Genomic DNA, 112,147 nt, shown 5'->3' with positions numbered 1-112,147 from the left:
AATTCCAGAAAGAGTGAAGAATATTCCAGAAAATTGGAGGAAAAGTTAGAAGAGAACTCTAGAAAAATCGCTAAGGGCATGGAAGAGAAATTAGAGGTGAATTCTAGAACAATTAACGAGAAACTCGAGAACATCACGATGGTGATTGAAAAGAGAGTAGAAAACGTGGAGGTACAAATTAGAGAGTTGGATAAAAAGATTTTGTCTGTTGACGAGAAATTTCTGGCTCAAGATGAGAAGATTCTGGGCATAGAAAAGAAAATGTCGGAACTGGAAATTAAAGGCGGTCCAGTGAGAGCTATCCATAACGCGTTAAAAATTAAGCCTCCAGTGTTCGACGGCTCTACCTCTTTCAATGTGTTCAAATTACAGTTCGAGACAGTGGCTGCTAGAGATTCCTGGAACGACAACGAAAAGGCGGTATCACTCCTTATGGCATTGAAGGGTGATGCTGCTGAACAACTATGGAGATATAATGGCTGCACTTGAACGTAAGTACGGTAGTGAACACAAGCAAGAGATCTACCGAATGGAACTGAGGGGAAGAGTCCAGAAGCCAAATGAGACCTTACAAGACTTTGCGGCTGATATAGAGCGATTGGCGCAGCTGGCATATCCAGGAGAGACACATCCATTGGTGGACCGCATAAAGATTGAAACATTTGCTAGTGGTATTCGTGATCCAGAGATAAAATTTGCGACGTATGCGGCACCGATGGGAACATTTGCAGAAACCGTGTCATTTGCCCTGGCCCAAGAAACCGCGAAGATGCTGGTGAAACCTAAAGCTTACAACGTGCGGAGGCTGCAAGTTGAGGACAACAATTCCCAGACCGTTGTCGACCTGCTGAAGGATGCACTGATGCGTGTGAAACGAGGGGCTGCTAGAACGAAAAAGACTTGTTATAATTGTCGGAAAATTGGACACATGGCCCAAGAATGCAGATTGCAACAAGCAAGGCCCAGATCAGCCTCATCGCCTTCAAAAAGTGACGACCAACCGGTGGCCAAGAATCTGGAAAGAGAGACATCAGGTGAATCAAATAAAGTGAATTCCGTCAATCACGAGACGCCGCTGGCAGAGGATGAAAATGATGGTCCCACAATCTCTATAGCCATAGTCCAGCAGAAGAATCACAACTTAACGGTTAAAGGCTTCGTCAATGGTGTATTGCGTACCTTGACATTGGACACCGGTGCAACAAAGTCCATTATTAGACCGGATTTGGTAAAAGGGAAGGTATTGCCATTAAATGGAGTCAAATTGAGGACGGCCACAGGCGAGACTACAACGGTTCATGGAAAGGCCTACCAAAGGCTGAGCATGGGTAGAAAATCTGTAAATTTCGATTTTATAGTGGCCGATATTGTGGACGAAGTTATACTTGGCGTGGACTTCATGATTGCCTTCGACATCAACCTGGACATAAAGCACCGTGTGATGACTTGGTCCAATGTGGAAATACCGATAAATGTGGGCTACAACGAGAAAAGCAAACATCGCCCAAAGGCAGAATCCGGCGAGATTGCTGTCGATGTCCGTACGCTGAAGGTGGAAGCCGCCGACAAATGGCCCGTAGGAAAGTGGAAAAATCTCGCAACGAGGAGGAAAAAGCGAAGATGTACGTCGAGGAAAGGTCCATGGAAAAGCGGCCGTACAGCAAGGAAGGACAAGTCTGATGAAGACCAGGTGGCACTTAGGAAGGTGACCACAAAGAAAGAAGGTATAACGTCACGATTCCTGGAGAGAAGGCAACGTCGTCCAGAAGAGCAAAAGACCAAAGCTGACGCAGTAGAGGGTACCTCTAAATCGGTTGCCAGCACTACGGAACGAGAATTGCGTCTAGTCAAGAGGAACAGGCTTAAGCGGGAGGCAGTGTTACCAATGCCCATACCACAGAGAGGGAACTGTGCCTATTCGGGACGAACAGGCTTAAGCGGGAGGCAATGTTACGAATGTAACTGATAGGTTTAAGTTAGTATAGTTTAATTTCCGTTAATTTAAAAATTTGAATTGTAACGTAAAGTTTTTATTACGCAGTTACTTTATTTAAGCAACAACAACTACCATGTAGAACTCTCTTCATTATTCTAGCTGTTACTTTACCTTTCATTAATGTGCTTTTATTTTGTTTTGCCTTAATCATGTAATTATTGTTTAGTTTGTTACTTCTTTGCACTTGTTTGTTGTTGTTACGTCATTACTGTGCCTCCCCATGTATGTATGTGAGTATGGTTGTTCGCTTAGTGCGAATGTGCGTCTGTGTGTTCGCTGCACAGATTCGAGATGTTGCCATATGTGTTCTGGAGGACTCTAGAACAGGGAGACTTTGGGGTATAAATACTGGGGAAATGGCAATGACGGAGTAGTTGTGTTTTAAGCGTTGAACTGAACAGATCGGTTAAATAAGAGCTGCGTGCTAACTAGAGACTTGCTGTGTGCTCTGTAATTAAAGTCTGTTCTGAATAAGTGTAATAAAGTAAATAAAGCATTGTAGAAACGTAATCTAAAACGAACCCTGTTTTATTTGGTACAAATCGTATCGGGGAATAAAACAACGTCTACACGGAGATTAGTTAAATCTAATTCCGTAACAATATTGAAGATTTTACTATTTTAGAAGAAAGACTGTGAAGCTGAAAACATATCCAACATTTCGGTAAAGTTGGGCGTATGACAGCTGCAAAGTAATATCATTGAGCCGTATGTGGTATGTAGTTACTGACCTCCAGATTGGCTGAACAACCTTTTTTGTTCGAAGATTACAAGCGACGTGGACGTCTGTCTCCTTCCCACTAGATCCCCTGTGTAAATTGCATGGTATGGTGGGTAATGAAATTTTTTGTGAAAATAAAATTTAAAAAAAGAGATTTGTTAGAAGGCGTGTAAAACGATTACCTGCTATTCTACTCGAGAAAGACCACTACTTATTGTGAAGAAACGCGAAAATTGCTGATTTGCTTTCTCTTTTTATTTTCTTTAGTCCGTGTTTAGACCCAGGTCAGGCAATGTGCGCTTGCTGAGAGCAAGTGAGCATACATTTCAATGCATTTTACATTGAAGTTTTTGCTCACTTGCTCTCAGCAAGCGCACATTGCCTGACCTGGGTTTAGACACATACATTTCTGGGGAAAGTAAATTCAGTTTTTAGGCAATAGGGGGTAGGAAAGAGTATTGAGGAGCTCTTTCCTCTCCGCTCTCTCCCAAAAAACTCAATTACTTTCCCGAGAAATTTGTGTGTCTAAACACAGGCTTAACATGGAAGTTTGACAAAAGACAATTGATTTTCAACAGCATTGCCATATTGAAATTGATAAATTTCCTTTGATTTTGTGCATTAAAAATGTGGATAATGCACCAATTAATTTGAATTAAGGCAGTTAATGCAAATTAACGCTTCCGTCTGTCTAGGGTATTAGGAACAGTCGAAAGAAAAAATTTAATTTGACAGAAAGCTTTAGCTAACCTTTCTTATTAAACCATGTCAGTGAGCTATTGAACTATAATGAACTATATCGACTGATCTCAAAGACGTATAGCAATAAAGACCCGAACAAATGCATTTTCCAAAAACATATGCTAATAGTTCCACATTTTGGTTTCAGATGGCTACACAACTCACTGGAATTGATAACAGCAATGCCAATCGTTTTTGATTCCCATTTCTCGCGACAGAAAACATTAACGTCGTGTTTTGTGGCTAAAATTTTTTTCTTCACTATTTTTTATTTTTTATTTAATAAAAAACAAAAGTCAACGCCGTAAAATTTGAGTTTTAATGTTTTTCTTGTCAATATTCCAATGAGTAACAGTTTTCGTTTAACAGAATGTTGCTATGATATCGTAGCAACAGAGGTTAACTCCCTCTACAGTTAATTTTTCACAATTGACTTTTCCTATCTTATAATATTGACATCTTTGCTGATCTAGTTCATACGCTCTTTTCAATGAATCGTTCAATTGAACTAGTTCGTTCATGAACTATACAACTCTAATCTCTAGTTTATTGTGCCATGGGCAGGGCTGCCAGATTATTTTTATGGAAAATCGTCAAAATGACGATTTTTATTTTAGAAATCGTCAAATCTATTTTATAAAATCGTCAAACATTAAAATACGCACTTTTATATATCTTTTAATATATTTCTTATTAAAAGAAACATAAAATGGATATTCAAGTTATTAAACAGCGATTTATTTGATAAATAAGAATGTGAATAAAAATTTCGTCATTAATAGCCTGTTTCAATAAGACGATTTATCTTTAAGATATCGGGCTTTATAAATACACAGTCTTACATAAGTATACGTACACCCCATAAATCTCGGGTTTTAGAAAAAGTAAGGATATTTATGAAATTCCAAGTACACAGGTTTATTTCGTCTCACCTATAAACAATATTTAATACAACAAAAGTATATTCCATAATATAAATAACGGTAAATTTTACAAAAACCAAAAATGATACTTACACAAGTATACATACGCCCCAAGGAAATATGGGTATTATCGTACAATTTATGGAATTAGCAACAAAATTTAAACATTTTATTGTTTTGGCGAATGTGTCTGGGTGTCCGAGATATACTTTAGAGAAAAAAAAAATAATTTTTGGGTGTTAAATGCCGTTATTTAATGCCAAACTTCTTGTATAGCTCGTTAAAGCGGACCCTTGCCGATTTCTTTCCGTTTTAGGTAATTAAGTATACAAAAGCCACAATATTAGTGTCAGATTATAGATTTTGATATCCTAGAAAGCTTTTTAGTTGACCTTGTGCATAACACACCTTCCTGGGTGTCTATAAATTCACATTTTTCCTGGGATATCTCAGGAAGTTAATAGATTCCTCGGAATTCTTGGCTCAAATTACATACAGACGACCTTGAATTGTGTTTTAATATGGTGTTATATAATCCTTGGACACCAATTGAATCAGAAATATGAACTATTCTGTTAAAAACCTGCTCCCAGAGCATCAAAATATAATCACTACCAAAAAGCATGAAAATTACACTGTGAACAACGTAGTTTTCGTATTATGACCATTACCGTCAATATAAGGTCGGAAAGTATCGGATAATTGTACATTTCTGATTCAATTGGTGTCCAAGGATTATATAACACCATATTAAAACACAATTCAAGGTCGTCTGTATGTAATTTGAGCCAAGAATTCCGAGGAATCTATTAACTTCCTGAGATATCCCAGGAAAAATGTGAATTTATTGACACCCAGGAAGGTGTGTTATGCACAAGGTCAACTAAAAAGCTTTCTAGGATATCAAAATCTATAATCTGACACTTATATTGTGGCTTTTGTATACTTAATTACCTAAAACGGAAAGAAATCGGCAAGGGTCCGCTTTAACGAGCTATACAAGAAGTTTGGCATTAAATAACGGCAATTTAACACCCAAAAAATATTTTTTTTCTTTAAAATATATCTCGGACACCCAGACACATTCGCCAAAACAATAAAATGCATAAATTTTGCTGCTAATTCCATAAATTGTACGATAATACTCATATTTCCTTGGGGCGTATGTATACTTTTGTAAGTATCATTTTTTGGTTTCTGTAAAATTTACCGTTATTTATATTATGGAATATACTTTTGTTGTATTAAATATTGTTTATTAGTGAGACGAAATAAACCTCTGTACTTGGAATTTCATAAATATCATTACTTTTTCTAAAACCCGAGATTTATGGGGCGTACGTATACTTATGTAAGACTGTGTATGTCATAACAATATGTTTTGTTAAGTTTTAAATCATCTTTGGTATAAAGTATAGACTCCATTGAATCATTATGAGGAGAATTTTGAGATTTTATTTTATTAAGATTTACTTGGCTGAGAACACATTCAACATTTGCTGACGAATGAGGTAATACCTATCATTACCTCCCAGCAAAGATACCCTTTATTTTAACAAGGGCCAGTCGCGCCAATTAAGTAGTTATTATTTGGCCATTGAAAAAAAGTAGTTAAAAATGTGGTCGCTTTAAGTCGTCACTACTTATTAACTACTTACCCTTCTTAAGATAAAGGGTTATTAAGGGATTTTGTAAGGGGTATTTTTGGTGGGTTTCTTTACAAATTTTGTTCTTATAGGAAATGCATATGAGACATCACCACGTTTCAAACGGAATATTGCATTCCAAAAGCAAAATAAATCCGTTTCCATTATTTTATAACATTTCCGTAATATCCAAAAATCTTAGTTCACGAAATTTTGAATTCATTTTTTGTTTTTCCTCGATGTTTACGAAATGTGAAAATACTTTAAAGATGTCGAAAAACTAAAAAAAATGCTTTCACAATCAAATATTTAAATTTTAAAACTTTCAGTTAATTGCTCTGTTCCAGAACTTGCAAGAGTCTACTATTATTGAAATTTTTACCAATTTTCCTTCATAAATTTTCCAAAAAATTAAAAAAAAATGATTTTTGCAGGCTCTGAAGACCAGCAATTGTATATTTTGCTTGTTTCACTTTATCTATTACCTGCATTAGTGCATCTTTCATTAGTTCGACAACGGTCTGAGGATTGTTGTCCTCAACTTCCAGCTTCCGCACATTGCAAGCCTGAGGTTTCACCATTGTCTCTTGCATATGTCCGCCACCGTACTTAAGTTCAAGAGCAGCCATTATATCTCTATAGTTGTTTCTAGAAGCGGCGGGAATATTCTGTAATACGTCAGCAGCACCGCCCTTCAATGCCATAAGTAGTCGTACCGCCTTGTCGTTATCGTTCCACGAATTTCTCGAAGCCACCGCCTCGAATTGTAATTTGAAGACATCAAACGATGTAGATCCGTCGAATTCAGGAGGCTTGATTTTCAGAGTGTAATCAATAACTCGTACTGGTCCTCCTTTGATTTCCAGTTCAGACATTTTCTTTTCCAGATTCACAATCTTCTCGTTGTGGGCCAGAAATTGCCTATCCAATTTCTTTAAATGGTTTTCCATAACCTCGAATCGCTTTCCAATAACTTGCGTAATATTATCGAGTCTTTCGCTGATTTTTGCCTCTAATTCTTCCAATTTTTCGTCGAATTCCTCAATCAGACATTTGAAGCTTTCATTTATTGCAATAGATTCCTCTTCCATTCTCTTACTAAATTCCTTCGCCAACGTTGCTGTAATCACTTCGGCAAGCTCCGTATAACTTGCAACCGCCTCTGAAGTCTCATCTCTAATATCAAACTCACATTTGTCGATGTCCACTTCACGGTACTTTAACTCTTCCAACAGGCGTTTTTGTAGCACAGCCTTACTTCCGGTAGTTGGCAACCCAAGCTTAGATAGGAACTTCTTCAAGTGTTCCTCTTGTAGATCCTTGAATTTTAAGTTCATTGTAGGATTATCGTAATCTCACTTCCTGACACCAATTGTTACGGAATTAGATTTAACTAATGTCCGTGTAGACGTTGTTTTATTCCCCGATACGATTTGTACCAAATAAAACAGGGTTCGTTTTAGATTACGTTTCTACAACGCTTTATTTACTTTATTACACTTCTTCGTAACCGACTTTAATTACTAAGCACGCAGCTTGTCTCTAGTTAGCACGCAGCTATTCTTTTACCCGTCTGTTCAGTTCAACGCTTAAAACACAACTCACTCAATGTTGCCATTCGTAACTCTATTTATACCCAAAATCTCCTTGGTCTAGAAATATCTAGAAATATGGCAACAACTCGAATCTGTGCAGCGAACACACAGACGCACATTCGCACTAAGCGAACATCCATACTCACATACATACAAGCACAGTAATGACGTAACTACAACAACAAACAACTACACGAAATACAAGAAGTAGGAACTAAACGATAATTACATTATTGTTGCAAAACAAAACAAACAAAAGAACATTAACAAAAGGTAATGTAACGACTACAATGATGAAGAGAGTTCTACATGGTAGTTGTTGTTGCATAAATAAAGTAACTGCGTAATAAAAACTTTACGTTACAATTCAAATTTTTAAATTAACGGAAATTAAACTAAACTAACTTAAACCTATCAGTTACATTCGTAACAGTATTTTATTACGAAATATATGATTTTGTTGTATTGGTGTCTCGTTACAATGGTAAACTTTTTATGATAAAACGTCCGCAAACAGAGGAAGAATTTCAGGAAAATCAAGGAAACATGCATCACAGGCGCCTAACTCAAATAACAAGCGTTGGTAGGTAGTATATCTATAATGAACATTATTTATGTATGTATGTACCTAAATATGTATATGGGTGGCATCTAATCAATGAGGCGTTCGGAGGAGTACAATAGAAACATAGGGTGTGGTTTCCGCTTAGGTTAAAGAATGCGTAACTATCGTATAGGCAGCTACTTCACTCGGAGACTTTGTGGTCCTTAGTGCTGATCCTAGAATTCTGAAATGTGGAATTAATAAAACAGAGAATTGTTGACAAAAGAAAAATGGCAGAGATTTTTAAATGATATTGTTACGAATGTAACTGATAGGTTTAAGTTAGTTTAGTTTAATTTCCGTTCATTTAAAAATTTGAATTGTAACGTAAAGTTTTTATTACGCAGTTACTTTATTTAAGCAACAACAACTACCATGTAGAACTCTCTTCATTATTCTAGCTGTTACTTTACCTTTCATTAATGTGCTTTTATTTTGTTTTGCCTTAATCATGTAATTATTGTTTAGTTTGTTACTTCTTTGCACTTGTTTGTTGTTGTTACGTCATTACTGTGCCTCCCCATGTATGTATGTGAGTATGGTTGTTCGCTTAGTGCGAATGTGCGTCTGTGTGTTCGCTGCACAGATTCGAGATGTTGCCATATGTGTTCTGGAGGACTCTAGAACAGGGAGACTTTGGGGTATAAATACTGGGGAAATGGCAATGACGGAGTAGTTGTGTTTTAAGCGTTGAACTGAACAGATCGGTTAAATAAGAGCTGCGTGCTAACTAGAGACTTGCTGTGTGCTCTGTAATTAAAGTCGGTTCTGAATAAGTGTAATAAAGTAAATAAAGCATTGTAGAAACGTAATCTAAAACGAACCCTGTTTTATTTGGTACAAATCGTATCGGGGAATAAAACAACGTCTACACGGAGATTAGTTAAATCTAATTCCGTAACAATTGGTGTCAGCAGTGAGATTACGATCATCCTACAATGAAGTTTAAGGATCTACGAGTGGAAGACTTGAAGAAGGAGCTAAGTAAGTTGGAGTTGTGTTCTACTGGCAACAAGGCCGAACTACAAAAACGCTTGTTGGAAGAGTTCGAGCGCCGTGGAATGAACATCGATGAATATGAGTTCGACGGTAAGGAAGAAGTCGAGTTACCGGCAAAGGGCGAATCCACTGTTGAGGAAGTTTCATCGGTAGCTGCCAGGGGTGACGATTTGAAATCAATGCTGGCTATGATGATGCTGGAAATGAAATATGACAACAGTAAGATGTTAGAAGAGATGTCTAGAAAGAATGAAGAAACTTCCAGACTTGTGATGGAAATGAAGGCGGAAAATTGCAGAATGGTTGAAGAAAATTCCAGTAAAATGATGGAGAAATTAGATGCTAAAATGGAAGAAAATTCCAGAAAGAGTGAAGAATATTCCAGAAAATTGGAGGAAAAGTTAGAAGAGAACTCTAGAAAAATCGCTAAGGGCATGGAAGAGAAATTAGAGGTGAATTCTAGAACAATTAACGAGAAACTCGAGAACATCACGATGGTGATTGAAAAGAGAGTAGAAAACGTGGAGGTACAAATTAGAGAGTTGGATAAAAAGATTTTGTCTGTTGACGAGAAATTTCTGGCTCAAGATGAGAAGATTCTGGGCATAGAAAAGAAAATGTCGGAACTGGAAATTAAAGGCGGTCCAGTGAGAGCTATCCATAACGCGTTAAAAATTAAGCCTCCAGTGTTCGACGGCTCTACCTCTTTCAATGTGTTCAAATTACAGTTCGAGACAGTGGCTGCTAGAGATTCCTGGAACGACAACGAAAAGGCGGTATCACTCCTTATGGCATTGAAGGGTGATGCTGCTGAACAACTATGGAGATATAATGGCTGCACTTGAACGTAAGTACGGTAGTGAACACAAGCAAGAGATCTACCGAATGGAACTGAGGGGAAGAGTCCAGAAGCCAAATGAGACCTTACAAGACTTTGCGGCTGATATAGAGCGATTGGCGCAGCTGGCATATCCAGGAGAGACACATCCATTGGTGGACCGCATAAAGATTGAAACATTTGCTAGTGGTATTCGTGATCCAGAGATAAAATTTGCGACGTATGCGGCACCGATGGGAACATTTGCAGAAACCGTGTCATTTGCCCTGGCCCAAGAAACCGCGAAGATGCTGGTGAAACCTAAAGCTTACAACGTGCGGAGGCTGCAAGTTGAGGACAACAATTCCCAGACCGTTGTCGACCTGCTGAAGGATGCACTGATGCGTGTGAAACGAGGGGCTGCTAGAACGAAAAAGACTTGTTATAATTGTCGGAAAATTGGACACATGGCCCAAGAATGCAGATTGCAACAAGCAAGGCCCAGATCAGCCTCATCGCCTTCAAAAAGTGACGACCAACCGGTGGCCAAGAATCTGGAAAGAGAGACATCAGGTGAATCAAATAAAGTGAATTCCGTCAATCACGAGACGCCGCTGGCAGAGGATGAAAATGATGGTCCCACAATCTCTATAGCCATAGTCCAGCAGAAGAATCACAACTTAACGGTTAAAGGCTTCGTCAATGGTGTATTGCGTACCTTGACATTGGACACCGGTGCAACAAAGTCCATTATTAGACCGGATTTGGTAAAAGGGAAGGTATTGCCATTAAATGGAGTCAAATTGAGGACGGCCACAGGCGAGACTACAACGGTTCATGGAAAGGCCTACCAAAGGCTGAGCATGGGTAGAAAATCTGTAAATTTCGATTTTATAGTGGCCGATATTGTGGACGAAGTTATACTTGGCGTGGACTTCATGATTGCCTTCGACATCAACCTGGACATAAAGCACCGTGTGATGACTTGGTCCAATGTGGAAATACCGATAAATGTGGGCTACAACGAGAAAAGCAAACATCGCCCAAAGGCAGAATCCGGCGAGATTGCTGTCGATGTCCGTACGCTGAAGGTGGAAGCCGCCGACAAATGGCCCGTAGGAAAGTGGAAAAATCTCGCAACGAGGAGGAAAAAGCGAAGATGTACGTCGAGGAAAGGTCCATGGAAAAGCGGCCGTACAGCAAGGAAGGACAAGTCTGATGAAGACCAGGTGGCACTTAGGAAGGTGACCACAAAGAAAGAAGGTATAACGTCACGATTCCTGGAGAGAAGGCAACGTCGTCCAGAAGAGCAAAAGACCAAAGCTGACGCAGTAGAGGGTACCTCTAAATCGGTTGCCAGCACTACGGAACGAGAATTGCGTCTAGTCAAGAGGAACAGGCTTAAGCGGGAGGCAGTGTTACCAATGCCCATACCACAGAGAGGGAACTGTGCCTATTCGGGACGAACAGGCTTAAGCGGGAGGCAATGTTACGAATGTAACTGATAGGTTTAAGTTAGTATAGTTTAATTTCCGTTAATTTAAAAATTTGAATTGTAACGTAAAGTTTTTATTACGCAGTTACTTTATTTAAGCAACAACAACTACCATGTAGAACTCTCTTCATTATTCTAGCTGTTACTTTACCTTTCATTAATGTGCTTTTATTTTGTTTTGCCTTAATCATGTAATTATTGTTTAGTTTGTTACTTCTTTGCACTTGTTTGTTGTTGTTACGTCATTACTGTGCCTCCCCATGTATGTATGTGAGTATGGTTGTTCGCTTAGTGCGAATGTGCGTCTGTGTGTTCGCTGCACAGATTCGAGATGTTGCCATATGTGTTCTGGAGGACTCTAGAACAGGGAGACTTTGGGGTATAAATACTGGGGAAATGGCAATGACGGAGTAGTTGTGTTTTAAGCGTTGAACTGAACAGATCGGTTAAATAAGAGCTGCGTGCTAACTAGAGACTTGCTGTGTGCTCTGTAATTAAAGTCTGTTCTGAATAAGTGTAATAAAGTAAATAAAGCATTGTAGAAACGTAATCTAAAACGAACCCTGTTTTATTTGGTACAAATCGTATCGGGGAATAAAACAACGTCTACACGGAGATTAGTTAAATCTAATTCCGTAACAATATTGAAGATTTTACTATTTTAGAAGAAAGACTGTGAAGCTGAAAACATATCCAACATTTCGGTAAAGTTGGGCGTATGACAGCTGCAAAGTAATATCATTGAGCCGTATGTGGTATGTAGTTACTGACCTCCAGATTGGCTGAACAACCTTTTTTGTTCGAAGATTACAAGCGACGTGGACGTCTGTCTCCTTCCCACTAGATCCCCTGTGTAAATTGCATGGTATGGTGGGTAATGAAATTTTTTGTGAAAATAAAATTTAAAAAAAGAGATTTGTTAGAAGGCGTGTAAAACGATTACCTGCTATTCTACTCGAGAAAGACCACTACTTATTGTGAAGAAACGCGAAAATTGCTGATTTGCTTTCTCTTTTTATTTTCTTTAGTCCGTGTTTAGACCCAGGTCAGGCAATGTGCGCTTGCTGAGAGCAAGTGAGCATACATTTCAATGCATTTTACATTGAAGTTTTTGCTCACTTGCTCTCAGCAAGCGCACATTGCCTGACCTGGGTTTAGACACATACATTTCTGGGGAAAGTAAATTCAGTTTTTAGGCAATAGGGGGTAGGAAAGAGTATTGAGGAGCTCTTTCCTCTCCGCTCTCTCCCAAAAAACTCAATTACTTTCCCGAGAAATTTGTGTGTCTAAACACAGGCTTAACATGGAAGTTTGACAAAAGACAATTGATTTTCAACAGCATTGCCATATTGAAATTGATAAATTTCCTTTGATTTTGTGCATTAAAAATGTGGATAATGCACCAATTAATTTGAATTAAGGCAGTTAATGCAAATTAACGCTTCCGTCTGTCTAGGGTATTAGGAACAGTCGAAAGAAAAAATTTAATTTGACAGAAAGCTTTAGCTAACCTTTCTTATTAAACCATGTCAGTGAGCTATTGAACTATAATGAACTATATCGACTGATCTCAAAGACGTATAGCAATAAAGACCCGAACAAATGCATTTTCCAAAAACATATGCTAATTTTGGTTTCAGATGGCTACACAACTCACTGGAATTGATAACAGCAATGCCAATCGTTTTTGATTCCCATTTCTCGCGACAGAAAACATTAACGTCGTGTTTTGTGGCTAAAATTTTTTTCTTCACTATTTTTTATTTTTTATTTAATAAAAAACAAAAGTCAACGCCGTAAAATTTGAGTTTTAATGATTTTCTTGTCAATATTCCAATGAGTAACAGTTTTCGTTTAACAGAATGTTGCTATGATATCGTAGCAACAGAGGTTAACTCCCTCTACAGTTAATTTTTCACAATTGACTTTTCCTATCTTATAATATTGACATCTTTGCTGATCTAGTTCATACGCTCTTTTCAATGAATCGTTCAATTGAACTAGTTCGTTCATGAACTATACAACTCTAATCTCTAGTTTATTGTGCCATGGGCAGGGCTGCCAGATTATTTTTATGGAAAATCGTCAAAATGACGATTTTTATTTTAGAAATCGTCAAATCTATTTTATAAAATCGTCAAAAAAATCGTCAAACATTAAAATACGCACTTTTATATATCTTTTAATATATTTCTTATTAAAAGAAACATAAAATGGATATTCAAGTTATTAAACAGCGATTTATTTGATAAATAAGAATGTGAATAAAAATTTCGTCATTAATATCCTGTTTCAATAAGACGATTTATCTTTAAGATATCGGGCTTTATAAATATGTCATAACAATATGTTTTGTTAAGTTTTAAATCATCTTTGGTATAAAGTATAGACTCCATTGAATCATTATGAGGAGAATTTTGAGATTTTATTTTATTAAGATTTACTTGGCTGAGAACACATTCAACATTTGCTGACGAATGAGGTAATACCTATCATTACCTCCCAGCAAAGATACCCTTTATTTTAACAAGGGCCAGTCGCGCCAATTAAGTAGTTATTATTTGGCCATTGAAAAAAAGTAGTTAAAAATGTGGTCGCTTTAAGTCGTCACTACTTATTAACTACTTACCCTTCTTAAGATAAAGGGTTATTAAGGGATTTTGTAAGGGGTATTTTTGGTGGGTTTCTTTACAAATTTTGTTCTTATAGGAAATGCATATGAGACATCACCACGTTTCAAACGGAATATTGCATTCCAAAAGCAAAATAAATCCGTTTCCATTATTTTATAACATTTCCGTAATATCCAAAAATCTTAGTTCACGAAATTTTGAATTCATTTTTTGTTTTTCCTCGATGTTTACGAAATGTGAAAATACTTTAAAGATGTCGAAAAACTAAAAAAAATGCTTTCACAATCAAATATTTAAATTTTAAAACTTTCAGTTAATTGCTCTGTTCCAGAACTTGCAAGAGTCTACTATTATTGAAATTTTTACCAATTTTCCTTCATAAATTTTCCAAAAAATTAAAAAAAAATGATTTTTGCAGGCTCTGAAGACCAGCAATTGTATATTTTGCTTGTTTCACTTTATCTATTACCTGCATTAGTGCATCTTTCATTAGTTCGACAACGGTCTGAGGATTGTTGTCCTCAACTTCCAGCTTCCGCACATTGCAAGCCTGAGGTTTCACCATTGTCTCTTGCATATGTCCGCCACCGTACTTAAGTTCAAGAGCAGCCATTATATCTCTATAGTTGTTTCTAGAAGCGGCGGGAATATTCTGTAATACGTCAGCAGCACCGCCCTTCAATGCCATAAGTAGTCGTACCGCCTTGTCGTTATCGTTCCACGAATTTCTCGAAGCCACCGCCTCGAATTGTAATTTGAAGACATCAAACGATGTAGATCCGTCGAATTCAGGAGGCTTGATTTTCAGAGTGTTATCAATAACTCGTACTGGTCCTCCTTTGATTTCCAGTTCAGACATTTTCTTTTCCAGATTCACAATCTTCTCGTCGTGGGCCAGAAATTGCCTATCCAATTTCTTTAAATGGTTTTCCATAACCTCGAATCGCTTTCCAATAACTTGCGTAATATTATCGAGTCTTTCGCTGATTTTTGCCTCTAATTCTTCCAATTTTTCGTCGAATTCCTCAGTCAGACATTTGAAGCTTTCATTTATTGCAATAGATTCCTCTTCCATTCTCTTACTAAATTCCTTCGCCAACGTTGCTGTAATCACTTCGGCAAGCTCCGTATAACTTGCAACCGCCTCTGAAGTCTCATCTCTAATATCAAACTCACATTTGTCGATGTCCACTTCACGGTACTTTAACTCTTCCAACAGGCGTTTTTGTAGCACAGCCTTACTTCCGGTAGTTGGCAACCCAAGCTTAGATAGGAACTTCTTCAAGTGTTCCTCTTGTAGATCCTTGAATTTTAAGTTCATTGTAGGATTATCGTAATCTCACTTCCTGACACCAATTGTTACGGAATTAGATTTAACTAATGTCCGTGTAGACGTTGTTTTATTCCCCGATACGATTTGTACCAAATAAAACAGGGTTCGTTTTAGATTACGTTTCTACAACGCTTTATTTACTTTATTACACTTCTTCGTAACCGACTTTAATTACTAAGCACGCAGCTTGTCTCTAGTTAGCACGCAGCTATTCTTTTACCCGTCTGTTCAGTTCAACGCATGGTAGAATTATAAAAGGTAGTCCCACCTGTCAGATTTAGGTAAATACAACTCTGTATGGCTGTACGGGAGCATGTCAAATACAGAACAACAATAACACGAATGACATTCAATAACAAAAACAATATATAGTTTGTTTTTAAATTTGTGTTTGTAATCAATTACATATGTACATATATACAATATCAAATATTCCAACTAATTTTCCGGCTGCTATGGCGATCTAAAACAACTTCTTTTGCTTTAATCATACTGTGGAGCAGGAACCCACCACATGACCAACAACATGTGCTTACAACAAATGCTCTCTTGTCTAAGCCTTTGCATGAAACGGAATTCGCAAGGCCCACAGATGAAATTATAATTTTATTTGGAACAAAAAAGATGCCACACAATATCCGTAGCTGAAGCAACGAGCTTGGAATTTTGTATGGGAAGCAATTTTTATGTTTTGGTATGTCTTTCGATTCCCCGAAAGTAAGGAGTTGGCATAATCCAAAATTATCAGAGCAAGAACTGACCAACGTCTGTTGTTTCAATTCAATAGTTCGGGCCTCACATAATCAACTGCTGATACAACAAAGTTTACCGCAAGATTAACAACAACAGTTGCATCCACCAGAATATCAGCCACAGACAATGTCCGTAGGTGACCTATTTCAAGAACTACAAACTCATCTCAATGCCTAACCCTAATCAAAGCTTTATAACTGGAGGATGTGTGGCGTTTTGACAAAAAAGACTATTTCCATCATAATGCATCTGTCGAAAATATCTTATTTTAAGTCTTTTTTTATTAATAAAACGTATAAGTGCATATACATATGTAATAAATTGGACATACAATTTTTTACTTTATTCATTCCTAATTCGTTCTCATGCCGATTGTAGAGCAGCCACACAATATGTGATCATTTGTGCCTTATTCGATTTTCATCAAGAGCATAGAATTCATGGCATTGTAGTTGCTGGGGTGGAAAACCACTGCGTTTCATCAGGACCCAGAGTAAACCGGAATGAAGTGAAGGCGGTATCAAGATCGATCGGACTGAACCAGGAAGAAAACTTAAATATGTTGTTGCTGTAGCAACGCAAATGTGCTCATTCGTATATTTTAGGTAGTTATTTGGTTCTGATTCCTCTGTGTCCAGACTGAAAAATTTTGCAACTTGCACTGGCTGCGTTCATACATTATCAGAATTAGACAGGTGAGTGAGTTTAGTGAGCAGCTAAACAAATTCAGCGTGTCATGCAGTCCCAATCCACAAGCAGGGAATGTGTTGGGTATCGTGTCATCAATTCGGGTTCAATATGAAATGAGGCGGCTGCATCGTCGGTGTTCTTCTGCTGCGATGGATGAGGATGGTCTCCAAGTACGGCATTCATATTGTTATCTTTGTACTGCCTGTGCAACTGCATTAGTCAGAATGCTATGTAAGCATGACTCATAGGCTCGTTGATCTAGAGATTTTCGCTTATATCTTAGGACCTGCCCCTCTCCAGATCATGATGATCTCTTCTGACGTGCCTGAGTGGTGGAAGCCTGCCCACTAGATCGTGTCAGGAATGCTCACGGCTTTAACACTCATGCCTGTATTGCATCGACAACATCTTGTTGTGTTGATGTACCGGTAAAATCATCGTCTCCTCATCATGATAGTCCACTGGTGTCATGAGGAAACATCCTGTTGCAGTCTTGATTGAGGGCGGCATTCTGGGAACTTTTAATATTCTTCCATCGCGTATCGCTAGCATTTGGGTTCCACACTGGCGCCGAATAGCTTACCACGGTTTTTGTCACACATTTCTGAACACAAGCAAACATGTATCAATGTTTGTTTTTAGTCTACCGATTTCGTGGCAATCTTCAGTTGATTATATTGCAATGATTTCAGTTAATCATTGAGTTTTTATACCAATTCACGGAATTTGGTTAAGCTCCATAGCACAACCAACAGCGGGAAGGGAGATCAGGAAAAAGGAAATTTTAAACAAAACATTTTTGGTTTAAGTATTTTTTGTAAATTCAAATGAAAATGACATACACATGTATATACAATGTATGTGTATACCTTCATTCAGTGTCAAATTCAGTTTGGCAATGAATGTACTTCAAATTCAAGATTTAAAAAAAATTTAAATCAGCTGTGGGCATGAAACTACCTTCTTATTATACCATGAGTTCAACGCTTAAAACACAACTCACTCAATGTTGCCATTCGTAACTCTATTTATACCCAAAATCTCCTTGGTCTAGAAATATCTAGAAATATGGCAACAACTCGAATCTGTGCAGCGAACACACAGACGCACATTCGCACTAAGCGAACATCCATACTCACATACATACAAGCACAGTAATGACGTAACTACAACAACAAACAACTACACGAAATACAAGAAGTAGGAACTAAACGATAATTACATTATTGTTGCAAAACAAAACAAACAAAAGAACATGATGAAGAGAGTTCTACATGGTAGTTGTTGTTGCATAAATAAAGTAACTGCGTAATAAAAACTTTACGTTACAATTCAAATTTTTAAATTAACGGAAATTAAACTAAACTAACTTAAACCTATCAGTTACATTCGTAACAGTATTTTATTACGAAATATATGATTTTGTTGTATTGGTGTCTCGTTACAATGGTAAACTTTTTATGATAGAACGTCCGCAAACAGAGGAAGAATTTCAGGAAAATCAAGGAAACATGCATCACAGGCGCCTAACTCAAATAACAAGCGTTGGTAGGTAGTATATCTATAATGAACATTATTTATGTATGTATGTACCTAAATATGTATATGGGTGGCATCTAATCAATGAGGCGTTCGGAGGAGTACAATAGAAACATAGGGTGTGGTTTCCGCTTAGGTTAAAGAATGCGTAACTATCGTATAGGCAGCTACTTCACTCGGAGACTTTGTGGTCCTTAGTGCTGATCCTAGAATTCTGAAATGTGGAATTAATAAAACAGAGAATTGTTGACAAAAGAAAAATGGCAGAGATTTTTAAATGATATTGTTACGAATGTAACTGATAGGTTTAAGTTAGTTTAGTTTAATTTCCGTTCATTTAAAAATTTGAATTGTAACGTAAAGTTTTTATTACGCAGTTACTTTATTTAAGCAACAACAACTACCATGTAGAACTCTCTTCATTATTCTAGCTGTTACTTTACCTTTCATTAATGTGCTTTTATTTTGTTTTGCCTTAATCATGTAATTATTGTTTAGTTTGTTACTTCTTTGCACTTGTTTGTTGTTGTTACGTCATTACTGTGCCTCCCCATGTATGTATGTGAGTATGGTTGTTCGCTTAGTGCGAATGTGCGTCTGTGTGTTCGCTGCACAGATTCGAGATGTTGCCATATGTGTTCTGGAGGACTCTAGAACAGGAAGACTTTGGGGTATAAATACTGGGGAAATGGCAATGACGGAGTAGTTGTGTTTTAAGCGTTGAACTGAACAGATCGGTTAAATAAGAGCTGCGTGCTAACTAGAGACATGCTGTGTGCTCTGTAATTAAAGTCGGTTCTGAATAAGTGTAATAAAGTAAATAAAGCATTGTAGAAACGTAATCTAAAACGAACCCTGTTTTATTTGGTACAAATCGTATCGGGGAATAAAACAACGTCTACACGGAGATTAGTTAAATCTAATTCCGTAACAATTGGTGTCAGCAGTGAGATTACGATCATCCTACAATGAAGTTTAAGGATCTACGAGTGGAAGACTTGAAGAAGGAGCTAAGTAAGTTGGAGTTGTGTTCTACTGGCAACAAGGCCGAACTACAAAAACGCTTGTTGGAAGAGTTCGAGCGCCGTGGAATGAACATCGATGAATATGAGTTCGACGGTAAGGAAGAAGTCGAGTTACCGGCAAAGGGCGAATCCACTGTTGAGGAAGTTTCATCGGTAGCTGCCAGGGGTGACGATTTGAAATCAATGCTGGCTATGATGATGCTGGAAATGAAATATGACAACAGTAAGATGTTAGAAGAGATGTCTAGAAAGAATGAAGAAACTTCCAGACTTGTGATGGAAATGAAAGCGGAAAATTGCAGAATGGTTGAAGAAAATTCCAGTAAAATGATGGAGAAATTAGATGCTAAAATGGAAGAAAATTCCAGAAAGAGTGAAGAATATTCCAGAAAATTGGAGGAAAAGTTAGAAGAGAACTCTAGAAAAATCGCTAAGGGCATGGAAGAGAAATTAGAGGTGAATTCTAGAACAATTAACGAGAAACTCGAGAACATCACGATGGTGATTGAAAAGAGAGTAGAAAACGTGGAGGTACAAATTAGAGAGTTGGATAAAAAGATTTTGTCTGTTGACGAGAAATTTCTGGCTCAAGATGAGAAGATTCTGGGCATAGAAAAGAAAATGTCGGAACTGGAAATTAAAGGCGGTCCAGTGAGAGCTATCCATAACGCGTTAAAAATTAAGCCTCCAGTGTTCGACGGCTCTACCTCTTTCAATGTGTTCAAATTACAGTTCGAGACAGTGGCTGCTAGAGATTCCTGGAACGACAACGAAAAGGCGGTATCACTCCTTATGGCATTGAAGGGTGATGCTGCTGAACAACTATGGAGATATAATGGCTGCACTTGAACGTAAGTACGGTAGTGAACACAAGCAAGAGATCTACCGAATGGAACTGAGGGGAAGAGTCCAGAAGCCAAATGAGACCTTACAAGACTTTGCGGCTGATATAGAGCGATTGGCGCAGCTGGCATATCCAGGAGAGACACATCCATTGGTGGACCGCATAAAGATTGAAACATTTGCTAGTGGTATTCGTGATCCAGAGATAAAATTTGCGACGTATGCGGCACCGATGGGAACATTTGCAGAAACCGTGTCATTTGCCCTGGCCCAAGAAACCGCGAAGATGCTGGTGAAACCTAAAGCTTACAACGTGCGGAGGCTGCAAGTTGAGGACAACAATTCCCAGACCGTTGTCGACCTGCTGAAGGATGCACTGATGCGTGTGAAACGAGGGGCTGCTAGAACGAAAAAGACTTGTTATAATTGTCGGAAAATTGGACACATGGCCCAAGAATGCAGATTGCAACAAGCAAGGCCCAGATCAGCCTCATCGCCTTCAAAAAGTGACGACCAACCGGTGGCCAAGAATCTGGAAAGAGAGACATCAGGTGAATCAAATAAAGTGAATTCCGTCAATCACGAGACGCCGCTGGCAGAGGATGAAAATGATGGTCCCACAATCTCTATAGCCATAGTCCAGCAGAAGAATCACAACTTAACGGTTAAAGGCTTCGTCAATGGTGTATTGCGTACCTTGACATTGGACACCGGTGCAACAAAGTCCATTATTAGACCGGATTTGGTAAAAGGGAAGGTATTGCCATTAAATGGAGTCAAATTGAGGACGGCCACAGGCGAGACTACAACGGTTCATGGAAAGGCCTACCAAAGGCTGAGCATGGGTAGAAAATCTGTAAATTTCGATTTTATAGTGGCCGATATTGTGGACGAAGTTATACTTGGCGTGGACTTCATGATTGCCTTCGACATCAACCTGGACATAAAGCACCGTGTGATGACTTGGTCCAATGTGGAAATACCGATAAATGTGGGCTACAACGAGAAAAGCAAACATCGCCCAAAGGCAGAATCCGGCGAGATTGCTGTCGATGTCCGTACGCTGAAGGTGGAAGCCGCCGACAAATGGCCCGTAGGAAAGTGGAAAAATCTCGCAACGAGGAGGAAAAAGCGAAGATGTACGTCGAGGAAAGGTCCATGGAAAAGCGGCCGTACAGCAAGGAAGGACAAGTCTGATGAAGACCAGGTGGCACTTAGGAAGGTGACCACAAAGAAAGAAGGTATAACGTCACGATTCCTGGAGAGAAGGCAACGTCGTCCAGAAGAGCAAAAGACCAAAGCTGACGCAGTAGAGGGTACCTCTAAATCGGTTGCCAGCACTACGGAACGAGAATTGCGTCTAGTCAAGAGGAACAGGCTTAAGCGGGAGGCAGTGTTACCAATGCCCATACCACAGAGAGGGAACTGTGCCTATTCGGGACGAACAGGCTTAAGCGGGAGGCAATGTTACGAATGTAACTGATAGGTTTAAGTTAGTATAGTTTAATTTCCGTTAATTTAAAAATTTGAATTGTAACGTAAAGTTTTTATTACGCAGTTACTTTATTTAAGCAACAACAACTACCATGTAGAACTCTCTTCATTATTCTAGCTGTTACTTTACCTTTCATTAATGTGCTTTTATTTTGTTTTGCCTTAATCATGTAATTATTGTTTAGTTTGTTACTTCTTTGCACTTGTTTGTTGTTGTTACGTCATTACTGTGCCTCCCCATGTATGTATGTGAGTATGGTTGTTCGCTTAGTGCGAATGTGCGTCTGTGTGTTCGCTGCACAGATTCGAGATGTTGCCATATGTGTTCTGGAGGACTCTAGAACAGGGAGACTTTGGGGTATAAATACTGGGGAAATGGCAATGACGGAGTAGTTGTGTTTTAAGCGTTGAACTGAACAGATCGGTTAAATAAGAGCTGCGTGCTAACTAGAGACTTGCTGTGTGCTCTGTAATTAAAGTCTGTTCTGAATAAGTGTAATAAAGTAAATAAAGCATTGTAGAAACGTAATCTAAAACGAACCCTGTTTTATTTGGTACAAATCGTATCGGGGAATAAAACAACGTCTACACGGAGATTAGTTAAATCTAATTCCGTAACAATATTGAAGATTTTACTATTTTAGAAGAAAGACTGTGAAGCTGAAAACATATCCAACATTTCGGTAAAGTTGGGCGTATGACAGCTGCAAAGTAATATCATTGAGCCGTATGTGGTATGTAGTTACTGACCTCCAGATTGGCTGAACAACCTTTTTTGTTCGAAGATTACAAGCGACGTGGACGTCTGTCTCCTTCCCACTAGATCCCCTGTGTAAATTGCATGGTATGGTGGGTAATGAAATTTTTTGTGAAAATAAAATTTAAAAAAAGAGATTTGTTAGAAGGCGTGTAAAACGATTACCTGCTATTCTACTCGAGAAAGACCACTACTTATTGTGAAGAAACGCGAAAATTGCTGATTTGCTTTCTCTTTTTATTTTCTTTAGTCCGTGTTTAGACCCAGGTCAGGCAATGTGCGCTTGCTGAGAGCAAGTGAGCATACATTTCAATGCATTTTACATTGAAGTTTTTGCTCACTTGCTCTCAGCAAGCGCACATTGCCTGACCTGGGTTTAGACACATACATTTCTGGGGAAAGTAAATTCAGTTTTTAGGCAATAGGGGGTAGGAAAGAGTATTGAGGAGCTCTTTCCTCTCCGCTCTCTCCCAAAAAACTCAATTACTTTCCCGAGAAATTTGTGTGTCTAAACACAGGCTTAACATGGAAGTTTGACAAAAGACAATTGATTTTCAACAGCATTGCCATATTGAAATTGATAAATTTCCTTTGATTTTGTGCATTAAAAATGTGGATAATGCACCAATTAATTTGAATTAAGGCAGTTAATGCAAATTAACGCTTCCGTCTGTCTAGGGTATTAGGAACAGTCGAAAGAAAAAATTTAATTTGACAGAAAGCTTTAGCTAACCTTTCTTATTAAACCATGTCAGTGAGCTATTGAACTATAATGAACTATATCGACTGATCTCAAAGACGTATAGCAATAAAGACCCGAACAAATGCATTTTCCAAAAACATATGCTAATAGTTCCACATTTTGGTTTCAGATGGCTACACAACTCACTGGAATTGATAACAGCAATGCCAATCGTTTTTGATTCCCATTTCTCGCGACAGAAAACATTAACGTCGTGTTTTGTGGCTAAAATTTTTTTCTTCACTATTTTTTATTTTTTATTTAATAAAAAACAAAAGTCAACGCCGTAAAATTTGAGTTTTAATGTTTTTCTTGTCAATATTCCAATGAGTAACAGTTTTCGTTTAACAGAATGTTGCTATGATATCGTAGCAACAGAGGTTAACTCCCTCTACAGTTAATTTTTCACAATTGACTTTTCCTATCTTATAATATTGACATCTTTGCTGATCTAGTTCATACGCTCTTTTCAATGAATCGTTCAATTGAACTAGTTCGTTCATGAACTATACAACTCTAATCTCTAGTTTATTGTGCCATGGGCAGGGCTGCCAGATTATTTTTATGGAAAATCGTCAAAATGACGATTTTTATTTTAGAAATCGTCAAATCTATTTTATAAAATCGTCAAAAAAATCGTCAAACATTAAAATACGCACTTTTATATATCTTTTAATATATTTCTTATTAAAAGAAACATAAAATGGATATTCAAGTTATTAAACAGCGATTTATTTGATAAATAAGAATGTGAATAAAAATTTCGTCATTAATATCCTGTTTCAATAAGACGATTTATCTTTAAGATATCGGGCTTTATAAATATGTCATAACAATATGTTTTGTTAAGTTTTAAATCATCTTTGGTATAAAGTATAGACTCCATTGAATCATTATGAGGAGAATTTTGAGATTTTATTTTATTAAGATTTACTTGGCTGAGAACACATTCAACATTTGCTGACGAATGAGGTAATACCTATCATTACCTCCCAGCAAAGATACCCTTTATTTTAACAAGGGCCAGTCGCGCCAATTAAGTAGTTATTATTTGGCCATTGAAAAAAAGTAGTTAAAAATGTGGTCGCTTTAAGTCGTCACTACTTATTAACTACTTACCCTTCTTAAGATAAAGGGTTATTAAGGGATTTTGTAAGGGGTATTTTTGGTGGGTTTCTTTACAAATTTTGTTCTTATAGGAAATGCATATGAGACATCACCACGTTTCAAACGGAATATTGCATTCCAAAAGCAAAATAAATCCGTTTCCATTATTTTATAACATTTCCGTAATATCCAAAAATCTTAGTTCACGAAATTTTGAATTCATTTTTTGTTTTTCCTCGATGTTTACGAAATGTGAAAATACTTTAAAGATGTCGAAAAACTAAAAAAAATGCTTTCACAATCAAATATTTAAATTTTAAAACTTTCAGTTAATTGCTCTGTTCCAGAACTTGCAAGAGTCTACTATTATTGAAATTTTTACCAATTTTCCTTCATAAATTTTCCAAAAAATTAAAAAAAAATGATTTTTGCAGGCTCTGAAGACCAGCAATTGTATATTTTGCTTGTTTCACTTGAATCCTGTTTTGTTTCCGTTAACAATTCCTTTGTGTATACACATAAATATATTTAAATAATGTCTAAGAATTAATTATTAAAATCAACTAAGAAACTTTGAGCAGTTTTTAGAAGTCGTGTTTTACAATATTAATTATGACTTATAGGCCGTTTACATATAACCGGGTTAACCCAGTGGGTCTGGGTTTTAATTGCCATTTTCATTGTGTATACTTCAAATAAATCCTCATAAAGAAGGTTAACCCTGCAAAAAACTATAATATAAACGGCGTATTAATTAGCAAAATAACCAAAAATCGTCATTTTTTGGGTAAAAATCATCAAATCGTCATTTATGAATTTTTGACCAAAAAATCGTCAAAATGACGATAAATCGTCAAATCTGGCAGCTATGGCCATGGGAATCACACAATACTACTGATCTTCAAGTGAAAAGCTTGTTTAAAAGCCACAAACATACATATTTCCATTAAAAAAAAGATGCCGACTTCTTCTGGAGCTGTCACTTCGGATTTACTTCATATTACATCTGATGAATTGTTAAAGTTTGCGAAGAAACCTGAATTTATGTCTAAACCATTCCTAGTACAGATTTACAACATCAATTATACTCGATTTACATCAGCTAAAACACTGCGTTATCTTTTTAAAGAGCCCAGCATGTCAGATTATCCTCTTGATCTGGAAGCTGATGCTGAAAGCTTTATTGATTTGAAATATTGTACCCAAAGCAATCTTTTGAGTCCATTGTTAAATAATTATTTTTGCGGCAAAGATGCGGTGAAAAGTGACAATTGTCAAAATAATAACTGGAATAACATTAATAATGTTGAAATGATCGATGTATACACAAGACGTGGAATTTTGGAAAAAATCATGGCATTTTATTACGAAATATATGATTTTGTTGTATTGGTGTCACGTTACAATGGTAAACTTTTTATGATAGAACGTCCGCAAACAGAGGAAGAATTTCAGGAAAATCAAGGAAACATGCATCACAGGCGCCTAACTCAAATAACAAGCGTTGGTAGGTGGTATATCTATAATGAACATTATTTATGTATGTATGTACCTAAATATGTATGTATATGGGTGGCATCTAATCAATGAGGCGTTCGGAGGAGTACAATAGAAACATAGGGTGTGGTTTCCGGTTAGGCAGCTACTTCACTCGGAGACTTTGTGGTCCTTAGTGCTGATCATAATAGAATTCTGAAATGTGGAATTAATGAAATAGAGAATTGTTGACAAAAGAAGAAATGGCAGAGATTTTTAAATGATATTGAAGATTTTACTATTTTAGAAGAAAGACTGTGAAGCTGAAAACATATCCAACATTTCGGTAAAGTTGGGCGTATGACAGCTGCAAAGTAATATCATTGAGCCGTATGTGGTATGTAGTTACTGACCTCCAGATTGGCTGAACAACCTTTTTTATTCGAAGATTACAAGCGACGTGGACGTCTGTCTCCTTCCCACTAGATCCTCTGTGTAAATTGCACCATCGTATCCAAAATTCATTATCAGGGCAATCATGAATATTTCCCTCGGATTTTTTCCGCACAGAAAATTATTTAAAAAAGTTGATATTCTTTAGATTCTCTAGGCTAGATTCTCTTAATTATGGAATATTCTAGCCTTAGCAACAAAAATATTCCCTTTTTGGACATAAATACTGAAATAAAAAAATTGCTGATGGCCGTTGTAGCCAATGCTATGTCTTATTAACATTGTATTTACTACAAGTTAATATAATAAATAAATAAATAAAATAAATAAAAAAGTTGTGATATTGGGGAAAGGAAACAAATTCCGCACGGAATTTTTATTCATGATTACCCTGTATATAAAATTTCGTGTAACTGAATGGTAAATTAATATATTTTATGTTTCTTTATAAAATAGATACCACACCAGAGGTATCAGATGGCAAGGATGACAACATATTTCAAGTTGGAATACATGAAGCTATATTGGGGAAGTATAAGCTACACTATGGCGGTAGGGTCCATGAAATTAAATTCAGTGACAAATCAAAGTATGTACCGTTTATATTTTACCTTACATAGAAAACTTCACTTCATTCATTTGGTTTTCTCCCTTTCAGAAATAATCTAAGCGAACTGAATAATGCCGATTTTGTTTCTATTAAACAAATGTGGTCTTCCATAAAGAATAAAAATGCCAAATTTTTAAGGTATTGGCTACAAGCATATTTGTCGAATGTAAAGGAATTATATGTGGCATACAAAGATTCGAAGGGAATTGTTACAACACCACTTCAATGTATACAAACAAGACATCTTCCCACGGTAAGTACACCAGATCACTTTTAAATAACGTCAATCAGTAACAATTTGTTTGATTCTCTTTAGTGTTGTTCATGGCAACCAAATGTTTGTACAACATTTTTAAGTGAATTTTTGAACAAAGTTGGAGAGGTGATGTCAGAGGTGAATTCGTTGGATACCGTTTATGAATTTCAATTTCATTCAGGAAACAAAAAAGTTCAATATACCAAAAAATCAGGTGTGGGATTTATACAAGAATATGCTGCGAATATTAAAGAATCATAAATGCTCAGCCATACATATTGCTATGCCAAAAAAAAGTACTGATGAATTGAATGAATTATAAAATGAAATATCAGTATTAAAATAAAAGTTCAATTTAAAATCAACAATACTCTGTAAAGATATTTATTGAAACAACTTTTGACTATTTTAGTTTGGGACTTAACTAATTAACGGCCTTCTTTTTCTTCTTTTCCAATTCCTCTTCTTCATCTTGCTGCTGCTGATCATCTTCGTCGATTTCTTGAGAAACTGGTGTTGCCTTGGCTGATTTCTTATTGCCACTGCCGCCACCTTTCTCAAACATTTCAGGAACATACAAAAATGCATCAATTTTCAGCTGTTCACTGCTTGGTGGACTCTTGAGTAGGACACGTGTTATAAAACGTCCTTCTCGCTTGGGCCGTACACTATTTACATCCATTAACAAGGAACGTAAATTTTCTTCTAAATGTTTACTATCCATATCTAGGGTACCAATTGTGGTCGTAATCAAACCAAAATCTTGTTGATGTTCATCTTTAAATGCCTGATAGCTAATGCCATCGGCAAAACGACGTATCATTTCACTTAGATTTGTGCCTAGGGTTTCAGATTTAGGATTGGGAAATTTACGTTTCATTAAACCGCGCAATGCCACCAGCTCCGGTAAGATGTTTGGATGAGCAATGACATATTGATAGTCGGTAAGTAGTAGTTCACCATTGGTAATATCCTTAATAAGTTCAACACCACCAACCAGAGTGGCACCAGCTTGACGAGCTTCGGTAATTTCGTTCTAAAAGTGAATAAAAACATTTTTAAAGCATGAGTAGTTATGCAAAAATATGATACATTGTTGGTGTAATGGTAAGCAAGCTCGCATTGCACGTCGAGGATCGTGGTTCGGTATTCCAAAAATATTGCATCTGAATTTTCGTTTACGATGAAACTTTTCAACATAAGTTCGTTGTTGTTGTTGTATCAGTGTTTGTTATAATGTTTGTATGTTTGTTCTTCTGTTGAATCTGGCTCCGTTCGAGGAAAGTGGCTGCTTCGATGGGATGTAACCACAGATCCACTGGAGTTAGATGAGTAGGTTTGGCTGGGCAGTTGAAAAGGTGTTTTGTGTTGTGCGGGCCCATGCCACATACTGGGCAGATGTCTTGCACGGCGAGGTCGATTTCCGCCCAATAAGAATTTAGGCGACTGCAATATCCCGAGCGTAGTTGAGCCAAAACTACTTTTCAGTCATATAAAACTTATATAAGTGGTGCAGTCCTATTACAAGGTCTCTTCGCCGATAGGAAGGAGGTCTAAATCACAAAGCTAAGAACATATGGCACACTACTCGAGGAAGAATTCGCATGTCTACGCTGAGGTGGCAGCGGCTGGCCGGAACCCGGGTGTTGTTTGGTTCCAGGTCAATCCCGTATCGAAGAATCCACCCCCGTGGATTGCTTCTGGGATTTGGAATGTCATAACCGTCTGGTCTTGGGACTTAAATGCTTATCATGAGTTGTGGCATTAGATCCTCGGAAACGACCAGATGGGTACAGTGCTGGCTGAGCAGCCTGATAGCTCTACGTTTTGCTCGGTCAATCTGGACGCCCCTACCAGAATTAGAGGAGAGTGTCACAGTTCGCCAGACGTAACCATCGTGTCACCTGGTCTGACAAATGACGTCACTTGGCAAACCGTCGCTTCTCTTGGATCATACCATCTCCCCATAATTATCTCCATCAGCAGATCGCCCGATTTCATCACCTCCGAATGTTCAGAGGGTTCACTAATCTTCATATATCTGCCCAACCCTTCTGATGTTCGGCTAGCAGAAAGGACGTTTCGAGACATCATTACTGCTGCAGCCGCTCGCCATACATCTGTTGGACGAATACCCGAAGTGACCCCAAATTTCTCAGCAGAGGTGTCGGGATTAGCAAATGAGCGTAATGAGTTTCACCGAGCCAACCCCAGTGGCTCCTGTCAGGCAGGAGCAGGCCCAAGAGTTGCAACATAGGAGCCGGAATAAATGATTTATGGGCAACGGTTAAATCACTCTCGAACCCTGGAAAAAGGATGATAGGACCTCACGCTTGGCGACGTTACGCTGTAGTTACTTCAGTAGACAGTTTAGATGATGTTGCGAATGTCATCTGGAATGCTAAATCATCCAAAGCGTTGGGCCCTTATGAAATCTCCATGGTAATGCTGAAACAGTTGGATGTACCAGGGGTGGAGTATTTCGCCAAACTTCTCAACCTGTCGCTAACCTCAGCCACATCGTTCCCAAAGTCTGGAAAATGGGCAGGGTAGTCCCGCTACTGAAGCCAGGAGAGGATGCCAGCAAAGGTGAATCAAACAAACTGATTTCGCTTTTGACGCCCGAAGCAAAGGCCACATATCTGGAACTGGAGATTGACCCAGAGCCGGATTAAGCAGAAGAATGAAGTGAAATAAAATATAATGAAAACTCTGATACAACAACATGACTGAATTGGGATAGCGTTGTCTCGGTTAATAATGCAGCTCAATATTCTAGCCGAAACCCTACCTTCAATTAGGGGGTTTACACAAACACCGCGATGCTAACGACAGGGGCTCAACACCACTGCCAACTTAGATCCGAATGCCCTAATACTCAGGCGGTATCAGAATTAGCTTCCGTTCAGTCTTTGCACTCGAATAACAACCAGTGGTACTCTCGGATTGAGGTTACCAGCTTATGAAACAACAACAACCCTAAAAACTACCCATTAGTAAAATCGACAATGGGCTCGGTCAACTGCACCGATGACTTCAATTAATAAAACTTCCTATCTCGCCTACCGGTAATATCAGGAAGCAGAATTTTGTGCCCACACTTTACAGGGTACTCTCATACAAGATCTGTAAATAGCAAGCGAAACCACAGCAAAATTGAATAATTATGAAGGAGATTTTTTTTAACGATCTATTTTCTTTTTGTCTAATCCCTACATTTCTTTTGTATGAACGATTTTAGATCCAATATCTTTCCTACCACTACACTATGACTACTGCTAGGAATGCATATGACAACTTAACTTTTGTACTTACATTTCCTTTGGTAAACACCAAAATCTTTCTCTCTTCGCCGTGATCAAATTTATGCGGCATCATAGCCATACGCTGGAAATTATCCACAAAACGTGTTGACTTTTCAGCTTTCATATTTAGTTCAATATGAACTACAAGTGGGGCGTTTGGTTCGTTGTACATGGTAGGATGATGGGTTTCCCGGTGGCATTGTATAGCCTCGGCCACAGTGTAAACAGGCCAGCGATAATATTTCCGAACGTAACAATTATCTGTTGAAACTTGTTTCCAAGAGTCATCGACATGTTTGTTTTCACGTAACAAATTGATTCTATAAATGTGGATTAAATAATGCATTCAATTATTATCTGATTGGAAGTATAATTTCAGAAAATACTTACTTACTGTCCCTTTCATTGTGAGGTATGAAACCGACTTTTTTCACTTCCACTTTTACCTTCTTCTTGCGAGCCTTTTCGCGTGTTCCCTTACGAGCAGCCTCACAGACAGCTGTGGTGTTCAGGGTTCGTAGCACTTCGGCATTAAATTGTTGACGCACCACCAGAGTACGCATGGAAGAAGTTACTATTGACCACATTTTGTTAAGGTTTCTTTAATTATTTCATACAAAATTACTTCTTCCAAGAGAACAAGATTCTGTCGTCCGGCTACATAACCTGCCTAGGGAAAAAGTCGATTACGGGTTATCGTTTAATCGATTTATTGTTAAACAGCTGTTCAATTCACAATAATAAAATAAAAATCGGTGCACCACGAAACCGTCATTCACAATCGAATTTGATTCAAAAATTTTTATATATATAGCAATTTGGTGCACTTATTGTGAATGTTTTCATAGCAACGAGCCTCTGCATGCCACGCAACAACCATTAAAATACTGTACAGTACAGGAACATAAAAGGAACGTTATGCCCAATAACTGTTTTAATTTTAAATTTATTTTATTTATTTATTATTATATTAGCTTGTAGTAATTACAATGTTAATAAGACATAGCATTGGCTACAATGAGCATCATAAAATATAAATATTAAATCAACAAAAGAAACAGAAAAAAGAAAAAGTGACGTTGTTGTTGTTGTTGTTGTAAGAATTGATATGTTTGTCGGTTTTCTGTTTAATTTGGCTTTGGGTCTATCTCCAGTTCTAGGAATGCGACTGTTTCGATGCGTTGTAGCCACAAAGCTACTGGAGTTAGTTGAGTTGGCTTGGTAGGGCAGTTGGAAAGGTGCAGTGTGTAGTGCGTACTTGTGCCGCATGCTGGGCAGATGTTTTGACCGTTTTCATCGACCCTTTCCGCATAGGAATTTAGACGGCTGCACCATCCCGAGCGTATTTGAGCCAAAACTACTCTGGTAGTTCTCCGGGCAACATTCTAACAAGTTTAAATATTTTCCACCGTATTTCACTTATGCTGTCAGAAGGGAATAAAGGAGCTGTAGAGGTTAAACGGTTCAGGATATAACACCCCACCTTGGGGGACTCCCTGTATCACTCTACGGGATTTAGACTTATTATTCCTGAATTCCACGTACGACTGGAGTCCACACATGTAATTGGTTATCCAATGTTACAAAATTGGTCGGAGGGTAGTTTGCTCGATGTCCTCAAACGGCTTGGAGTGCTTCACAGTATCAAATGTTTTTGATATGTCGAGCGCCACCATCACTGTTCTATCACACGGTTTTCTCTGGTTGAGTCTTCGATTAATATGTGTGGAGATGGCGTGCAGCGGCGCGTCATGTTGTGCTGCTTACGGAACCCTGGCTGATGATCGGCACTAAAGTGCCAAGGGCCTTTGCCACGGGCGGCAAAAACGAAATCGGTCTGTACGATTCACCTGGCTTCAATATCGGGACCACCCTGTCCATTTTCCAGATTTCGGAAACGATGTGGGTGGTTAGCGACAGGTTGAGAATTTTGGTGAGACACCCGACTCCTGGCTCATACAGCTGTTTCAGCATTACCGTGGAGATTCCTTCAGGACCCAACGCTTTGGATGATTTATCGTTCCCGGTGGAATTCGCAACATCATCCATTGTAAATGCGACGTAGTACTATTCTCTTCGCCCTGTTACTACCGGGGTGCTCCACAAACCGTCGATTAAAATAATTGTCGCACCCCCCCTTCGGATCTGTTAGCGTAACGTCACCAAACGTGACTGAGGTCATATCTTCCTTCTTTTCAGGGTTCGAGACTTAAACCGTTAAACCGTCCGGCTCCAATGTTATAACTGTTTTAGGTACTTCCAGTGTTGGCACGACGAAGGCAACCATGCTCATTTGCTACTCCCATCATCTCTACTGAGAAATTTGGTCTCACTTCGGGTATTTGACCAGCAGGTATATGGCGAGCGGCTGCAGCAGTGATTATGTACCGGAACGTCTGTTCTGCTACCCGAACATCAGAAAGTTTGGGCAGATCTCTGAAGCGGTGATTAGTGAACTCTCTGAAACTAGGCCAATTAGCTTTCCCATGATTGATGAAAGTGCGGCGTTCAGAGGTAATGAAACCGGGTGTATTGATAGAGTCAATTTGTTGACGTCTTTGACAGACTTGCACCGAACCGAATCCCACAACTTATGATGAGAATTAAAGTCACCTAAGACCAGACGTTTATGGCCTTCCAAAAGGGCTAATGTTGGGTCAATAACCTGGCCTACAACCTGGTTTATATCGGCGGAATGTATACTTTAAGTAACCCTACCTCAGCGGCATAGAGATAGGGACCATGTTCGAGGTCTCGCATTTATCATCCAGCGGGACATCAGATGTAGACTGAAATCCCCACCCTTTCCTCCTGATCCTTTCCTAGGGGTTATTAGCATTTCAGTCCATTCCGCAGATGCTGAAATTGAATTCGTCAACGCCTACATTCCGTCCGTTAACATCACTAAGGTCCCGAGCATTTTCCACCTCCTGCAAGGGAATAACAACATGTTTGAACGATCCACGCTGCGTCCTTATTGCTAATCAGAAAGCTAAATCCGATTTCGCCTCCTGCAATGAGGACTTCCGTAAAATAATTACATCCAGATGTATGAGATCTCCGGACATTTGCATGGTCACTCCATCGCTCCTTCGCGTTACACCCTGGCAAACAAAGTTCGCGTTAAATTCAGACTATATTCGATTTAGATTAAACCCGACCAATGCACCCTAGAAAGCCAACTGGCAAGCTTCACAAAATTAATTGAATTACACACACGTGAGAAAATATTTAGGGAAACAGTTCTGTAATCGGCCAAGCGTTTCATTCCAGCCTGCAGAATTCTTCTTATTAGGCCTATATTTCCATCCTGGGCATCCAGATTGGCATCTTACCCAGTGCAACACCAATTAGAAGCACCATCGGTCTGGTTCCAAAGTAAAAGAAATAACTCTGTTAACATCCGTATATTTATTGAACATCTATCTTCGAACAAAAGGGTTAAGCGAGCTGATATCCGGAGATGCTAAAATCTCTAGAGATCTGCAAACTATCCTCTCCACATCCGGTGAAGTTAACACGTCTATCTTCGAAGAAGATGATAAAGCGAACTGTTATCCAGAGATGCAAGAACCTCAAAAGAGATCCGCAACCTATCTCCAACTTATATCGGACGGCTCAAACTTTGGACCACCATTGCACTGGGGATAGCGATAAATTGCACCGGCCAGCGCTCTTTTGAAATTACCCTGAGTACTTTTTGAGAGAGGTAACTATCTACAGACCTACCAAGTCTATTATGGACTTCTCTTCCTTTTTGAGTGGGGTTGAGGACTACCTTACATCTTCCCTGCTCTATGGGCCACAGCACTCGGTTGAGAATGCAACATCACATCGAGCCGAAATTCTAACCGCGATTTGGGTCCAAACCACAACTACCGCATTGCAAACAATAGGTGTCTCTCTATAGTCAGGCTAGATAAACAGATCTAGGGGTTCCCGCGATACCAGAAAGTCTCTGGTCAGACTGCGTAGTGGAAACTACTACCATTTTCTGTTTCACATAACACGCAGGTTCCTTCAGGGAATGGGAAGAGTGAATAAAAGTGTTAAACTGATCTAGTCAAGTTACGACGTTAAAATTGACGTAGCTTTCTATCTGCGATGCCCATTCACCTCTTCCGTTCTGAAGCTGGCAAACAGCTACTGATTTAATTTGAATGTGCCCCTCGCAAGATCTAAAAGATTTGTGATGATATGGTGATGAATTGAGATTCCTCAATTCTTCATACCACCTGCATGACCAGAAAATTACCTCTGGTCTGATTTGGTAACCATATTACTTTTAGTTTCGGTCCCATGGAACCAGGAGACTGGTAACCCCCATGTCAGTATTCGTGGTTAAGCCCTAACAAAACGACCTACTCTGCACTATTTCAAGGCTGGTTAATATTCCAGAACTGTTTAGACTCTACCTTACTGCAATTTCACACCCTCCAGACCCTCTATAGCGTCGTAATGTACACAGATGATTGTACGATGTTGGCGTCTGATCCTTTCGTCGACGACATATGTTAAATGTCTACATAGCTGACTTAGTGCAGTTCTTCCAGCTGAGGAATATTGAAATATACGTCGCTAAATCCACTGCCACACTTTCCACCATCTGGACAGCTGTAAGGAGGCTCCAACTAAACTTATTGGTCGATGGTGCCCACTAACGACCACTTACTACTGCAAGATATTGCGAGTAACGTTCAGGTGTAATGTCGACCGCGCAAGCTACAGCTATTTGCGACAAGATCAGAAGTAGGAACAAGGTCGCTATCCGGCAGCACTTCGGATGCTGACAAAGAAATTTTGTTGACCTCTTATCAAGCAATAGGCCGGGCTGTGGTATGCTATGGGGCGCCAGTCGCTGTGAGGACTGTAACAGGGCACCGCCTCATGACACCAGTGGACAACCTTCATGAGATGAAGATCAGCACAACAAGATGTTGGGTGTTACGCCGTGAGCATCTAGCATCAAGTGCACAGGCTTCCCCTACCCAGGCACCTCAGGAGAGATCTTCATGATTTGTAGAGAATGGTCTTAAGGAAGGGATGCCATGTTGTTGGTTTTCCCGCTATTTGTGGAGATTTTACAAAGGTACAGATTTTTACAAAGGTACAGTGAGAATGTCGTACTCGGAGACCATCCCCCATCCATCACAGCAGCAGAACTCCAGTTGCCAAAGCAAACACATGTTTTACCCCAGTTATCATCCGGATGATGCAGTCGCCTCAATTCATATTGGTTCCGAATTGGTGAAACGATACCCAACACATGCCCAGCATGTTATCATCCGGACGATGCAGTCGCCTCAATTCATATTGGACCCGAATTGACGGAACGATACCCAACACATGCCCTGCATGTGTTTGGCACCACACGACGCGCTACATTTGTTTACCGGTCCAGCTATCCCCACTCACCAGTCTTCTGATTCTCTATGGACGCATTCAGTCTAGTTTGCAGAATTTTTGAATCTGAATACGCATGAACCAGTACCTGATAACCGAATAACGAACAAACATAATTACGTTGGTATAACAACTAGAACAACCAAATCAATTGTGGAAGATTTAGGACGTAACGCCCAAAAATCATAGGACTTGCATATGTATGATGTTATATGGGACGAAATTTTCAATAGCAGTTGCGTCCTCTGTCAACTTCAATAATTTTATTTTCAAATTAAAGGTTGGCCTTCAGCAGGGAAATATGAAATATGCCGGAATTAAGACTTCAACCTTTGGACAAATACACAATCTGGCTAGGAGAACAAAATCCTCTTTTACTTGTAATCTGTCTCAACATTAGGTCTGTGCGATAGCTTTCCAAGCAATAATAACTCAGCAAGTTCCAGCAACTACTCTCAGTGATTTTTTCTCTCTCAAGCCAGAAAAAATGCAGAAAGTTAGCGAACAGCATTTTTTAAGAACTTGCAAGAAAGTCATAACGCTTTGTCCCAATTTACATTGGGCGAGTTTAGACCCCCTGCAGACAGTGAAATTAATTTCATGAAATTATGCGCTCTTAGGTCGAGTTCCATATTAAAGTCACTTTTTTATATTGCTTGTAGTGGGTAATTCGATCTAAAAACCCCTGTAAAATGTGAAAATTTTCAGTGCCCGTTTCACAGTCTGGCATTAGTCTTACTTGCGGCAATTGTCATTTTGTAGGAGAGAGAGGTGAGGCATATGGTAACCCTTTGCCTCTCAGCACCCTCTCTCGCCTACAAACTGACAATTGCCGCAAGTAAACTCGCCTAATGTAAATTGGGACTTTCGAACAAAATGTGAAATTCTGAAATTTTCTTGGTCAAAAATCATAATCATGGTAGAACAAATACAAGGTAAAGTTAATACTACAACAAATACAACTCGAACAACAACCACAAAGGAATTTGTTTTTGTTTGTAACGTTACTGTCAGTTGTATTTGTAAATAAAACAAGGAAATGTCTATAAATTATTGGAATTTAAAAAATAATAATTTTTCACATTTGGTTGAATATTTTGGAAAACATGAATAAAAATTCGTTACATTTTCAATTTTTATGTTTCCACATCATTCCACTAAATGCATAAATTCTCGCAGAAAGTAGAATTCTTGCAGAAAAGTTTAGGGTCGCTGGAAATTCATAGAAAAAGGAGAAGCTGTTTCAATGTTTTGTTTTAGAAATCAAAGAAGCACATGTTTATTAGGGCTATATTTTTTTGAATTTTAACAAAATACCTCACATATTAACAAACGTTGTATCGCCTCTACAAGCGGTGATTTACTGCGCGGCTTATCGTTCGAATTTGGAGGAGGTTACATATCATTGATATGAAGAAGTCTTTCGGGGAAATCGTTTTTCCGAATGATATATTTTTTTTCTCAAAAAATATATGTCCCTAATGTACATCGAAATAGAAATAAATGTATAAAATGTCATATGAAATTTGACACTAACGTTACAACCCAGTTCAGTCAGCTGTGTATTGCTGCTACCTTTTTTTATTCTACCATGGTCAAAAATGTTAACATTTCAAGTTGTTTACATTGAACAGCTGATTGAAAGTCAGCTGATAAAACTTAAAAATTTTTACGGGACATATGTATTTTCCCAGCAAAAAGTTGCAAGTTCTCAGTCACAGAACTGTCAAAAAACCTTTCTCAGCTCGCTCTCTTTTAATGGACAATTTTGTTATCGAACAGCATTTAGTAAATTTTTTTTACAAATTTGTGGAAATTGGTTTGGTTGGTTTATCGTACAGAACTATCTCGAGGGTGTTTTTCAGTTCTCATACCGGGCGCGTCCCCACCGGCGGATAGGAGGAGGTGGATGGTCGTGCTACTCTATCATTTACGAGGGAAATCATTTGTGACATCAAGAGTGGCACGACCACCTACCTCTGAGGTTCCCGCGGACAAAAAACTGACTACGGGGGTGTTCCCCTAAAACAAAAAACAAACATGGAGGACAAAGAAGGAATAAATGTTACGGTGCAGGGCCTGCGAGTCACACCTCGTCGCCATCAAGCAATCGTGAGCAAACATCTCCCACAGATGTGGGTGCCTTGGCATCTGTGGTCGACGGTACTGCTACAAGCACGCATCCGAAAGGTAAAAAAGATGAGAAGAAGGGGAAGCGTGGGGAGAGTTTAATCTGGACCCAGCCACCCGAGGACCCTGACTCCGTATCAGACAGCAGCTGCAAAATCAACACCACCGTTGTGGAGAATCCCGTTAACGAGGAGGTTCACAAGATGGTAGAAGAGGTAAGCGAATGCATATCTAAACTTACAACGGAGAAAAAAGTTCGGTGGACTGGAACCCAGAGACGTAGGTACAGGAGGATCCAGGCACAGCTAAATAAAAAACAGCGGGCCGCCCCAAAAGAGATCAACAATCCCTCCACTTCTTCGGAAGCGGCAAAGAGGATCAGATCTCCAGAGGAAGAAAATACCGCCAAACCAAGTAAGAAGAAAATGAGCTTCCCACCATCAAATGCCCTAAGCAATTCCCCTCAAAACCCACGCTAAGGAGACTGCCCAAAGAACCCTTCGACGGAGGGCGAGAAGGAGTGCTTGGACACGAAGAAGGTGAGCGAGTGCGGAATCCTCTGGAAGGGCTGTGATAAGAAGCCCAGGGCCTTCCAGAAGAGGAAGATGGGCGCAGAGACTGGATCGGAGCCTAGGTGGCCAGGAAGAACTACAGGGACGAGAGGTGCTATGCAGTGATCGATACCAGTAGAGGGTCCGGCAGATTACCTAAAGAGCACCAGCAGGCCATCGAAAATATGGTCAGCAATAAAATACTGGAACACATTTTAAAGAGTGGTCCAAAAAAATTGTCAGCAGCGAGCTCAAAGGGGACCTCTTAGTATAAAACTTGCGACCGCACGCGAACCCGGCCGCTCTCGAGGAAGTGATCAACAGTGTGACAACTCCTTGGGAAGGCGGCAAATTAAAGCTGGTGAGGAAGGACGAGTTACCTCACCTGACTAAAGCGACGGTTTACGTCAAAGAGTATGGCTGCAAGTTCTAGACAGAACGCATGCTCGAGGTCTTTGACAAGCAAAATGAGACATTGGAGGTGAAGAGGTGGGAAGTTTTCCACAGGGAGGAGAAAGAGGATGGCACTCTCCTTGTGGTTGGAATTGACGACCTCTCACTAGCCAGTCTTACAATGACAAAGGGCAAGTCGTATTACATCTGTAATGCAATCACCTTCAAAGTTGGAAGCACCCGAGTCGGGGAAGAAGAAGAGGATGTCCACCAACCCAGCAAGGAGGAGAAACCACCGAACAACACCGAAGAGGGGGTCGAAGCCATCAGCGACTCCCAAGGAGCCCGCTTACTGGATGACTCATGATTGAGGTCATCCAGATAAACCTCCATCGCAGCGAAACGGCAACACAAGCCCTAATGGATAAAATAAACAAAGGTAATATACACATCGGTTTAATCCAGGAACCTTGGACAGTAAAGAATAAGGTTTCCGGACTAAACCACATTAATTACCAACTCTTTTTACGCTAATACAGGAAACCTACCGAGGACCTGTATTATATGCCAAAAAAACTTAAGCTTTCTTTTCTCCCCAGAGTTGTCAACGTCGGACGCCACAGAGTTGAAGCAAGGGAATGGTAATATATACCTAGCATCAATTTACCTGCCCTTCAACTCGCCGACATTACCACCTTCGTCGGAGCTGCAGCAACTAGTGAGGAAAATCACCACATTTCGTGGGGTAGTACTAACGCTAACAAGAGGGGTCAAGCCCTTCTAGAATTTTTGAATACTAACGACATGATAACCCTTAACATAGGAAATACACCAACCTTTGTTAACAGAGTTAGGGAGGAAGTATTAGATGTAACAATATGTTCAGAAAATTTAATAAACGAGGTACATAGGTATATTAGGTTTAAAATATCAAGGCCACCGTCGAATCCGATAATTTTCCGAAATAGATCCAAAACTATTTGGACTAAATTCGGAAAACAAGTTAAAGATAGACTAGGGCAAGAAGTTGAGGTTTGCCTAAGCAAAGAAGATATAGATAGAAATGTCAATAAACTAACAGAGGCTCTAGTAAGGTCTTTCGAAGAAAGATGTACCCTTCGAAAGGGGAAATCTGCCTACGAAAAACCCTGGATGACAGGGGAAATTCGTAACAAAGGCAACTACCAAAAACTAAAGGAATACAAGAAAATGACAAGAAACGCCAAACGGAACTCCTGGAAGCTTTTTTTGTGAACAGGTAGATAGCGTAAATGACGTCTCTAAAATTAAAAAGTTCCTATCTAAAACTCACTCACAACCCGAGCTTATGGTTGATGAGACGGGTAAAAAGATGGAAACAACCGAGGAAACTCTTAGCCTTCTAATGAGAACGCACTTTCATAGTTTCCAATTTTATTCTGCGGGTACCAATTCGAAGATCCAGAGTTATGGACTTCTCTTTCCTCACCTGAGAGGATTACATTACACCTCCGCTGCTCTTTGGGTCGAAGTCGAAGTTCTCCCTCCGATTTGAGTCCAAACTACAACCACCGCGTTGCAACCAACAGGAACCCCTTACTCACGTGGTATCAGAAAGTCTCCGGTCAGACTGCGTAGTGGAAACTACTGCAAGTTTGTGTTCCATATAATACGGGACTTTCCTGGATTCGAGTGTGATTTAACCGTTGCCCACAATTTAATTAATTACAATGTTGATCTATCCATTTTTTCCGCTTATGTTCGTCTGCTAGCCTGTTGACTTCAAGAGTGAGTTCACTAATTTTCGGGTCTTCAGGGTTCGTACGATGCCTATTTGCTAGTCCCGTCGCAGCTTCTGAGAAATTTGGTCTGATTTTGGGTATTCAAACGCCAGGTATGTAGCACGTGGTTGCTGCAGCGATAATGTCCCGGAAAGTTCTCTCAGCTACCGAGGATTTAAGGGAATGGACAGCCCTCTGAAGCCGTGACTGGTAAATTCTCTGAACCCCTGTCATTCAGTTTTGCTATGGTACAGAAAAAGTACGATGTTCAGAGGTTATGAATGTTGTTGTTGTAACAGTGTTTTTTATTATGTTCGTTCTCCTGTTCAATGCCTGTTGATCTAGAGGTTCTCTCCTATATTGTTGGACCGCCGTCTTTAGAGCATAAATATCCTTCTTCATATGCCTGGGTGTATCGGTGGCCAGCAGATGGTGATTGGGATGGCTCTCACGGTAACACCCGAGCAAGTACTGCATTATGTTGTCGTACTGGAAGAATCTTTGCCTCCTCATGTAGATGGCCCACTGTAGATTAGAGGAGGCACCCCGCTGCTGTTCTTATGGCGGCGTTCTGACAAAATTGAATCTTATCCCACTGCGTGTCACATAAATTCGGGGACCAAACTGGCGCCGCATTGCTTACCACAGACCGACCGGTTAGGGACTTGAGGACCTTGTTCCTACATTTCAGTTTATCGCAGATAGCTGTGGCATGCGAGGACGACGTGAAAGTGGTGTCGAATGCCGCCTGGAGGGGCGGAATACAGGAAAGGTAGAGGTTAAACAGTTCCTGAGATATCACCCCTCCTTGGGGAACTCTCTGTTTCACTCTACAGGGCTAGGATTTCTTGTTCCTGAATTCCACATACGACTGGCGACCACACATATAGTTGATTATCCAACGTTTCAGACATGGCCGGAGAGTTGTCTGCTCGATGTCCTCGAACAGCGTGGAGTGCTTGACAGTATCAAAGGCTTTTGATAAGTCAAGCGCCACCATCACTGTTCTATCACACTGCCGCTCCTGGCCTCAAGGTTCTTCGCTACAGGTGACAAAAGCGAAATCGGCCTGTACGATTCACCTTTGCTGGCATCCTTGCCTGGCTTCAGTAGCGGGACCACCCTGCCCATTTTCCAGACTTCGGGAACAATAAGGGTAGCTACTAGCTAGCGACAGGTTGAGAACTATAGTCAGATACTCCACTCCCGGCTCATCCATCTGTTTCAACATTACCAAGGAAATTCCGTCAGGGCCCAACGCTTTAAATGATTTAGCGTTCCTGATGGCATCCGCAACATCATCCATTGTAAACTGTGGTGGTTCATCCTCGGCAGGAAGAGATCTATTGCGACGTAACACTCTTCTCTTCGCCCTGTCACTCTCGGTGTGCTCGACAAACTGTCGACTGAAGTAACTTGCGCACCTCTTCGGGTCAGTCAACGTAACGTCGCCAAACGTGACTGAGGTGATGTCATCCCTCCTTCCGGGGTTCGAGAGTGACTTAACCGTTGCCCACAATTTACTTAAACCGGCTCCAATGTTGCAACTCTTCAAATGATTTAACCACTTGTTCCGCTTATGTTCGCCGACCAGCCTGTTAACTTCCAGTGTCAGCTCCCTGACTCTGGGGTCGTCGGGGTTGGTTCGACGAAGCTCATCACGCTCATTTGCTAATCCCGTCGACTCTGCTGGGAAATTTGGTGTTACTTCGGGTATTTGACCAGCAGGTATATGGCGAGCGGCAGCAGCATTGATGATGTCTCGAAACGTCCTTTCCGCTACCCGAACATCAGAAGGATTGGGCAATTCTCTGAAATGGTGATTGGTGAACTCTCTGAAACTCGGCCAAATAGCTTTTCCATGATTGACGAACGTACGGCGTTAAGAGGTGATGAAATCAGGTGGTCTGCTGATGCAAATGACGGGTTGCCAGGTGACGTCATTTGTCAGACCAGGTAACACAATGGTTATGTCTGGCGAACTGTGACACGCTCCTCTAATTCTGGTAGGGGAGTCCTCATTGACTGAGCAAAACGTAGAGCTACCAATCTGCTCATCCAGCACTATACCCCTCTGGTCGTTTCCGAGGGCCTAATGCCACATCTCATGATGCGCATTAAAGTCCCCCAGGATCAGATCAGATACAGCTATTTCTCGGTGGGATGTATACGTTTAGCAACTCTATCTCGGCAGTTCCACACCTGACTGCTACCCCCATACATTCCATGTACGGGTCGTTAGAGGTAGGGTCAAGCGAGATAGGTCTGTATTGAACAGACTGGTGCAAAAGGAAAGCTAATCCCCCCACCTCCACATCTGGTGCGATCCTTCCTTATTACGTTGTAACCATCACAACGTACTGAGCTGTGGTCGTTCAGCATGGTTTCCTGCACCGCCGCGACCTTGATCTTCTTCCGATTCATAAAGTCCACAATTTCATAGATCTTACCTCGGAGCCCATTGCAATTAAATTGCAAACAGGATGCATTTTCTGGGATTGGAACAACAACGGCTGTTGTTAACTGCTGCGCGTGAGGCTGCTGTTGGGGGGACTGCGGGGGAGTTTCGTAATCCGACGACGAAGGAGTTTTGTAATCTGACGACGTCGACTAACTACGGCTGTTTTCGCGCAGCATGCAGCAACATGGTCCCTATTGTAGTCCCTCGCGTGGGCAAGTCCAGAGCAACCCCTTAAATGCACCCACTCCTGACATCTATTGCATCTCATCGAAGATTGGATATGGGTGAAGATGTGGATGTGACAAACCGAGCACAAATATATTCCTGGGTTTTCCTCCGTCCCGGCACGGACCAAAAGAATCCGGAGCACACATTCCGGTATATGCCGGTCCCAGCACAGAAAAACAAAACAAACACATGTACACTGAGGTGGCAGCCGCTGGCCGGAACGCTGATGTTGTGTGGTCCCGGGTCAATCCGGTGCAGAGAACCCGCTGCCGTGGGATTGAGGTTATGAAGTCGGGTGGTGCCCTTCAATAACGAACTAATGTCGTGCAAATAACGCGAGGCACAGCAAATGGACATATTCAGCAATTCTATCTCGACAGTTTCACACTTTACTGTTACCCTCATGCGTTTCATTTTTGACAATAAAGTTAAGTTCAAGCGAGATAAGTCTGTACTGGACAGACTGGAGTATAAGGAAGACAAGCCAAAAAGAGGTTCTTCTCCTACTTCTTGTACGATATCTCCGATACGATATCTACCATCGCAACGTTGCAATCTATAGGTGACGGTGAACCTTGTTTCCTTTAGGCGGCGACCATGATGTTCTACATACATACATATGTTCCCAAAACGTCCTCGAAGGGCTAAGGGAGACTTCTCTAATATCAATAAGTGCATGCTGATTCACATTGGCTCAATGAATGTGTCTATCCCGACACGGATCAAAAGAGTTCGGAGTAGGCATTCCGGGATATACATATTGCCCCTCCCATGGTAAAAAGGGGTACGAACCCAAACAAAGTGTTCAGGTGATGGCGCCTGGCCGAAGATTTCTCCAAGCCAATACGGTGACGGCAGCCGTGGCGCCCAATTATTAGGTACAGTAAAAAATTAACTCTTGGATAAAAATGACGCATTTGCTAGTATTACTTCCAGGTCAAGAGGAGCAACGCCATCATCATGATCCGCTGTCATTACAGTATCTTGAAATACCCATACATGTAACTGCAGTATGGCATATGTGGCACCATTTTTGTCTCTTCTTTTTTACAAGTGGATGATCACTATGGACTGGAGACCTTTCGTAGCGACATAAGTAACTAAGCATCCCATGACCAAATTGATTTCCTTTCGGGTAAGACATCGGATTTCGCCACAAATCCTCAATTGGACGTCTAAATGATTTTTTAACCTACTAAAGAGGACAAGATATAACAAAGTTCAGCAGTGTGCTGAGAACAAGAGAAATGAGAAAAAATTTACAACCGGGTTTTGACTGTGACATTTTTGTTATTCAATATTTTTTACAACACAGTCTAAACGGTTCTAAAGATCGCTTTGTCTAAGGTATTAAATACTTCAGTCACCCACATCCCAAGATTTCGTCGATCATTCGCATTTTTCGAAATACTAGACTGACAGCCATGCAATTTTGTAAATCCTACAAGTTGTTGTTTTTGTTTTCTTCTGTGATAACAACAAACAACGAATAACACATTCGTTTGGAATAAAAGAAATGCTAAGCAGAAGCTGGCTGCTGGCTGGCTGGCACATTAATGCAGCAGAGCTGTACCAACGTACACATGATCGGTCATTCTTAAGTGGAACATTCAAAACATTTTGAAAATAAACACAGGAGATATTTTTAAAATGCAGACATACGGAGATAATTAATATGGGAAGAGATAACACGGAGAGTGGTCAATAAAAAGAGCAAATAGAGGAAGAGAATACAAAGGAATCTCTGTGTGGCACCTTTGTTATCACAGTTTTCCTTTGTAGCGGGAAAACTCACACCGACTGAGAGAGAGAAAGAGCTTTTCTTTCGAAATGGATGAATGGATGCTGGGGCAGAGGCAGAGGCAGACGTTTCTTCCACTGCTCATTCTTGCCGGAGAGTTGGGAAAATTTCAGTTTTCCCAATTAGATTAGTATTGAACGTTTAACTTGGCAGACGTGTGTTTTTGTGTGAAAATCACTTTTTCGTCTGTACGCGTGGTGCAGCAGCGGTGCGGAGTGGAAACGGATCGTTCGTTTTACTTTTTTTTTTGATTTCGAGAATACTTTCTGTGATCACAAAAGACGGACGGAAGATTTTTCAAAAAAAAATTAAAAGCGAATATAAACGAAAAGAAAGCAAAAGAACGGTATCGACGACAAGTCACAACTTTATGGCGGTGGTGGTGGTGTTCGGTTTACAGATATAGATGTTGAATACCAAAATATATGACAACTTGAGTCAAATTGTGAGATATCGTTCCAAAATCCCTTTTATGAAAAAATACAAATCAATTGATTTTAAATTTACAAAACAAGAATAAGAAAACAAAAGTTATATAAAATATCGTTGAAAAATAAGATACAAATGTAAAAAATTCAAATAGAGAACAAGCGTTCAGTGAATATTGGAATTTTTCTTTACCGTCGCAAAGAATTTTTGTTTTTTGTTGGTGTGTGAAAAAAGTGGCCATTAAAATAAAAATGTGTATACGTCCATTGGAACAACGGCAACGACGAACGAAGCAGCAGCTTCTTTGATGATATGTTGCCATTGCTGCCGCTGACGCCCCTTGGCGGACTCATTCAACAGAAACGACCCAAACGAAAAAAATACAACACAGGAACAACAACAACAACGAGTTAAGAAAATTGGTCCAACGAAAAAAATTGGCAACAAAGAGTGAAAGTGTTTTGTTCTTTTCTTGAGGCGACTCTTCTTCATTGTCTTGCCCCTTGGTGTTTCCCCACACATACACACTCACACAAACACTGCTGGTGATGAGTACAAGTCTAAACATAAAAAACATTGTTAGAACTGAAACAAGGAAAAGTGTTTATGATCGGTGGAACCGATCACCCTATACTCTACTCTAATTTACAAATATACTAATAAGACAAAGAAATAGGATCTAAAACTTATTTTAGGTGAAAATCTAAATGTATAATATTTTGGGCAAATACCTACGACATTTATTTCACAGATATTCTATCGAATTGGTAACTTAATCCACATAAAGCCACTGGTCGTTTAAATGCCACAAAAAAATGGTTGCAAAAATTGACGTAAATCTCGGATATTTTCGCAATTTTTTTTGTTTTTTTTGCATTTTGTTATGCAGTAGAACCTCGATAATTCGTAATCCAAGGGACAGACATTTTTTTACGAATTATCGAGGATTTCGAATTAGCGAGGTTAAAATGCAAAGAAAATGGCTCCAAGGGACCGAGTAAAATTTTAAGCGGGTTTAACTTTGTAAAGTAATGTAAGGTGTAAAGTATTGAAGGAAGTATTCTGGAGGATAATTTAACCACATATTAGCAATATTTTTGAACGTTTAAAATAACTGAAGCCAAGGTTTACCCTTTTATAAAACTCGAATAGTAATTGTATACAAATTAAATACTTTGCGTCAAAAAGAAATATTTTTGGACGTGGTCTAAATAAATTATTGGGCTTTAAAGTCGTGGAAGCTTTGACTATGTTTATCAGAGTTTCGGTGTCTACGAGTCGGCGTCAAGCAATTCTGCTGTAATCGGAGTCTGAGTCGAAAAAAATAACTCGACTCCCACATTTTACGACAAACTAAATAATTTTTATTTGATAGAGATATCAACGATAAATTTTGCTGGACCGACCAGGGAATTACGCAGGTACTGAAAATATAATTTATTAACAAGTTGTCTAATTTTTTTTTATTTGAATGCACTTTTTGAGAGAAATCTGAATTACTTCTTTATGTTATACCATTTTATTATCATATAATAAAGGGTCGCGGAATTCTGTAATGAATATAAAGATGTTGAGGCTTTGATCTCATTCTGTATTCAAAAAATTACGTGTTCCGTATTGTGCGGATTAGAAGTGCATAACATGACATGTCTGCTGGACAAAATGTACGACATATCAAGGGTTTTCCGTGGCGTACATCTCGAAAACCAATTATGACAGTGTTTTTTCCTATTTCATTTATTTACTATTTATTTAATGGAAAAAAATGTATTATTGTGCTATAAATTTTTTATCAGCTACAAAGTTTTAGCTAAAAACAACCGTAAACGAAATTAATGCTCAAACATTGGTTTTATATTCTAATATGTTTTGGCGAAATCCGCTTCAAATAATTTGTAGTCGATTTAGCCCATTTCGTCCGTCTGTCTGGCTCGAGCGCATGATAACTAACAACTTCCAATAAAAACATAAAAAGATCAATTAATAAAAAAGAGGCTCAGAGAAAATTTTTTTCCTTCAATATTCAACGACATTATTCCGAAATCGTTCAGAAATCTGTATGAAAATCCGGGGGAAAAAATCCCACTTCCGAATTTCCCAAGGATTTTCTTCCGATTTCTGACCGAAATCTATCCGATTACGATCCGACATTTCGTTCCGAAAGTATGTCAACCACTTCATACAACTTTCGTTAATATATCGTTACGATTTCAAATCCGACATCGGACGTAACGTCCGAATTTTGTTCCGATTTCGTTACGATGTCGGTACGATTGGTTTGCTGGGTAGAGCCATAAACCATATTAGAGAAGATACTTTTTAAAAATTAGGCTAATAGCTTCGAAATACAACGAAAACATGGGACTACTATATTAGCAATTCTCTGCGGGAATTATAACCCGTTTAGACTATACCCTTATACGATGATTAAGAGCATTATCTCGATTTAAGTGCATAATCCACCCAAATACACCCTGATTTACCATACAAAATTAAATCAACTCAAGACATGGATTTGTTTTAAATCAAATGTTAAATCGATATATGTATGTTGATATACAACACTGATTTTTGCTCCTAAAAATGCAACTATTGCAGTCTGTACCAATATTGGCAACTATGTTGTGTCGTTTATTTACTAGGGTTATGACTTCTTGACCTTTTTTCCCAAAAATGATTTCCTGTTGCGAGAGCGAATGAACTTTTGCCTATTAATGCCAAAAACAACAACGTTCATTCCATTTAATTATTAAAAAAGGTCACGCACAAACCATTTTGAATTTTTTTTTTTTTTTGGAAAATCCTATGAAATGAAAAAAAAAAATGTTGCACCAATTTTTTTTCCTGTTGCACGAATAAATGACAATTTCCCTATTAATGACTAAAAAAAAATCCATTTGATTGCTTGAGTTGGAGTATTCCCCCATTTGGCTCAACTTCATTTATTACCCTCTATTACAGAGAGTAATGTTTTTCAAAACGAACTGACAGTGTTGCAAAATTTTACTGATCGCTACCAATATCATAATTTCATCCCGGCGAAGGGAATTATCAATTGGCTTCTCAGTTTTTGAAACGATGCCTTTTTAGCGAAAAACCGAACACTTTAAGTGTCTAGTATTCCCATATGAATGAGAATCACACTCACTTTTCGGTTTTTCCAAAGAAACACCAAAAACAAAATATTCTGCAACATGTCAGCACGTATAAACTAAGAATTCATCGAATTCTGTGAGTTGAAAAGAACATCAACACAGTTGCCTGTGAGGTTGTTGTTGGAATTTTGTTTTTAACAAAGTTCGCATGCGCGTGCCTCCGCTGTTTTTTGTTTGTTTTGTTTATTGTTGAAGATTCAATCTCATTTGATTGCTTGAGTTGGAGTATTCCCCCATTTGGCTCAACTTCATTTATTATCCTCTATTACAGAGAGTAATATTTTTCAAAACGCACTGACAGTGTTGCAAAATTTTACTGATCGCTACCAATATCATGATTTCATCCCGGCGAATTATATTACATTTAAATATTGAAAAAGGTCCCGCACACACCACATTCAATTTATGTGATACATGGAATAAAGCTATATATGATATAAAATTATATGTATGTAATAATATGACGATAAAACTGGTGAGAAAAAAGCTTATGTCATTCTGGATATGTCGTGTGGCTTTAACGATTGTTTTGAGTTATTTATGTGCTTAAAGTGACTCCAAAATTTTTTCCAAAAAGCTCATCTATAAAAACTTTAAAAGCTTTTTGTATATGAGCTTTTTTCTATCGAATCACCTTTTAATTAAGATTTTATCTAATCTTATGCAAAAGCTCATCAAAATATGACACAGGGATATGAGGTTGTAAAAAAGTCATAACCCTATTATTTACATTCTTCAAATAACTCGGTCTGTTCCTTTACTTTTAAAAATGGTAACAGTGGCAGAAAATGGTAAAAGTGGTAAACTGCTATCATATAAATTGTAGGCTTTTAAAAGTAAGGGAACACTTTACAGGTTAAAAATGATAAGAAATGGTAACCTCAGGCACGTAAAGGAACAGAGCTACTGTAAACACAAACATACAAAAACAAACAGAAGCGGACAAATAGAAAAAATATTAAATAAAATAAAATGGATGTAGCTTTAATTTAATATAAATTGTAAACAACATATTTAATAGCAGTTTGTCAGATTATGTTGTGCAGTATTCCATTCCATATTTAATTTTCAAGCAATTCTTTTTGCAAATTCGCGTATGTATACGCAAACAAAGATCAGCTGACTGGCATCTTATATCATTTTAGACTAGTCTAAACAACTAGGATTTTAAAATTGGATTTAGAAATCGAGTCGATTTAAAATGACTAGTCTAAACGGGCTATTAGAATCTACAATGTCAAATAAGAGCTAATGTGGTTGAAATTCTGGGATACACCAAAACGTAAACCTACATAGAAAATATTCATTTTAACGACTTTTTACTTATTACGTTAATTCTGGTGGAGAATTTGGTTAACAACTGCAAAATGCCGAGTAGAACTTTTGTGAAGGGACTATACCGAACGTGGTCTGATATGGTTTATGTTTAAAATTTGTGAACTCTCCCTATTGAAATTATATACTTTGTCCATATTTACTTTAGGCAATTTTCCTTGCAGCAATTGTCAGTTTGTAGGTGAGAGAGGGTATTGAGAGGCAAAGGGTTACCATACGCTTCACCTCTCTCTACATCAAACTGACAATTGCCGCAAGGAAAATGGCCGAATGTAAATTGGGACTTTGTGTCAATATTGCATATAAAATCAATTATAAAAATAATAAAAGTATAGACAAAGAAATCCTCTCACCTAAATTCTCTCACTGAGTGTGAATTGAGTCAGTTTAATATGCACTCAATTTTAAAATTGCAATAACTATAAATATTTGAACTATTTATTCTGGTAAAAGACAATATTTGGGTATTATTTGACCAGATCTACATCCTCATATAATAATATTCAACAAAATTTTGCAATTTTCCTAAATCATTGTTCAATTGAGTGACAACGCTGCGCAGTTTCCGTAAGGGCGACACATAGAAAAAAGAAGCGCACTACAATTTCACTGTCTATACATTTATTAGTCTATGATAAAACCTTTAAAAAGGCTTTATGTGACGCTACACAACATTTTTACTTTTATGATTTTTGGTCAAGGTAGCTTACCCACCCCCCCGCGTACGTCCCTGCCCTATCCCACACGGGGTACTAAAGTTTTCACCCAACCTGGCTTTTATACCAAATGACTTAGGACTAACTGAACCAAAATCATTAACAATTTTATTTATTGTTTTGCCTTTTTAAGGCAAAGGTCATTTTATAGGGATATTTGAATTAATTCTCTTTCGAGTTGTTGCATTTTTGTTTTTTTTAATAGTCTAGCTAATCCCATTATTGTTGTTTTAATATTTTAAAACAACTAATTTATTAGTGGAGAAAGTTGGCAGATGTACTTGAAAAGTACAAGGCCGACATTACTGCCATACAGGAAATACGATGGAACGGGAAAGGCGTCACAACAACACCTAAAGGTGACGCACTGTATTATAGGTGCCATGACACAAAGCATGAGTTTGGTTGCGGATTTGTAGTTGGTCGGAGGTTAAAACATCTGGTCTCCAGTTTCACCCCAGTGAATGAAAGACTCGTTCCAATTCGATTAAAAGCAAAATTCTTCAACATCAGCTTTATTTGCGCTCATGTTCCCACTGAAGACAAGGACGAACAGACCAAAGATATATTTTACGAGCGCTTAGAAGAAACTTATGACCATTGCCCTGCCCATGACATTAAAATTATACTAGGCGATTTTAATGCCAGAATTGGAAAGGAGAATATCTTTGGCCCAACAGTCGGGAAATTTAGTCTCCACAGTGAAACATCTGACAATGGTATGAGGCTGATAGACTTTGCAGCTGCAAGAAACATGTTAGTTAGCAGTAGCAGATTAAGGATCTCGATATTCATAAGGGCACCTGGCTGTCGCCAGATCAAAGAACAAAAAATCAAATTGATCACGTTGTGATAGATGGAAGACATTCATCAAGCGTGTTGGATGTACGATCGTTCCGAGGTGCAAACATTGACTCGGACCACTACCTTGTTGCAGCAAAGGTACTTACCAGATTAAACGTAGCAAACAAAGTGCGAACAGACACAACACGGAAGATGGACATTGGTAAGCTGCAATCGCAACAGATAGCCACAGCATATTCCACTATACTGGCCCAACTGCTTAATCAAAGCACTCTTCGTCCCGATAACATATCAGGACAATGTCAAAACATGTCCATGCAAACAGCCGCAAAATCAGTTCTTGGATACCAGACACCTCCACCAAGGAATCTATGGTATTACCAGGGGCTCAATTCTTGTTCTATGAAAATTTTAAATGAAAAGTTTTATAAAGGCAATAAATGTCAAATGAAAAATTTTATAAGGCAAATATTTTTCATTTCAAATTTTCATAGAACGAGAATCCAGCCCCAGGAGTGTCGTGCTGCTACCGAAGAGAAAAATGCTGCATATAGGGCAACTTTACAATCAGTAGCAACGCGTGGCGCACGAGAGAGGTATCGGGAGAAAAGGAGAGAGGAGAAACGTCTTTTCCGCAGGAAAAATAGAGAGATGGAAAAGCGGGAGTGTGAACAAATCGAGATGTACAGGAGACAGAATGAAGTCCGAAATTCTACCAAAGAGTGAAACATCAAACTGATGGCTTTGGAACTGGCACATACTCCTGTAGAGACCAACAAGGTATTCTGGTAACTGATACAGATAGTGTGCTAAGGATATGGATGGAGCATTTTTCCAAACTGTTGGTATCCAATAGTAGCGAAGTCGACGAAGATACCACAGATCCAATCCCAGAAGATGGTATTGAATGTATATCACCCGGCCAAGATGAGGTAAAGACAGCAATAAACTGGCTGAAGTATTATTCTTCAGCAGGAGCTGATGGCCTACCAGCCGAGCTATTTAAAACCAGAGGCGACACGCTGATAAGGTGAATGCATCAGTTAGTTAGCTCCATCTGGCAGGAAGAACGCGTACCCGACGATTGGAACCTGAGCATCCTGTGTCCCGTCCATTAGAAAGGAGATAAGACTTTATGCTGTAAGTCTTCTCCCTATCGCCTGCAAAATAGTGTCAGGTATATTGTGGGAACGACTAAAGCCCATGGTCAACGAAATAATTCGACCATACCAATGCGGCTTTAGACCTGGCAAGTCCATCATTGACCAGATATTTATCCTGCGGCAAATCCTGGAGAAGACCCAAGAGATTCAGATAAACACCTACCACCTTTTTGTTGATTATAAAGCAGCCTTCGACAGCCCGCTGCGTTCAAAGTTATTCCAAGCCATGCTCTGAATTTGGTATCCCCGCAAAGCTCTTTCGGCTTTGTAAAATGACTCTACCTGACACAAGATCTTCAGTTATAATAGGAAAGAACCTCTCCGAAGAGTTTTGTACCAAAAGAGGTTTCAGGCAAGGAGACAGCCTTTCGTGTGATCTTTTCAACATGCTGCTAGAGAATCGTTATACGAGAGGCAAACGTCAAGAGAAGTGGCACAATCTACACCAATAGCCACATGTTACTTGCTTATGCTGATGATATAGACATCATGGGACGATCAGGAAAAGAAGTAACCGATACCTTTATGAAGGTCGAAGGAGAATCAGCTAAAGTGGGTCTGCGGTCGGTTGATGGTGTCGACGCGCAATACGTGCATTGAGATCGCACCAACTGGTGAATTTGGTTCCTATAATTTTGAGGTAGTAAAAGACTTCGTTTACCTCGGCACCGTCGTAAACACAACAAACGACATCAGTTGTGAAATAAAAAAAGAATTGTATTGGCCAACAGATGCTAATATGGCTTAAGTAAGCACTTCAAAACCAAAGCCACAACTCGTCAAACAAAAATAACGCTTTGCAAAACACTGATACCACCCGTGCTGATGTATGGTTCCGAAGCCTGGGTACTTGCGCAAGCAGATAAGGCAGTGCTTGGCGTGTTTGAGAAATTCTACGAAAGATCTGCGGACCAATCTGCGTTGACGGTGATTATCGACGTCGTATAAACCACGAGCTGTATCTGCTACACAACGACATCAATATAGTTAATCGTATCGATATGCAGCCATTGCATTGGCTAGGGCCTAGCCGCTAGGCCATATAATAAGAATGAGCTATGATGAAACCGCTAAAAAGGCGTATAAATTAGAGCCACACGGCGGTGCACGCAGAATTGGCAGGCCAAAGAATAGATGGCGCAAACAAGTGGATGAAGAGATGACAAGGCGCGGTATTCCAGAAAGCGAAGCACTACACAGAGAGAATTGGAGATCTTTTCTTAGTTCGGTCTATGGAACAAATGTTCTGTAATGGGCCAGCTAAGTAAGTAATATTAAAACAACAGCAATGGGATTAACCCCCTGTTTTTGTAAAAAAAAATTTATGTTCTCACACTAATTGTCAAATTTTGTAGATCGATTTACTCGCCTTAGAGCAAATGTGGAACGCTGACTTTTCAATGAGGAATTCTTGACTATATACAGAACGTGTCTACGAAGAATTAGATCTGTATGTCATCTAGGGGCTGAGCTATGGATGGCCAAATTATTACGAATATAAACGAACGAACAAAAAATAGTTATAAAAACAGGGGGTAAGCCAGACTATTTAAAAAAATCAAAATTGCAACAGCTATCCCAATAAAAAAGCACCATAAATGCTCTGTTACAAGAATAAACATTGAATTTCACTCCATATCTGTATATTATCCGACCATCACTAGAAATTGCAACATATAGCACGATTACAAAAAAAAAAAAAAAAAATGGAAAAATGGGATGTAATACCGACTATTGTGATATCTCCGTTGTTTGGCCACCTATGCCAACCTACTTTGCATCAATGTTTGCTGTAGGAATACCCTTATTAGAAACGGAGACATTAAGATAAAAATAACTGTATTGTATTTTCCCTACATTTGTTTTTTGCCCATTCCGACTCCTGAATATTTTCCGACCATCATCAAAATCAATAGGCTTCTTCACCTCTGGGACCCCATCAACATCCAAAATATCGTGACGACCTCTAGCATGATTGATAAAAATGGAAATATGTGATGTATTACCGGCTATTGCGATATCTCCGTTATTTAAACGCCTACGCTAACCTACTTTGTATCACTTGCTTTTTGAAGGCCACCAGCCAAAGGCCACCAAAAAAAAAAAGAAAACTTGGGTTGGATTAGCGATATATTCCTTCGCCAACCTACTTTGCATTGTTGTAAAGGTGAAGTGTTCCAATTTCATTATCAGACTTTGCTTTTGGAATATTTTGAATAGAAGCGGAGATATTCGAAACCTTGACTTTTTCTCCAAATATATTTTCCCCATTCCGAACCTTGAATGTGATCAAAATCAGTAGGCTTCTTCCCCCTTTGCACCCCCAACAAAGCCTAAATTTTCGTGACGAACCGATGAAAATTGCCACCTGTAGCGGGATTACAAAAAAAAAAAAAAAAAACTGAAAAATGGGATGTATTTGATCATCTCCGTCTACCTACATCCAAAAATGAAAACTTGGTTGGGATTAGCGACTATTGCGGACGTGCGCAGGATTTCATTCGGTTACACCTAAAATTCTTTAAAAAAAATCTGCGCTACTTGGTTTTTTTGGGTTGCTCCGAAATTCTTTTAAAAATCAATCAAAAATTCTTTATAAAACTCATGTTTTGTGGCCTTTTTGGTTGTTCCAAAAAGTCTTTAAAAACACGGTTTATGGCCTTTTTGTTCGCTCCAAAAGTCTTTAAAAATCCACGTTTTTTTCCTTTTGTTTACTCCAAATTTTTTTAAAAAATCTACGTTTTGTGGAATTTTTGTTAACTCCAAAAATTCCTTAAAAAATCCACATTTTATGACTTTTTGTTTTAATTTTCTTAAAAATTATTAAAAACACGTTTCGGCGCATGTTTAGCTTCTCCAAAACTAAAAAAATATGTTTTGTGGCCATTTTGGCTGCTCCAAAAAATTCTTAAAAAATCCAAGTCTTGCGGGCTTTTTGGTTGCTTTTAAAATTTAAAAAATCAACGTTTGCGGCCTTTTTTGTTGTTTTTTTAAATTCATTAAAAAATCCACATTTTGTGGCTTTTTGGTTGCTTTTAAAATTCTTAAATAATCAACGGGCAGCTTTTTTGGTAGTTTTTTTTTTAATTCTTTTTATTTGCTCCTAAAATTATTGAAAAATCCCCGTTCTGTGCCTTTTTGTTTGCTCTTAAAATACTCTTAAAAACAACATTCTTTAAAAAATCAACGTCTTTAAAAAATCAAAGTTCTTTAAAAAATCCACGTTATATGGCCTTTCCACGTTTTGTGGCCTTTTCGGTTGCTCCAAAAATTCTTTGAAATAATCCACGTTTTGAAGCCTTTTCGGTTGCTCCAAAAATTCTTTGAAATAATCCACGTTTTGAAGCCTTTTCGGTTGCTCCAAAAAGCATTTGAAAAATCCACGTTTTAAAGCCTTTTCGGTTGCTCCAAAAATTCTGTGAAGAAATCCACGTTTTAAAGCCTTTTCGGTTGCTCCAAAAATTCTGTGAAGAAATCCACGTTTTAGGGGCTTTCTGGTTGCTCCAAAAATTCTTTAAAAAATCCATGTCTTTTAAAAATCCACGCTATATGGTCTTTTTTGTTTATGGCCTTTATGATTGCTCCAAAAAATCTTTAAAATATCCACGTTTTGTGGCCTTTTTCGCTGCTCCAAATAATCTTTAAAACATCCACATTTTGCTTCCGTTTTGGCTGCTCCAAAAAATCTTTAAAACATCCAAAGTTTCTGGCCTTTTTTGCTGCTTCAAAATATCTTTAAAAAATCCTCGTTTTGTGGACTTTTTTGCTCCAAAAATTTATTAAAAAATCCAGGTTTTGTTGCCTTTATGTTTGCTCCAAAAATTCTTGAAAAAAAATCTTTAGAATATCCACATTATATGGCCTTCCTGTTTGCTCTAAAAAATCTATAAAAAACCACGCTTTGTGGCCTTTTTGTTTTCTCCAAAAATTTTTTAAAAATCCACGTTTGTGGATGCCTTCCTTTTTTGCTGCTCCAAAAATCTTTAAAAAATCAACGTTTTGTGGTCTTTTTGGCAGCTCCAAAAATTCTTTAAAACCTAATTTTTATGACGCACAGTGTCACGACCGTGGCCAAAAATGGTAAAAACTAAATACTTCGTTGAACAAATTTATTGATGGGGAGTGATAGAAAACATATTAATTAAGAAGAATCTGAATTTTGGTACTGATACGTGAAGTAGTTTTTGCTATATGAGGATTTAAATCCGACAATTTTAGTTAATACGTATTTTTGTGTTTTTTTTTCTAAAATTAATAAATTATATTATGCGTTAATATTTAAAATTTAAAAGTAAAATTGTTCCTAAGTTCTCCTGGGATGTAATAAACTTGGCTATACTTTTGTTTGCATGTAAATATTAATCATATGGTGTTTACATTTACCCAAACATTTATTACTAAGTTTATTAATTTTCTGAAATTTTAAATTGAGAGGAGTGGGAAAAAAATTGTATAAAAGTGTATATCGATATTTTTTGCTGTATGAGTAGTAAAATGTGAGTACTTCAAATATATAAAGGTCCCAGCTGCAGAGGTTTGCAGACGAATGTGTCATTTCTCTTTTTCACAGACCACCTCACTGAGAGGATACCCCCTTTTTAACAAATCGTTTTGCGGTGTTGGCTATAGCGCGAAAACGAATTAACCGATAATCATATATTTTTGTGGGCTTATTAGGTACCTAATAATCTTGCTTTCAAACGAGAGAATTTTAAAAAAACCAATTTTTAAAAAAATTGTGTGCAGCGAATATCAAAATTCGAATTTTTACAAAAAATTGACCGTTTTTTGACCACTAATCGGTCAAAAATTTTTTTAAAGGAAATTTCTCATGTATAAAGTCAAGAGTTTGATATATTCAATATGCTCACAAACAATATGAAGACTAAACACCAAACTTCAGTCATATCGGGTGGATATTGAGGCCAAAACACTCAAAATACCGAAAATGAGGAGGCACGGTTCTATGGGGGCTATAGGAAGACGAGGACCTATACCGACATATTTCTGGTGGAAGGTTATAAGTCCCCCAACGGAGACTTAGTACCAATTTTCAGCCATTTCGGTGTGATAATCAGGCTAAAACCTCCAAAATACCGAAAATCGGGAGGTACCGTCCTATGGGGGCTATATGAAGGCGTGGACCTATGCAGACAAATTTCAAGGTGAAGGTATAATGCCCACTACGAAGACTAAATACCAAATTTCAGCAATTTCGATGTAATAATAAGGCTAAAATCTTCAAAATACCGATAATCGGGAGGTACCGTTGTATGGGGGCTATATCAAAACGTGGACCTAAGCCCACAATTCTCTGTTGGAATGTTTGATACCTCTGCCGAAGGCTAACCACAAAATTTGAATACTTTCGGTTGGTCATTGTGTCTAAAAAATTCAAAATATCGAAAATCGGGAGGTACGGTTCTATGGGGGCTATATCAAAACGTGGACCGACCAACCCAATTTTTTGTCCTGAAGATTGCAAGTCAATAATAGGTACGTGTACCAAAATTGATGCACCTACGACAACTCCTTCTATTTTTGGCCACAGTTAATATGAACTCGCGACATTGTGTGACGTTTCTGGTCGTTCCTAAATTTCCACGTTTTATGGCGTTTTTGGTCGATTTAAAAAATCAATTTTTATGTCGCCTTTGATGGGTCCCAAAATTTTTTAAAAAATCCAAGTTCTGGGACTTGCACCAACAATTCTTTAAAAAATCCACGTTCGGGGACTTGCACCAACAATTCTTTAAAAAATCCACGTTTTGGGGCTTGCACCAACAATTCTTTAAGAAGTCCACGTTTTGGGGGCTTTTTGGTTGCACAAAAATACTTTAAAATATCTACGTTTTGAGGGCTTTTTGGTTACACCGAAAATTCTTTAAAAAGTCCACGTTTTGGGAGCTTTTAGGTTTCACCAAAAATTCTTTCAAAAATTGTTTAAAACCCCATGTTTTATGGCCCTTGATTGCTCCAAAAATTAATAAAAAATCCACGTTTTTTTGCCTTTTTGTTTGCTCCGAAAATTCTTTAAAAAAAATCCGCGTTTTATGGCCATTTTTGTTGCTCCAAAAATTCTTTAAAAAATCCGCGTTTCGTGTACTTTCTGGTTGCTCCAAAAATTATTCAAAGCTGAAAAAAACTACATAAATAAATATGTATATTCCATATGTTTGTATAAATATTCGATTCGATTCACAAATTCTTTCAAAAATACACGTTTTATGACGTTTTTGGTCGTTCCTAAAATTCCACGTTTTATGGCCTTTTTGGCTGCTCCAAAAAATCTTTAAAAAATCTATCTTTTCAATATTCCTTTAAAAAATGAATTTTTATGGCGCTTGTGATGGATCCCAAAATTCTTCAAAAATTACACGTTTCCAAGCCTTTTTGATTGCTCCGAAAATTCTTTAAAAAATCCATGCTTGATGGCGTTTTTTGTTGTTCCAAAAATTTAAAAGCCCATTAGTTGATTTAAAACCCCATTTTTATGGCCCTTGCTTGCGCCAAAAATTCTTTAAAAAATACACGTTTCATGGCATTTATGTTTGCCCGAAAAATTCCTTAAAAGATCCAAGTTTTGTGGCCTTTTTGGCTGCTCCAAAAATTCCTTGAAAAATTCCACGAGTTGAGAACTTTTTAGTTACTCCAAAAATTCTTTGAAAAACTCCACGTGTTGAAGCCTTACTGGTTGCTCCAAAAATTCTTGAAAAAATCCAAAAATCTTTAAAACCCTCATGTTTTGTAGCCTTTCTGGTTGCTCCAAAAATTCTTTAAAAAAATCTTTTGTTTGCTTGACAAATTCTTTAAAAAATCCACGTTTTGTGGCTATTTTGGCTGCTCCAAAAATTCTTCAAAAAATCCACGTTTTGTGGCATTTGTGGTTGCTCCAAAAATTCCTTAAAAATCCACGTTTTGTGTGCTTTCTGGTTGCTCCAAAAATTATTTAAAACAAAACACCTAAATCAATATCTTTCATATGTTTGTATAAATATACAACATACGTACGTACATAAGTATGAATTTGCCTATCTGATTCAGAATCAAAAACCCATCGCCACGAAAGTGATTCTCAAAATTTCCAAACTTCTTGTTCGTTTATAATCATGAATATCAACAATAATAGTACGTTTATATATAACCGGATTTAACAAACCCACTGGGTTTTAAATGTCAATTCCATTGCTTATGTTTCAAATAAATCCTCAAAAAGAAGGTTAACCCTGCAAAAGGCTATAATATAAACATGGCCTAAGTTCTTATGTGTGTTTGTACGTGCGTGTGCTATGATATAAACAAATTGTATTGTAAAAATATAACAAGAAGAAGAAAAATATAATAAATCTTTAAAGTTTTTTTGTTTTGTATACTTCTTCTGATTAATCTGTATATAATGGCGAATATAATTGCAATTTTGGGGTGGATCGAACATTTTGAAATATATATATCAATTTTAGCAAATCACAATGGTTTTGAGAATAGCTTGGGAGTCGCTCACAACCCTTAGTTTACCTTGGCCTAGACATTTGGCAAACCTTAAAATGTTTAGGTCTATCATCTAATATTAGTTCCCTTGCTCTAGGGTCTCTTGTGTACTTACCTCTTCACATTTATTCGCTAATACCTTCGCTTCTGCTGTGAATATAAATCGTAAATTCTATGCATGCCACTACCTAGAAGCTAATATAAAAAACCTGTCGACTTTTGACCATTTCCGCACAAAAAATTCCTTTACAGTTGTTTGTTTTTAAATATTTTTACAACAACAACTAATTTGGAACAAAATTTGATTTATAAAAAAATATCTCACGAGTCAGTCATCCACTTAAAAAAGAACACATTTGCTCATTCCAGTATTCTGACGTATAGTCGTCGCCCATATTGTGCGGATTTTTTCTTCTTCTTCTTCGACTATATTTACCCCAAAAACCTATTTTTCTCATGTAAATTATAAAGACCGAGGTGGTGGTGGAGAAGGAGGATGAGGGAATTAAGTGAAACATATTGCTATTTCTCTTTCAACTGTCAGCGCGGTAGCTGGCAGCAGGCAGCATTACAAGGTGATTTCAACAAGACAAACCATTTGCTTGAAAACAACAAGCACAACAACAGCTACATAAACAACAAAAACAAAAGTGACGATAATAATGAAAATATTATATTTTCCATATTCGATGTATTCCATTTAGGTGCTAACGTCGTCTTTTGTGAGATTTAAATTAAATTTTGTTGGAGTAAATGAAATTGGTTACTTCTGAAGTTTGTTTTTGCTCATCGTGAGTTTTGGCATTCGGTCCTCGGAAATGACAGAGAGGTATAATGATAGCTAAACAGACTGCTAGGACTACGTTTTGCACGGTCAATGAGGACGGCCCTATCACAATTAGTGTAGAGTGTCACAGTTTGCTGACATAACATCGTGTCATCTGGTCTGACAAATGGCGTCACCTGGCAACCACCGACTACTTCCACGCTAGGAATAGACAAATATCCGCCACTAAATCTACGGTCACTCTGTTCACCACATTGTATGCAGAGGTGAGAACAGAGCTAAATGTCATGGTAGATGGTTCTGCTACCATATGACCACAAACTACCCAGAAATTTTAGGGGTCACATTCGACAGCATGTTCACGTCGTCCGTGCATACCACAGCTATCTGCGACAAGCTGAGATGTAGGAAAAAGGTCCTTAAGTCCCTAGCCGACAGCACTTGGGATGCAGAAAAAGAAACCTGGTTGGTCTGTTTTAAGCTATGCGGTGAGAATTGCAACATGGTATCTCCTCATGTCATAAGTGGACATGAAGAACAAAACTTCTTTCGGTACAGCAACACAGTGGCATGCTTTCGATGCAGTACATTCTCGGGAGTTACCGTGAGAGACATCCTAATCACCATATGGTGAGGGGTCCTATCCCTCAGCCAGGCACTTCAGGAGGGATCAGCATGATATAGAAACTGAGGTCCAGCGTTACAAGAGAGAACCCTTAGATCAACAAGCCTATCAAGCAGGTTAAAATTGCATTCACACAGATGCAGTCGCAGATGGCATAAACAACTATCGCGTGAATGCGGTCATCGGAGGACGACACCCATCTATCGCAGCTGCCACTGCAAATCAGAGTAGTTTTAGCTCAACTGCGCTCGGGATGGTGCAGCCATCTGAATTCCTATAGGCCAAGGATCGATGACACGGTGCAAAACATCTGTCCAGCATGCGGTACAGGCCCGCACGACACACTGCAGCTTTTCAACTGCCCTGCCAAACCTACTCAGCTAACTCCAGCAGATCTGTGGTTACATCCCATCGAAGCAGCCACATACCTAAAACTGGAGATAAACCCGATTTCCTGTAGAAAAGAGGAAAGACTAATCGGTCTATAATCCTTGCGTAACAAGTAACATGGCTTCCCAGCCTTGGAAATATTTGTATGACACTGTTACCTCCTTCCATAGAAATCATCTTTTATATGTTGATTAAGGCATTCTGAATTATCTCCGGAATAACACGATCCATTCCAGGAACTTTAAAGGATTGAAAAGTATTGAACGCACATGAAATCCTTGAATTACTTATTAACCTATCAACTATGACCCTCTCGTCAGGAGGGTAAGTTCTATCCGTATCAAAACTAGTATAAGAATTACAATTCTTACACCCCGGAAAGTCGGTTTTTGCCAGTAAATCTCGAGTCTCTAGCGCGGAATTCGTCCACGTGCCATTACTTCTTTTGATGCTCCCAATAGGTTTTGTACCATTTGAAATTTTGCCGCTGCATTAACTGCCTCCATTGACTCCTTAAAGTTTATTCAGGAATTCCTCTTAGCTTTCCTGACTTCACTCTTATACTTATTGAGACTATCCACATATGGGTCACAATCTGCACTAATATGGCTTCCTGTTGACCTTCCTGAATATATCCAGATCTTTATTCCACCAAACAGGTTGAACTCTCATAACTGGATATGATAATGGACAAGCACTACCGGAAAACACTTGTAAAATCTTCAAATTGTCTGTCAACTTCGCTCGTTGTGTGAAGTTCTGGAATTTCACGCAGTCTTGAAGAAACCAGAGAGTACCAGAGAGTTGAATACGGGTAGAATTCGTTTCGGGCCTTATCTTCGTTGGGCGCCATAATTTTCGTTATCATGTCGCCGTGATTCTCCTCTACTGCTTATTGGGGTGGAGAAGCGGATTCTACGGTGGTAAATCTCTGCTTAGATTGTCCTGGGTATTCCTCACCCAGATTATATTTTGCAAATTTGACGTATGCCTTGTGAAGCTTGCCGATTCGCTAGATCATCGTCGGTTTGACAGATTTATCAATTAGCAGATCGATTGATTGAGAGCTGCACCGAGCTAGTTCAACAATTAATAAATTCCCCGTGTAGTAAATCATGCAGAACTATTGTGGAATTATAAATCGTTATTAAGTTTATAGTGCACGACGTGACGACTTTGAAGGCCTCTTACTATAGTCACGATATCTGTGAAGCCGTTTTCAATTTATTTAACCGACTTCCTGATGATCGGTTGGAAGATAAAACAGTTTCTAGAAGTTTTTAATGAGGGGATTTTTGCAAAAGACACCCTTCCCAGTGCCATTATCATTTTTAATAGGTCTATATGCACAACAAATGGTTTGGAGAGAGTTTACCTCCAGTCCTGGTATATCTGCATAAAACAATTACGTTACAATTAATGGGTCAAACTTGTTGGAGGTCGGTATGATCCCACTGATATAATTTTCTCACTTCGAATACTTTGATTGTGATGACCGCCAAAGTCTTGACACTCAAAGCCTCAACGCAGTCAAAGATGTTTGCATCTAAACCTAAAGGTCCAACGGTCGGGCATATACTTATGTATAATCATGTTTAGAAGACCCTGAGTAATGCGTTTGCTTGGTCTAGAAATAAGAACTGGCGCATCACATTGCACACATCGAGCTTCCCAGCAAAAATTCTCATTACAAATTACCTATATTTTCGCCAGAAATAAGTCATTAGTTCTTGGCCACTAAGTTAGTCAATCTTTGGTTACTAAAGGTCATAATTATTATATTTAACTATGTATTCGTCGACTTTTAGTGACCAAGAAATAACTACCTATTTTTGGCGACATGCCCTTGTTAAAATAATAAATTTGTAATGAGATTTGTAATGAGAGTCGTTTTCCTGGGTTGGGCAGAACTTCTTAAAATCTGCCACCAGACCTCCATAGAACCACAGTTGATGTAGACCGTGTGCGGCCTGTGATCTACCTCTCCAACATTTACAAATGGAGAAGAGCGGTCGAAATAGTTCTATATCTTCTCTTACAAGTTTTATTTCCAACTCATGCGGTGGGCTAGGATAGTACCAGAGATGGTCTGTATGCTGATTTTTTAGGTTTTCGACGGTCAGAAAGATGTAAACGTCGAAAACGTCATATACTCGTAGAAAACGTATAAAAAGTAGTAAACGTCATAAACCTAAACAAATTTATGTTATCCCCATATTTTTCAATTATTACCAATTCTAAAAGCCTGTCTTTGTTATTGAAAAGCCTACGCGCCTGTTTTGGAAATTTAATCACATTTGTATTGATATTTTATTTTCTTTAAATAACTGAAATTATTGAACAAAAAATTGGATTAAGCACTTAGCACGCAATCTACAATACATTCTGGATACTAGGTATGCTTCTAAGAATTTGCTGGTGAAATAATTAATAAAGAAACAATAATGCCCATATAATATAAAAATATACATAAAATGTATATTTTTTGAACGACATTTTTTTATGTTTGTTTCGTTTTTATGAAAACTGAATCTCAAAAGAAACAATAAAATGAGTTTTGTTGTTATGAAAAATAACGATTTTAGGTTATACAATTCTATTGTTTATGCTGTAAAAAAACTTGTTTTTTGGCAAGGTTTACGACGTTTCTGACGTATGTAATATACGTCAGAAATGTATGTCATATACGTCATAATTTCCGACAGACCATCTCTGGATAGTACCAAATTATTTGTTTTTCAAGGGTTAGGTGGCGTAAAAAAGTTTGGTTTTGATATGAAGTTCCTCTTGTTTTTTTTTTGTAATATATTTTCTCTTACTAATTCTCAAAATCATTTTAGTTTCCTCTAAGTCGTTGTCCTCCTTATGGTGATAAAGTTTTATTGAGTAATACGTATTAGCAATTGCTAATAATAATTACTTAAGTAAGACCAACAATACATAGTGAACATTCTTGATGATGTGTGTGTGTGTGCGTTAATAAGTTGAGTCTATATAGAAGTGTAGCCGGTAAACAAACAAAAGAATTGTAAGAAAACAAATATGTAAATTTAACAAAAATAAAAATGAAGCATGTCGTCGCTATGTTATTTTTATAATTTTTCCACATTTTCACAAATCGACGAAGCCAAGCCGAGTCGTAACAATAGCGAAAAAACACAATATTTCATAAAAATTTATTTTGGTAAGAATTTATAAAAAAAAAAAAAATTGTAATAGCATTTGTGGAAAATCCATGAAATATCCATTGACGTAATTGAGAACATTTGAAACGTCCATAAATAGTAATAAATTAATTTACCTTGTACACTTTGAATGGTGGGTGGTGGGGGAATGAGGTGGAGGGAGTATAGTGTAGAAACATATCAAAACAAATAAACAATCTAATTTGAAATGTAATGTCGAAACCTACAGCATAAAACATGGTGTTTCACCATTACTACTACACAAACACCTGGTACAGTGTACCAAAGTCAAGCACACCTTGGAACATCTTTGAGTGTTTAAGGCTGTTGAAGGCAGCCTAGCCAGCCTTATAGTTGTTAAAAAATATGGGAAATAATAATCGGATTCGGGTGCCACCGTGATGCAATGGTATGCACACCCGCCTTGCACACATAAGGTTATGGGTTCGATTCCCAGGCCAGGCAACATCAAAACATTTTTCAACGGTGGCAAAATACCCCTTAGTAATGTTGGCGACATTTCCTGAGTATTTCGGCCATGTAAAACTTCTCTACAAAAGATGTGTCTTAGACACGCCGTTCGGACTCGGCGATAAACTGTAGGTCCCATATCATTGAGCTAATATGAATCGGGGTGCACTCATTGATATGAGAGAAGTCTCCCTAATCGGATTCAATTGTGTCGTTTATAGAAGGGAAGGTGAATGTTGGTCGATTATGGATTTAGCCAAATATTTTTGGGTTAATAAAAAATAAAAATAGGTAAAACCTCTTTAAGTTAAACGGTTTTATGTTAAACATACATTGCAATGTTTAAGATAAATGTACTAAAAACCAAAAAATAATAAAATAGATACAGTCGTGGGAATTATAAACATATGCATAGACTAGACTAAAATAAAACCGTGGGGCACGTCAATTGTCTACAATCGTTGATTAAAATGTTTGTTTTCTAATGTTACACTATAATTAGGCAGTTGTTCAACCGACAACGATGGACGTGTGATAAGTAGGGCTAGAATGTGGAAACAAGCTAGCAAGCTCGATTATAAGCGAGTTTTAGGGTTTCATAGTGGTGAGCGAGTAGTACTTTGTCGATTAAAGACAAACTACGAACAGTGAAACGATTCCTCGCCAGCCAGCAGTGTGAATGTCCAACGATAAACTAGTTGAAACATCTCTTTTATTTACATGGAGTGTATAACGATTGGAATTTCCATGAGCAAGCAAATAGTAATTAATTTCCTCACTGTCTACGGGCCAACTGCCTAACGACGAATTTAACGATTCTTCTATCGCACATTAAGTCGATAATTTGCAGACACTGTTTTATTTTAGTCTAGTCTATGCATATGTTTATAATTCCCACGACTGTATCTATTTTATTATTTTTTTGGTTTTTAGTACATTTATCTTAAACATTGCAATGTATGTTTAACATAAAACCGTTTAACTTAAAGAGGTTTTTACCTATTTTTATTTTCTAGTTTTTAGTTTTTATTTCGCATTCTGTTTAATTCATTTAGTGCTTCATTATTGCAAGGTTTCTTGCCCGTTAGTTTATTGCAGTCCAACTCCTCTATACGTAGTCCCTGCAAAGATCTTACTCTACTAAGAGCCACGTAGGCTTGACCTTCTTCAAACAGTTTCGCACCTAAGTATACGACTGCGTGATCCACAGTGCTGCCCTGCATTTTATGTATTGTAGAAGCCCATGATAGTATTAAAGGCAACACACATCTGTGTGTATCGCTCCCGTTGTTTTGTTAACCTGGCTTCATATTCTTCAGGCGTTTCTGACGCCGTCATTTGTGTATATCGCTGACGTTGCTTTTTTAACTTGGCCTCATATTGCGCAGGTGTTTTTGACGCTAATTTTCCCGTCGTTTCTGTAATCGACTATTTCTATCACCTGCACTTTATTTAGCTCGTTTTGCTTTATACTTTTCTTTCGCTTTTTGAAGCCCTCGTTTACGTTGTGTTGCAGTTTCTGTTTTATTTGTGTTTGTATTTTCTATATTTTTTTTACCATTTTGTTCCCACGAGTAATGGACATTTAAACGGTCGACCCCCCCAGAGGTCCAATTAAGGGGCAAGGCTATGTACATGGGCCTGAGTCTTGAGGGGAAAACGCTAACGACATATCATTTTTATCCACCCTAATGCCATACAGTTCTCGGCGCGTTTTAACCTTTCACCTTAACTTGGGTGGTGTACCGCTAACGACGTATCATTTTTAGCCGCCCTAACGCCACACAGTCCTCAACACGATAAAAAATCTTGACTTGGGTGGTGGATTCAGGCTGAGTAGAGGGGTAATGGGGCTTCCAGATCAGTAATTTGATACCTTTTTACCTCCTGTCTGTGTGTGTGTGTGTGTGTGTGAGAGAGAGAGAGAGTGTGTGTGTGTGTGAGAGAGAGAGAGAAGGAGAGAGAGAGTGTGTGTGTGTGTGTGTGTGAGAGAGAGTATTTGGAGAGCGAGGGTTAAATTTAACTGCACAGTGGGTCAAAACAACAAAAAATTACAAGAAATATGATAGGCTAAGCCACCTATATGAACGGATGAGGGGGAGAGAGCCCGAGAATTTGAGAGAGACCCACATTTTTTCGATAATATAATCAAGAATACATACATACATATGTAAGCGTTTAAATATAAGCGAGGCAAAATATGAAACAATGTTGCATATTTTACCTCCTGTATGTGTGAATGCGTTTGCTTGGTCTAGAAATAAGAACTGGCGCATCACATTGCACACATCGAGCTTCCCAGCAAAAATTCTCATTACAAATTACCTATATTTTCGCCAGAAATAAGTCATTAGTTCTTGGCCACTAAGTTAGTCAATCTTTGGTTACTAAAGGTCATAATTATTATATTTAACTATGTATTCGTCGACTTTTAGTGACCAAGAAATAACTACCTATTTTTGGCGACATGCCCTTGTTAAAATAATAAATTTGTAATGAGATTTGTAATGAGAGTCGTTTTCCTGGGTTGGGCAGAACTTCTTAAAATCTGCCACCAGACCTCCATAGAACCACAGTTGATGTAGACCGTGTGCGGCCTGTGATCTACCTCTCCAACATTTACAAATGGAGAAGAGCGGTCGAAATAGTTCTATATCTTCTCTTACAAGTTTTATTTCCAACTCATGCGGTGGGCTAGGATAGTACCAGAGATGGTCTGTATGCTGATTTTTTAGGTTTTCGACGGTCAGAAAGATGTAAACGTCGAAAACGTCATATACTCGTAGAAAACGTATAAAAAGTAGTAAACGTCATAAACCTAAACAAATTTATGTTATCCCCATATTTTTCAATTATTACCAATTCTAAAAGCCTGTCTTTGTTATTGAAAAGCCTACGCGCCTGTTTTGGAAATTTAATCACATTTGTATTGATATTTTATTTTCTTTAAATAACTGAAATTATTGAACAAAAAATTGGATTAAGCACTTAGCACGCAATCTACAATACATTCTGGATACTAGGTATGCTTCTAAGAATTTGCTGGTGAAATAATTAATAAAGAAACAATAATGCCCATATAATATAAAAATATACATAAAATGTATATTTTTTGAACGACATTTTTTTATGTTTGTTTCGTTTTTATGAAAACTGAATCTCAAAAGAAACAATAAAATGAGTTTTGTTGTTATGAAAAATAACGATTTTAGGTTATACAATTCTATTGTTTATGCTGTAAAAAAACTTGTTTTTTGGCAAGGTTTACGACGTTTCTGACGTATGTAATATACGTCAGAAATGTATGTCATATACGTCATAATTTCCGACAGACCATCTCTGGATAGTACCAAATTATTTGTTTTTCAAGGGTTAGGTGGCGTAAAAAAGTTTGGTTTTGATATGAAGTTCCTCTTGTTTTTTTTTTGTAATATATTTTCTCTTACTAATTCTCAAAATCATTTTAGTTTCCTCTAAGTCGTTGTCCTCCTTATGGTGATAAAGTTTTATTGAGTAATACGTATTAGCAATTGCTAATAATAATTACTTAAGTAAGACCAACAATACATAGTGAACATTCTTGATGATGTGTGTGTGTGTGCGTTAATAAGTTGAGTCTATATAGAAGTGTAGCCGGTAAACAAACAAAAGAATTGTAAGAAAACAAATATGTAAATTTAACAAAAATAAAAATGAAGCATGTCGTCGCTATGTTATTTTTATAATTTTTCCACATTTTCACAAATCGACGAAGCCAAGCCGAGTCGTAACAATAGCGAAAAAACACAATATTTCATAAAAATTTATTTTGGTAAGAATTTATAAAAAAAAAAAAAATTGTAATAGCATTTGTGGAAAATCCATGAAATATCCATTGACGTAATTGAGAACATTTGAAACGTCCATAAATAGTAATAAATTAATTTACCTTGTACACTTTGAATGGTGGGTGGTGGGGGAATGAGGTGGAGGGAGTGTAGTGTAGAAACATATCAAAACAAATAAACAATCTAATTTGAAATGTAATGTCGAAACCTACAGCATAAAACATGGTGTTTCACCATTACTACTACACAAACACCTGGTACAGTGTACCAAAGTCAAGCACACCTTGGAACATCTTTGAGTGTTTAAGGCTGTTGAAGGCAGCCTAGCCAGCCTTATAGTTGTTAAAAAATATGGGAAATAATAATCGGATTCGGGTGCCACCGTGATGCAATGGTATGCACACCCGCCTTGCACACATAAGGTTATGGGTTCGATTCCCAGGCCAGGCAACATCAAAACATTTTTCAACGGTGGCAAAATACCCCTTAGTAATGTTGGCGACATTTCCTGAGTATTTCGGCCATGTAAAACTTCTCTACAAAAGATGTGTCTTAGACACGCCGTTCGGACTCGGCGATAAACTGTAGGTCCCATATCATTGAGCTAATATGAATCGGGGTGCACTCATTGATATGAGAGAAGTCTCCCTAATCGGATTCAATTGTGTCGTTTATAGAAGGGAAGGTGAATGTTGGTCGATTATGGATTTAGCCAAATATTTTTGGGTTAATAAAAAATAAAAATAGGTAAAACCTCTTTAAGTTAAACGGTTTTATGTTAAACATACATTGCAATGTTTAAGATAAATGTACTAAAAACCAAAAAATAATAAAATAGATACAGTCGTGGGAATTATAAACATATGCATAGACTAGACTAAAATAAAACCGTGGGGCACGTCAATTGTCTACAATCGTTGATTAAAATGTTTGTTTTCTAATGTTACACTATAATTAGGCAGTTGTTCAACCGACAACGATGGACGTGTGATAAGTAGGGCTAGAATGTGGAAACAAGCTAGCAAGCTCGATTATAAGCGAGTTTTAGGGTTTCATAGTGGTGAGCGAGTAGTACTTTGTCGATTAAAGACAAACTACGAACAGTGAAACGATTCCTCGCCAGCCAGCAGTGTGAATGTCCAACGATAAACTAGTTGAAACATCTCTTTTATTTACATGGAGTGTATAACGATTGGAATTTCCATGAGCAAGCAAATAGTAATTAATTTCCTCACTGTCTACGGGCCAACTGCCTAACGACGAATTTAACGATTCTTCTATCGCACATTAAGTCGATAATTTGCAGACACTGTTTTATTTTAGTCTAGTCTATGCATATGTTTATAATTCCCACGACTGTATCTATTTTATTATTTTTTTGGTTTTTAGTACATTTATCTTAAACATTGCAATGTATGTTTAACATAAAACCGTTTAACTTAAAGAGGTTTTTACCTATTTTTATTTTCTAGTTTTTAGTTTTTATTTCGCATTCTGTTTAATTCATTTAGTGCTTCATTATTGCAAGGTTTCTTGCCCGTTAGTTTATTGCAGTCCAACTCCTCTATACGTAGTCCCTGCAAAGATCTTACTCTACTAAGAGCCACGTAGGCTTGACCTTCTTCAAACAGTTTCGCACCTAAGTATACGACTGCGTGATCCACAGTGCTGCCCTGCATTTTATGTATTGTAGAAGCCCATGATAGTATTAAAGGCAACACACATCTGTGTGTATCGCTCCCGTTGTTTTGTTAACCTGGCTTCATATTCTTCAGGCGTTTCTGACGCCGTCATTTGTGTATATCGCTGACGTTGCTTTTTTAACTTGGCCTCATATTGCGCAGGTGTTTTTGACGCTAATTTTCCCGTCGTTTCTGTAATCGACTATTTCTATCACCTGCACTTTATTTAGCTCGTTTTGCTTTATACTTTTCTTTCGCTTTTTGAAGCCCTCGTTTACGTTGTGTTGCAGTTTCTGTTTTATTTGTGTTTGTATTTTCTATATTTTTTTTACCATTTTGTTCCCACGAGTAATGGACATTTAAACGGTCGACCCCCCCAGAGGTCCAATTAAGGGGCAAGGCTATGTACATGGGCCTGAGTCTTGAGGGGAAAACGCTAACGACATATCATTTTTATCCACCCTAATGCCATACAGTTCTCGGCGCGTTTTAACCTTTCACCTTAACTTGGGTGGTGTACCGCTAACGACGTTTCATTTTTAGCCGCCCTAACGCCACACAGTCCTCAACACGATAAAAAATCTTGACTTGGGTGGTGGATTCAGGCTGAGTAGAGGGGTAATGGGGCTTCCAGATCAGTAATTTGATACCTTTTTACCTCCTGTCTGTGTGTGTGTGTGTGTGTGAGAGAGAGAGAGAGAGAGTGTGTGTGTGTGTGTGAGAGAGAGAGAAGGAGAGAGAGAGTGTGTGTGTGTGTGTGTGTGAGAGAGAGTATTTGGAGAGCGAGGGTTAAATTTAACTGCACAGTGGGTCAAAACAACAAAAAATTACAAGAAATATGATAGGCTAAGCCACCTATATGAACGGATGAGGGGGAGAGAGCCCGAGAATTTGAGAGAGACCCACATTTTTTCGATAATATAATCAAGAATACATACATACATATGTAAGCGTTTAAATATAAGCGAGGCAAAATATGAAACAATGTTGCATATTTTACCTCCTGTATGTGTGAAGCAAAATATGAAACAATGTTGCATATTTTACCTCCTGTATGTGTGAAGCAAAATATGAAACAAAGTTGCAAATTTTACCTCTTGTATGTGTGAAGCAAAATATGAAACAAAGTTGCAAATTTTACCTCCTGTATGTGTGAAGCAAAATATGAAACAAAGTTGCAAATTTTACCTCCTGTATGTGTGAAGCAAAATATGAAACAAAGTTGCATATTTTACCTCCTGTATATGTGCTACAGAGAGCGAGACCGAGATTTGAGGAGAGAACCACATTTACCCTATATATGTGTGGGAGGGAGCCAGACCTTGATTTCAGGAGAGAAACACATTTATCCTGTATATGTGTGGGAGGGAGCCAGACCGAGAAATTGAGAGAGAACCACATTTGATCGCTAATGTAAACAAAATACATTTCAATATATGTCTGTCCGTAAGCATGCCGAATCATGATCGTAATCAAAGTGGATTTTTCCGTCCGTCCGCCAGTCTCTCTGTGAGCATGTTCAATCATGTTCATAACTTAACATATGTATACCCAATTAATTTCACAATATTGTGAAATTATTGATGGTGGTCAGTTGACAAATTTCGTATAAAAAGCAAAAAATCTTAAATAAGATTCACAGTATAAAAGTTAAAGTACAAGTGAAGACATGGCGAGCGGAGATTTAATTACTTTCTTCAATTCCTTCAACATCAAATCAATAATTCCTTTGAAGGATATGGAGGACAACAAGGATTACATCATCACCGGAGCATTCAAGAGCAAAACAAAATATGGGGAGAGAATTGTATTGAGGATAAATGACTCTATTCTTTACTTGCCAACAAGATTTCTTTCACTAGGAGATGAACATGTGAAACAATTAGCTGGTGGAGGATATGCTATCACAAAATCTACCCTGAAAGATTCCAGCGGAGCAGATGTATATAAATTAGAGTTAAAACAATTGGAAATTCCTACATTTTATTATCCACCGTATTAAACAAAAATAAAGAATTTTTATAAAATTTAAAGTTTCTGTGGCTTCTTATTTAAATTTGGGGGGATAGAGGTTTCAGTATGAAAATAGTGCTTTAGTTAGAAAGATGTCTGCGCTTAATAGGGAAGACGAGCGTTTAAAAACCTTCAATGGTTGGCCATTACCGTATCCAGATACAAAGACGATGGCTGCAGTTGGATTTTATTATATTGGTATAGGAGATTTGACCAGATGTTATTTTTGTGAATTAGTTATCCATCAATGGGAAGAAGCTGACTGTCCTGTTGCAGAGCATTTACGAATGTCATACAGCTGCCCGCTAATGAGAAGACTTTATACAAACAATATTCCCATCAATCAAGATATTTTAGATGATATCCTCCCTGAAATTGGTCTAGATGTTTGCGGCACCAGAGAGTTTTAAACAATATTAGTATTATTGTTCACATTCATTGCTTGCACTTCTATGAATAAAATTTGAGAAAAATTAAAACACTCAGATCTTTGTTGTTTTATTTATAATCTTTATTTTATGTTTTGGTTTTTACAATCCATCTTGTATTATATCACGAATATAATACCATTTCTGTTCAATGAAAACAAATATCTTAAATACATTATTAACAGCACATTTATACTTAGAATCTATATGTATTGGACAGTTGGTGAAATAATCTTGACGAGTTCTAAGATTCATATTACTTTCTAAATTAACAATATTAGTTTGAAGATAGTTTTCCAAAAAGCATTTCTTTTCTTTCCCATTTACAAAAACGTATTGATAGTTGTTTAATGGTGAGAGAACATCCTCGATATCATTGTAGCAGATTTCTCCATCGGTCCAGTCTAATCCATTCACATGTGCTTTGGTGTAGTTGATTGTTCTGAGTGCTTCTCCATCAAGCTCCTTTGCACTATAAGGTGGTCGAAACAGAAAATGATTCGGAATAACAGAAGTTCCACACATAAATGATAGCTCCTTCATGAAAATGGTTTTATCATTTCCATGACAATATTGAAAGTCGGCAAATGCGACATCCGATCTTTGGATTAGGTACGACATCTTGGATAAGTTGTATTAGACTGTAGAGAATACTTTTGTTGTTGGTGTATTTTATTTATAAAATCTTGCTCATTTGCAACAAAAATTTTAAGCAAAGATGTCCACAGTTGTATGTATTGAAACGTTGATCTCGTTTATAATTATATGTTGTAGCTGATCCCAAGTAACGTAAAATTTCAGCTGGAGGTTGAAGGTTCCCAAAACTATCGTAATAGTCGATGATGTTATTATTCTTATAATATGCCACCCAATGTGTGCCAGGCCCACTGTCAATATCCAAATTTACGACACCACATTCGATTCGATAAGGCTTTTTAGGTAGTTTATCTCGCATATAAACACCTCTAAAGTGAGGTATGTATTTTTTTCCAAAGGTATTTATATGTGTATCGGCAAGTGGACCTTTGGGTAGCTGTTTTATTAGTTTTTTGGCGTTTCATTTTCATCAACATAAATTCCATAGCCTTTTTTGTATGGTTTGAGATAGAGACCTTTACCCATAGCTATAGCTTCTATGGTTTTGTTGTGTCTGGTTTGCTCTTGCAACTCTTCTTTGGCTTTTTTAGCATTCAAAACTGCATTGGTTATCGCTGAACTGCCCGAAGCTAATGCACCCAATGCTCCCAACCCAGTTAGAATAGGTATGAGAGGAAGAAATCCTCCCCTTTGACTTTTTTCCTCGGAATGTCTTTTGTATTTCTTTCCTTGCTATTTTGATGGCAGCATTAATATCAGTTGGTTTAACGCTTTTAAGGGAATCTGTTGCATTCTTTATAGCATTTTTAAATATTTGTTGACCAAGTATTTGTTTGGGTTTCTTATTACCCATCCCCATTCCAAGCTTTGTCTTTGCCTTCATTATATTAGTTACAAGATATGCGTTTATTTTTTCTCCAATGCTACTATCCTTTGATTTTACTCGTTCCCAAGCTCGTTCAGTTAGTTCACGATCAGCAATATGTCGTTGATCTATATCTTTGTTCTGTGAATAAGCAATATCGTGTTTTCTACAAGCAGCATCCAGTGGATTAACACCTCGATCTCCTCTTTGTATACGTTTTCTTAGCTTTGTACCTGGGCCACAAAATTGATAACCTGGTAGATGAAGTTCGACTGGAAGAGAGTTTATCAACTTATTTACAAGTCCTCCTCCTTTAACGGCTTTCTTTCTAATAAATCGTTTTGCGTTGTAAACAATCATTTTATACTTTTTCACACGTGCTAAACAAAATATATATGTAAATCGATTATATATATTATAAATAGTCATGTGTTCTTATACGAATCATTAGTTGTAAACATGAGATTAGTTGAGCAACAAGCTAAAATTACAGTACGAAATGGGGACTTTATACAAAAGAAAACCCCTCGACATAGTACTTTGTTACCCAATACTATACGAGCATTAATAGTGGGTCCATCAAACTGTGGAAAGACGAATGTTATGCTTAGTTTGATTGAAAGCCCAAATGGATTAAAATTTGAAAATGTTTACATTTATTCAAAATCGCTATATCAACCGACATATGAGTACCTAAAGAAACTGATTTCCTCTGTAAAAGGGATGGGGTTGTTTACATTCACCAATAATGATGATGTTATACAACCAGATGAAATAAAACCAAACTCAATCATGATTTTTGACGATGTAGCGTGTGATAAACAGAACAATATTAAAAACTACTTTAGTATGGGACGACATAAGAATGTTGACTCATTTTACTTATGTCAAACATACACCCGTATCCCAAAGCATTTGTTGCGTGATAATGCCAATATGATAATCATGTTTAAACAAGACGATCTGAATTTAAAACACATATACAACGATCATGTTGGATGTGACATGAGTTTTGATATCTTCAAAGACATGTGTCATGAATGCTGGAAAGAAAAATATGGATTTCTAACTATTTCTAAAGATGATGAAATTCACTCTGGGAGATATCGAAAAGGCTTTCATACATTTATTCAACCATAATATTATTTAAAAGATGTTATACAGTATATTTACATTAGTACACCTGCAACCATGGAGGAAGCAATGTTGAAACGACTTGTAAAGTCCAAAAATGTTTTGAAAAGAAAATTTCAAAGCATTAAAATGGGCGAAGATGCTAAAACTACTGAATTGACAAACACTTTTAAACCATTAACAGAACCCATAAACAAACTACTAAAGCTTTCAACTGAGAATGCAACCAAAATGATTGCACCCAAGAAGGAGAATATGGATTCATTTAGAGAATCTTTTGTCGCGAGTACACCCTTTAAAAAATATAAACCGGAGATTAAGCTTGAGCCAAGTATATTGGAGGGGAAAGAGGATAAAGGAGATTATTCACAAAATGATGATACTTACAACACCTCAAAAGATGACACATTTTATTCAGAAAATGAGGATGATGAAGACGATCCTATTAATCTAACACTCTTAAAGAAAAATAAAAAACTAGATACAGTATATGGACCTCATAAAGATGAAAATGGTGAATGGATGTTTGGAGATAAACCACTGAAAATCAGTAATGAAAAGATTACGATTGGAAATAAAAATTGGGCATTTACACCAGGACTATTTGAACTCTTATTTTATCAAAACCCCAAAAAATATGATCCTACAGAACTCGACATATATAAAACAATCTTGTTGGACTCAAATGCATTTAAAATAAACTATGATCCTAATGGTAGAATCAAGGGGAACAAAGGACAAAAATATAAGCGGATAATTAAAAAGTTAATGGGGGATACTCACAGTGGCAAAGGCTTAATGACACTAAGTCCAAGTAAACCCAACTATATATACTGGGACGATCCCAACGAGTTGGTAGAACGATTAAAGCTGTTGATGGCATCACAACAAGCCGGAAACAATAATCATACTAATGAGATTGTTTCGATTATCGAAGAACTGCGAGAAGGCAACATAATCTATTAAGTAAACTTTAAAGGAAACAATCAACCTATGACTGTTGACAAGTTTGGTCATCATTATAATCCAAAAACCCACTCAATAGAAGTAAGAGAAAATGTTTCGAGAATACTGGGAATTAATATTGACGAAGATAACAACCTTGACGTGCAAAATAAAAAAATTAGGAACGTTGCACCCCCAACAGAAGGAACGGATGCGGTCAACCAAGCATACATACATTCACAAATCAAGCACATACAAGAAGTATTAAACCAAAATATCATTCAGGAGTGTACTCAACTAAGAGAAGAAATATCCCATCTCAAACAATCACATAAGGAAATTTTTAAAGTCTTATCTCAACCCCCATTCAACTCAATTGCTCTAATATATCCCCCAAAACTTGAATAATGGAAAAGCGAGGATTGGTAAACGAACTCCACTCTCAAGCACGAAGAAATTTTAAAAGACGAAGGGTTATTACAAAAGGCATCGATGATCTTTGGCAAGCTGATTTAGTTGAAATGGGCAGCTATTCTAAAGCAAACAAGGGCTACAGATTTATGCTTACTATTATCGACACCTTTTCGAAATTTGCCTGGTGCGAAGCACTTAAAACAAAAACAGCAACGGAAGTATATAGAGCATTTGAAAAAATTTTAAAAGATGGAAGAATTCCAAAGAATTTGCAAACCGATGATGGAAAAGAATTTTTCAACAAGGAATTTAAAAAATTAATGCAGAAACATTCAATAAACCACTACTCTACATATAGTGTCTTGAAAGCCTCAATTGTTGAACGCTTCAATAGAACTCTAAAAGGTATGATGTGGAAGGAGTTTAGCTACAATGGAAATTATCAATGGATTGATATTTATAGAGACCTGGTTGATCAATACAACAAAACTCGTCATCGAACAATAAAAATGGCACCTATTCAAGTAAACTCATCGAATGAGCAGATGTTGTTAAAAACTGTATATAACCACATAAAAATCTTTAAGAGGCAAAATCTTCGTGCTGGTGATCATGTTCGCATCAGCAAATATAAACATCAATTTGAAAAGGGGTATACTCCAAATTGGACTACAGAAATATTCAAAATAAGAGGAATACGATTAACCAACCCTGCTACTTATTTACTAGAAGACTACGAAGGAAATCCCATACATGGATGTTTCTATAAAGAAGAACTTTTATCCACAAAATATCCCAACACATACTTAGTAGAAAAAATATTAAAAACAAAGGGTGATAAAGTCTTTGTTAAATGGCTGGGATTTTCAAACAAGCATAATTCCTGGATAGATAAGACAAATGTATTGTAAACTTAACACATTTAAATAATTTTAATAAAATAAATAAAAACCTTATATAAACATATGTATATTTGATGTTTTACTTATTACTAGAAAGAATCTTACAATGTCAACAACGTTTACTTTGACGGGTAAATCATCAATTTTACACTCAAACTATTCACCTCCTATTGAATTGGGAGAGGGTAGTTATGAGTGTTGTTTAATAGATTTTCAATCCTACAATTCCATTCCAAATGTGGATAATGATAACAATCTCTTCCATATCGGAGACAAAATTATAAAGATACCCATAGGATCATATGAACTACAAGACATTGCTCACTACTTGGAGACACAGTATAGAGCAATCCACATTAACAGATCTATTGAGATTAAAGCCAACAATAATACGCTACAGATAGAGATCTTATCCTCTCATGATCCCATATACTTTGATAAAGAAAAATCCATTGCAAAACTCTTTGGTTTCACCGGAAAAGTTTTGGAACCTGGCAAAAAGCACATTTCAAACCTTCCAGTTAACATTTTAAAGGTCAATGCCATACAAATACATTGCAATATTGTTACCGGCTCATTCATGAATGGGTCGCCTGCTCATATTCTGCACGAATTCGCTCTTGACGTCCCTCCAGGCTATAAATTGGCAGAGAGACCGATGAATCTCATTTATTTGCCGGTGAACGTCAAAGAAATAAGTCATCTGGAGATACTCATATTAGATCAAGAAGGCCGCTTGATAAACTTTAGAGGAGAAGAAATTACGCTACGAATTCATATAAGACCCAGACAGCCATGATTATTTACAATAAATACACCCATAAACAAACACCAAAACACATTCATCATCAAGGCGCCAAACCGTCAAGACCTCCTCTCAGCAAGGAAAATAAAGAATTTTTAAAGCTTATAAAATTAAAAGTCAAACCAAATGTCTGAAATACTCGATATTAATGAGCGCCCACTCTCTGACGAGAATATTGTAAAGAGAGACTACCATAGCTATGTTCCATATATTCAGTCATTTAAAAATAACGATGAAATTCGTATAAGTATACAAAATCAAGATCTTTACATACTACCATCGGAGAGCTATCTATACATTGAAGGAAATTTGAAAAACTCAAAGGGGGGTGTTTCGCAGAATGCTAAACTAAGGAATAACTGTGTTGGTTACATGTTTGATGAAATTCGCTATGAACTAAATGGAATTGAAATTGATCGTACTCGTTATCTGGGTACCACAACAAAAGTTAAAAATTGGATTTCTCTAAGTGAATCTGAAAGCAAGGTTATGAGTAATGCAGGCTGGAATCCAGATGGTGACGTAAATACAAGCTCATTCAATTTTTGTGTTCCCTTAAATCGTCTACTGGGCTTTGCAGAGGACTTTAATAAAGTAATTTGCAACAGTAAACATGACCTGATTCTCTTGAGAAGCGCCAACGATAAAAATGTATGTTATTCAACTACTGAAAACGAAGAAATTCAACTCACCATTACAAACATTGTTTGGAAAGTACAACACATTCATTTGTCAGACTATAGAAAAATTAGTTTCCTGAAAACAATCAAGGATGGAAAAACTTTACCGATAGCTTTCCGCAGCTGGGATTGCTACTTTAATCCAACTTTTGCTGGTGGAAGACAACACAGCTGGAGTGTTAAATTGTCTGCCAATCATGAAAGACCTCGATACGTTGCTTTGATATTTGAAAGAGACAACAAGCTACAACACTGTGAACTTCAAAACATTAAAGTTCACTTGAACTCTGAAACTTATCCATATGATGATTTGAATCTAAAGTTTGGAGAAAATCGTTATGCAGTACTCTATGACATGTATGCCAAGTTTCAACAATCGTATTATATGAGGGAACCACAACCACTTCTCACATATGCAAGTTTTAAAGACAACCCAATTGCTGTTATTGATATCAGTAATCAAAACGAAACTGTGAAGAATGGACCCATCGATTTAAAAATTCAATTTGAAACCAATACACCAATTCCTCAAAATACCTCAGCATATTGCTTAATTATCCATGATCGTCTGGTGGAGTATGTTCCATTGACTGGAATCGTTCGAAAAATAGTATAAGTTCTTTGCATACTTACCTTTATATAATGTAAACTCAATAATGAAATAAAACACATTGTTTTGTAATTTCAATTATAAAAAGTATTGTTTTATTTTTTTTTTTCAAAAAACGTTATAAATGTATGTAGTTTGTAATAGTACATAGATAATTAGTAAAAATAATGGTTTTTATGTGTAAAGTTAGTATTATTAATAATATATTGTTAATTAGTAAAACATTGTTAAAAAAGATTAATACAAATACCATGTGTAATTTCTAAAAAGTAACATGAAAATAATGCTGAAATTTTAATGATAATATGTTGAAATACTAGCAGTAAGGCAATTAATAACCAATATTTATACATTAGATTTTATTCCTTAATTTATTTTATTCCTTAATTTAATATATTTACATTTTAATCAATGTCCATTGGGACAGGTGAATCTAAATTATCCGTGTTTAAATCCTCATTTATATTGTTTAGTTTATAGTGGCCCCAAGCATATGTACTTATACCATCTTCTCGAATAAATCTTTTATCGTCTTGATGGCTTAGAGATATTTTTGTAATTTTGTCTGTGGTTATAGTATGCTGTCTTGACCTAAATGTATACATTGTGTCATACAAAACCTTTTTATCATATAAGCATTCTCTATATGTATCTATTGTATATTTTTTTATTACGGATTTTTTAACACCCTTAGATTTCTTCACATCGTCGCTATCAACTACTTTGATAGCATAGACTTTAGGACGAAGACCTACAAACTCAATCATGGTTTTTCCGTTATTTTCATCCTTCATCATACCCAATTTCTTTTTATTAATGAGAGGAATACCATACTTATTGTTGGGTGAGAAGTCTGATGTGTCAAACCTTTCCTCTATTTCTTTCAAAGTCAATACCCTATATAGATTAAGTCCTTTAAATGTTATGATGAAAGAGTCCGTGTCCATATAATTTAAAATAAAGGCGTCGCCAAATTTTGCTTTCAGAAAGTCATAAAGGAAAGCATACATTAACAGCTTTGATATTTCTAGCACGCAAAAGCCTAAATATAATGGTTTATCATATTTTACTTTTACGTTTTGCATCTGGATAGCTACCATATTTTCAGAAAATATAGAAAGACTATGGAAATTGGGTTTAGCAATTAGCTTGCTAGCTACATTTCTTTTCTTCTTGTTATTCTTGTCCTCCCACTCTGTTACAATTTTAACAGTTTTCCTCTTGTCTATATTTTCCATAGTCTTACCGTATACCGAGTTATTCAGCAATTTGAAAAAATCTTTTTCAAATGCATTTTTAGCATTTTCTCGATGCATATTATTCTTTAATATATAGGGAGCTAACCAGGCACGTTGTGTAAATGACAAAACTCTATGTACTTTCTTAAGAATCAGTCAATGTTGCAAACATTGTTTTAAAGCAGAATAATGAATTGTGTACGATTTTTTGTCTGTCAAGTCCGCAATTAACTTTTTAGTTTTAGACCCCCCAACACATTTGTTTTCGGGACAAAAGGGTAAGTCATTATGTTTGTCATGAAGATGCTGAGGGTAATCGAGATCAACCTCTAATATGTAGCCAGTTATATTATCATCTGGAATTAATTGTATCACATTAGGATCATTAAATATTTCCAAGTCCTCTTCCCACTTGAAATTTTTTTCTGGGAGAGGTTTTGTCATTGCTGTTCCATATAAATTATTAACGTCCAAATAATATATGTTTACTTCTGGCTTGCTTTTATCATAATTGGGGACATCTTCATTATTGGCTACGGAATGTCTATTGGAGCACTGGGTTAGTCCACCTCTAATAGCATTTTTACAGAAATTGTACATATTTATATCTGTAAAAAGCTCAAGCTCAACCTTGGTGCAGAGAAGCATTGCATCCCAAGATAGAGATGGAGCTGTGAAATATTGACAAGGATCTAATTTGTGAATATTCATACAGACATCTCGAAAATTTTCAAAGACGTCTGTTAGTAAGAGGACATCTGTTTTCAGGTACAACTCCATATAATCTTGCAAAGTCTGACAACGAAAATGTGACCAAACTTGTTTTGCATGGTTGTAGTCCTCTACTGAACATTCAGAATCTGTCATTTTATTGTAAAATTCTTCTATGGGTGGTAGTTGGGTATCTTTTAGTTTTTCAAATGATGAAAGATAATCATAAGGAAAAACACCTTTCCTTGTCAAGAGCGTAAAATCTTTCTCCTTAGGGAAATATGATTTCACCGCATGAAAATCGTCTTTAGGCAGATTCTTTGCCAATTTGTCTAAACTTGTAGGCATGAATCTAAAACTGTCCAGGAAACGTAGTTCAAGTCTGTTTTGTCTCTTCTTTTTCTTCTTGTCTTTTTCACACTGTCTTTCCTCCCCTACATCTTCTTCCTCTGAATCCTCTCCCTCATCACTCCATTCTTCTTCATCCTCTTCTCCTACAACAACACTACTATTGGAGCTAGTAGTGTTATTCGACTCATCATCTTTCATATTAATGAAATAAGACATGGATATATAAAGTTCCTTATTTTGAGGAATTACTTTTATATCTCCACCAAAATTAGATAATTCTTTAATAAAAAGGTGACAGTCATAAGATGAGAAGTTATGGAAAAAAATTGGTATGAATTTAGGTATTTGATACTGCAGATTACAACGATTATGTGCAGGCCCGCGATATTTACCAGTTAGGTGGCAATGATCACGAACTCTATCACCACCTAACGGTTCATCGCATATGTGGCATCTGACACTTGTTTTAAATTGTGATTCTTCTTCGGGTGTTAATGTAATCATGGGTTTAACTTTTGACAAATAGTTATTATAATAAAACTTGCAATCATTAATTAAATTTTCTAAGAAAACCTTTGGCGCGTCAGGGCCAGTATAAGTAAAGAACTTATCTAAACTAGAGTCAAAACTACATTTTATATTATAACTAAAAGCACATGGTACGTGCTCTTTTACTTGCTCTGTTTTTCCGATGTTATTGGGTTCCTGCTCCTTATGTTTCAATACGCTCTCAGCATCAGCATATATACTAATGCCCACCATCAGCATCTTTTTGTAGTTTCCAAATTTGAGTATCGCGTCCTTCTTTGTCTTGGGCATGCTGCAAACTACACCTCCACATTGCTTTTTGTGAATATCGAGGTCCTTCTCCTTATGAAAATGTTGAACGCAGCCGTTGCAAATATATGCTGTCTCTTTATGATTTGTTAGCTGTGATCTCAAAAGGCTGAAATAAATACACAATTATTAGTATATAATTTATTTAGCATTATTAAATGTTGATATATTACCGTGACATGTTCTTAATCCATATGTAATGGAATTTATCCCCATCGTTGAGTAAAATCAGGTTAACATGATGTCTCTTTTCCTCTTTTGTAAGGTAGTATGGACCTTCAATGGAATATCGCTCATATCCGTAAACATTTATGCTGATTTCGGGGTTGGCTTTTTCAAATTGTTTTACATCCTTTAGAGCCAATGGAAAACTTAAACCCATAAAGTTTAATGATATTCCTGAATCGAGACGGATGACATCCTGCTTGACATCGACTTTATATGTAGATGGTCTATTGACATTCATTGTTCTCGGGAAACTTAGTGCCGCTACCATACACCATTTAAAGCAATATTCATCATTGTTTTTTATGTTTATGCATGCGCCTTTTGTTCTCAATGATGCTGGCGTTTGGATGTATTGTGACCCACGAGTTAAATTGACTTTGTTAATATTGATGTCAATTTTTAAAAGTTTTTCCAAGGCCCATCCAGAACCTCTTTCTTGAAACTCGTCTGATTTGTCGACAAGTTCATTCTCTTGGTTGGTAAAGATTTCATCTAGATCATCACCTAGGGACAGGATTACAGTCTTTGATATGTGATTAAACACTTGTTCTGTTTCTATCGACTCAGTAGATTTTGACTGATTCTCTTTTACAGCGGTGGGCTTCACATATTGTCCCTGCAGCTCCATATTGACTTTGATACAATTTTTTTCAATCAACTCAAATTTTAAACATTTTATTATTGAGTCTTTAGCGTCTCTTAGAAAATCACGGGGTAATATTATGTCTTTAGTGTTTTCAATTTCATAACAAGTAATGTTCTGATTGAATGCACTTTTTATAATTTTTATATTTTTTTCCAAATTTTTTCTAACAACACTGCGATGATTCTCACTTCGAATATGAGATATCATATTCTTCACTGTAACGTTGCACTCTTCACATAGCTTATCGGCCCGATTAATTTTGTCTATTTTAGGTGCATTCATCTGCGATACAGTTGGTTGTTCTTGTTGATTTGGTTTCTGATTAGATGTTACAGTTTGTTGTTGTTGAGAAAGAGTTAAAGCTTGTTGTTGTTGAATTTGTGAGATTTGATTAGATGCAATAGTTGGTTGTTGTTGGGTACCAGTACAAACTTGTTGATGTTGTTGAAGTTCTGAGCTTTGAATAAATGATTCAGTTGGTTGTTGTTGTTGGATAACACTTAAAGCTTGATGTTGATTAATTAATTGTATATTTGTTTCACTTGATTGGGCATGTTTTGTCAGTTGGTGAAATTTTAGTTGATAACAATTACTAAACAGTTGACCACAATTTTTACAATGCATTTTTACGTGTTTTAAAAACTCGCGTTTAACATTGAAAGAATTTCCACAATAATTACAAATATGGGGAGCCATTTTTTTAAAAGAAATTAGAATTTTGGAATGCGATGTTGAATAATCCGTGACTTGTTAAGTACTGATGACGTTCTCAACAAATCCCATCAATATATAATTATTTGGATGAATCAAAGTATTGATTGTATTCCAGAATCAAAATCCGCCCTCAACCATACCCCTCCACCTCACACCCCCTATCCCCCTCCACATAATGGTCAACATAAACACATGCATTGCAGACTCAAACTGTGTAATACCCACAAAGGGCAAGAATTCCTACGAACAAAGAAATATTCTTGTAGCAATGAATACTGCAGATTTGCTTACATTTGTCTAAATGTAAACAAATTGCCTAAATGCTCGGTGACAAAAAATCAAATTTTTGGTCAATGTATCGATCACCAGTACGCTAACATGGAATATAACAAAGGAGAGAATTTGTACGAATCATTTCATGGTCACTTAATGTTTATTCTTGGGTTTTTGTTGCAATATGAGAAACTCTGACATTCATCTCAACTCATAGCGTTATGAAATTCAAAAGACGAACGAACCTGACCATCATCAATAATTTCACAAACTTGTGAAATTAATTGGGTATACATTGAATCTTATTTAAGATTATTTGCTTTTTATACGAAATTTGTCAACTGACCACCATCAATAATTTCACAATATTGTGAAATTAATTGGGTATACATATGTTAAGTTATGAACATGATTGAACATGCTCACAGAGAGACTGGCGGACGGACGGAAAAAATCCACTTTGATTACGATCATGTTTCGGCATGCTTACGGACAGACATATATTGAAATGTATTTTGTTTACATTAGCGATCAAATGTGGTTCTCTCTCAACTTCTCGGTCTGGCTCCCTCCCACACATATACAGGGTAAATGTGGTTCTCTCCTCAAATCTCGGTCTCGCTCTCTGTAGCATATATACAGGAGGTAAAATATGCAACATTGTTTCATATTTTGCTTCACACATACAAGAGGTAAAATATGCAACATTGTTTCATATTTTGCTTCACACATACAGGAGGTAAAATTTGCAACTTTGTTTCATATTTTGCTTCACACATACAAGAGGTAAAATATGCAACTTTGTTTCATATTTTGCTTCACACATACAGGAGGTAAAATATGCAACATTGTTTCATATTTTGCCTCGCTTATATTTAAACGCTTACATATGTATGTATGTATTCTTGATTATATTATCGAAAAAATGTGGGTCTCTCTCAAATTCTCGGGCTCTCTCCCCCTCATCCGTTCATATAGGGGGCTTAGCCTATCATATTTCTTGTAATTTTTTGTTGTTTTGACCCACTGTGCAGTTAAATTTAACCCTCGCTCTCCAAATACTCTCTCTCTCACACACACACACACACACACACTCTCTCTCTCCTTCTCTCTCTCTCTCTCACACACACACACTCTCTCTCTCTCTCTCACACACACACACACACACAGACAGGAGGTAAAAAGGTATCAAATTACTGATCTGGAAGCCCCATTACCCCTCTACTAGGCTGGATTAATCAGATATCTAAATTACAGATTTAAATCTTAATTATACGCCATTTAGTGGCTGCGCCCATCTTAAATATTGAGGTTGTATAGTGCACTGTATTCTTCTTGTCAAGCCCTTTTATTTGATACCCATATTGGTGGGATTGATAAAAAATTGTTATCAGCCATTTGGTAGCGGCGGCCATCTTAGATTTCAATTTTGCATAGTAAATTTTATTCTACTTGTTGAGACCTTTCATTTGATACCCATGTTGATGGGATTGATAAAACCTAAGTTATCCGCCATTTTGTAGAGGCCGCCATCTTGGATTTTAATTTTATATAGTACATTGTATTCTACTGGTTGAGCACTTTCATTTGATACCCATATTGATGGGATTGATAAAACCTACGTTATCCGCCATTTTGTAGCGGCCGCCATCTTGGATTTCAATTTTTTATAGTATATTATATTCTGCTACTTGAGCCCTTTCATTTGATACCCATATTGATGGGATTGATAAAACCTACGTTATCCGCCATTTTGTAGCGGCGGCCATCTTGAATTTATAATGATAATGAATAAACATAATTGTATTGTCACCAAAATCCAAAGTGTATACAAAATTTCAGATTAATCGGTTGACAGGAAGAGGGTGAAATTTGAATTACTAAATTTGACCCAAGAATAAATAATAAATAAAACAAACGGGGTGAGCTAAATAAAACCATTTAACAATAATAATTAGTATTCTTTAGGTTCTACCATATGATGGGGGCATTTTGACATTAAATTTGCCGAAACAGAATTGCTTGTATAAACGCAAGAGGGGATTAACCCCCAGTTTTTGTAAAAATTTTTATTCTTCTCACACGAATTGTCAAATTTTGTAGATCGATTTACTCGCTTTAGCTCAAATGTAGAGCGCTGATTTTTAAATGAGGAATCCTTAATGATATATGGAACGGGTATACGAAAAATTAGATGTGTATGTCATCTGGCGGCTGAGCTATGAATGCCTAAATTATTACGAATATAGACGAACGAACAAAAATAAGTTACAAAAACTGGGGGTAACTCTTTGTATTTTTAATTTATAACAAAATGTTAGAAATGTACACTCTTTTTGTCTTTGGAATAAATAAAAAGTAAAGCCGTTGTTTGTAGGGATCATGGCAGAACTACCAGGTAGTGGTATCACACCAGCTGATCGAATATGAAAAGTCAAATCCCTTTATAAAAAAAATTATTTTTGTTGTAATTTCCACAACAACATAAAGAAAGTTTTGACATAACATATTCGAAATTTTACGATGCCACTACCTGGGTAATTGTGCCATGGTAGGGATCGAAAAACGTTTGAATCATATTTTCTAAGTTGCCAATGTTTGGGCAGAACCAAATATGATTTCGAGCTTTGTTTTGCATATTTTTGTAAAATAAGTGCAATTACTCCAATTTTTTTTTTTAAATCTTCAAAAATGGCCCAATAAACAATCAACCTACAAAAATATTTGCGTTTCAAATCCATAAATTACCTCAGAACTATATAAAATGTGAAATTGTCATTTAAGTTGCAAATGCATCGAGCAGCACTGTACACTAATACCTCGATTTGCGTTGTTTCGATTTGCGTTAAGAACTGATTCGATTTGCGTTATTAATAACTAATATTTCTGACTTTGAATTTTGTGAAAAAGTTACTCCAAACATGTGGAAACATGTGTTTCGACTTGCGTTGTTTCGCTTTGCGTCGGAACCAATTATTAACGCAAATCGAGGTATGAGTGTATATTCCGATAAACATTCCACATGGGATAAGGGAGACTTCTTTCATAACAATGAATGCACACCGATTTAAAGTGAATGATGTGGGACCTACTTTTTATCGCCGAGTCCGAACGGTGTTTCTGAAGACACGGCTTGTAGAGAAGTTCTTACATGGCTGAAATGTTCAGGGGGTATTTTTGCCGGCGTTGAAAATGTGATGTTGCAAGGCCAGTGAATCGAACCCAGGCATTATGCATATCAGGCTTAATTACCATTGCTCCACGGTGGCACCCATAGTGGTATACAGGATATTTATAAATATCAGCTAGTAAACGTAACACAGAAATAATGCTAGATATGCTTCTGTTGTTGTTGGTTTCTGTGTAAGATCACTGTTGATAGTGGGTTATCATAAATTCTACTTTTTAATGCGGGTGTGTCCGAATCAATCTGACATCTAACTCACAGGTTGAATGTCTTCCGTACATTCGACTTCTGGTTGTGTGTCCTAATCGAAGAAAATATTTAACATCAAATTTTAGTACAGGTCGATGAACAATATAAATCAGATCGCAAAAAACTGACCAGTTTATGACCTTCGGTGAGAATTTACGCACATTGTATTCACATATTTTGTCCACACCCCAAATTTATTGTAATTTTGACCCGTAAAGGCTTTTTACGCAAACAAATCGGTGTCATTTTATTTGATTACTTTACCTTTTTGCTAAAATTCATGACCAATCGACGTAAATGATGACCTTAAGATAGGGACAGACAATCATGAGGCAAGGCGGCTACATCGATTCATTCATTACGGTCACACTTTGTGAGGGAGGTGGGGTATTCTAAGAACAAATGCGGCCACTTTAATGAACATTGGAATATGACGTATGTATGTATGTACAAATGTGTATCCCACCACACTGACACGCACACACATTTCATTCATCGACCCTTATATGTGGGTTGATGATCGAGCACTTTGGCCCAGTCTGATCTCCATGTTATTTTTTTGTTCCTTCGGCTCGGTTTCTAGGTTTTAGCTTTTCTCGTTTTGTTTTCATTTGCCATTTTAAATTGCCTCAAACATTTAAAAGTGTAAATTTGGACAAGCCAAATAAAATCGAATACTATATACAAATGTGTACAAAGGTATGTAAGTGTATATTTGTTGCCATGTATGAGGGGGTTTCTTCTTGTTTTTTCCCATTCGCTTTAATGATGCATTAAGTTTTCCCCAAAATTTTTTTCAACAATAATTTCGAATGTTTTCACATGGAGTGGAAAATCTGTTGCGTTGTATTTGTTGTTGTTGCTTCTTTTCCATATTTATTGGATTTAGTTGTTTGTGTTGTTGTTAGTGGATTTTTTTGGAGGAAAACGTGCTTTTTCCCTGAAATTACTTTTGCAAGACATTGCGTTTGTGTGTGTTTGGGTGATGGTTTGCGAGTGCTGGCTGCTGCTCCTCTTACTACAGCCGATGTTGTTTGGAACGTAATATTTATTTACGTTTCTTTCTGCAAGCCATGAGCCGTTTTTATATGGACCATATTGTTTCGGTCGACTGGTAGTATGATCACATTCTTGACTTAAGTATTTTTTCACACTTTGAAAATTGTGTATACGTACATACATACGTATGTTTGTACGCAAAATTGTATGTAGTTGCTCCCTGTCCAGTAGCAGTGTGCGGATGAATACACATATCCAAATGGGTCGAGTATGGGTCTACGACCTGATAAATTTGTTAACAGGTCAAATCTACAGAATGTCTTCCATCTATAGAAGACTTGTAGAAGGTATTCAAGGTCGACCTTTAGAAGTTCTTCTATCCATAGAAGGTATGTGGTAGGTCTCCTACTCATAGAAGACCTGCAAAAAGTCTCCAAATTCATAGAAGACCTGTAGAGGGTCTTCTGTCTATAGAATACCTTTAGAAGTTCTTTTATCCATAGAAGAACTATAGCACCTCTTCTACCCTTAGAATGTTTTCTATGTATAAAAACACTTGTAGAAGGGTTTCTGTCCATAGAAGACCTCTGGAAGGACTCATATCCATAAAATACCTTCTGAAGATCTTCATTTGTAGAAGGTCTTCTATATATACAAAACCCACACAAAGTAGTCTACGAATAGAAGACCTTTAGAAGTTTTTCTTCTATCCATAGAAGACCTATAGAAGGTCTTCTGTTCATAGAAGACGTTTAGACGGTATTCTAACCATAGAAGACCTATACAAATTATTCTATCCATAGAAGACCTCTAGAAGTTCTTCTATCCGTAGAAGACCTGTAGAAGTTAGTCGATCCATAGAAAACCTGTATACGATCTTCCAGCCAAAGAATACCAATAGAAGGACTTCTATCCATAGAAGACCTGCAGAAGGTCTCCTATCCATAGAAGACTTTTCGAAGGACGTCTAGACCTGAGGAGGGTCTTCATCTGTAAAAGATATGTAGAAGGTATTCTACCCATAGAATACCTTGAGGAGACCTTCAGAAGGTCTTCTATCTATAGAAGACCTTTAGAAGGTATTCTACCCATAGAAGACCATTCGAAGTTATTTTATCCATAGAAGCCTTTGAAAAGTTCTTCTATCCATAGAAGATGTGTAGAAGTAATTCTATCTCTAGAAGACCTCTAGAAGTTATTCGATCCTTAAAAGACCTGCAGAAGATCTTTTAGCCTATAGAAGGTCTTCTATCCATAGAAGACCTGTGGAAGTTCTTCGATCCATAGAAGACTTGTAAAAGGTCCTCTATTCATAGAAGACCTATAGAAGGTCTTCTTCCATAGAAGAGGGTCTTCTGCCCATAGAAGCCTATTAGAAGCTATTCTGTCCATAGAATACCTGTATAAGTTATTCGATCCTTAGAAGATCTGCTGAAGGTCTTCTAGTCATAGAAGACGTTCTGAAGTTCACCTAGACCTGTACAAGGTCTTCGCCTGTAGGAGGTATTCTAAACATAGACGACCTGACGAAGTTACTTTTTTCCATTAAAGCCCTTTAGAAGTACTTCTATCCATAGAAGGCCTGTAGAAGTTCTTCTATCAGTTGGAGACCATTAGAAGGTCTTCTGTCAATAGAAGTCCTGTAAAGAGCTTAAACCCATAGAAGACCTTTCAAAGTTCTTTTATCCATAGAAGCCCTTTAGAATTTCTTCTATCCATAGAAGACCTATAGAATTTATTTGATCCTTAGAAGACCTGTAAAAGGTCTTCTAGCCATAGAATACCTATAATAGGCCTTCTATCCATATCCATATCCTCTGAAGGTCGCCTAGACCCAGACCAGTCTTCATGTGTAGGCCTTTCGAAGTTCTTTTATCCATAGAAGCCCTTTAGAAGTTATTCTATTCATAGAAGACCTATCCACAGGAGACCTGTATAGGGTTTCCTATCCGTAGAAGTCCTTCTAAGTCCTCTTTCATCCCAAATGGACACTGACCTCCCCGTGGTGTCACCTGGGGAACTTCCTTTAACACCCGTTAAAGGTAGTGAGCTAACATGTGCCGCGCTTTCACCCATAAGAACGTTAAAAACTTGGGTTTGGGCGTCGGGTTAGTAACCCTCCCCTAGAAAAAACAGCCTACTATGAAAAAACGAAAGAAAAGAAAAACAAACCCCTCTAAAGTTGACGAACCCCGCAAACGTTTTAAGGACCATGATCTGCGAATCTCCACCTGGAATGTTCGCACTCTTTATAGAGAAGGTGCAGTCTTCGCATTGGCAGACGTACTTGAAAAGTACAAGACCGATATTACTGCCATACAGGAAATACGATGGATTGGGAAAGGCGTCACAACAACACCTAAAGGTGACGCACTGTATTATAGCTGCCATGACGTAAAGCATGAGTTTGGTTGTGGATTCGTAGTTAGTCGGAGACTAAAACATCTTGTATCCAGCTTCACCCCAGTGAATGAAAGACTTGCTGCAATTCGAATAAAAGCTAAATTCTTCAACATCAGCTTTATTTGCGCTCATGCTCCCACTGAAGAAAAGGACGAACAGACCAAAGATATATTTTACGAGCGCTTAGAAGAAACATATGACCGTTGCCCTGCCCATGACATTAAAATCAATCTAGGCGATTTTAATGCCAAAATTGGAAAGGAGAATATCTTTGGCCCAACAGTCGGGAAATTCAGTCTCCACAGTGAAACATCTGACAATGGTATGAGGCTGATAGACTTTGCAGCTGCAAAAAACATGGTAGTTAGCAGTACCAGATTTAATCATCTCGATATTCATAAGGGCACCTGGCTGTCTCCAGATCAGAAAACAAGAAACCAAATTGATCATGTTGTGATAGATGGAAGACATTCATCGAGCGTGTTGGATGTACGATCGTTCCGAGGCGCAAACATTGATTCGGACCACTACCTTGTTGCAGCAAAGGTACGCACCCGCTTAAACGTAGCAAACAAAGTACGAACAGACACAACACGAAAGTTAGACATCGGTAAGCTGCAATCACAACAGATAGCCACAGCATATTCCACTCAACTAGCCCAATTGCTTAATCAAAGCCCTCCTCATCCCGATAACATATCAGCGCAATGGCAAAGCATTGCCCACTCCATGCAAACAGCCGCAAAATACATACTTGGATACCAGAGACCTCCACCAAGGAATCCATGGTATGATGAGGAGTGTCGTGCTGCCACCGAAGAGAAAAATGCGGCATATAAGGCTACTTTACAATCCGTAGCAACGCGTAGCGCACGAGAGAGATACAGGGAGAAAAGGAGAGAGGAGAAACGTCTTTTCCGCAGGAAAAAGAGAGAGATGGAAAAGCGGGAGTGTGAAAAAATCGAGATGTACAGGAGCCAGAATGAAGTCCGAAAATTCTACCAAAGAGTCAAGCATCAAACTGATGGCTTTGGTACAGGCACATCCTCCTGTAGAGACCAGCAAGGTAATTTGGTAACTGATACAGATAGTGTACTCAGGATATGGAAAGAACATTTTTCAAATCTGTTGGTATCCAATAGCAGCGAAGACGACGAAGATACCACAGTCCCAATCCCAGAAGATGGTATTGAATGTATACCGCCCAGCCAAGATGAGGTAAAGACAGCAATAAATCGGCTGAAGAATAATAAGGCAGCAGGGGCCGATGGCTTACCAGCCGAGCTGTTCAAAACCGGAGGCGACACGCTGATAAGGTGTATTCATCAGCTAGTTAGCACCATCTGGCAGGAAGAACGAGTACCCGACGATTGGAACCTGAGTATCCTGTGCCCCGTCCACAAGAAGGGAGATAAGACTGTATGCTCTAACTATAGGGGCATAAGTCTACTCCCTATTGCCTACAAGATCGTGTCAGGGATATTGTGCGAACGACTAAAGCCAATGGTCAACGAGATTATTGGACCATACCAATGCGGCTTTAGACCTGGCAAGTCCACCATTGACCAGATATTTACCCTGCGGCAAATCCTGGAGAAGACCCAAGAGATGCAGATCGACACCTACCACCTTTTTGTCGATTATAAAGCAGCCTTCGACAGCCCGCTGCGCTCAAAGGTATTCCAAGCCATGTCTGAATTTGGTATTCCCGCAAAGCTCATCCGGCTTTGTAAAATGACTTTAACTGACACGAGGTCCTCAGTTAAAATAGGAAAGAACCTCTCCGAAGAGTTTGGTACGAAAAGAGGTTTCAGACAAGGAGACAGCCTTTCGTGTGACCTCTTCAACATCCTGCTAGAAAAGGTTATACGAGAGGCAAACGTCAAAAGAAGTGGCACAATCTACACCAATAGTCACATGTTACTTGCCTATGCTGATGACATAGACATCATGGGACGATCAGTAAAGGAAGTAACTGATACCTTTAGGAAGGTCGAAGCAGAATCTGCGAAAGTGGGTCTGGCGGTAAACGGCGAAAAGACCAAGTTGATGGTGTCGACGCGCAATGCGTCCATTGAGCTCGGACCGACTGTGGAAGTTGGTTCCTATAATATTGAGGTAGTAAAAGACTTCGTCTACCTCGGCACCTCCGTCAACACAACAAACGACATCAGTTGTGAAATAAAAAGAAGAATTGTATTGGCCAACAGATGCTACTTTGGATTAAGTAAGCAGTTTAAAAACAAAGCCACATCTCGTCAAACAAAAATAACGCTCTACAAAACACTGATACTACCCGTGCTGATGTATGGCTCCGAAGCCTGGGTACTTGCGCAAGCAGACATGGCAGTGCTTGGTGTGTTTGAGAGAAAAATTCTTCGAAAGATCTACGGACCAATCTGCGTTGACGGTGAATATCGACGTCGCATGAACCACGAGCTGTATCTGCTATACAACGACATCAATATTGTTAAACGTATCGAGATGCAGCGATTGCGTTGGCTAGGCCATATCATAAGAATGAGCGATGATGAACCCGCTAAAAAGGCGTATGAATACATGCCACATGGCGGTGCACGCAGAATTGGCAGGCCAAGGAATAGATGGCGCAAACAAGTGGATGATGAGATGAAAAGGCGCGGTATTCCAGAGAGCAAAGCAACAAATAGAGAGGAATGGAGATCTCTTCTTAGTTCGGCCTATAGAACAAATGTTCTGTAATGGGCCAGCTAAGTAAGTAAGTATGTAAGAAGTCCTTCTAAAGGTAGTCCAGACCTGTGGAAGATCTTCGTCTGTAGAAGACCTGTAGACCTTTCGAAGTTCTTTTATCCATAAAAGCGCTTTAGAAGTCATTTTATTCATAGAAGACCTTCCGAAAATCGCTTTGACCTGTAGAAGGTACTTATCTGTAGAAAATCTGTAGAAGGTATTCTAACCATAGAAGCCCTTTAAAAGTTCTTCTATCTGTAGAAGACTTATAGAAGTTCTTCTATGCATAGAAGACTTGTAGAAGTACTTCTATCCATAGAAGCCCTTTTGAAGTTCTTCTATCAATAGAAGTCCTCTAGAAGGTCTTCTAGCCATAGAATATCTATGTAAGATCTTTGGAAGGTCTACATCTGTAGAAGATCTTCTATTTATAGAAGACCTGTAGAAGGTATTTTACTCATAGAACACCTTTAGAAGTTCTTCTTTCCATACAAGGCCTGTAGAAAGTCTTCTGTTCATAGCAGAGTTGTGTAGTTCCGGAACGAACTAGTTCCAAGGAAGTATTCCTGACAAGGAACTATTGGAACTATATCCAGCTCTTGCGTTTATATAGTTCCTTTAGTTCATATAGTTCCTTCCGTTCCGTGGAACTATTTCGATCTCGGAACTATTTGGAACGAAAAGATTGATGAAAGAGAAAGATTCGTTGAACTATTTCGGTCTCGGAACTATTTGGAATGAAAAGAACGATGAAAGAGAAAAATTCGTTGAACTATATCCATTTCGGAACTATGGAACTACTTTAAGGAACTAGTTCCTTTGGGAAAAGGAACTAGAAAGATCGATCCGCTCCGGGAACTAGATTGCCCAACCCTAATTCATAGAACCCCTACAGACAATCTTCTATCCATAGAAGACCCGTAGAAGGTTTTCTGTCTATAGAAGAACTTTAAAAGTTCTTCTACTGTAGAAGGTCGTCTATCTATTGAAGACCTGTAGAGGGTCTTCTATCTATTGAAGACCTGTAGAAGGTCTTCTATCTATTGAAAACCTGTAGAAGTTATTTTACTCATAGAACACCTTTAGAAGTTCTTCTATCCATAGAATACCTGTAGAAATTCTTCTATCCATAGAAGACCCGTAGAAGGTCTTCTATAGACACCTTTAAAAGTTCTTCTGCCAATAGAACCCGTAGAAGGTCTGCTACCTATTGAAGACCTGTAGTAGTTCGTCTTTTTATTGAAGACCTGTAGAATGTCTTCTATCTATTCAAGACCTGTAGAAGGTCTTCTACCTATTGAAGACTCGTAGAAAGACTTCTATCTATTGAATACCTGTAGTGGAAGGTCTTATATCTATAGAAAACCTGCTCAAAGTCTTCGAAAGTTGACCTGTAGAAGTTATTCTATCTGAAGAAGACGTGTATTGTTGTTTGGGCGCCTTTAACCTGACTCGCGTGTTGTCGGCACAGTTAGGTTTATCCGTCAAGCAGTTGACGGTCCACTTATCCTTCTGGAATGAATAAATGGCCCTTAGAATTCTGTGGTTATATTCGATGATATATTAAGAATAATTTCAAATGATGCTTGGGGTTGTATTCAAGCAGTGGAGAAATGCGGCTACCTTCCGGTACATGTACATTGTTTCCGCAATCATACACATTTTTGTACGTTACCACAATTATTCTAATTCCCCATCCCTTTTTCTTTCCCCCTTTTTTTCAGTTTCCCATGATCTAATCCCAGAAGAAGAAGAAAAAACTCCAAAACTCACATCATGGAAAAACAACACACGGATAAATCGCAGCTCAGTACACCGACATCTACGACAGCAACAACACCCACATCGCGCCCACCTTCACGGCGTACCTCAACAATCATTCCTCGAGAATCATTGCCAACGCCACCACCAGATCCCCGTGGTGGTGGCGGCGGCGGCGGTGCCAATCAAAGTGACAACATATTTGTATATCCAACGCCAGCTGAGAAAAATTTACCCGCCGAATTGCAAGGCCTATTGCGTTATGCCGAACGTCAAGAAGAATTCCAACAAACTTTGAATAAGAAAATTGCCAATGATTGTCGAACGTTGCATCATCCTCAACAGCAAGATGATGGTTCTACGCAGGGTGGTAGTGGTGGAGGTGCGGGTGGGGATAAACAACACTCCTGTAGTTGTTGTGAAAAGTTGAGTAAAGAATGTGCCGAATTTATGGAGCCGCTACAATTTCGTTTAAATGGAGCTGTAACAGCCGCCTTGGCAGCTTATGGGGTGATTGAGCAATTGAATCATCTTTACGCCATGTGGGAGCAGTACATAACCAAGGAAAGGGAGTTGCGTGAACGAAAAGAATGTTTGCGTTATGTCAAGCTATTGGAACGGAAGGTATGACATCATCAAAACCCTGTAGATTTTCCTTGTTACATTTGCCATTGTAATTTTAGCGTGCCGAGGCCAGCAAGTTAAAGGAAAAACCCCAACCCATAGCTGGGAGTCCATTATCTGATAATGAATTGGATCATCAGGATATGGAACAATCGATTGCTCTGTTGGAGACCATCTTGAGTCCAGATGTTTTGTCAAGATATAAAACTCAAGATGCCAAAATGTAAGTCTACCTAAATTATGCATTTAGAAGTTTGATTTGATTTCGGAGCATATTTCCCTCCCTCCCACTCTCTTTCGTAGGCAACGTGAACGCAGTAAATCGTTTATGATTGAAGATATGCCCAGCCTTAGGGCTGATCGCGAGGCTTACAAAAGTCATGGTGGTATACCTCAGCTACTGCGTCGTCAAAGCACCTATTGCGATAGCAAATCGAAAGTATCCAAATGGACGAAGGTAAAGGCTGCCTTTAAATGGGAAAAGGCCAATGTCCCAATAATGTATGAAACAAATCGTGATGGTACCCCCGTTGGCCTGCAACCGAACAATAATGAGGTGGCCAGGTAAGACGAAACACATTTATAGTTATTTTTTAACAACAAGAATTTTTTTTATAAATACGATGATCTTAATTACACTGAGGGGCCGGTTTACTTTGAATTACAAGTTAAATAAATTTGAATTGAAATTGAAAACAACCCAAAACATGGTCGCAAAAATGTCAAATGACGTCTAGCGACACTACGTGTTGTCTAGGCCAGAAGGTTTTCTAGTGACCCTCGTAAAGATCTATGTGTGTCCTGTATAAAGTCTTATATCCCCAGAACCGAGGACTATATATCTCTTGTTTATATTAAAGACCTTTTGAAGGTCTTTTATATATAGAATACCTATAGATGTCCTCGATCTACATAAGATCTGCAGAGGGTCTTCTATTTACAGAAGACCTGTAGAAGGTTATCTATCGGGAGAAGACCTGTATAACGGTATCTATCGATAGAAGACATGTAGAAAACCTTCCATTTTTAGAATACCTGAAGAATGCACCCTTTCTAAAGAAGACCTGAAAATGTATTATATTTCTAGAAAAAGTATAGAAGGTCTTCCATAGATCTCTTGAAGGTCCTCTGTCAATAGGTCTGTTGAAGTTCTTCTATCTTTCTGCTGTTGTTTGGGCGCCATTACTCAATCTGGTGTTGGGAAGTCAGTCAGTTTAAGCTCCACACACCGTTTGTATATTTTTCAGAATCAGGCTAAACTCTTCCCAACCATCCACATGCCTCTTTTATCGATATTAGGGTGGTGGGTGTATTCCGTGTTAAAAGAACAGCTTCGGGTTTAAAACAAAAAATGAATCAGCCCACTTCTAAAAAAGCGCGTTCCACAGAGTGCGATTTACATCGATCGAAACAAGTGGTAGTCGGAAGGGGAAAGCTCTGGACTATAAGGCGGATGATCAAAATTGTCGATGCACTGGAATTGCAAAATGTGGAGGAGCGTTGTCATAATGGAAGATGTACAAGGCAGTTGTGCTTACCATTGCACCACTGTTGTAGCCGGATCACTCGTGTAATGATTGATATTCCGTTATAATTTCAGAAAGTCTCCTAGACCTACTACGGTTGTCTCAGCGAGATCGTGAAAGGACGTCCAGGAACAGAGACCTTTTTCTCCTCTCTTCTATTCCGCAGCTGCGGCAGTGGTCGTTATGTGTTAGATTTAAGCGCGTATCGTCTTGCCGCAATAAGGCAAACAGACAGGTTCCGTCTGTTTTTGCTAATGTGACCATGTAGATTTTGATATGGCCTAAGTATTTGGCCAGAGATGATACGTGGTATTGTTATCGGTATGCACGCCATTGGGCTCCTGTATTGGAAGAATCTTTGTCTCCTCATGTATATGATCACCTGAAGACACGAGAAGGCATCCTGTTGCAGTTCTCCGGGCGACATTCTGACACTTTTGAATATTTTTTTCCATTGTATTGCACTTATATTCGCGGACCACACTGGCGTCGCATAGCTTACCACAGACCGATCTATGTATCTCGTTATAAGTGATCAACAAGGTTTCTTTATCCGCACCCCAAGACCTGTCGGCTAGGGACTTGAGAACATAGTTCCTTTATTTCTTTCCCAGATTACCTGTGATATTCTTGGACGATGTGAACATGCTGTCAAATGTTACCCCTGGAATCTTGATTTTCGGAATTCTTCTACAATCGACCATGGCATACAGTACAATGCTCACCTCCGCAGTCCATGTGAAAACGTTGTAAGATCAGTCAAATATGAGTTCAGCCTTTCACAAATGACATCAGGGAAGGTACCTGAGCCAAAATCGTACAATCAACCGCATAGTTTACGATCTCAATGCCTTCTGGAGGTGGTGAAATACAGAGATATCACCCCACCTTGGTATACTTCCTGTTTCACTGTACGGGGCTTGCACTTCATATTCCTAAATTCCACGCACGACTGACGTCCACACATATACATAATTTATTAACCCACGTTTCAAACTTGGGCGGAGGGTAGCCTGTTCAATGTCCTCAAACAGCGTGGAGTGCTTCACAGTATCGAAGGCTTTTAATAAGTGTACTATACTACCGCACGGCTAATTCTGGTTGGATCCTCAACCAATATGTGTTGATATGGCGTGGAGCTCTGTTGTCGGACTGCGCTGTTTACGGAACCCATGATAATCGGCAAATGGATAGCACTTTTCTGATGTTGGGGAGGACTAAAGTCTCAAGAGCAACAAAAACGAAATCGGTCTGTACGATTCTTACTTGCCTGGCTTCAATAGCGGGTCCCCCTTGCACATTTTCCAGACTTCTGTGGGTGTCTAGCAACAGGTTGAGATCTTTGGTGAGATACTCAAATCGCTGCTCATCCTGCTGCTTCGGCAATATCATGGAGATTTCATCAGGGCCCAACGCTTTGGATGATTTTACGTTTCTTATGGCAATCGTAACATAGCCCAATGTAAATTATGGTGGTTCGTCTTTTCTCTTCTCTTCGACCTGTCACTCCCGGCGTGCCTTAACCGGAGTGACTTAACCGCTGTACCCAATTCACTTATTCTGACCAACCAACCTACTAACTTCCAGTGTCAGCTCTTTAACCCTGGGATCACTTGGGTTGGCTCAATTAATTCATCATGCTCATTTGCTAGTCCCGCCGCCTCTGCTGGGAAATTAGGCCTCACTTCGGGTATTCTACCGGCAATGTCCTGGAACGTCCTTTCTGGAGCGTTCTTTCCAATTACTTTTCCGATGATTTAAGAAAGTGCTGAAATCGGGTGGTCACCAGTTGACACGATGGTTGCCTGGTAACTGTGACACTCTCCCCTAATTCAGGTAGGGGCATCCTCATTTACAGCCAGTCACCTCAGCCAGCACTCGTTTCCGAGGACCTAATGTCACAACTAATGATGAGGTAAAGATAAAGTTCCCCAAGACCAGACGGCTACGACCTTGCAAATGTTTGGGCCCATAATCCGGAGTACAGTTTTTTGTCGGAGGGTTGTATACTTTAAGCAACTCTACCTCGGCAGACTATATATTCCATGGGACCCATGGAAGGTCAAGCAAGATAGTTCTGTATTGAATAGACTGGTGCAAGAGGAAAGCTAGTCCAACACTTCCTCTTCGCTTGAGCTTGGTTTCCAGTACCGCCGCGAACGTGATATTCTTCTTCCGATTCATCAAATCCACTATTTCCTCGATCTAACTTCGGAGTCCATTGCAATTAATACTTTTATACTTTTCTGAAAGAAAGGGTCCCACTATAGCACCTTTCTGAAACAAAGGGTGCTTCTATAGCACCTTTCTGAAAGAAAGGGTCCCACTATAGCACTTTTCTGAAAGAAAGGGTCCCACTATAGCACCTTTCTGAAAAAAGGGCATATCTATAGCACCTTTCTGAAAAAAGGGCACCTCTATAGCACCTTTCTGAAAGAAAGGGTCCTACTATAGCACCTTTCTCAAAAGAAAGGGTGCCTCTATAGCACCTTTCTGAAAGATAGGGTGCCTTTATAGCACCTTTCTGAAAGAAAGGTTGCTTTTATAGTACCTTTCTGAACGAAAGGGTGCCTTTATAGCACCTTTCTGAACGAAAGGGTGGGTTTATAGCACCTTTCTGAACGAAAGGGTGCTTTATAGCACCTTTCTGAAACAAAGGGTGCTTCTATAGCACCTTTCTGAAAGAAAGGGTCCCACTATAGCACTTTTCTGAAGGAAAGGATCCCACTGTAGCACCTATCTGAAAGAAAGGGTCCCACTATAGCACCTTTCTGAAAGTAAGGGTCCCACTATAGCACCTTTCTGAAAGAAAGGCTCCCACTATAGCACCTTTCTGAAAAAAGGGTACCTCTATAGCACCTTTCTGAAAGAAAGGGTCCCACTATAGCACCTTTCTGAAAGAAAGGGTCCCACTATAGCACCTTTCTCAAAAGAAAGGGTGCTTTTATAGCACCTTTCTGAAAGAAAGCGTGCCTCTATAGCACCTTTCTGAACGAAACGGTGCTTTTATAGCACCTTTCTGAGCGAAAGGTTGCTTTTATAGCACCTTTCTGAAGGAAAGGTTGCTTTTATAGCACGTTTCTGAACGAAAGGGTGCTTTTAAAGCACCTTACTCAACGAAAGGGTGCTTTTATAGCACCTTTCCGAACGAAAGGGTGCTTTTATAGCAGCTTTCTGAACGAAAGGTTGCTGTTATAGCACCTTTCTGAACGAAAGGGTGCTGCTATAGCACCTTTCTGAACGAAAGGGTGCTTTCATAGCACCTTTCTCAACGAAGGGGTGCTTTTATAGCACCTTTCTCAACGAAATGGTGTTTTTATAGCACTTTTCTCAACGAAAGGGTGTTTTTATAGCGTCTTTCTGAACGAAAGGGTGATTTTATAGCATTATTCTGAACGAAAGGGTGCTTTTATAGCATCATTCTGAACGAAAGGGTGCTTTTATAGCTTCATTCTGAAACAAAGAGTCTTTCTTTGGCACCTTTCTGAAAGAAACGGTGCTTCTATAGGATTTTTTTTTAAAGGCTTTTTCCTAGATTATCCTCTTAGATTATCAGAGGTATAACCATTAAATATGGATTGGGAAAAATCTTCGAAATTAAAATTACTTTTATTTCATTCTTCTGTTGTCTATTCTTATCATTGTAGGTATTTACGCGTACCCTCCGTACCCTGCGGCAACAGTTCCGCTGACAGCATCTTAAGTTCATCGTCTGGTCATTTGTTAAGTGAAACAGGCACACCGGGTACCATCAGCTCAGCCAGTTCAATGGACGATATAGATAACACCGGCAGTGGTGGTGGTGGTGATGGCCGCATCGGAATGAGTGGAATGAGTATTTATTTTACTTTTTAAAACTGACCACAACAATTTGATTTTTTTATTTTTTGTTTTGTCATTAGGAAGAGATTCATCGAAAAGCGAAACACTGGAAACATCAACGGAAAGGTCAATGTCCCAACCAACGGTGCAGGAATCGAAATCGGCTGATACATTAATTGTGGATGACATCAAGTACACAATGCCACCAAAATCTTCATCCAATAAATCGATACGACGTAGTAGAATGGTGTCAGACTTTGAGGTTGTACCTGAAGATGTTGAAGCTGTTATAAAAACACAAACGAAACGTAAAAATCCTCCACGACCCTTAGATCTAAATCTAAGACAGGTAAGTTAGAAATTAGTAGAAATTTTTTCCTTCAGAAAATTAAGTGATTTTACCATCTCCCGCCTTCCTACAATGTCATATAAATTACGTGGGGGCCACCAAAATTAAATAAAAATACACACACACACCGTTGGGCGCCGCCACCTTAAATTACTTTCTCTCAAAAGTGCTTTAAATAACAACGGCGGCGACCAAAAATACAAAACACACACTGTGGGGCTCCAACTTAAAATATTTTCTCTTAAATTGTCTTTGAAATATATTTTATTTTTCTCTTTTTCATCTTCATACTCATCTTTTATTGCTATTGATGATTTCTCCAATTTTTTTTTAATTTCAACATCACCTCAAATTGTCAAATTGGGCGCCATTGATGTCTCGTCAGGATCTTAATGACTCGGAAAGTTATTTTGCCTCATCACAATTACTTAAAGCCAGTCCTCAGGAGGGTACTCAGTCCTTGAATCGGGCTCTCAAGAAAGTTAGCTCACCTGTAAATTCATCAGTGCCATCTAGTCCTTCACGACATTCTGACTTCTTTGCCGAATTTGGTTAGTATCTGTGAAACTCAAATGCCACTATAGTTCTCAACTATTATCGCTCTCCCCCCTAACCACAGAAAGCGAAGAATTATCAAGTGGTGATTTTTCTGAACCCAATTCGCCAAATCACACAACATCACGCCAAAGTTTTGAGCTACAACAAGAGGAAATTAATCGTCGTTATCAAATATTGCGAGCCAAACTGGATCAAGAATTCGAAACGAAACGTAAAGAATGGGAAAAGCTACAATCGAAACGAGGTAGGTAGTAAAGGGATACTGCATATTCCTCCCATATGTTGTCTCTCCCCATTGTGTTTTTGTACATATCTGTATGTGTGTGATTGTTTTTAGCGGTAGCTTTAGTTTCTGCTCCTAAACCTCCAGAACCATTGTCACCGACGACACACGCTCCAAGTATGGGCAGTAATTTTTCGGCCAAAATGTTGGAAGAGAATCTAACGCCAGATTTCAAAAAGAAATTACAAAAATGGCGCGTTAAGAAACAGGCCTCCATTGGTGGTATACATGGTCCACCCGTGTCGCCCATTTCACCCAAAGAGGCAACCGCCTCCAGTTCATGTACAAATGTACCCAAGGATGCTAAAATTGATTGGAATCTATGGAAAACGGGACAATTGAAATTAGAGGGTCAGGGTCTTAAACCATTGCCAGATCAAAAGGACTTGCCCGAAGAATTTCAAAAGAAGTTGGGTAAGTTGAGCTCTTCTCAGCTCTTTTTATTGTGTTCTTATTACATTTTTAATTTTTTCGTTTTTCAGAGGAATGGAATAAAATTAAACGAGGAGGTTCTGCCACAAACTGTACCGATTCCCTCAAACGCCACAAACATGGTGGCTCGGGTAAAAAAGGTGAATCTGATGATGATCGTGGTGGCGGTGGTGGCGTCAGTAGTGATAAGGATAAACGCACGGATAAACATAAACATCATGATAAGGAGAAGTCGGAAAGGTAGGATGAGAAAGAAATAATTGTCAATAAGAAGATTGTATTTCCTATGGCAATTTTCTTCTTTCTTACAGGTTGGCCAAATTAAAGGCCATCGTCAGCGATCATCCAGCCAAGGAGATTGAGGTGAAGACCTCAGCTGGTGTTATGAAATTTGAGGGTATTTCCCGCAAGTTTACACGTAAACTTTATGAATGGGAAAAAGCCCGTGGTATTGGACCAGAATCATCAACATTCGCATTGCTACATCCGGGTTACTGTCCCATCGATGTGAAACGCATTTCCAAGGAGACACACAATCGTAAGAGTTAGTTCTGACATTTCACATGCGTCGTAGAACTTCAAAACTAACCGTTGAATTCTTTTCCATTTAGATGAGAATTCTCCTACACTCAGTCGATCATTGTCATTGGACAGCATTTCGCCCAGTATTGCATTGCCTGTGATATCGCAGCAAGCTTCCAGTCTCTCATTGAATGATGTCAATGAGTTGAAAGAAATGGAAGGTGTTGTCAGCAGTACCGATGCCCTGGCCATTGATAGCGATTACAAGAGATGTGATGAACCGGAAGCTGTTATGGTTGAGGTGGAAGATCATATTGTAGAGACGGCCTCGCCACTGGTGGTGGCCCATGCCATGGGCAGGAAGGAGACACCCGTATATAAATATGAAGAAAAAGCTTGTAAAGATTTTTGGTAATGAAAATGGTTTATTTTCTTAGTGAAGATTTTGCTAATTCTCCCTTTACAGCAATACAAGAAAAATACAAAGTTTCGAATCTCACACCAATATAGCTCCGCTGTTGAATGTTTTGAAAAATTCCGAAGAATTGTTGAAGTTATTGAAAAAGAAAGCTCCCGAAATTTCTGATAATACCGCTTTGCGGTTTTGCGAAAGTACTTTGGCCTTGATACGCAGCAGTTATACCTACTATTCGGCCAACCTGGTTAAGCCGAATGTTCTGAATGCCATTTCCGATGTACAAAACGAATTGAGTCGTTTAAGAAGTTTGGTGAGTAAGAAGTAACAAAATAATGAAAAATAAATAAAAATAAATAACAAATAATAAAAAAATAAATAAATAAATAAATAAATAATAATAAATAATAAAATAATAAAATATATTTTTTTTTGTTCCAGAGGTGGGAAAATGCTTTACGCATTCTCATTGGGTCGTCAATGTGGTATGTCGGACTCGATCTTCATACCGACTAAAAACCCACCTCTTCACCTCTGGGAGTTGCCATCACCTCGGCACAGCTTTCGCATTACTTCGAGGTGGCTCCCAGGTCGAAAATGACCTTCTCAATCGTAATTCCGTCCAAGCTCTGTTGCGTTTCGGACAATAGTTTGCACTAGTAGCGTTGTCTAAATCAATTTTCTTGGCTCTCAGCAGTAACTCACAATACCTTGCAATGCTACTGATAGTGTGCCTGTTTCTTGCTCTGTTGTGGCACGGACATTTGACCATCGTCTGCATGCAAAGAATGTGTGCTCCGCGTCATCTATGGTATCCTCTTCTTCGTAAATACAATATGAGGAGTTGCATTTTCCTTGTCTAAACAAGTACTTTCGGAAATACCCATGCCCAGTGAGCATCTGCGTCAAATAGTAGTTTACATCTCCATGTTTTCTTTCCACCCAGGTTTTCATATCTGGGATAAGCTTCGCCGTCCATCTGTCACAAGTCTCTCTGTTCCACATTCTTTGCCATTTTATAAATGTTTCATTTTTTATTTGAGAGATATCTGTTCTTGTTACATGTTGGGAACATTTAATTTCATATAATTTTATCCGCTCTTCTGCCATTCTGCCATTACCATTCCCGCTATGATCTGCACAGCTGGTCCTGAGACAGTGCAGTATGCAGATGCGACTCGCATTGCCGCCGTTCTTTGCACCGCTAACAGTTTTTTTAGTTCTGCGTTTAGCAGAGAGGCTCGGAGCCCAAACTTCACATCCGTAAAGTAGAATGCTATTGCAGGTTTGCATCAGTAGTTTTCTTTTATTGGGGAGTGGCCCTTCGATATTGGCCATCAATCTACTCAGCTGCCTTGTAATTGCGATAGCTTTTTCACTTGCGCGGTTTATCTGCGACGAGAATGATAGTTTATTGTCAAGTTGAATTCCAAGGTAAGTGACAGTCTTCTGTGTGCGGATAACAATGTCATTTACCCTCATATCGACTTCAGCTGGTATATGTTTTCTAGTCAGTAGCACCAGCTCAGTTTTGTGCATAGCTAATTCTAAGCCGTGTGCCTCTAACCATGTTTTGGCTCGGATCATTACTTGCCTTAGTTTCCGTTGGGCATCCTCTGTTGTTCTTGCCTGAATTACTGCGGCTATGTCATCTGCATATCCTACTAGAAACGTGCTGTCAGGCATATCTATTTTTAGAATATCATCATAACTTATGTTCCAGAGGTCAGGACCTAGGATGGAGTCCTGTGCGGCACCTGACGTAATCTGTTTTTTTCTTTTTACCCACACTTGTGTAATATGTAAGTACCCTTTCGCTTGGGTAACTTTTTTATTATCTTCAGGAGGTACGCAGGAACTTCAAATTTTGTCTCCATGGCATTTATCACGTCTGTCCATCTGAGGCTATTAATAGCGTTCTTTACATCTAGGGTGGCGAGTAGTACTATAGGCTTGCTATAGTTATTTATTTGCTGTGCGGCGTAGAACACTTCAACTACTTCCTTTATGGCTCCGACAGTGGATTTCCCAGGTTTGAATCCGTGTTGTCTATCTGACAGGCCACCTTTCATGCGTATAGCGTCTTCTATTCTTTGTTTAAGAAGTCTCTCATATAATGTCCCAGCTGTGCTGAGCATACATAGCGGCCTGTATGATGAGGGAGCTGTTGGATCTCCTTTACCTTTACTAATGAGTACTAGTTGTTGTTCTTTCCATGGGCTTGGGAAAGTTCCCTCTAGTAAACATAGGAATTCCATCAGGTCCTGGGGCCCTTCTTCAGTTTTGTAGCTGCCACTTTTAGCTCTTCTATCGTGAACATTCTTTGCGTGGTTGCGGGTTCGTTGATAGCGGTTTCTACTCTTATTTCATGTGTGGGAAACAACGTGTCTACAATATTTCCCATTGTTTCGCCGTCCATTATGTTTGTTGGTGTTTGGGCACCTAGTTTCTTCATGACTACTTTGTATCCGAGTCCAAATGGATCTCTATTTATATCTTCTCTCATTTCTTCCCATTTGCGTTTTTTGCTCTCTTGTACAACAACTTGGAGCGCCTTTTTTGCTTCTTTGTAGTCTTCATGTTCTATAATTGCTGGCCCTCTACGCTTGGCTCTCGTGAATTTCCTCCTGTGTTTGAGACAGTTTGCTCTTAATTCAGCAACTTGGTTATTCCACCAATATACTGCGGGTTTTCTAACACCCATGTCTTTTTCTTTTGGCATTGATTTATTATATGCCTTGCTAATATTTCCCATCGTTCTGTTTACAAGCTCTGTAGCAGTTTCTTCTGGCGGTAATATTTGGCTTTGTCTGTCTATTTCGGATATTAGAGCTGTTATATTTAGCTTTTTGGTGTTTCATTTGCGGGTACATTCTCGAGTTTTGTTTGCAGTGGTAATTCCATTAACTGGTTATAGGGAGTAAGAGATATATTGGTGGTCGTTAGCCGTGAATATCTCTAGGACTTTCCAGTTTATTATTCTTCTGGCGATATTTTCCGATACTAGCGTAATATCTTGTATGGTACCATTGCAGCCAGGTCTCCTAAATGTTGGTACGCATCCTATATTTGCGACTGTGAGTCTTAATCTGGCTATCATTTCCATAATTCTTCTTCCTCTGGTGTTTGTCTCCTCTGAGCCCCATTCAACGGCGCGGGAATTAAAGTCTCCGGCCATAATTATTTTGCCGTCTATGATTCTAGTTTCATCCTCTATCGCATTGAGTTTGGACTGAAATTCGTCCATAGTATCACTAAAATGATAAAATAATAAATAAAATAAAATAATTAAATAATAAAATAAACAATCCAAACATTAAGAGATTTACACATAGAAGGTCTACTTCAGACCATTTATAACAACTTACTTCTTTCGCATCTAAATGTCTTCTTTTACATTTATAGTGTGAAAAGAGCCCCTTGGATGAGGCTTGCTGTCAGGAACTTATGGAGGAACGTCATGCAGAGTACAATGAAGAATTCGAGGGGTTGCATGAGACCTTGGATATTTTAAAACAAAACATACGTAAGTATTTGTGTAACAATGTTCCGACGACTTTCTTTTCACATTCTTAAACTTACAGAAGGTGGTATGCCTCGCTATTCCAAGGATATTGTACCAGATATTAATATAATTAGCGAAGAGGGATTCAACTCGTCATCATTTGTGCCTGTTGCTGGTAGTCATAATGATTATTTGTCAACAACATTAGAGGCGACAGATGAGTTGAGTACATCGATGGTTGAAAATGATACCGAGGGCCCTTCGCCATCTAATATACCGCCAACTACAAATGAAAGTTTACCAGCAGCGCCCATAACTGGTGCCATGCGTTTTGTCAATGCAAATGGTAGTGGAAATGGCAACGGAAATAGCAATGGTGCTGGTAGCAGTGTTGGTGCTAGTGGGACCAAGAAAAAGATACGGTTGCGTAAAATGGGCTCCCGACAAAATAGTAAAACCGAAAGCGATAGCAGTGATGAGGATAACTTGAATGTTTTGGAAACTCCCAGACGTTTGAAACGTAAAAATTATCGCCTTAAACAAAGGTCCTTTGATGAGGATCCCAGTTCTGCCACCATTGCCGAGGAAGTTGGTGAACAGATTCTAAAGAATATGGCACCAGTGAGGACACCCCGTCCAATGAGCCTACCACTGGCCACTTCGACATCATTGCCAAGTGTATTTGTGAAGACAAAACGGAAAGTTTTCACCACAGTCCAGGAGCCCAGAGCAATAGATGGCTTGGCTGTTATAGAACAGGAGGTGATACATTCACCCACCGAAAATGAAGGTAAAACAACGCAAAAAACCACAGAACCTTTAAAGGAGGCCCTTCAAAAACCCAAACTTCAACGTGATGACACCTTGAAAGCCATTGATAACCCTGAGAATTTAATTGCCAATATGTCCAACGATATAAAGCCACGCCTATTACTGGTCCACAAATCCATTAGTCTGGAAGATATGCGTTCTGAAATGGATTTTGAAGAAAAACGAAAATCCCACAGCATGGAAAGTCTTAAGAAATCTGATAAGCCATGGAATCCCAAAGAGCCTAGAGCCCCCTTGGCTTCGGATAGTTTTCGTAAGATAAGTCGCAGTGTGGAGAATCCTTTACGCCTCTCAAATATTTCCAAATTCCAAGCCCTATTGGGTACCAATAAGAAACGGGATCACATCTTTAAGAAACACAGCGATAAACCATTTATACCTCATCCGGTGGCGGCCAATAAGGGGGCCACAATCAAAAAGATAGAAAACAAAATTGCCAAAAACCAGTCAAGCCCCTACGTTAGTGAGTCGGAAAGTAGTGCGGCGAAATTCCTTTCACCTGATAAATTTGACAATACAATGCCACGGATTGCACGTAAATGGGATCGCAAGTCATTAACTCCCACAACACAACAAATCAAATTTGACTTTCCACCACCGAATATATCCGAACCTACAACACCAGTATTTGAACAATGTAATCGTCCCTTGACTCCGCTCACACAACGGGCCTTGCGTTTGCAAAAGGCCAAAGAGGAATTTTTACGCGCCAAACCAAGTCCAAAGGCTGTGGTGAAACTAAGAGAAAGTACTCCACGCAGTGAAACATGGTTTGAAAATCGTCAAAGTGATTTGAGTCTAAGTTCCACAACAGCTGATGAAGCTTCATTGCAGGGTGATCGTGTGACATCTTGTGATTCCGATTTACACAAGAGTTTAAGCGCCGATACCATTCGAGCAGAATCACCACCAAATTTATCCGATGCTGGCACAGATCAAGATTTTGGTGGCATCTATGATTCGTTGCCGCGACAGGTCACAAGATCGGGAAAAATATCCAGTAAATTGGGATTTGCCACATTGGCCTCGAAACTGCGTAAAGTTAAAGCCAAGAAACCCAAAGAACCTATGAGATCAGTGACCTCCTTGGTAGGTGGTACTGCAGCTGCTGGTGGCAGTGCCCTTTCGGCACTGTGCCGTCAAAGTCTGCTAGCCGATATTATTGCGGTACCGCAACAAGTGGTGGCATCTGCTGAAAGTTCCCGTAAAAGTAGTTTATCTAAACCACCATCGCCTCTCTTAGCCACAACAGATAATGTAAGGAAATCACAATCCTCACCCCATGCAGCCTATAGAGGTGTAGGTACCGCTGCTACAAGTTCAAATGATTTGGGACGTCCCCCAGTCCACAAATCACAAAGTGAACAATATGTTAAACGTCACAAAGAGAGTTATGTCTAGTCAATCTGTCAGTCAGTCAGTCAGTCAGTCAGTCATTGTTTAAAAAAATATTAATCCAACCTTATTTATTTGTACTTCATGTTTGTAGCACATACACACAAACACACACCATACGCACATAAATATTAATTATTGCTATTTATTAAAAATGGAATTTTTTATGTAGTTTTTAAAAGAAATTTTTACAAACCAAAATTATTTGTTTCAATTTTCTTTCCAAATGCCATCGAAAACCAAAGCCAAAGTTTTTTTTTTGTAAATTTAATAATTTTGTTGTTTATTAATTTATTATTATTTTTTTTTTATAATAAACGGCAAAAACAAATACAATATGGAAATTGTTTTAATTTTAAAATACGTACATATCGTGAGGAATGAGGAACATACATTTCTGGTGACTTCTAAGGAACCTTTTTTTGTTTTAATACTTTTCGCGGAAACCCAAGTGAAAAATACAGAAGAAAATGGGCAAAGGCAATTGGGAGTTAACAAGAAAATTATGCGGATATTTGGATATTTCTCGAGTGGAAAAAGATGGTTAGATCGGTCAAATAGGACTTCAGGCTTCCTCAAATTATATAAGTTAAGGCACCCGACGGTGCTTTGACTTCTTGTTGCTGAAATCCACATACGACTAGAGTCTACGCATATAATTGATTATCGAAAGTTTTGAACTTAGCCGGAGAGTAGTCTGCTGAATGTCCTCAAACAGTCTCGAGTGTTTGACAGTATCAAAGGCTTTTTATAAATCGAGCGCCACCAACACTGTCCTATCACTCGGCTTGCTCTGATTGAGTCCTCGACTAATATGTGTGGATATGGCGGGCATCGCTGTTGTAGTGC

At 38.2% G+C, this 112,147-nt stretch overlaps 4 protein-coding genes across 13 annotated transcripts; 2 read left to right on the top strand and 2 right to left on the bottom strand.

Moving 5' to 3' along the window:
• Positions 1–25,324: 25,324 nt before the first annotated feature.
• LOC141388904 (uncharacterized) lies at positions 25,325–27,613 on the top strand. Its single transcript, XM_073959580.1, has 4 exons — positions 25,325–25,960; positions 26,839–26,971; positions 27,041–27,245; positions 27,309–27,613. Exons 1-4 carry the CDS (start codon positions 25,411–25,413, stop codon positions 27,507–27,509), a joined length of 1,089 nt encoding a protein of 362 aa, XP_073815681.1. The 5' UTR covers positions 25,325–25,410; the 3' UTR covers positions 27,510–27,613.
• On the bottom strand, positions 27,603–31,262 carry mRpL1 (mitochondrial ribosomal protein L1). The gene is made up of 3 exons (XM_073959579.1): positions 30,944–31,262; positions 30,564–30,873; positions 27,603–28,284 (listed from the first exon to the last, which is right to left on the bottom strand). Exons 1-3 carry the CDS (start codon positions 31,138–31,140, stop codon positions 27,673–27,675), a joined length of 1,119 nt encoding a protein of 372 aa, XP_073815680.1. The 5' UTR covers positions 31,141–31,262; the 3' UTR covers positions 27,603–27,672.
• A 14,129-nt stretch (positions 31,263–45,391) lies between these two features.
• On the top strand, positions 45,392–111,634 carry LOC141388902 (uncharacterized). 10 transcript variants are annotated; one of them, XM_073959570.1, is made up of 16 exons: positions 45,405–45,725; positions 92,419–95,303; positions 97,000–97,660; positions 97,720–97,883; positions 97,964–98,224; positions 102,834–103,021; positions 103,089–103,357; positions 103,743–103,908; positions 103,977–104,159; positions 104,253–104,612; positions 104,681–104,870; positions 104,942–105,174; positions 105,242–105,563; positions 105,619–105,880; positions 108,973–109,093; positions 109,152–111,634. In XM_073959570.1, the coding sequence occupies exons 3-16, from the start codon at positions 97,052–97,054 to the stop codon at positions 111,302–111,304; spliced, it is 5,481 nt and encodes a 1,826-aa protein (XP_073815671.1). In that variant the 5' UTR covers positions 45,405–45,725; positions 92,419–95,303; positions 97,000–97,051; the 3' UTR covers positions 111,305–111,634. The 10 variants fall into 10 exon arrangements, with proteins under 10 accessions (XP_073815675.1, XP_073815670.1, XP_073815671.1 ...); XM_073959578.1 differs by lacking the exon at positions 92,419–95,303 and adding an exon at positions 47,085–47,130 and having other exon boundaries at positions 104,286–104,612; positions 104,942–105,168; XM_073959575.1 differs by lacking the exon at positions 92,419–95,303 and adding an exon at positions 47,085–47,130 and having other exon boundaries at positions 104,942–105,168.
• On the bottom strand, positions 50,070–84,431 carry LOC141390119 (uncharacterized). The gene is made up of 3 exons (XM_073962748.1): positions 84,041–84,431; positions 83,118–83,976; positions 50,070–50,093 (listed from the first exon to the last, which is right to left on the bottom strand). The coding sequence occupies exons 1-3, from the start codon at positions 84,361–84,363 to the stop codon at positions 50,070–50,072; spliced, it is 1,206 nt and encodes a 401-aa protein (XP_073818849.1). The 5' UTR covers positions 84,364–84,431.
• Positions 111,635–112,147: the final 513 nt, after the last annotated feature.

This window comes from Musca autumnalis, unplaced genomic scaffold (assembly GCF_047663935.1).
Source record: "Musca autumnalis isolate F117 unplaced genomic scaffold, ASM4766393v1 scaffold_1, whole genome shotgun sequence".
Lineage (NCBI taxonomy): Eukaryota > Metazoa > Arthropoda > Insecta > Diptera > Muscidae > Musca > Musca autumnalis.
Note: the sequence above shows the minus strand (reverse complement) of the source record. Positions and strands in the feature narration are given on the sequence as shown.

Bases quoted from the DNA above. Each gene is read 5' to 3' on its own strand.
- LOC141388904 (XM_073959580.1), top strand. From the start codon at position 25,411: ATGCCGACTTCTTCTGGAGCTGTCACTTCGGATTTACTTCATATTACA. The intron at 26,972-27,040 runs GTATGTACCGTT...TCTCCCTTTCAG, and splicing joins AAATTCAGTGACAAATCAAA to AAATAATCTAAGCGAACTGA. The intron at 27,246-27,308 runs GTAAGTACACCA...GATTCTCTTTAG, and splicing joins AAACAAGACATCTTCCCACG to TGTTGTTCATGGCAACCAAA.
- mRpL1 (XM_073959579.1), bottom strand. From the start codon at position 31,140: ATGTGGTCAATAGTAACTTCTTCCATGCGTACTCTGGTGGTGCGTCAA. The intron at 30,874-30,943 runs GTAAGTATTTTC...CCACATTTATAG, and splicing joins CACAATGAAAGGGACAGTAA to AATCAATTTGTTACGTGAAA. The intron at 28,285-30,563 runs GTAAGTACAAAA...ATTCACTTTTAG, and splicing joins TGGTGTTTACCAAAGGAAAT to AACGAAATTACCGAAGCTCG.
- LOC141390119 (XM_073962748.1), bottom strand. From the start codon at position 84,363: ATGGTAGCGGCACTAAGTTTCCCGAGAACAATGAATGTCAATAGACCA. The intron at 83,977-84,040 runs GTAATATATCAA...TATTTATTTCAG, and splicing joins TGGATTAAGAACATGTCACG to CCTTTTGAGATCACAGCTAA. The intron at 50,094-83,117 runs GTAGGGGAGGAA...TTGACATTGTAG, and splicing joins AGGATTCAGAGGAAGAAGAT to ATTCTAATAGCCCGTTTAGA.
- LOC141388902 (XM_073959569.1), top strand. From the start codon at position 97,052: ATGGAAAAACAACACACGGATAAATCGCAGCTCAGTACACCGACATCT. The intron at 103,022-103,088 runs GTATTTATTTTA...TTTTGTCATTAG, and splicing joins CATCGGAATGAGTGGAATGA to GAAGAGATTCATCGAAAAGC. The intron at 103,909-103,976 runs GTTAGTATCTGT...CCCTAACCACAG, and splicing joins TGACTTCTTTGCCGAATTTG to AAAGCGAAGAATTATCAAGT.